Here is a 106,332-nt window from a genome sequence, read left to right as displayed (position 1 = left end):
CCCAAGTGAGGCTCAGGGCACAGGAACTAGCCAGTACTCTAATGCTTGACCCACAGACAGCAGCTCGGCCGTCCTGCCGTCTCTTAGCAACCTCAATCTTCTTTAAAAGCATTAAAAGAATCTGCACCTGTAAAAACCCATCCTCTGGAGAGGCCGGGCAAGCAGCAACCCTACCAAGCCAGCGTCCTTCACAGCCGGATTCGGCTGCTGGGGGTGGCTTAGAGCAATGCGGTTCCTCAGACCGACATTTCATACTTGCTATTTGTCTCTGCCCCCACCGAGCCAGGCCCACAGCTGCCCATTTCAGTCCCTGGCCTTAGAACAGCAGCCCTCTGGCGACCCTGCACCTGCGGCGAATCCCTGGCGTCTTCCGCAGCTATTAGCTTGGGTTTTGGCAGACAGCGCAATATTTTCACATTCTTGGACCAGGCTCTGCCTTCTTTGCATGAGGTCAGGGACCGAAAGGGGGAGAGTTAAACTTCTTAAAGCACCTCCCGCTCTCCCACAAAACCCACTCGAGCCCAGCCCAGGACCCTCTCTCCCCCGGAGGGCTGGGGTTAGTAAGCAGTGCAGTTATCCAGCTATCCGCTGCCAAGTCCTCGGGCAGGCCACCCCACGTCTGGAGGGCCTCCTGTTAGTTGCCATGTTATTGGCACATCTATAATTAAGACTGTTCTTTGCTTTGTCAAGGGGCTTCCTTCCCTTGGAGTAAACTTAAGAATTAATAGAAAAAAGTAATTGTGAAGCAATCCAGTCGCATCTGTAAGTCGTGTGCAGGAGCAGGCAGACTCGAGCGGAGTTGGCACTCAGATTCCTGGCTGGCTCCGGGCGGACAGAGCCGCCCCTGGAAAGCAGCTAGAAGTTGGGCTTGGAGTGTCCGAATGTGCAGATGGGAAAGTGCTTGACGTGAGAGGACCACTGTGCTGCCAGCTGGAAGAACTTCACATCATGCCACTCCACGCCGTCGATCAGGACTGCAGGGAAGAACAGAACAAGGGAGCATGGCGGAGCACCCAGAAAGCCACCCCCAGAGGGTCCCTGGGCCGAATTCAGCGCCACTGCACCAGCCTTCCCCGCGCGGCACAGGAAGCACGCTGCCCTGCCAGCTAGGGAGCAGCAAGGCGAGGGAGAGGGCCAGCCAATTCGTATCGGCTGTAAAGTCCAACTGAAAACAGCTCGGCAGCTGGGTCGGGCAAGATGCCTGCTGTCACCTGCCCTCCCCCCCCAAATGGCGGGAAAAGGGTCAGCTGGTTCGGTGCATTATGGAGAAACGCGCCTCTTTCTCTCGCACAAGCAGAGCATACAGGATGGACCACTGGTTTGGCCCAGGAACAATGCCTATAGCCCGGAAGAGTTCACAACAGAACTTCCCAACGTTTTCCCATCCGACAACACAAAACTTCGGGGGCTCCGCCACAGAAAGAGGGCTGTCGGCAGCTGGCCTAGGCCTTAGCTAGGCGTTTCCAACAGACAAGTACCTCGTGGCTGTTCTAGTACCCAGGAATCAGTGGAGTGCCAGGGGCTCTGGCCACACCTGCTTTGCACGGGCGAGCTCCCCCGCCCGGAGGGCTGGCTGGCTCACTGCATCGACGGGTTTCCCCAGGATAGAAGACTCTTCCTCCAGCCAGATCTAGCAGGTTGGCACCTGCCCAAGCTGGCTGGCGGACAGGCACCCGAGCGCAGGTTCACGATGCAGCGCTCCCCTGGAGAGCGAATACTCGAGCACTTACCCCGCAGCATATTCTGCTGATGTTTCGCTGTGCAAATCAATCGACTGATTCCTTCAATGCACTGACTCTTCGACTCGACCTCCTTGTCTTTCGTTTTCTTGGGCAAAAACATCACTAGAAGCAAACCAAACAACACTGGTCCATCGCTGCCAGCCACAAGCGCTACTGCAACAATTCCCTACCCATACACGGAGCCTGAACTTTCCTCTAGGCAAGCCAAATGCCTGGCAAACTGTTGCTGCTGCCCATCCGTAACATTGCCAGTTAATCCATCACTCCCAATTCACTCCCTAGTTCACTTCCCAAGCGATTCCCCGGGAACCAACCGGAAGGGCGCGGTCTGATGCTGCAAAATCATCTACAAGGGCACAGGCTGATCGTGAGAGCAACACAAACGAACGAGCCTGCAATAACGAACAGAGCAATTCAATCTTGTGCTCCCAGCCATCGAACAGCACCCAGCAACAGTCACAACTGCACAGCTGGCTAGTGCATGGGGGTCTTCAGCGTGACTGTCCAGTATTAGCCATCCTTGGACCACAGACAGATTCATTAGGGCAGAATCTGTGCACTCATGTCTGGAAACGTTTCCTTGCGGTCTCAAGGGAATGGACGCAACAGTGCCTTGGAGAAACGGCCCTGCAGCAGGAAGGGGGAGATGCTGATTCATGGATGTTTGGGCTCGATAAGGAAAAAGCACAATGAACCCACCTGGGAGATGGCAAGGCTCAGGGGGCGTGACTTGTCCCATGGTACAGCAATGAGCTTTTACTGTGCAGGGGCAAAGCAGATTAGGAGACCAAACCCATGTGATGTGATTTGCTGGTGCCCAACACGGTGAGTCACCCCCGCACACAACAATAAGGTCACACCTCTAGACACGCAAGCCAGCAGGCCTAACGGGTGCCTCAGGGCTGGGGAGCAAGTCCTACCGGTACAAACCTGGGCAGACCTGGCCCAAGAGCCCAGCTCGCGCAGCGTCAGCAAGACCCAATGGAGCAGTGAGCCTCTTACCCTTTTTGTTCTTCTCCTTTGTCACGACGGTCATTGACATGGTTGGAGTGCTGGTGGTCTCCCCACACGTGGGTAACCTGCTGACCTGGAGAGACCGGAAAGTGCATTTGAGTGTATTTTTGGCAGCAGAAGGATCCTTCTTCTCCGGGTCTTTCTTCTTCTCCATGGGCTGAGCTGCAATCCAGTAATCCAGCTGCAGGCCCATCAGCTCAGCACCAAGGCTCTGGCTGAAAGATGGGAGCAAAGCGTCATTGCCACATGCTGACGGACAGGATTCCCATCAAAAAGATGATCAAGAGCCTGATGTTTACCTGCGACTAGTGATCCTGGCTACCCAACCTCCCTTCAGGTGGCCAGTGCTCAGCTTCCTTGGCAAGTCAGACCCCTTGGACAGCTCTCAGGATGGGACCTGAGGATGGTCAGCACCTGGGCACAAGCAGCCACTTAGGACAGGCTAGACCAGAGTCAAGGAAGCTGCGTTACATGGCTGAGAGCCAGGGACCACTGCGTGTACTAATTATATTTAACCAGACAACTTCCTTTCCTTTGCTTTCACTGCAACCCTGAGAACTGCTGTCAGACGGTTCCTCAAAGCGCAGCCAGTTTCCTTTCTGGGTGACGGCACCCTGCAGGATGCAATCCCCAATACACTTATGAACTGTCTCTGTTCCTGGCTGTAGAACTGCATCTCAGGGGGGGTGAAACACTGGAACGAGTTGCCTGGGGAGGCTGTGGAATCCCCATCCCTGGAGATATTCAAGAGCAGGTTGGACACACACGTCGGAGAGGAGCTAGACGGTGCTTGGCCCTGCCGTGAGGGCAGGGGACTGGACTCTGACTTGAGGTCCCTTCCTGTTCTAGTGTTCTACGATTCTATGATGTGGCAGTATTAAAAACCAAAACATTTTGCGTGAGGGGACAGATCACCGACAATCCCAGTTGTGCCGTATGACTGCCCTGTCCCGCCAATCTGTGTGCCAGCTGCACCTGGATCAGTTGTGATTTTACGTTTATTTGGTATTTCTATCCATGATCTGGAAGACAACCTGGAGATCTGCCAGCCAGTTCTTAATCTCCAGGATGTGCTCTACCCATCTTGCAGTGCTTGTGCTCAGCAGAGAGTCAGGCAGTACTAATGCTGCAGCGACTTACACCAGCCAGCCCTGCAGTCTCTCAGAATGAGATCGGGCGGGTTTGGCAAGGCCCGTTTTCCACACAATCACACGGACTGGCGTTAATTGCATTCCTATCCTCAAATTCTTATCAAGTTCCCCGCAGGACGGACGCCAAGCCAGCCAGCCTACCGGAACCTGCTCAGCCCACCTGCCCATTCTGAGTACTGACACAACATCAGCACACTTCCATCTTCTGGGATTTCTCTGGCATCCCACAGCACGGTGGGTCCAAGGTATACGCAACTCCAGTTTGTGTTGCTCCTCTCTGACCTCCCTGCATCTCTTCCAAGTACGAAGTAGCCAGAACTGACCGATGTCACAGCTGCACGGAGTGGGGCTGAGCGCTGTGTATCCAGCCCAAGTGTACTAGGCAGCCAAAAGCCAGCATCCGACTACACAGCTCATTTAAATCAATCTCCATCAGCAAGCCCCAGGTCCTTCTGCACTTACTGCCTCCCACTGAGCAGTCAGGGTGATTTGCTCAGAATTTTAGTAGCTGCAATTTCTCAAGCCAAATTTCATTTCCCCATATTCCTAATCTCCTGTGGTCCCTCCTATTTCCTGGGCTGGCGTTGGCAGCTCCTCCCCGGTTAAATGTCATCTGCAGCGGTCAGGAACATCTGGACAACTCATGGTTTTGCACTGCTCAGCACCTCAAGGACCCGTCCGAAAGAGGCTCTACTGTGCTGGCTGCTGTACGAATTCCGGGCGCGTTCCCATCCAAGACATTACGAAGACCTACCAGGTTCCCAGCCACGTCCTGTCAGGCTTCGGGAGGGCCCTGGCTCCAGCAGTTACTATCCCGTGGACTAGCCCTGAGCTAGACTGAGAGTAGCAAACGCTTTACTAAAATCCATGGCAGGAGGCCCGGAGAGCACCCTGCTTTCTACACCTTCTCCAAGACGCGAGGGGTGAGGTTTCCAAGCCAACTGGAGACCTCGAAGGCGAGACTACCGTTCCGTTTGAGGAGGACACTAACAGGTAAGCTGGGGTAAAGCTGCAGATGAATGCAGGCTGGCAGGCCCTCTGCCCAATGGCCCAACCATCTCCCAGGCAGACGCGGCAAGCAAAGCCCAGCCTGACCACCAGCCCCAGATCCCTCCCAGTAGCCACTAGTTAATACTCAAGTGAAGCAGGGTTCATCTCCACAGGGTGCAGCTGTTACCCATCCGCAACCTGCCCTCCGGGCGCATGTGTCGTCATAGGAGGCATCCCTCCCCCCCACTTACTTTCTACAATCAATTGCGCACCTGATACCACAGACTAACCAAATAAGCATGGGGGAGGTTGTCCTAAACTCTGCTTACACACTGGATATGAAATTGCTTTACTTCTACTTGGGGGAGGCCCCACCAGCACGGCTACGTCGCAGACCAGACGTGAGCCTATGCCACCTGACAAGTGAAGCGGAAAGCAGAGGTGGATTTGGAGTGTAAAACAGGTGTGATTTTCTGCTACCAAGGCAGTCCCGTTCCCACTGGAGTTTGCGCAGAGGCTCAAGAAGGGGGCAGGGTGTGTGCGCAGAGGGCTCGAGGCAGGGGATGGGGATGCTGCAGGCTCTGAGCAGCAGGCCCGGCTGTCTCTCGCCAGAGCGGCACACTGGGGTGCACCCCCTCACTGTCCCCTCTGGCAGAGACGAGGGACGGCGGGCTGCAAGGAGCCTTGCACCGTACTGTGGAGAACAGGGAGAGAAGGAGTTTTACCTGGAGGAAGAGAAGCTGCCTGTAACAGACGGTGAGGAAGGCGGGGTGGGGGAAGCATCCTTCACAGCAGGAGACACAGAAGGCGGGGTAGAGGAAAGGACACTGGAACTAGAGGGAGCCGCATCATCAGAATCACCTTAAAAAGAGCAGACCGACCATTTGCCCATGTAATCGCCTGGGTTCTCTGGCCAGTCGGCCCCAGGCGGGGCAGGGCGGCTACACCTTGCGCCCAGGCCACTGGCTCATCCTGGGTCTGTTTCACAGCACCGCTGGAACCACGCTTCCCTGCCTAGCTCCTTGCGAGTGTTTGCTTTTGTGTCTGACTGTTCCTTTCCTGCCATCCTGTGGGAGCGCGCGACGGCACCCAGCTGAGCTCAGGGATGCACTTTTCTAAGTGCGCGTTTTCATGAACACCCCGCGAGGACACCCCTACTCAGGGTTACCCGGGCATTTACCACCTGAATTGAAGCTGTTCCCAGAGCACCAAACTAAGCCAGAGAAAGGCCCTTTGGTAGCAGGCCAGTGTGTGCACACAGGGAGCTCAGGGCTAGTCACACCTCGCCTTCGGGGGTGGAACTTCCTCCCTGCCAACAAGCCCTAAGGTGCCATGGCCTTGGCCTTGCACAGTCAGGCACATGTAGCGTAGCGCGGGGTGCGGGCCAGCGAGGCGACGCAGGCGGCATTACCTGATGTTGCTGAGGACTGTTCCACTATCCCCACCTTGACCACCTGGAATGGAACAGACTGTTAGTTTCTAAGCATTGGCCGGCTCCGTCGCTTGGAAACGGAGCCCGAGGCTGTCTCCCGTCGCCCTGGTGGCGCAGCGGGCGAGGAAGACAGCTCAGGTGGGCAGTGGAGTATGGGGCTGGCCAGGTAGCATTTGAGGCTGTTAACTGGGTGTGTTCTGTAACTGAACACAAACTGAGTTCAGGGGACTGGACCAGATGACTTTGAGGCCCCTCCAGTCCTATGATTCTATTTACTTGTTCTAGGTACCAGGCAATTCTGTGTCTCCACAGAGCAAGTGGTACCCAAGTGCGTACGTGAAATGCCAAACTGGCTGCAGAGAGGAGTGAGACTTTTCAATCTGAGGGATTCCTCAGCTCAATTCCAGGAAGGGCCTGGCTGGTTTCATTTTTAAAAACAGAGGAAACCCTCTTGAGAGTGCAAACCCTTGAGCGCGCAAATGTTTGCAGCGGAGATCGTAGGAGATGGATTCTTCATCTCCTGAAGCCTTCAGATCAGCACTGGCTGCCTTTCTGGAAGATTTGCTCGAGTCAGAGTCCCGGGGCAGCATGTGAAGTTCTACAGCCTGCGTTCTGCCACAGAAAGTCAGACTGGAGGATCTCATCATGCCTTTGAATCACGGATCCAAGTCAGAGTGCTGACAAGCAACCTTGTTTTATGAAATGGACCAAAGCAAATACTCACCCCAACAAAGGGAATGAACTTCTGGGACGATTCTTCATCAGGGCTAGAAGTAATGAGGAGAGAGTCATTAGTAAGGAGTTCTTTCAACCTCAAGGCAAAATTCATGTTCATATTTCAATCAAGCATGCAGCAGGAACTGAAAACGCACAAGCACCAATTCTATTTCTTGTCTCCACGTCCCCCTGCCAATACTCCGAGAGCCCCCACCAGCTGGGGATATCGTACTCCTCGGGGGGTTCCGCCCTCCTTTTCTTTGGAGAAACTTGCTTTCATGGCCGGGCACTGCTACACTCACACACGTGGCCTCCTATTGCAAGGAAATGGCAACACAGCACCAGCAACACACAGACCTGAGGGTGACGGACTAGCAACCAACATCCTACAAACACAAGCCCAGCCTGAGTCCCACACCACAGTCCAGTGGCACCCCTTGCGGCTCCCAGAATCACTAACCCAGGCAGCCTGCTGCAGATTAACGAGCAGGGCACCACACATCTCTGAACCCCGCCTCGAGCGCTATGCAGAAGCACAGCAGGCCCCAGCGTGGGCACCGAGTGCTCAAGGGAGACCCTGTCGCTTAGGAAGCTAACGATGCTGTGGCCTCGAGATGAGCGGCAGGTAGTGGAGTGGGACGGAGACGAGATGTCCCTCGTCTGGCCCGGGGGCAGCAATGGCAGGACTCACACTGTGCGAGCCCTGCCCAGCAGTCAGGACCATGGAGAAGGGGAGAGAGTTGGTCTGTGGAGCAGGAGAGGGACACTTGGGAGGCAGGGAGTGGAGCGGGGGAGGCAAATCTGGCAGTTGGGGGGAATGTAGCGACTGGGGACTACGAGAACACAGCAGAGCTGCAGCCCGACCCCGGAGAGGAAAGGGGCCATGCTCCCTCCACTGTCCTATGCCCATGCACAGAAGGAATGTGCTACGTGCACCCATACAGAGACGTGCCACCGCCCCCTCCGTGGCAGAGGTGGGGCCCAGGGCTCGGAACCTGAGAGGGGGCTCCGGGTTGGGGGGGATGAGGGCTCTGTGATGGGGCTGAGGAGTTTGGGGCACAGAGGTGAAATCTGAGGCTGGGAGTGTGGGATCTGGGATGGGGCAGGGGATGAGGGATTTGGGATACAGGCTCCCCAAGAGATGGGACTCACCTGAGCAGCTCCAGGTCAGGTGTGAGGTGCCTCTGCTGGCTGGGGCAGCTCCAGCAAGGCTGAGCTGGGGGAGAACTTTGGGAGGGCACCTCTCCCCCACTGCAGAGGCTCTATAATCAGCAGCCCAGAGCCCCTGGATGGGGCATGGCCGTGCAGCCGAGAGGGAACCCCAGTAAGGGCCCAGTTGCACCGTGTTTCCCCTTGGAGCACCCCCAAGAGGCAGTGTTGTCCCATGCCCAAAGGGTGGGCATGGCTGAACCCAGCAGAGGGAGCAAGGCTGCCAGCGTGGGCGTTGGCGGAGACGGGGCTGAGCTCCGGGCCCGGGCAGCGCGCCCTGCAGCGAGCGAGGGGAACGTCTCAGACACCCCGCCCTGCTCAGTGCTCACTGGCACTGGAGGTGCTCCGCCGGCGTTAGCTGCCGCCATGCCATGAGGACGCCGCGCTGCCGGCCTCTCTAGCCCCTACTGGCCAGGAGCCAGCTGTCTGTGCCACCGTGGCACTACCCTCCACCACCGTCTCTGACCAGGCTCCGCAACAGCCTGGCCCTGGCCCCCGGCCGGCAGCTCAGCAGCTCGCTAGCAACCAGGAAGGGGAGCTCGCCACAAGCAGCAGGCCTGTACCTGTCACTCACATGATGCGCTGCCCAAGGAGCTGACTTCACAGCGTTTCAATCCCTTCCCTTTCCTCTTTGCCAAGCCTAGGGCCTGGCTGCTCCCACACCCCTAGCTACCCCGGCGTGCCCCAGAGAGCATGGCCCGGGAGTGGGGGAGGGTGCAGGGCCCCGGTGTGCTACCCTAGGCTTGGGACGACAGCTGGGCCGCTCGGCTCGCAATGGGAGAGAGGGAGAGAGTGTTTAGCGACACATCACAAGCTCGCGGTAGCTTGGAAAGGGGCCGTAAGCAGCCGACTCCGCAGTACACGCGAGCAGGGCCAAGCGGCAGCCTGGACTCGTGCTAATGGCACCCCGAAGCCCCAGGAGCAAACCGCAGGGGGCTCGGAATTACCATGGGCAAGACTACCGTTGCCTTCCACGAGGCGTGAACTCGTGCTGAGCTGGCCAGACAGCGCCTGCGAGGGGCTGCCGGCAGGCAGGAGTCCGACGCCGACTGCCGCAGCCTGCGAAAGCCCGGCCGGCTGTACAATAGAGCGGCTCCTCCCACACACCAGGCACAGCTCTGGGACTGGCCGAGGGGCCTTCTATACTGATGTACGGCCACCCCTGCCTGCGTCGACTTGGGGCACCAACCTCGCTACAGAGTGACATTTCTCACTCGCAGAGCGGTGTAGCTAGCTCCACCCGCCTTTCAGGTGGAGCCCAGGCCTCCTACAGCATCAGGCGAAAAAGGGCTGACTGACTGATCCCATCTAATCACCCTGGCCTGCAGCCGCCTTCAGCTCTCCTATAACTACACTGTTTCTCCTCCTCCCCACCCAGCAGAGAGCATGTCACCCGAAAATCATTTCCCCCAACCCCTTCCCTTGCCCCGTCTCTGCGTGCTGGGAGAGTCAGCGGTCGTGCCAACAAACTGGGGCAAAGCTTTCAGACAACACGCAGCCTGTCACAGGCAGTACATGCTCCCGTCTTGCCAGGGCAAGCAGAACAAGTGGGCGGGGAGAGGATCAGAAGTCGGTGCAGTTGGGAAGGACTGGCAGAAAACAAAGGACCAAGCAGCTCATTACATAAGGCTAGGCTCTGGAGACTGGCGTCTCTCGGCTTGGGGTTTCCTCAAATCACTAGACCACGTTCAACAGGGCACGGGCCAGGATGCTGGGGAGATTTTCAAGTGTTGCTAAAAAGCAGCTTTCTATGAGCTTGCAGATTAGAGCTGCTGCCTGCAACGTGGACCTGCCCAAAGGCCGAGTCGCTCTGAAGAGGCCTGGTGAAGGGAACCCAAACGCCAGACAGGCGGAGCTGGGGCAGAATGCAGCGTCTGCCAGACCACAAACACCAGTGAGGCAGAGAATCTAATGCCTCCAATGTCTCTTGCTACTTTCTCCTTTGCCCTCCCACCTCCTTGCCTTAGAAGGATATGAAAAGCTAGCCTGACTCCATGGCTCTGTGCCCTTCCAGGAGCTAGGTGTCTGTTCTTCCAGACTGTTCCTGGGAAGGGAACAGCTGGCCTGTCATCTTGCATCATCCACATGCTTCTACTCCAGCCAAAGAGGTTTCAAAACCTGCAGTCGCCGGGTCCCAGGCTTCAGCCTGAGCCCAAACATCTCCCAAGTAATGTTTGGCTCCGCAGCCCGACTCAACTGACCTGGGCTTTTATCCTAGTGTAGCTGTCTACTTAGGGGTATGCTTGGAGCCACTATGGGGAGCCAAGAACAGCCTTTAAAATGGCACTTAAAATCTTAGTTTGGTTTGGATCCTTCCTGTACTACCAGAAATCCCCTAGTAGCTGTGAGGGACGTTTTACCTAGACGATAAAAGGCGCACGATCAACATAAAAGCCACTGATAACACTTATACCTGCACTGATATGTTAAAACCAAAATCCCTGGCAATTCTCATCACTAGGACGTACAAGTTACCTATTAACGCCACGTCCATTTTGACAGCAGACACCAGACTGGCTCGTTTAACTTGCAAAGTCTCATGCCTTCAAGTGTTATTGGCCCAACTTCATTTCTACTTCTACATACATTTCCTGCACCTCCCACATTTTGGTTCCCCAAACAATTGGCTACGTGGTCCTTGGAAGGGTGCATTCTGCCAAAGGCGGGAGGATCAAAATGAACAAACAAAATTTCATCTGAAGCACAAGTGAAGCGTCCCAGGCCTGCAGGAGCTGTTCAACAAGGCAGAAAAGACCAGCCCAGGAAAGGCATACAAGGTACAGGATGGGAAGGGCACCTAAGAATGGATACCTTATGGTAAAATCAAAATGAAAGCTCTTTTTCCTTTTCAGAAAGCAACCAAAAGAAAAAAGTGAAGACATTATTATACTTACGACAGAAAGGAACGCATTCCTCTGGAGTCCTGCGCGCATGTTCCTTTAAGAAGTCATTCCCCCAAGTCACTGCCAGCAGCAGTGAACATCAATTCTTAAGGCAGCCAGGGGTGCGAGATAATGACCCATCACTCCTTGCAATAGATTGCTTCTCTAACCTCCAATTCCCTAGGTGGTACTGGGCTGGAAGCAAGAGTTATTTGTCCAGACCCACGCAGAGTGTCTAGAATCTAATGACCCCATGTTTTAGCCAGGAAGTAAAAACATCAGGGGATGAGGACAAATACAACTCTATTATTTCACCCAAGGTACCCCAGCAGACCACGGCACAGCGCCCCAAGAGGAACTGTAGGGTATGCTGCCAAATGGGAAAAGGGTAACTTTAGTCTGGCTCAAGGGAACAGCCAGACAGCCTGATGGAGTGGGAGGGCGGACAGACACAGGTGCAAACAGAAACCAGCACACTTGAAAGAAACCTCAACAGTGCATCTAAGACAAAGTTAGCCCCTGGTAAGATCATCAAACAGGCTGGTGCCAGGGGAACATCTATCAGGGATGCTTTAGATCAGTGTTTCTGAAACTTTTTAAGACCGAGGAACACCAATTTTTTTAAAATGGGGAACACCAAGGATTTTTTTGTTGGGGGGGGGGAGGGGGAACCCTCACACCACACGTGCCCCCAGGGAAAAGCTGACAAAACAAATCTGCTTTAAGAAACACTGGTCTAGATGGTCTGGCTCCTGCCGTGAGGGCACGGGACTGGATTCGACGACCTCGAGGTCCCTCCCAGTCCTAGTGTTCGATGCTGTCTAGCTAGACAGAATGTTTTCAATGAAGTATCGCTTACAAAATAGATTCTTAGACCAAGCAACCTGCAAATGGCAGAAAGTCATCATGTGGGTGAAGTTGTTAAATGGGCATGCACCTTATAAACAGGAACCAGTAGCAGAACCGGAGGAGTCAAGGGGGACCCAAACAAGAATACAGAAGTTAATGCATGCAGGAAACACAAAGGCAGCAGTAGCATATGAAGTTAATGCTACAGTAAAAGATATTGAATTTTTCCCTGCTTTATGTGGCGAGAATGCAGTTTCATTCATAAATGAGGAGTGAGACAATCAACCATGATGGTTAAGCAACCAAATTGCTAATGTGTTGTCATTAGGTTAATATTACAGAACAAAATTTGTGGAGGAAGTAAGGGGGACATTAAAATATAGCTAATGAGAAAAGCAGGTTAGAGTATGAAATACTCGGCAACCGGCAGGTCTGGTGATACCTAGTTGAGGGGGGTGAGTGTGAACTAAAGACTTCACTGAATCAGTTAGACACGGGAAGAGAGGACGGCAAACAAATACGGTGCCAACTTTCAAAGGAGAGAGAGAAGTTATGGGTAACTACAGCTTGTAAATTTAGCTTCTACTCCTATCAAAACGGAGCGCAGAGGAACAACATGGCGTGTCTCAAAGTCCCAAGTTCTGCACCAGTTTAGGAGGGATCATTAAACTCCGCTGTCCCGTGAGACACAACTGCTGTATGTGCACTGTCTGTCTGAGTACCGCAGGCAGGCAAAGCTACCTTGTGAACTGAAGCAATCAGGAAATACAAGAGCTCAATCGTGCTAATGTCAGATGATGTTACCTGAACAGGTAAGAACACTCCCATGCCACCACACGGTGCTTCGCTGCCGTATTTGGGCACAGGGGCTTCTGCCCCACAGCTCCTCTGGCCTGGCCCCTATCCTGTGCTCTCCTCTCAAGCCCTGGGTCTGTGCCAAGGCTCACATGAACCCTGCTGAGCCCCAGCCGGCCTGGCCCCAGCCTCCATAAGGCTGCAGCTACCAAGGAGAGGAGCAGCTCTCCTCCGCCTGTCAGGTGGGAGCTCGGGCAGTATTCTCAACCCACCCAACGGCCATGCTCAAAGCCAGGGCTTGGCACCAATCCTGAGGCGGCAGAGGCCGGAGACATTGGGGGAGGGCTAGGGAGAGCTCCGGGGCCTTCCCCTCACAAAACACTGGCACCATAAGTGAAGCCAGATCTCGGAATCCTTTTGCATCTGAAGACCAAGCCGGTCGATAGGCTCCTCCCAGGAGGGTCTTCTCTGCAGACGCACTCAAGAAAATGGGCAGATTTCTGGTTGTTCTAGCTAGCTGGTGCCAGGCGCTACTGCCTGCAAGGCTTGCTGAGCTGACTGTGCAGGCTGTCTCTCACAGGTTTAGGGTGGTCCCTGTATGTGTGTAACAAGAGAACGGAGAGCTAGTTCCCCCTCGCCGTGTGGAACCCTTTACTGAAATAACGTACCTTTTCTGTTTGTACGTCAACATTGCTTCTGCAATAGGCAACTGGTGTGCACAGTTTGCCCCGGCTATATACTGGGTTATTCTGGAGACAATATCTGGTGTTTCCTGAACTGCAACAGAATGAAAAGAAGAGACAGAAGCAGATAAGGACTATTCTTCACTAACGGAAACTATCAAATGTCACCAGCAATTCAAATCATGCAAGATCAACCAGAGCAGGAAAGAAACAGGGGACAGAGCCAGCCATTTGGGTCAAGAACGGGGCAGTGGAAAGAGGGACTCAAATCTAGAACAGGTTTCCAAACAAGGCGCCAGCCAGAGCGGACAATGAGAATGACGAATGCAATCAGTGCCGTGCGCCCCTCCCCAGGGGTCGGGATGGGGCTGGGGAAAAGGCACCACTCACAGCAATAGGAGTCTCACGCCTGTGCTAAGGAGACGGCCGTGGGAGAGGGAGAACGAGGGTCACCCGCAGTATCGTGCTGGGCTTGGCCCCCACACAGAAGGCAAGTCCAGTATTTGGACTCAGTTATTCACAGAAATAATGCAAATTCAGGCTCCCCCTATGCTAAAACTCACTGACGCTGGGTGCAGTGGCTACCTCGGAAGAAATCTTCGATTCACATTTTGTCATTGTTCATAAACTCCCTAGAGCGGTTCACAAAGAAATGCCCCCTCCTTATGTTCTCAATGGAACCCAAGTGACCTAGCACGCCCTCTTCTGGCCTGGCTACCACCTAGCATTGTTGCCAAGGAGAGCGATGTAACTTGATGGCTTGGCTCCCATTCAGTGGCCAGTTCAGAGTACTTCTTTATCAAGAGAGGGCGCTTGGGGCTTTTGGGGGGGAAAGGCAGCTCTTGAATTTCTCTGAGGATTGTCATTCTTCAGCCTCTAGAGAAAGTGTCAGGTATGGGAAAAAAGCAACAAAACCACCATTCTTCCTGAAAAGCATCTTCAGACTTGACCTATGCTGAGCAAGCACTGAGTGGAAAGCTCTGGAGAAAACGGATTGGTTAAATAAATGACAAGCCTTTGAAAACTCTGTGCTACATGTGAAGCACCATTTGACAGTCCCACTCTCCCCCGTGAAGCGCACAGCCACGGAAGGTCATGCTGCACGTGTGCTTATCCATTACAAGATCACATTTTCTTCTACAACCTGGAACTCTCACGTCTCGGTGCATACCAGATACATGGAGTTCGTTATAAGGAAGAACAGAGTAAGTTCTTACATGGGCATAAACAACATCGTTTTACTGGTATATTTTGCTCACTTAAATTTGTAGCTAAGCCTGTTTCAGAGTTACCTGTTTGCACCCACAAATGCAACTAAGGCTGGATGAAGAGAAAAACCTGTGTGCTTTGGACTAGAATTAGGGCCCGATTAAATTCACGGTCCATTTTAGTCAATCCTGCAACCCCTTTAAAATAACCTTGCAATCCCAGCCTCGCCCCAACTCCCTTTTGGGTCAGAACCCCTGATCTGAGAAGTGCTGGTATCCCTCCCGAAATCTGTGCTGGCCAGGGGAAAAGCACACACAAGGAAAGATTTCCTGGGGGAGACCCGACTTCACAGTCCAGGGTCTAGTTTTCATGGCTGTGCATTTGGAAGGGCCCCACTAGAATGGAAATGATCAGCTTAGTGGAGTTGCAAGGAGAGTTTCTTTCCAAGCTTTATTTTTATCCCATAGCTGCCAACTGAAGAGAAACAAGCTATTGTGACTGTATGTGCTTCCTCAGACAATTTCTCTTTGATGGAAGCTCTAGAACAAGGCCACATAACTAATCAAAACTGACTTTTCCCACGCTCAGAACTTCAGCTTTTTCTCCCTAAAAGTTAACTCCGCAGCCTCTGACCAAGCACTTCTGCAGCGGCCTAAAGGAAAGAATGGGTTTTGATCAAACGATCTGGAACGGGCACGGGCACGGAGCGAATGGTTGTCAACAGGCCTGCCATGCAAAGCTTCATGGATGCAGCTTCATTTGCTGAATGCCTCCCACACTAATGCAACTGCATTGACACTGAACGGCTTTACCCATAAGCCAGCTCTGTTCCTCTCCCGCAGGACTTTACGGGGCTAAATAAGGCAAAACGCCTACACTCTTGGCTCCCAGGACCTCACTGAGCTGCTCCAAGCACCGAAGTCTCAGGAGGCCGGGCTCTCTATGAAGTGCAAGTCAGTGTTGTCATTAGCTGAGATTATTAATTGGCAGAGTAATGGAAAAGAGGAGGCTGCTTCCCTGTAACTGAGACTCCCCATCTGCACTGCGCAGGCCCACCACCTGCCGAGTCAGGAGTGCACAGCAGCGTCCAGCGACCCACACGTGCACCACACGTGAGCTCATGGTGCAGGACGACCCCCCGTCGTCCTCCTCTTGCTGACCACAGCAGAGGGAAAGGAGACCAGGGCCTGGAATGCAAATAGTGACGCGCCCCCCCCCCCCCCCATGCTTTATGGGATTGGCTCATGAATATACACATGCCTAACTCGTGGGCACTCTGGACAAAACCTATCCACTGTACTGTTACAATGGACTGGATCGCTAGCGCTTCCTTGGGTGCATGTATCACTCTCGTATGTAAAGCTAGAGATATGAAGTGAGACACTGCTTATGGCTTTAAACGCGCAAGTAAGAGCCTCAGCAGTGCTCCGGGAAGCCTTAGACTGGGTGGTCGACTCAACGACTTGTCAAGAGCCTGGTTTGTCCTCCAAGCCTAGGCAGTGGTTGGTCCTAGTAAGACATGTGACCACGCCAGCTGGTGCCAGGATGCCAGTTTGACTAGGTCATTTTCCATGGAAGGGGGACGTAGAACAAAAGATTCCAGCCCAGGGAAAGTCTATTTAAACAGTGGGAAGCTAGGAGCCCCGTATCTCTGGCTGGCGTGACACACCCAAAGAAGAGTCTCTAGCCTGGAGATTGTGGCTAGACAAGGACAGCCTTTAGGGTGCGAGCTTGTCTTCAATAAGCTTTAGTGCAGGCGTGGGGAACCCACGGCCCGGGGCACAGGGGTTACGCTGTGGGCCCATCAGCATGGCAAAGTAGTCCAGGAGAAAGGCACTAGTCGCCATGGAAATAAAGCAGACACCAATGAAGCGAATCATCTGCATTAGGCCGAGAATGGATTTCTTCTTCCTGATGCAGGCGCCTGGAGAGGTGGGGAGAGGGCAAGGAGCCTGACTGGCGTGGGAGGACACAAGAAGCCAGTCATCCAGATACGGGACCATGGCCACTGCAGACACTGGACTGGTACCGCCATGGCCACGAACACCTCTGAAGACCTAGGAGGCTGTTGCGACGCTGAAGGGCTAGCGCTTGGCCCCCATGCACAAGCAAAGAAATGTGCAGTCAAGTGGATGGATGTTGCTATTTCATGTTGAGAGCTGCGAACCCGACTCCCCGAAGGAGGGAAGGAAAGATCCAGGCAAGCGTCACCATCTGGAGGTTGGCCTTGCGCTGATGAAGGGGCTGAGGAGGCAGAGACTAAGGACGGCGCAAAGGCCTCTCTCTTTCGTTGGGAGGAAAACGTAGAACCCCCCTCTGATGAAGGGGTTGGAGACCTGTTCTAACATCCTTGGGGCGCACCATGTTGGAGGGGGATGTGATGGGACTCCCCCCATCCCTGTAGGTGGCCAGGCAAGGGGGGGGCAGGTGTAGCAGGAAGGTGAAAAACTTGGGAGTAACCGTCCCACCGAACCTCCAGCACCCAATGGTTTGTGGTGATCTTACCCCAGCTGTGGGCAACAAGGGAAAAAGGGCAATATGGCCCCCAAATGCCAGAGAGGGCTGAGAGTGGGAACGTGGGAGACTTGCAGCTCTCCACATCAACACTGCGCCCGAGGTGGTGGCTGAGGCAAGGAGGAAGAGGGTTGCTAGGATGGATATCACTTGTGTGTGTGTCCTGACAGCAGGGATAGGAGGCCTGGCATGGTGCACAGAAGGGCTGTCGTCGCTGGGGCATATCCCAAGCGTTGCCCTCGAGTCCTTCAGGATGTAAAGGGACTCGGTCCTAGACTTGTCTCTGTCTGAGGGGAGGTCCTGGCCCTCCTGCCCCGACTGCAGCAAGGTAGCGAGAGAGCAGGACAGGTCCACTGCACAGCCTGCAGCTGCAGCGTCACCTTGGCTGTCACACCACCCTGTGCCAGGGCCTGTGCCATTAGTCCAGCGGCAAGTCATCCAGGAACTCAGCCTGTACGGACGGAGCCAAGTCAGTCTAGTCTGCCAGCGGTGCCTGGTAGCTAGCAAGGCCAGACTCTCAGCACGGCGTGTGCCAGACCACGTGCTGCCTCGTAACGACCGCCTCAGGCTGGACCACACACAAGGCCGGAGAGCCTCGGGGGGGGGAAGGGGGGGAGGGGCAAATGAGTCCCTAGTCTGTGACAGGAAGGACCTGCAATTCTGAGAGGGCTTCCCCAGGGCAGTGGAGGCCAGGCTGGTCTCGTCACACTGAACATGAGTGAGGGCACACAGCCCAGCTCGTAAGCCCCCAACGTGGGGCCCAGCCCCCGAGACGTGGGAGAAGGACCAGCCCCCACACAGGCGAGGACGAGAGAAGCTGCACTAAAGATAAAGAACGATACAGGATTCCGACTTCGAACACGGGGAAAAGCGGCACTGCTTTGCATGGCCTCGTCAGCCAAGCGCGGGCCGACAGACGCTGCCGCTGCTCGGGTGCAGGGAAGGCATGGGTCTCACGCTTGGGATACACCTGGGAACCATTTCAGCAGCATAATTATTCCGGTGTGGTTGGTCAGAGGGCTTTACCTGGAACTAACCGTACGGCGAACTGCGGGGTGGACTGATGCATTTCTCTGCTGAGAACTCTCAGAACTATTTGACCTACGAACGCCACGTGCACGAATAAAAAATGATGAGCCCCTAGGAGTGAGTGCCAGGCTGTAGAAGAATGCTATGGTATTCTAGGAACAGGATGCGAGTGCATAATTAACAGCGCTCTCCCAATGCACATACGCAAAGGGGCAGAACCCAGGCTACCATGCATGGGCCTACATTCCCTTTGTCTAAGTCACAGCTATGACCTGGGTGAGAATGGCAGAGTATTACACCACGTTTAGAGTCCACTCTGCCAGGGAGGGAAGGAACCTTTAGGCAGACCAAAGTAGTAAAAAGAATCTGCATTCTACACCTGGTCCCAGCTGATCTTGTTGGGAAAGTTCCCTAGTAAAGTGACCTATGCTAATGCCGTCTGCCGATGGAACTGCTGGGGAATGGGATGGGAACGTGTGGCTGGGGCAGTGACCAAGCATGTCTTTCTCTGGCACAGACTTCAGAAAGAGGAGTATTTGGACACGCAAAGGAGACGACTCCTTGGAGACAAGGACCAAAGGAGAGTTCTGTGGGAAAGTTCATCTCTCTCACTGACACCTTGTCTCTCTAAAATAATTTCGATTGGTCAAGACTACAGAGGATTTGAGGAATTCTGCAAAGACCTATGAGCCACTGTTATGGGTGAAGTGATGGGGGAAAAAAAACAAGCACCAACTAAGATCTGGGGAAATACATGAAAACCCTGGAAAGGCAGTGGAAAACCACACTGAATGACATTTAGGGCTGCAAAACAGTCAGCATCTGAAAAAGCAACATGGAATCGGAGCTGGGCGCAGGAGAAGAAATTAACACAGACAGTGAGTCTCTGAACTTAGACTTTCCCGCTGGCGTTTATTTGCAATCTTCTGAAGTTAAACTCATTCAAATTGTTCGCCCCACGTACTCCAAAAATTAAAGCAGGCACTTACCAGTGGGCTGTGCTTCAAGTTTATTAAACAAATCTCTCCAGGTTAAGTCTTGGAAGAAGTTGTTGTACCTGTGATCTACAGAGCCTAGATACTTCGCCACGGGGTGAGAACCTGAGAGGAGAGCAAAAAGCCAGTTGCTCCACATGCCGAATGCACTGACAATTAGGCTGACCAACTATGTCAGCCAGGGGCCAGAAAAATCCACCCCCCCGACGAGGTTAAGTGATCGAAATCCCCATGCCCGTGGAAGCATTCTCCCGTCGACTAGCCACCCACCTTTCAGGCCATGTCCTCACTGAACGGAAGAGCCACTCTTGTGTTTACAGTTAGGGTCCCAAAGAGAAGTGCCCTGATTTTCGGGGGGAGGGGGAGAATAAGCATCTGCAGCACCAGAAGCAGAGCCTGGCAGGTGTCTCCCCAGCTAGGAATTGCCTTTCACTCTAGCTAACGGTGCCTCTTGGGCAGCTCCCACTCCTCCGAGGAGAGCGCCACGCAGCGAGGGTGCCAGCGCCATGGAGAACCGCACCCTGAGCTGTTCTCACGACCCACGTGCTGATGCATGGCTCTGTTCCAGCTGCGCAGCATAACCTGGCTCCGTGGACCGACAGTCTGAGCGCAGCAGCCAAACCGGCTTCCCGCTGAGACCTGCTGCCCTTGGGCTCCCCGAGCAGACCTAACCATCCCAACGCTTCAGCAAAAGCAACCAACCCAAGGAAATAGGCTGAGAAACTGCTGAGGAGAGAAATACTTGGAAAATGCTGAGACGCCTCGACCCGGCTCTTTAGTGTGGCCCAACTCCTGCAAAGGAAATGCTGCAAGTTATTGTGATAGCAGCATGTACATCACAGCCTGCCTTCCTCTCTGCAGGTACCAGGGCTCCAGTGCTCCCAAGGGCTGTGGAGTATCTGTGTGCATGTCTCTGAGATGCTCTCTCCTCCCAATTCAGCTGTGATGTGAATGAGAACTGTTACAAAATAGGGAGGGGGCAGTTTAATTTGACCCAGACAAAGCTCAGGTTTTTTCCTCTAAGGGGGCAGGGAGAGGGAGAGAAGGAATCAAGGAGACATGTGAAATGTCAAGAGAGTCTGCCAAGAAAGGCTTGCAGTTCTTCCATACAAAACGCGTCCTAATCAGCTAGCTCGTTAGGCCTACTGCTCTTCTCAATCCGTACATACACACTTAGCAGCTCCTTTGCTTTTTCAGCTTTACCTCTTTCGGATTTGCATGGCCAGAGAAAGAGTTGACTGACAGCTGGCTGAGGAGGAGAGCAACACATTTAAAAACCGAGTTCTCTTCCATCACATTCCAGCCTCTGCCATTCTCTGCTCAACTGACATTTTTGGTCTCTGGGATTAGTTGTGTTGGGCAAGTAATGGAAAAGTTCCACAGCCTCTGCAAGCCTCTCGATTTTATCCTTGGGTGCTTCCAATTCTCCCAGTAGATCAACCCATATTTCCGCTGGGACTGTGACATTTGTGTCATGAGCCTATAATCTGCCCAAGAATCAGAGAGAGGTAGTCGTGTTAGCCTGAATCTGCATAAACAAGATGCAACTGACGAAGTGGGTCTTTGCCCACTAAAGCTTATGCTCCAATAAATCTGTTTGTCTATAAGGTGCCACCAGACTTCTTGTTGTTTAATCTGCCCAAGTTCCCGAAAATGCACCTCCAATTGTATTGTTGCTCGGTGGTATCCCCCTTTGTGTAAACAGCATACCATGGTTCAAATCAAAATCCTCCTTGTTATCAGGGCAAGTTTCAACACATCTATGTTCGCTGAATGCCAACAGACAAGAACTTCCTGAGCTCCCCAGCATTTCTTTGGAAGCTGGGGCATTGAAGTTTTTCTGGATAATCAAACAGAATTGGAAAAGCATTTATTTCTCAGCACATCATGCACAATGATCTTTAGGTCTGTGTTAAGTTATTTCGTTCTCAATGACTTTCAAATAGTTTTGAATACCCACCCACCCCAGGAATAAAAATGCATGCTTTTGAGAAGTTGCCCTTTGTTGTTCTGAGCAAATGGTGAAGATCTTGTCATACTCATCTCTCTGTTCTTGGAGGATATCTTCCATCATATGGACACAACGTGGTCTTTCTGGTCCTAGAATCCATGGCATGATGCACAAATGCAATTTTCTTATGTGGACATTCACAATCACAATTGGAGAATTTCTAATGTACCATCTTGCATTAATATAAATACATTTTTTTTACAACTCTTCTTTTTCCCTTCGTTTCTTTACACGTATTTAGCAATGGGCCTGTGAGCATAAGTCCCTTGGAAGACTATTTTACCACAAAATGATTCAATTTTTTCTTTCAATTGTTCATTCTCCACTAAATCAAAAGCAAGGTTATCAGCATAAAAGAGGTTGCAACTTTATCAGGTTCAAGTCTTTGCCTTTCAGTTGTTTCTGGCATCACCAATGCTTGATCTTTGGCAATTTTGGCTCCTGAATGAAGTCAATGCTGAAAAGCTGTTGGAAATTTAGGAACTCATGCTTAACTGTCGAGTTGGTTGGGAGTTTTTCGATTCAATGGCTTTTATTGGAAAACGCTGCTTTATCAAAACAAGTTGTTCATGGGAAAGGATCAGATGTCCCACATCAAAATTTTGAAGTTCTCAAAACATCTCACTTCGTCATTTTTAAACCTAAAACATTTCAAGACTTTCCACTTTCAAAATGTAAGTTAATTTTTGACGGATATGGTCTTCTTTTTTAATTTTCAGTTTATGAAAATATTTGAATGAAACTTTTTGGCCTATTCAGGATAGGCCATTTTTCAAAATCTCAAATGTTTTTATGGGACCAGAAAACTGTTTCCTACCTGGCTCTACTTCAGTTATCACATAGTTCTGCCTCAGTGATAATGGCATTTACAGTGTCTCTGGCAGGATCAGACGCTTCTGCATTTACACACGGAAGTTTCATTCAATGTCACATTTGATCCCAATGAATGATTTTGCCATCCACTGAGCTCAATAATAACTATTCTATCTTGCTACTTCAACTCTCTGAACTATGGTTAGATTTCACTGGAGAAGTACTGTCTGATTTCATTGCTTCAGTACATTTAATCACCTGATGGCCACCACCTCCTTTGCAATGGTGAGCCAGGTGAATTGATACGTTGAGGTACGGTCCTCACTGATCACTTGTTTGTAGCTGTCACAGTCTCTGTACTTAAAACGGAAAACAATCACTTACTGAAATCTAAACTCCGAGAGCTCAAATCTCAGCCAGCTGTGCTAGGTTATTAGGTACCCTACCCACTTCCCAGAAACTCTTACCCTCCCGCAAACCCAGCTCAGAACTCCACGCTTGCCTGCACATCCAATGACATGAGAGTCAACCCACTGGCCAAGCCTCTCTACAACCAGTCCCCCTCCTCCTCCAGGCTTTTGAACAGTTCTGAGACACGTGTAAATTGTTCCCAACAACCGTCACAAGGACCTTGGATCCTTTCCTCACTACCGGTTTTCAAGTTTTTCATTCACAGTCTGAAAGTTTAGACACTAGAAAATCTCAACTGACTTCAAATGTGTGTTGCGATCATGTCACCCTATGCGCTGAAAGAATGAAGAGAAACCCCCCTGAAAACTGATGCTACACTGAGCTCATTTTTTGCTGCATTCAACTACATCCAGGATGTTGCAGAAGAGCCTGGGTGAGCAGCGAGGATTGGGAGGAAGGAGGGAGATATGAACGGCCAAAACTTCCCCCTCATTTTACCTCTCAGCAGTTTCAGAGCCCATTTGGGTTTTTTATAGTTACCTTCTCTTCCATCTAAAATGTGTAACAATTTAAAAGAGCTTCCTCTTAACAGAGTATTAACAGCTTCTCATTTACTGTCTATGAACAACTGGAGCTACAGTCTCGAGGAGTCCAGAAGTTACTCCTTCAAACACCACTAGTGCTGTGGTATATCTAGCAATCACATACAGGATTGCTAGCAGAACACTGCCAAAATTCGTTACACACGCCAGTTAAAAGGACACAGCAAGAGGATTGAAGTTGTAGCATAGTAGCTCTGTCAACCTGCTGCGTTTAATATGGACTATAAATGGCTGCTTCCCAACAATACTTGGGATTTGGCATCAGGCATGTAATGATGACATTCACCGATGCGACAGGAATGTGATATTTAATCCTACAGCAGAGCAATATTGGTCTCCTTTCATAGCCAGCAAGGACGTGGCCTTTGGAACACACTCTAACCAAGAGTTCCCTGAAGAGCATTCCTGAGCGTGTGCATTTGATTTAAGCCATTCATCTTTCTGTGAAGAAAACAGCAACTTATTTACCTAGTGGGATGATCAAAAATCTCATGTAGCTGAGCCAGTCTGGGGTTTTGTGAGACAGCTGTTCTACAAAGAGCCGCAACACAGCACTGAGGTAATTCTGCGCTCCGGCCACTGCAATTTTAATGGGGTTTGGAGGCTGAGAATTGCAGTTACAGCTAGACAAAAAAAAAGGGAACATATTTATAACTTCTAAAGAACTATTTTCAGATTACGTCGGAAAGATGCTTGAGAGAGCCAACCTAGCTAATGGATGCGGAACAGCAAAGAGCCGTTCTAACGCGTAGGACAATCGTACACAGGGCAGCATCTCACAATGCATTAATAAAACGTGAGAGTTGCTTTAGAAACACGTCCTTTCCACAGTCCTCCTGGCTCTCTCCCTCCCCGCCATTCTTTCCTAGCTGTGAAACCCTGCTCTTGGGTCTCCTGCATAGGAGCCAAGTGCCATTATGTTGGGAACACATGGCAAGGCCCTGGGACCCTACTCTGCAGTATGGTTCCCATCTCCACTGCCGTGTTAGAGCCCCACTCCCGGTCAGCGGGCAGGGGACAGCCACGGGGCTTTTCTCGCAGCGCGGATGCACCTTCGTCCTCGCCCGCTTTTACAAACCACTTAGACATCTTCCCCTCAGTCTCCTTCCTCAGGCCTCTAAGCATTTCCTCCCTGGGGATTAAGCCTCGCACCAGAGGCTAGCGACATGCAATACGTTTCACAGGGAACGGTGTGCAAAGCATGACCCACAAGCATTTGGTCTTATCCCTGTGCTCATGCTGCCCAACGGTAACAGCTAGGAATTTCCCGTCTTGTCTCTGAGAAGAGGCTCCCAGTGCCGGAGCCAGGGTGCCTCGATGCTGGATAGTCGTGCCTGCGACAGTCATGCCTCTAGAGGGGACTCTCGAGACCGCAGTCACGCGGACTGACCAGTGCCTGCCATGCTGAGGGTCGCTCTGCAGACCACTCGGGAAAGAGACCCTTGTGTGTCCCGCCTCAGAGGTAACGGAGCCCATGGGCTGCAGGAAGACGCTGTTCCTCAGAGAGGACTCTTTCAAACACATGGTGGGACGTGACCCCGATCAGCCTCCCTGGGAAACAGGGCGCCGTTTGCCCGCAGCTCAGCTCCCTACAGGAGAGGCGACTTGCAGCCAGCCAACGAAGGGGCTGCCAGAGGACCGGCGGCCAAGGCTCGGGAGGACGCCAGCCAGCCGAGAGGGAGAGTTCACTTGTTCTGCGGGGGCTGTGCAGGGAGCCATGGACCGGACCCAGAGCACTCCTGCAGCACTGCACACGGCTTGGCTCGCCGGTCACTGGTCTGAGGGGACACGGGAATCCAGCCTCTCCCCTACAGCAAGGTGTTCCCAGCCCTCCTTGTTAAGGTGCAGCTCGAAAGTAGGGCCATGGGGCCAGAGTCTGCAGGAAGCCAGAAACAGCAACTCTGGGAGACACCAACTGTCCCGCCCATCCCACCGAGGCCCCCTGCTCTGCCCCATCTGCCCCGCCCATCCCACCGAGGCCCCCGGGTCTGCCCCGCTCATCCCACCGAGGCCCCCGGGTCTGCCCCGCCCCGCCCATCCCACCGAGGGCCCCTGCTCTGCCCCGTCTGCCCCGCTCATCCCACCCAGGCCCCCGGGTCTGCCCCGCCCCGCCCATCCCACCGAGGGCCCGTTCTGCCCCGCTCATCCCACCGAGGCCCCCTGCTCTGCTAGGTCTGTCCCGTCCCGCCAATCCCACCGAGGCCCCCTGCTCTGCCAGGTCTGTCCCGTCCCGCCAATCCCACTGAGGCCCCCTGCTCTGCCAGGTCTGTCCCGTCCCGCCAATCCCACTGAGGCCCCCTGATCTGCTCCGTCTGCCCCGCCCCGCCAATCCCACCCAGGCCCCCTGCTCTGCCCCATCTGCCCCGCCCCGCCAATCCCACCCAGGCCCCCGGGTCTGCCCCGCCCCGCCCATCCCACCGAGGGCCCCTGTTCTGCCCCGTCTGTCCCGTCCCGCCAATCCCACCGAGGCCCCCTGCTCTGCCAGGTCTGTCCCATCCCGCCAATCCCACCGAGGCCCCCTGCTCTGCCAGGTCTGTCCCGTCCCGCCAATCCCACTGAGGCCCCCTGATCTGCTCCGTCTGCCCCGCCCCGCCAATCCCACCGAGGCTCCCTGCTCTGCTCCGTCTGCCCCACCCCGCCCATCCCACCGAGGCCCCCTGCTCTGCCTGGTTTGCCCCGCCCTGCCCAGCGAGAGCTGCACAGGAGTGAGGAGAAGGCAGATATGCCCAGGCCGAGTACTACAGGAGCCACCACCTTCCGCTCCAGGCCCCCGGCAGCTGCCCCTACCTCCCCGCATGGGCCCCACCGCTCCAAGCAGGCTCGTTCCCATTTGAGAGCCCATGGTCCGTTCGTGAGCGAGGGAGCAGCAGCAGCCGAGGGAGACAGTCTCACTGAAGTGCTCTGGGCCTGACACAGGCCTGGGCTGGAAAGACACTGAACCCACTGTGGGGGTTTGAAGATAAAGCTGGTGCCAACTGTGACCTACCCAAGCCAAACAGTCTGGGTGCCAGCTGCCTGCCCCTGCCCCCCAAAGCACCACAGCTGGGGCAGTAGAGGAGGGGGCTCTGGCAATGCACAGCCCCCGAGGATGCCTAGGCTCTGGGAACTGCTTCCCTCCTTGATCCAAAATAGCTGGGGTCTTTTGACCTTTGTGGCACCCTGCAGAGCCCATCAGCTTGCTAGGCCCTTCGGGGAGGGATGAGGTATTTATTATTAGAGGGAAATCTCATTTCAGCTGGGGGGTCTCTAGCCTGCCCTGTCAACAGAGGGTTATTTTAAGTCTGGGGCTGGGGGCGCACATCTTAGTGTACTTAGACTGAAATCATTTTGCACTAAGCAAAGCGTGAACTCACTATCGCTGAATCCTGGAGACAATCGTGCTGAAAGCCGCCTGCACGTCTGCCGAGGAGCACGTGCAGACCACGGGGAAGGTGTGCTTTTGCAGAACATCCGAGAGAAACTGGAAGACAAAACCTGCTCAGAAACTGTCAAAACTCTTAACCAGAAGCCCACGTCCACCCTTCGCCCAGCTGGGCTATTTTCAGACAAAGGTGTTTCCAGCCCTCTTTGGCATGACTGGCGGGACTTTTCTAGGACACCTCTTCCCGGAGTACTCGCTTCAAGAGGGGCCCTTCAAAGGCAGGCCAGCCCTTCAATCGGGCGCAGGACTGCAGCCCGGGGAGGCATCCCCACAGCAGGTTATCTAGCCAGCGTAGCTCAGGGACAGGTGCAGATGTGTACCCAGGCCAGGACACGGCGCCATCATTACTTCGCTGACTTCTGGCCACGCTCGCTGGATGGACGCTAGCGGGGTTACACCTGCTGGAGCCGCAATCACACCCTTGAACACAGCCCAAGCACACCCTAAGCGTGCAATGTGTGCCTTCCGGTGGGCAGGTCACAGCGCTCCTCCCGTGTCAGCAGGCTGGCACCGCTCGTCTCACTTCAGCATGGCGGGAGACCGGCAGCCAAACACCCCTCTAAATGCCTTCTCGGCGGGCCACAAGCGCCAGGGAGAGAAGAACTCAGCCACGTCCAACGAGCAGGGACTAACCTGGGACAGTGCCACTAAGGGGCAGAGGCTGGGCTTGGGGAAGGCTCATGTTAACTGCCTGGACGAGGAACAATTCCCATTCCCAGGCCCAACTCCCAAATCCTGTTAGACCCACTTTCCAGGGAGATTTGAACCTCGTGTGTAAGCTGCAACCCGCCCTAGACAGAGACCAGGGCTCAATCTTCCGCTCTCCTGCACCTACCTGGCCTTGCCAGTCCGAAGTGTTAACAAGAATAATATTTTCTGGGAGATGATCATCAGAAATCAGGATGTGATTCAACTGATCGTACACGGTTTTCCTTGGGATCTGTGAACACAAAACCACCAAAGCAGAGAATGGAAGAGTGGTTCATCACGGCTGAACCAGCAGCGTTGGTTTCATCAGCCCCTCAGAGAAGCTGTGTATGAAAGATGCAAATAAGACTAGGTTGCATTTCCCCACCTCCAACAGCCCTGTGCTTTCCAGGGAGCCAGGGAAACTCCCCAAGCACGTTTCCACCAGCTACTGACGGCCAGCGAGTCCGTGATGATCAAAGGACACACCGCAAGAAAGCCGCTGCGTGGCAGCCAGTACTAACTACAGAAAGGGGAGAGATTTTCCAAATCCTGGGCAGCAATTACTTTTCACGGGGGTCAATATTACCAAGCTGTGAGTCTAAGAATCGTCCCAGAGCACAGAGCAAGGATTTTGCTTTCAACATCCCACTTGGGGTACATCTGCACTGCAAAGCCCCCTGCCCAGTGACTCTCAGAGCCTGGGCCCACTGGCTCTAGCTTGCCGGGCTCAGCGCAGCAGCGAGATGGTGTGTGCTTGGGCTGGAGCCTGGCTCCTTCCAGCCCGCTCGGGGGCGCAGGGTCAGAGGCCAGACTGAGGACTCGCTGTAGCATTGTGTGTTTTCCCTGGCGCCACATGGCCATCCCTCGGTTCTCACACTGGAGCCCGCTGCTTCAGGCCAGGCCTTCAGTCTCACCCTGGCTGAAGCCAAGCAAGGAGCTTCCCCAAAGCAGCAGGGGCAGAGAGCCCAGCTCGGCCTGCCATGGCACGGTGCAGCCGGGCCCAAGGGAAGGTTGGTCCCTAGCCTTTGGAGGAGAGGGGCTGCTGGAATTCCTACCCCGGGGACGGGCACATGGCACAGGGCTGTGAAAGGGGGAGCTCATCTGACCTGTAGGTGGTGCCTGGTGTCCGGAGAGCGCTCGTTGTCCAGGCTGTTTGCTCGCTCATTCTGCGGCCGTGCCGGCTGCCTTTCCTTCAGTGACGTGCTTCTCCCCCGGCGGCCGGCTTGCTTCCCCTCCGGCCTGCTGAAGCGCAAGTCACACGGTCAGTGCTCAGCCGGGGCTGTGCTGAGCTGCAGCAACAGGATCTGTGTGGCGCGCCCAGATCAGAGACATCCGGCAGCCCAGCTCTCACGAATCCACCCACAGGGGCCTCGAGCAGCAGGCTGACCAGAAACCAGGGAATCCAGGCTGCATGCTGGCGGGGTCACGTCAGCTGTCCTAGCGAGCACTCGGACATAAGCTGTGTGCTGTGGGAGGCTGGTCTCAGGAGCAGCCAACACATCACCGCTGGTGGGGAGAGAGCAGACCCCCGTGGCTTAATGGGGTCTAGGGCTCTTCTCTGACGACACTGGCAAGGGAGCCAATTAGTGCCTAGTTTTAACTGATCAAGGAGACTGTTCAAAGAACTTCAACTAAAGGACCACGTCTCCCCCAGAGCGCGTCCCTTGCAGCGAGTTACACCCGTCCGCTACCAACTGGAGGGTGGCCAGACGGTTTCAACAAAAATCCCGGCCACGCTTGCCATTCCATCCCAATCTACATCCCATCGGATTTAGAAAATACCAGGCACTTCTATTCTCTCCATTTGTTTCCTGGACAGAAAGCGCCAATCCCAGACTGTCTGGTTCAAAACCGGACACCCGGCACCCCTTCCGAACTGGAGGGACAGCCAGCACCCGGCTCCCACAGCCCAAAGGCTGCCCCCACTGCAAGCCCTTCGGGGCTGGTATGTGAGCGTGTACCCCAAGAGCAATTCGTAAGGGCCATGGGAGCTTTCAGCCCCGAGGGGCACGTTCTTCAGATGAGACCAGGGACTTGGGCTGCCCAGCTTCTCTTCAGGGGACCCGGCTCAATATTCCATCTCTCTCCTTCCAGGCCAGGCGCCCCTGCAGGTTGGAGTCGGATGCCCAAGAACTGCATCAGTACCCATCTCGCACCCTCAGCCACCATCCCAGCTGAGGAAGCCTCAGAGGGAGACCAGCTCCAATCCTCAGGTACTTCCTCAGCAGAGGCTACAAGCCCCTCGTCCCGGGGCTGGCCACTGCCCTCTCCCCCAGGAGCGCTGTGGTGCTCAGATCCTCCGTGGTGGGCCAGGCACGGGGCTACCCTGGCTGCACATGGTCCTAGCCCGTTCCTGTGGCGGGGTGACCCCTCCTCGGGTGTTACCTGGTGGATGGAATAATGAGAGACTCCGTCTTGGTGATTTTCCCGCTGGGTGGGAGCTTCTCGATGAACACGTCCAGCGTGGAGAGCTCTGCTTCCTGGGCATCCTGCTGGCTAGGCTCCTACAAACATGGAGCGACGTGAAAAGCCACGGAAATCCGGTGCCTTCCCTGGCCCTAGTAACACCACCCTGCTCCGTCGCCCCCAGCTGCTCCCACCCACAGCTCCCACAGCACGAGCCGACCGCCTGGAACAGACTCCCAGCTGAGGGAGTCGGTGCAAGGCCTGTGAGGCAGGCCAAGCCCCCAGGGTACGACAGACAGCAGCTACTCCAACTGCTGGGCGAGCGTTACAAGGCAGCGCTTAGACGTACGTAGGACACGGTGTCCGAGAGACTGTCCGCTGGGGGTTTGCTTCCAAGGCTCTTGGTCTTTTCAGGCACTTCTACCTGTTTGGGGAGAGGGAGCAGTCAGAGCAAAGCATGCTAGGGCAGCAGGCCTCCCCTGGGGTGCCCACAGGTTTCGGGCCAAATCCCTCAGCTGCCCTGCTTCCTGCCCCACAACGCCGGCCCCGGGTTCTACATGCAGAAAAGCAGCTGTCTGGAGCCTCTGCCCCTCTGAGGTTTTGTGGGGAGGCCTCAGACAGAAAGGCTGAGACGCGCGCACTAGGGCACACAGCACCCCTGTGCCGACTGAGCCAAGCCAGACCTTGCCCCACAGGGCTGAGCAGTAACGGGAGTCACTGCCTTGCCAGTCCCAGGCCAGTGAGCGCAGAAACAGACCCACCCTCAGGCCTTCAAGCTAAGCATGGGCAGGTTCCACTAGAAACCTCCCTCAATTCAGCAGCCCTAGCAAGATGGCTTAGCAAGCTGCCGTCTGCAGAGACCGCCCCCCCGGCCGCCGGCAGTGGGTCTGACAGCCCAGTACTGCCGCCTGGGATTAGCCTCCCCCTGCCCCCAGTGCTCCACGGCTCCAGGCTTCTCCACTGACTCACGAGTCTTGCTCCGAAGCTCAGGTCCTTCTGGACAGGGCCTGGTCCTGCCACTTACAGAGTTGGAGAGGAGGCAAAAACATGCCTGGCCCCCAGGGACGCTGCAGCTTGGGAGACAGAGGGCGGGGGCTGGCAGCGCCAAGCCCTTCCCTGCGGAGCTCTGTGGCCCGAGAGAGCCGAGCCCAACCCGGACATCCAACACCGGGCGCCATCCGCAGACTAGCACCGTGCCCCACAAACAGGTCCCCTTCATCCCCACGCCCCTCTGCCAGCTAGGGCAGAGACACTGCCACCTCTCCGCTCAGGGACTGACCCCAGCCCTGCCAGACACTGCTCCAGAGAGCACCTCCCAGTCCTGCCTGCCCTTGGGGTGCACTGGGGTCTGCCCTTCCGTTGTGTGGGGTGGGCGTTCTACAGGGACATGGCGTGGGGGCGGCTGCCCTGCAGGCAGTGCTCTGAACAGCTGACACCCCCCTCCCCACACACACACGCACGCAGTACGCAAGCAGTCACAGCTCCTGCTCCGGTTCTCGTGCCAACTGACTGCAGAATCCACAGGGCAAGTGATGGGCAAAACACGCAGCGTAAGCGACAGCCGCAGGAAAGGCAAACTTCCGCCTCGCGGCTGCTGAAACCCCGGGCTCTGCTAGCAGCACACTCGGGCGTCGTTCGCCGGCTCCGCACAGGCATGCATCGCAGCACAGCGCAAACCCCGGGGCTGAACGCATTCGACTGCATGGCAGGTTAAATTCCTGCCAGGGGGAATGCCGCCATTTGGCTGGGGAGATGTACTGTGTCGCCGCCAGGCCGCTCCGCTGGTGAACACCCTCTGGAAATGGGACTTACGGGGCTCGAGGGCTCTCTCTGGCTCCGGGCGCTGTGGATGCTACCGATTTCCGTCTGGGAGCTGGAGTGGGACAGGCCTTCAAAATACGGTCTAGACGAGACAGACATGAGGCTGAGACTCTGACAGCTTCTGCTCCCACACTCCCAGCCCGATGCCAGGGACGGCCAGAGCCCGCCTGCCCCAACGACGCCCCGAGGAGTGAGAAGCTGCTCTTCACACACAGGGCCTCTAGCGCTTGGGCCAGCCTCCGGCACTCTGGCAACTGTGCGCGGGAGAATGGAACGGAAAGGAGGGGCCCACGGTGTAAGCACGGGAACGTGAGCCAGGAGACCTAGGCTCTTCCAGCTCGGCTGGTGACTGACTAGGAAACTGCAGGCTGGTCCCGTACCTCTCCGGGTGCCCCTCTACCGCGGGGCTCTTACGCACCCTCTCACAGGGCTGGCTCTCAGGAGCAATTCAGATTGCAGCTCTACTCTCCTTCCTCCCTGCGATCATCTCGTTCAACCTTCTACACAGGCCAGAGCTCTGCGCTAGGCAACCCGCATCAAGCCACAGAGCAGGAGGCTGAGCTAGACGACACTCTGTTTAGGCAGACGTCCGCTCTGGATTTAACTTTCCACGTACCCACCATGGCTTGGCAGAGTCTCCCCGCCATAATTCAGTCTCCCCATGAGTTAGGTAGGCCCGGTGTATCGCTTGCATTACGATGCTGTTTGACTTTGCCTGGTTTACAGAGTGGCCCCTGTCCCTCTATAAGCATCTTGTCCTAGTAACTTCCCTGCCACCAGTGTGTCAGCACCCGCAAACCACCAGCTACAGACCGCACCTTCTCTTTCAGTTCATGGCCAAACCGCGGACTAGCACGCACCAAGAACACGCTCTCGGTCCTTCTAGGGGATTACTGCCCAGTTAGCAACTGCACTTCGCAAACCATCAGCTGGCCAGCATTCAACCCGTTACCCCAGACCATACTGAGTCATGCGTGCTAGCTTTTCATCACCGGAACGTGAAATGCTGAATTCTCGCCTGCCACGATCCCGGGCTGCGTTTCCTGCCTTGCATTCCCCGACAGAACCATTCCTCCCACACCTTTTTCCAAGTGCTCACCTCTCACACGACTTCCTACGTTCCCCACTCACACGACTTCCTACGCTCCCCACAGCAACCCGTCTGCTCTTTCCGAGCCCCTCACCCCAACACACCCCCTGCCCCCTTCCACAGGCTGTCCTCTTGCTCAGCTTGCTCCATTCATGCCTCCATCAAACCACCCCCAAGCAGCTCTCTTGCCTCCACCTGCCTCTGCAGCTACGGCCCCTCTCCCTTCTCTTCCACGTTCACTGTGTGCCCTGACAGCCGCTGCTTCAAGCTCCTCTCCTCCACCTCCCCGTGCTCCCCTCTGGTCTAGTTTCCATTCCGCTGAAGCCATCTCACAGCTGTTCGCACAATTCCCTCTCCTCCTCCACTTCACAGCCTGGCCTCTCTTGACTTACAACTGCAGCTGGTTCTGGTCTGATCACTCCATTGGCACACCCTTCTTGTCCCCTCCCCCCGCAGCGGGCTGCATGCATATCGCCTGTAGTGCCACGTAGCGCCCACGGGCACTTTGCACCTCCCCCCGTCTAACAGTCTCAAATGGCTTAGTCCCCCTCTGTGCAGCCCAGGCAGCTCCCTTTGCAGTGGTGTGAGAAGAGCAGGGCTAACCGGTAAACTCCTGCCATTAACTGACTTGCCAGTGCGTGCAAATCTTTCACCTGGGTCAGATCCGCACTGCGACCCAGTGCCAGGCAAGGAGAAAGGGGCGGAGGAGTGGAAGGCAATCAACACAGCTGTAATTATTAGTGGGGTAAGAAGGGAAGGAGGGATTCAGTCTCAATATTGCCCCTCCAAAAAGCAGATGGCCAAACCCTTGGCAGGACAAGGAGACGGCAGAGCTCTTTGATAGCCAAGCATGGCTCCGTCTCGCCCAGTTAACTCCCTCCCGGCTTCTTACTTCAGCTTTGGTTTAGGAGTGCTCAGGACACTGTCGTCATCTTCCATCTCAGGGCCGCTGTCGCTGGGGTTCTCTATATCCAGCGTGTCGTAGAGGAGGTCCAAGTCTTCCTCCACTTCTGGCACGTGCTCCGCTGGGTCCTGCTCTGAATCCAGAACCTAAGCACAAGACACGTGGCTACAGCAGGCAGCATGGAAATCACGGAGACACCGACTCATCTCAGCATCTGGGCAACAGGCTGGCATTCCTCATCGCCTCCGGAAGCCAGGCCAGTCTGCACACTGTGCTGCGAGGGCCGTGGAGCACTTGCACACGGAGCTGTGGGGACTAGAGATGGTGCACGAGCACACCAGGAAACGGTGCTCTGAGCAACCCGGCCCCCGGGAGCTATTCATGTTTAACAAGTTATTAAGCTACTAACACACTTACTGATCATTTGACAGCTCTTTAGAAATGGAACTTCAGAGGGGGGCGAGTTAGAAGCGTTCTACCAAGAGCCCAAAGCCAGACCTAGTCCATCCCGTGTTCTCCCTCGAGCACCCCTAACCTTGAGGACGTGGCTCCGGCGCCTTCGGATGTCTTGTTGAGCAAAGGGGTGGGGGCTATGTCCAGAGGAGGGTTCCCGCCGTAGCAGACCCAGATTAACAAGAATCTAACAACGTCCTTAAACCAGAACGCCCAGCAGCTTCCTGCCTTGTGGGAGAGCAAGGGGGATAAAGCACCTGTCCTCCTGGTGTCAATCCTAGAGCCAGCACTAGAGGGCAGCAGCACAGCTGGCCCCATGGCAACTGCCACACTGCCCCAGCCCAGTTACTTCTCCTCAGTAGCAACAGAAAAGGAAAGCGGGGGGGGGGGGGGGGGAGTAATTCATGGCCCCTCTCCTGCCTCCGAACAGTAGTATTTTGCAGGTAGTGCACCCCCCACAAGCAGGTGGCCTCCTCGAGGAGAGGAGCATGGCTGCAGCGAGGGTTTAGGGACAGGGACTCTACCGAGGGAGGAATGACACGAGAACTGGGCATCAAGGAAGCATGGTCACTTTGCGCCATGAGATACGGGTACCCAACAGCTGAGGGACCCACAGGCCAGCACCCCTCCTTTCCCTTCACAGCTCTGTCTGGAGGAACAAGGAACCACTGGGGAGCGAGCCGCTTCCAGGGGAGTCATCTGACTAGTGGCCGGCAGGACCATTATACAAAATGTTCCCACGTGCTTGTCCTTTTCAGCTTTTACCAGATGGTTTACGGTCTTAGGATTTTTGTTCGCTTGTTTCCTGTGAAAACGAAGTGGTTTGCTGAGATTTACAAGCAAGGCTGTAAGAAAACAAGCTGTGAGCTGACCTCATGGGTTGTGTAAGCCAACAAACCGACAGGTTGTCTTTGAAAGGGTCACAGTCTGCAGGCAAGTGGGTGCACAAGTGTCCTGTAAAATCTCTGACCAAACCACACCTGGAAACCTTGGTGGGTTTCTGATGTCAGTTCTCAACCTGCTCTGTTCAACCGGGGTCCAAAGAGCCTCCGACAAAGATAGCGGGAATCAGGACAGATTCGAGAAGGCAAGTGAGAGAAAGGAGGAAAACCGACCTGGCATGAGCCGGACCTGGCTGAACGTGAAAGTCTGAGGGACAAGGGAGTGTTAACGAACTTACCTCGTCAGACACTTTAAACCGTCTCAGCAAGGCCACCACTTTCTGCTTGAAGTTCTGTTGCTGTAAGACAAAGACACTTGTACGTTGCAAGAGGGAGCGTGCCGGCAGCTAGACCCGGATACGCTGACGGCTCCCAAGCAGAGCCACGCATGCGCTTGACTCAGCCCCAGGGGCTGCGCTACCTCCTTTCTGCCTTGGTGCCATGCCCCAGCAGCACGGAATCCCCCGTTCACACAGTTCTACCCATGTTCAGATCAGTTCAGATCTGCAGCAGAATGAAACCAGTCTCGGCTTTCCCAGAACGTTTCAGACCTGGGCTGTTGGGCTTAGCAAACAAGTTTTGCAAAGCTCTCGTGAAAACATATATGGGCCACGGCGCCCAAGAACCTGCCCAGCGAGCTGCAAGAGTAGCTGCTACTCCAGCGGGGGAACACAATGCCAACAGACCACTCTTAGTGAAGGCTAGCTCCTCACTGTGCTGGCTACGCTCTCACACAGCCCAGCCCAGAGTCACAAAGAGAAGACCGAAGTGGGGCTTCTCATTCTGCATTTGAACACCTGCCCGACTTCAGACACGTGCCTAAACGTGACTTCGGGAGCGGTGTGAAAATCCTTGCTTCTAAGTTCTTAGCACATACCACATACACCACAGTGCGGACGCCAGCAGGGCCAGCTACTATCGTGGGTTTAGGGTGGCCATAACAAAGCCACTAGATAAAAAGTTCCTCTCACACAAATGAATGTGAACCCTGGTTTGTGAGATGCAGGCTGCAATTGATTTCGTGACCATGTGCTGAGTGTGGGGTAATGGCAGAACGGCACAAGCTATGGTACAAGTTGTTCATGCCGTAAGTTTGGAGAAGGGCTGTGTCACCCCGCTCTGCTTGCTGCAATTGCCCCTCCTTCCCCCACATCCTGCAAGCCCCACAGAATCTAGACAAAGTCTAAGTTTTTGTTTGTTTTAATTATGTCGCCTCTAAGGCCAAGCTGCTGTATTAACATACAACCCTCTTCCCCGTGAAAAAAGTGATTAATTTAGAAAATGCAGCTTTTATGATTGTATCCAGTTATGGTTCTGCAGGTTTCAGATCCAATGTCTGACTAAATGCCAGGCCTAGAAACTGATTCATATCATGAGAAAGCTGCTTCACTTAGTGGTCAAGATGCATAATTCTGTCCCCAGTTATCAAAATAAACAAACTATCATTGATCCAGGCACAAACAACTAGTACACTGGCATCTAATGATTTCTCATCACCCTCATTTAGGGGAAACTAGACACTTCCTTTAGTGCCAATTACTTTTATTTGAAAAAATGTGGCCTATTTAAAATATCAGAGAGACTTATGCAGTCGGAAATGGTGCCAGTGGAAGTAAAGGAGCGTGTGGACTGGCCGTCAGGCCCAGGTCCAAAGTAAACCCTACTTATTCCGTGGTTCTGCAAGAAAGGGATTTAGCTCAGCGCCTAAAGGTATCCTCGTTTCATACGTGGCAGATACCATCTACAAAAAACCTGAAGCCATCGTTAAGGTTGCCACACTCAAAGGCAAGTTTAAATTTTAGCATAAAGCCTGACTCCATCCCCTTGTGTGCCATCAGCATGACCGTGTAGAACAGCACGTCGTTTATCGGGTACCCAACAATTTGATACTGCAGGAGGAGTCTGCGGCCTGACCCACTTTATTGTGTCAGACCCGCTCTCCACTATCTCGCTTTGGACCGCTCATCTGGCCTGACCTCACGCAGAGGGCCAGCAAAAGGCCTCTGGTCTACATCAGGCCTTCTGAGACTTACACACACATGAACCTGGTACTAGCCTCGGCACAGGTCAGTTTCACTTGTAAGTGATTCTCTAGGGTTCTCATCTCACAGGCAGCACAAGGGGGGCACACACAGGGAAGGCGGTCAGCACTCGCTGTACTTGGAGCGATACTTCGATCGCTTTTCCACCTCCTGCGATTAGCTCGGATTTCACCGCTGGGATGGTTGTGTGTCTAGCTCTGTAACTCCCTCGAGCTGCATGCACATCCTGGCCAAACCCCGTCAGTGTTAGTAAAACTAATTTCCACCGACCCTGGTTATGGACGTCGTTCTTACTATCGATCTCCGCTGCTTCTTGGGCTTCCCCAGCTCATATTCATCGTCGTCCAAATCCTACGCAGAAAGAAAGTCTGATTTTATACTGCCCACAACCCAAACAAGGGTTCCAGGTATTACTCTGCAACTCAACATGTGCCGGGGACTGATCAGTATTGTATGTGTGCACAGGCTTCGTCTACGCTACAGTGTTAGGTCAGCCCTAAGCCATCTTGGGTAGGCCTCATTACCTCAGCATCTACACTACAGCCTTGCTTCTGCCCATGTAAGTGCCCTATCACGAATACTGCATACAGCTGTGATCGCCTCATCTCAAAAAGATACACTGGCATTGGAAACGGTTCAGAAAAGGGCAATATTTATGCTGAGGGGTTTGGAACGGATCCCATATGAAGAGAGATTAAAAGACTTGGACTTTTCAGCTTAGAAAAGAGGAGACTAAGGGGGACATGATAGAGGTCTATAAAATCATGAGTGGTGTGGAGAAAGTGAATACGGAAAAGTGATCGACATAGTCCCACAATATAAGAACTAGGGGTCACCAAATGAAATGAATAGGCAGCAGGTTTAAAAACAAACAAAAGGAAGTTTTTCTTCACTTAGCACGTAGCCAACCTGTGGAACTCCTCGCCAGAGGAGGTGGTGAAGGCCAGGACTTTAACAGGGTTGAAAAGAGAGCTAGATAGATTCCTGGAGGTTAGGTCCCTCAATGACTATTAGCCAGGATGGGTGGGAGTGGTGCCCCTACCCTCTGTCTGGAGGTGGGTGACAGGGGAGGGATCACGTGAAGATTCCCTGTTGTGTCCCCTCCGTCTGGGGCACCTGGCATTGGCCACTGTCAGCAGACAGGACACTGGGCTGGCTGGACCTTTGCTCTGACCTAGTCTGGCTGCTCTTATGTTCTATCATGCCAGCATCGTGACTTCACATGGACAAGCCCTACACCCCTCGTGGGGCTGGTTAGGTGACAGTTTCCTGCACTGACAAGCTGTTGACTATCATGCTTGTCGATTTTACTGCTCTGCGTGGAACCAGTGAATTGACCAGAAAGCCGACCGGCTCCATGCTGCGACCCACACGCCCGGCTCACAGCTTGTGCTGTCACCCCAGGCCAGGTGGTGGGGCACCAGCTACAGCCCAGTTGCTGTCCAGGTTCCCCACTCTGCCCCAGGCTCCCAGCCCCGTGCTGGGAGCCAGCCTGTAGCCCCTCACACTGCTCCTCCTAAGTCAGCGGGGCTTGTCTTGACGAGAACACTCCCCACTGACAGGAACCGAGGGGGCTGGAAATGCAACTAATATGGGTTGAGCCTCAGTCTCCACCAGCCCTGAGTCAAGACTAGCAGAGACCTGGACTGATCCAGCACAGAAAGGGAGTGTTGAAAAGGCAGAGAGACTGAAACCCTAGGAGTGCAGCTGCTGCTTCTCCAGCACACCCAGAGCAGCCCCTCTCCTGCTCTCTGCTCTCTCGGCTTTCGCTGCACATCCGTCTCCAGCTGCAGCATGGAAAGCCAGGCCCCCAAGGGGAGTGGAATTCCCAGAGCCAAGTGAGCCTGCCAGGCCCCCAAGGGGAGCGGAATTCCCAAAGCCAAGTGAGCCTGCCAGGCCCCCAAGGGGAGCGGAATTCCCAGAGCCAAGTGAGCCTGCCAGGCCCCCAAGGGGAGCGGAATTCCCAGAGCCAAGTGAGCCTGCCAGGCCCCCAAGGGGAGCGGAATTCCCAGAGCCAAGTGAGCCTGCCAGGCCCCCAAGGGGAGCGGAATTCCCAGAGCCAAGTGAGCCTGCCAGGCCCCCAAGGGGAGCGGAATTCCCAGAGCCAAGTGAGCCTGCCAGGCCCCCAAGGGGAGCGGAATTCCCAGAGCCAGGTGAGCCTGCCAGGCCCCCAAGGGGAGCGAAATTCCCAAAGCCAAGTGAGCCTGCCAGGCCCCCAAGGGGAGCGGAATTCCCAGAGCCAAGTGAGCCTGCCAGGCCCCCAAGGGGAGCGGAATTCCCAGAGCCAAGTGAGCCTGCCAGGCCCCCAAGGGGAGCGGAATTCCCAGAGCCAAGTGAGCCTGCCAGGCCCCCAAGGGGAGCGGAATTCCCAGAGCCAAGTGAGCCTGCCAGGCCCCCAAGGGGAGCGGAATTCCCAGAGCCAAGTGAGCCTGCCAGGCCCCCAAGGGGAGCGGAATTCCCAGAGCCAAGTGAGTCTGCCAGGCCCCCAAGGGGAGTGGAATTCCCAGAGCCAGGTGAGCCTGCCAGGCCCCCAAGGGGAGCGGAATTCCCAGAGCCAAGTGAGCCTGCCAGGCCCCCAAGGGGAGCGGAATTCCCAGAGCCAAGTGAGTCTGCCAGGCCCCCAAGGGGAGTGGAATTCCCAGAGCCAGGTGAGCCTGCCAGGCCCCCAAGGGGAGCGGAATTCCCAGAGCCAAGTGAGCCTGCCAGGCCCCCAAGGGGAGCGGAATTCCCAGAGCCAAGTGAGCCTGCCAGGCCCCCAAGGGGAGCGGAATTCCCAGAGCCAAGTGAGCCTGCCAGGCCCCCAAGGGGAGCGGAATTCCCAGAGCCAGGTGAGCCTGCCAGGCCCCCAAGGGGAGCGAAATTCCCAAAGCCAAGTGAGCCTGCCAGGCCCCCAAGGGGAGCGGAATTCCCAGAGCCAGGTGAGCCTGCCAGGCCCCCAAGGGGAGCGGAATTCCCAGAGCCAAGTGAGCCTGCCAGGCCCCCAAGGGGAGCGGAATTCCCAGAGCCAAGTGAGCCTGCCAGGCCCCCAAGGGGAGCGGAATTCCCAGAGCCAGGTGAGCCTGCCAGGCCCCCAAGGGGAGCGGAATTCCCAAAGCCAAGTGAGCCTGCCAGGCCCCCAAGGGGAGCGGAATTCCCAGAGCCAGGTGAGCCTGCCAGGCCCCCAAGGGGAGCGGAATTCCCAAAGCCAAGTGAGCCTGCCAGGCCCCCAAGGGGAGCGGAATTCCCAGAGCCAAGTGAGCCTGCCAGGCCCCCAAGGGGAGCGGAATTCCCAAAGCCAAGTGAGCCTGCCAGGCCCCCAAGGGGAGCGGAATTCCCAGAGCCAAGTGAGCCTGCCAGGCCCCCAAGGGGAGCGGAATTCCCAGAGCCAAGTGAGCCTGCCAGGCCCCCAAGGGGAGCGGAATTCCCAGAGCCAGGTGAGCCTGCCAGGCCCCCAAGGGGAGCGAAATTCCCAGAGCCAAGTGAGTCTGCCAGGCCCCCAAGGGGAGCGGAATTCCCAGAGCCAGGTGAGCCTGCCAGGCCCCCAAGGGGAGCGGAATTCCCAGAGCCAGGTGAGCCTGCCAGGCCCCCAAGGGGAGTGAAATTCCCAGAGCCAAGTGAGTCTGCCAGCAGCCTAGCCCAGCCAGTTTCAAACGACAGGGTGCAACCAGATGTGGGGTGCTGGGTCTCGTTGCGGGGGGGGGGGGGGGGAGGCAGGAGAGATCAGGTGGCCAGGGGGAGCTACGGCAGCTCCTGAAGCGGGGGGCGGGTGGGGGTGTGTGGCTCCATGCACTGCCCCTGCCCTGAGCACTAACTCCCCATGCCCATTGGCTGGGAGCCTGCTGCCGGCCGTTTCTGGGGTGCAGCAGGGTCTGCAGTGCCAGGACAGGCAGGAAGCTGCCTTAGCGCTCCCCCCCTTCCCCCCACAGGAGCTGCTCGGGGTAAGCCCCTCCTGCCCCAGCCCTGACGCCTTCCAAAGCTGGAGCCCCTCCTACAGCCCAAAGCTCTCCTCAGCCCTGACCCCAATGGGGCAGTGGCAGGCTCTGCGCAGTCGCTGGACTGGTTAGCCACACCCCATTTGTTAGAAGCAAGCAGCGCTCGCTTCCTATCCGTGTCCGTCCTTCTGGGGAAGGAGCCCTCGGCACAGTACCTGTCCCTGGACAGCATCATCACTGGCTTCCTGCTCAGAAGAGAAGCTCTCGTACTCCTCTTCGGAATAGTTATCTGAAAGGGAAGGGCACCAAGTCTGAGAGAGCCTCTCCGGAAAGACGGGCCTGGCTTGGTGCCCGGGGTGCCACCGCCACCACCACACGGACCATTCCCGGAGCCAAGGGGCCTGAGCATTCCGGAGCAGACTAAGGGCGCATCTTTCAGTGGCACCAGACAGGCAGGCAGAGGGCGGGAGAGCGAGGACACTCAGCTAACGGCTAGGGAATTCGCCCACAAGCAGAGAAGGCTGCATGCAAGCAAGTCTGGTAGAGACACCATCACCTCTTCTCCCGCAGGGGCCAGTCTGGCTTGCCCACCCCTCAGGAAACAAGCAGGACTAAGTGCCGGCTGTCCCAAGAGGCCGGGGGCATCACTCGGCCTCTTGCCACGGGGACACTCGAGCGACCTGCTGCCCCATGCCGTGCACAACTCGTGTGCGAGACCAAATCCAGCGAGGAAGAAAGGAGGCTGCTCCTTCCTAAAACGACACCACGGAAATGGACTCACTACTGTGGACACTGCCTGGTGTGTGCCCATGCAGTGAGCAGCACAGACCTCCCAGCTAAGACAGAAGTGAGCTGCTGTCCTGCCGCAGGGCACGCATGGAGCAGATGCCACAGAGGGAAGGCTCCAGGCACACAAGCCCACATAAAAGCGACAGGCTTCTGCTCCGAGGATGGAAGTTACCACCGCACTTCAACGGTCCCCGGGAGCGTGTTTCGGAGGAGCAGTGTATGTGGCTGCGTGGCAGCCCCAGGGCTCTCTCTCCGCCAGAGGCAGGTGCACCCCTAGGGACACTGCAACTCATCGGTTATTGAACGACTGTTGTGGGCACCGGGCTGGTGGGCCTCTGCTCTGCCCCAGCCTGGCCGCTCTGAGGCTTTCAGATTTCAGCACCGGTAAGAACTGGGACTGACTGGCCCAGAAGGTAACTCCCTTTGGCTGGATCCTACACTCACCACCAGCCTTCTCAGCGCAGGACGACGGGCCTCCCCTGCCACACACAGCCCACGCCCGGAGGCCGAGGATCGCATGTCCCCGGGGCCGCGGCGGCACCCCGCCTCCAAGCACGGGCTGCCACACCCGGTCTCTGCTGCCATGGCTTTTTTTATAAGGTTAAAGAGAAGGCAGCCCAACTCCTAGGAGTCTGTGGTGCTCCAGCTCCTGGCAGCTTCCTTGCCTCATCCAGGTAGTCTCCCTTCCCTGCGGCCCAGCCATGGCCCCCTTGCTCCACGGACCACCACCGCAGAGAGCTCCATTCCTCTGTGGCATCAGCTGGCCACAGCTCAGCTGGCCTGCCTGGCCTTCCTCCCCAGCTACCCACCAGGCGCAGGGGCAGCCCAGCCCCTGTAACTAGCTGGGCCAGGCTCGCCTGCTGCAGTCCAGGGCAGCGGGCTCAGTGTCCACAGAGCCCAGGGACACACAGTACACAGGTACGGGAAGCGGAAGGTGTGCCTCAGGAGAAGCAGCAGAGCATAGGCTCCCAGCAGCCACGGGGTCGGTCTACAGTCCTGGCAGTTATTCCAGGCTAGCTCCCACATGGACACACTCTTCACTCAGTCACCTCTCCATGGGGTAGCTCGATCTACAGGTTGGCGAGGACTGGACTTCACAAAGCGCGGGCGTGGAGGAGAGCAAAGCCCTCCCACGCTACGTGCAATGCTCGGTTTTGGTTCCTCTTCGCCCCTCACCACCTGCTGGGTCAGGAATTTCCTAGACCACACTGCCGTTAAAACACAGTATTTAGTTCTCCTCTTTGTGAGCCCGGCCCTCCCGCAAGGCACTGGGGTGACCCCAGAATGCAGGGAGGGGCAGACACTTCTGCTCTCTGAAGGCCCCACGCGGGCCGAGCGGGACAGCTGTCTGGCTGAAGCACGTGCCAGCTGGAGCCCAAGGAGGATGGGGAGGGATCTGACACGGGGAAGTGAGCCAAGCATTGGCAGGCACAAGGCGGGTTGTTTAGTCTTCTCCTGTTCTAGTTCCATCACAAAAATGTAGGTGGAGGCAGCTTCTGCTGGGGGGCTTGAGGGAACAGGGGCGAGTTCTGCGGGGGGCACAGCTTTACCTGTGGACTTGATCTTCTGGCTGGGCTGCACGGTGCTGTCATCGTGGTCTGTGGGCTGACTGGACAGTGAGAAAATCCAGATCTCTGCTACTTTGGCTGCAGCTTCCTTGATGTTGCTGAATAGGCTCAGCACCTGGCCCCCTTCAGTCGGGTGCTGCATCACCTGCCATTGGGGAAGCAAGAGGCTTACCTTTAAATGTCGTGGGCCCGCGCTCCACCCACCCACAGCTAAGTTACTTCATGCGTGACTTGGAGCCGCTTGCTCCTGGGTCCAGGAGAACCACCCGCTACAGGCGCTACCTGAAGCTCTTTCAGGAGTCTCTTGGCTTTCAACTTAAGGAATGGCAGGCACAGAAGATCTCTGTGGTGGGTGATCAGACCCCAAGGAGGCATGTTATTGGATTACCCTCCTTATTTGCCAACTTACCTGGGCACTAACTTTAGCAATCGCTACGTAACCCTCCTCTCAGGAACTCTCCAACTAAACAAATGTACATTACAGCCAATTGGAGAAGGCATGTGCAGACCTGGTGTTTTACAGAGCCACATGAACCAGCAAGTCTCTGGTCCCCGTAGCTGGCCCTCTAGATGCGACAATGAGAACTGGTCAAAGCTCAGGCAAAGCGACACCTCTGGGGCTCTGTTAGAAATGGAACTTGCTTCTCCATCCTTTGCCACCATTAATAGGATCATGGTCCCACTGTCCTCTTACAGAGTCTCTTCCATGCCTGTTCCTCTAGTGCTCTTCCTACCTAGCCCAAAACACTTGTACCAACATCTCCCCTCCTGGTCTTTATCAGCGTTCCTCAGGAGTCTGCACCTGGCCCCCTCCTCTTCTCCACTTCCCTCTGATGGTCTCATCCACTCCAGGCTGCAAGTGGCCACCTCTGTGCTGCTGAAACCCCAGCCTACCCCTCCCACTCTTAACCTATCTGTTCCGTTTTGCATCGCTTATCAAAGGGGGAGAAGAAACACTCTTGTAAGAATTAAGGAACTGAACATTCCAGGAGGTACTATTTATAGGGCGCTCAATCATGGTTTTTAAGTTAGTGAATTTTTTAAAAAAGCAGTGACTGCTTAACATTTTAAAAGAGATTTGCTGATAAGTTTACCCGGAGGGCTACTCATATTTTTAGGATTTATTTTCCAATTATTAACAATGAACCAAACATGATACAAGACCAATTTAAACAAAAAGATCAAAAGTTAGGATTTAATCAAAATTCAAATGCAGACGTGGAAAAGTATTTAAAGTTCAGTTCACACAAAATAAATCATTTGTAGATTTAGTTCTAAAATCACAGCCCCTTAGCATGACTGTAGTGTTAAACTACTCCATTTTGCAATAAATTCTCCACTGATGGAACAATGTAGGGAATGAAATTTTCAGGAAGATTTGTTAAATCTTGTGTTAAATCAGAACGCTTGACCAATTAACCATTAAATGGGAATTCACATCCCTAGAGTGAAGTGTTAGGAATTGATCCCAAACCTTACAAGCCAGAAAGGAAGTGAGCCAGCCCTTGGTTGTCCGGCTTACATTCGATAGAAAATACACAGAGTTTCTTACTTTGTATTGTTCCCATGAACACTTTTGCCCTGTAACCCTTGGTACGCCTGAAAGGCAAGACACACGAAAGCCACCCAGGTACCGTATCAGAAAAGAATGGCAACCCTGGATCTGAACTGAGGGAAAAAGGCAAACGCGGACTCCGCCCGAACGCTCCGAGTTGTGCTGATGAGCATTACCTCAGCCATGTTGATGGAGCCCACTGCCAAGGTCTTGTAGCCCAGAATGGTTCGATTTTTGTAGCGTTTCCTCCTTTGCAGCATGACCTGAAGCTTGTTGCCTTCTCTTTTCAAGAAGTGAGGGTACTGAAGGTAGAACACAATTTGAAACAAGTTACACTTCTTGCCACTAGTTCCCCGTGGGGAGAGGCTCTGCCCCTAAGGGGAGATACCTCTCCCAGTCCCAGGGCCTGTCAAGAGGTTTACAGTTCAACTCCTCCTGTGCTCTAGGAGCTCCAGCAGCGGCTGACAGCTCCACACTGGTGTGAAGGAAAGCCGTGCTTTCGGTACGTCAGACTGAAAAAACCTGGCCAGTGTTTCCAGCCAGGACTTCTCTCGTCACCAGCCCGTCCATGCTGCCCTCTCATTACTGAAGAATGGAAAATAACTGCTCAGCTCACGAACACAGCTCTGCTGAAGGGCTCCCAAGGGAGTTCTCACAGAATAGGAGCTCGCTTGGGTGGCTGGTAAGGGAAATCTGTTTGCATAAACCTCTATTCACCTACGTACAGTGGACCGGAAAGGGACTGGCCCGGCCAGCAGGGAAGACTGATCCTCAGTGGAATGTTTGTGTTTCATGTAAATAACTTCCCGAATGGCCAGAGTCTTACGTGCACAACATCCGCCTGGTTATTTCTCCACTAGACAACCTGAATCGCTGCGCTCTGCCAGGCTGACAGCTATCTGCAAGAGTGCTGAGAGCTCTGAAACCATTAAGGCCATTACCTGTTAACTCACAGCAATGAGCTTGAAAAATTCACCACGATTAATTTTTCATCTCAATCAACTGCAGTTTTCACCCAGGCAATAGCAGATCTACTCAATTTTGTGATGCATTTCTACATTTTCAAATATGCAGATTTCAACTACAGCAGAACACAAAGTTGCAAGTATATTTGCACTGTAAAAATGATAAAATGGCGTTTTTCAATTAATCTCAGACAAGTACTGTAGTGCAATTTTTACTGTAACAGTGCAACTTACTATAGATTTCTTTTGTTACATTAGTACATTCATAACCAAAACAAAGTAAAACTTGTAGAGCCTACAAGTCCTCTCAGTCCTACTTCTCATTCTGCCAATAGGTCAAACACTTTTTATTATAAAGTTTTACATTATTTTATTTTTGAATGCAGTTATTTTTTGTACATAATTCTACATTTTCAAGTTCAACTTTCCTGATAGAGACTACAGTACAATACTTGTATTAAACAGAAAAATACAATTTCCTTTGCCTTTTACAGTGCAAATATTTGTAATAAAAAATAGTGAGTGCTGAACACTTTGTAATTCTGCATTGCAACTGAAATCAATATATTTGAAAATGCAGAAAACATCCAAACTTGAAAAATGATACTTTATTATTGCTTAACAGCAAGATTATTTTTAATCGCTTGACAGCCTACTACCACCAATGGATCTCTCTCAAATGCAGGCACCAATCCTGCATCTCACAGGTGCTGACAGGCCTGGCAGAGTCTACCGAGCTCTTCAGGCAGACCAAGTTGTGTCCTGTCATCACCAGCAAGGCCAGGCAGTGTGACTGAAGTGCTGTCAGGATTAATACCCTGTGCTTCCAACGTCTGGATTTTGTTTTTAGTAACTACATGGCCGTTCCTGCTGCAAACTTTTGACTTTCAGGGTCAAGTATCAGCAATAGGAATTTCCTCTCAAGTGTCTGACACACAGACCCGGGGGGCACAATACCCTGCAACACTCCCCATGGTTCACGTGACCTGGAGACACTGGGCCCTAGGAATTCAATCAGAACTCTGCAGATCCGGTTTGACTATGAACGAGTAAACCCATCTGAAAAGGGAGTGTGTGCATGTGGGACAGCACCATTCCCACCTAGGAATGTGGTGTACACAAAGGGCTATATTACAAAAATAGCCAGGTTGCAAAGCCAAGCACTTGGCCTGCCTGCGCATTTGCATTATGGCACAGCCTCTACATACATGATCACATACCATTGGTCTACTGGGGGCATGCAGTGCCCAGGATGGACTTCGCTCATGGAATGAGCGGCCCAACAAGGAAAACCATTGTGTGTCAATTCACGCAGTAAATTAGCCCTAGGCCACACGATTCAAGCCCCACTCTGAATCGAATTAACAACTGCCTGTGGGCTTTTCTACGGTGCTCCTCACTAATGCATGAGAAGCACTGACACGACAAGGAATGGACGGTCACAAGACCCTAGGGCAACGAGGGGTGCTGTCTCTCCAGATTACAGAGGGGGGCCTGAGGCACGAAGCGTGGACAGGAATTGTAGGTGCTCGGTGCCTGGCTAGGACCCACATTCACAGAGTACACAGCACATCACCTCAGATGTTCAAAGCGCATCTCCCACTGATTTTAGCTGCAGCTGAGAGGGATCGGCACTGCTAAAATCAGATCCCAGAGCTCAAGTCAGCACCAGGACAACGAGGAACATAATTAGACATCAGCAGCTTAGAAAAGAGGCGACTAAGGAGGGATACGATAGAGCTCTATAAAATCATGACTGGTGTGGAAAAAGTTAATAAGGAAAAGTCATCTACATAGTCCCACAATACAAGAACTAGGGGTCACCAAATGAAATTAATAGGCAGGTTTAAAACAAACCAAAGAAAGTTTTTCTGCACTCAGCGCACAGTCAACCTGTGGAACTCCTTGTCAGGGGATGTGGTGAAAGCCAGGACTTTAACAGGGTTCAAAAAAGAGCTAGATAAATCCATGGAGCTATTAGCCAGGCTGGGTAGGAATGGTATCCCTAGCCTCTGTTTCTCTGGAGGTGGGTGATGGGAAGGATCATGTGTAAGGTTGCCAGGTGTTCGGTTTTGAACCAGACAGTCCGGTATTTCAGCTCTCTGTCCAGGAAACAAATTGAGAAGATACCGGACATAGAAATGTCTGGTATTTTCTAATTAAGTTTTTATTATCATGAGTATCAGTACGTAGCTGTGTACTGCCTGGCTGGTAGACATGTAGACATGCTCACGCTGCATGAGCGTGTCTACCAGCCAGGCAGTACACAACTACACACTAGAGAGGAGGGGGGAGCGGGGGCAAGGGGAAGAATCCTTGGGGCCAGACTCGCCCATGAGCCCCGCCGGGACTGTGTGCGGGACGGGCAGCACCCCGGGATCTGTGTGCGCCCAGGGCAGCCCCGTTCCCTGACGGCCGGCCTGTTCCCCTACAACCCCCTCCCCCCCACCCTCTCCAGCCTGCCCCGCTCCCCAGTGGCCAGTCCTGCTCCCTGGCGGCCGGTTCCCCCCGGCCAGCCCTGCTCCTCCCAACCCGCCCTCCTTCCCGCTGGTCGGTTCCCCCCTGGCCAGCTCTGCTCCCTCCGACCCTCTCCCGGCCAGCCCTACTTCCCACCGGCTGATTCCTCCCCCACCCCCACATGCACACCCCGGCCAGCCCTGCTCCCCCCGACCCTCTCCCGGCCAGCCCCGCTCACCTCCCAGTTGGTCCCCCCCATTTGAGATCAAGTGTGTCCGGTATTTTATTTAAACTGTCTGGTAACCCTAATCACGTGAGGATTCTTTGTGATTCCTCCCTCTGGGGCATCTGGCACTGGCCACTGTGGGAGACCGGACACTGGGCTGGTTGGCCTTTGGTCTGGCCCCAGCTGGCCGCTCTGATGTTCATGTCTTAAGCAGCTTGCCCAGCAGCTGTGTGGCAGGGGAAGGATGGAATCCAACTCTCCATGCCAGCACAACTGCACTAGCCAAGCTCTCCTGCCTCCTTCACACCTCTGCAACAACCGAGAGAGGCCTTGACACTCCAGCCACCACAGCACAGCCGTGGCGCATCCCGAGCGCGCGGTCCGTCCCCTCGCCGCGCGAGGCGGGGGCAGCAGAAACGGCATGTGATCGTGTCTCTGGAGACCGAAACCCACTCACAACTGGGGCTGTGCAGCCCTACGGCAGCCCCTTCCGACATGTTGAGAAGTTGAATTTGCCAGGGGGGTGCCCTGTGAATGCGGTGGGTGCATCATTCCCCAGGTGTTTAGAAAGCAAAGCTGGAGGAAGGAAGAGCCATCGTGTGGCACCCTTCGGGGAGCAGCACAGGTCAGCAGTAGGGCTGGGTCCTCTGGCACCACCACAGACCTCTGCAACCTGCACTAAGGGCGTACCACTGAGCGCTGCCATCCACTGGCAGCAGCTCAGAGGGGACGGGACATTTTGCCAGTGGGTTTCCTGGGCGCCTGCTGACAGCAGAGGAAAGGTGAAACTGAGGGGAATCCTGGGTTCCATTCCAGGCTCTGGGGAGTTCCCGGGCAGGAGCAAATCAGCAGAGTGAAGGGCACAGGCATGGAGCAAGGTGCACAGGTCAGGGGACACACGACAGTACGATTTAAGGGGCTCACGGTATCGGGGCCAACAACCCTCAGCCTAGAGCAGTGTTTCCCAAGTGGGGTTCTGCGGAACCCCAGGGTCCTGCCCAGGGGAAGTCAGGGCTCCGCGAGAAAATACGATCTCTGAAATTAACATGCCCCTTCCGGAAAAGGGGCCAGTGTAGACGTAGCCCAATTGAAATTAATGGGTAGCAGGTTTAAAACTAATAAAAGAAAGTTCTTCTTCACACAGCGTGTAGTCAACCTGTGGAACTCCTTGCCAGAGGAGGCTGTGAAGGCTAGGATGATAACAGAGTTTAAAGAGAACCTAGATAATTTCCTGGAGGTTAGGCCCATAAAAGGCTATTAGCCAGGGGATAGAAATGGTGTCCCTGGCCTCTGTTTGTCAGAGGCTGGAGAGGGACGGCAGGAGACAAATCGCTTGATCATTGTCTTCGGTCCACCCTCTCTGGGGCACCTGGTGCTGGCCACTGTCGGCAGACAGGATACTGGGCTAGATGGACCTTTGGTCTGACCCAGTACGGCCGTTCTTATGAGTGCTGGAGGCTTTGGAGATGGAGGAGAGGCCAGGGCAGCCACTCCCATTATGCAGCTCTCTTTGTTCTGTTCATCCTCCACCGACTGCCTGACTCCTAAGCACACGGCCCCCTGCCTGCAGGTCTGCCCTGTCTGCACTAGGGTTAACTGAATAGTCGAGTAACCTCTTGAATTCTTATCGGTTACTCGACTAGTCTATAGTCGCCGGGGGCCGGGCTGGCCGCCAGTGCGCTCCCATCCCACTCCCAAGGAGCCCCCTGCAACTCCACGCTGCTGCCGCTGAATCCAAGGCAGCAGCATTGCGAGCCCAGTAGGAACTGGTCTGTGAAAGAAGCCAGTTTAAAAACCAGCTCCCCTTGCGGACCGGCTGCCTGTCGCCCCACAATGCTGCCTCTGATCCAGCGGTAGCAGTGTGGAGTGGCAACAGAACCTGTCTGGAGGGTCTGAGCTCCTGGACCCAGAGTGAGCTGGGACTGAGCCAGGCTCCTAACACACTTCAAATGCAGAGCCTCAGCAGGGGTAGGTTCTGGACCCATCAAGTCCGGACAGATCTGGGATGCTGGCCAGCCTGCTAAAAAGCAGGAGGAATGCGTGTAGTCTAGAGCATTAACCGAGAAGCTTTTGCTTGTCAGTGAATCGGTTAATCGACGACACATTCCATCCCTAGTCTGCAGCAACTGAAGGGAAAGTTTCTCAGCCCTGCAGCACTACGGGATGCACAGAATCCAAGCTAGGGACCGGACAGCATGCAGGGGAGGAATAACCTCAGACCCCAGCACAGGTTATTCTGCGCACCTGCTGGAGGGAAGGCTGCTGCCGCCGCCGCTCTCGGTGCATGCCCAGGACAATCGTCACGGATTTTAGCTGCCAGCCTCCAATGCCACACACCAGGGGGGAGCTTGTAACTTGGCCAGAACTGATTTCCACCAGAGCAGCAGAGCACAGCTCCCACTCCAGCGCTCGCCCTGCCAAGCGTCAAGCCGTGCGCCAGAGCATGCAGGTGCTGATGCTTCTCAAAACCAGCGGGATGAATTGCACACCAGCAAAACAACCCGCTTTCCTCTCGGAAGCGGCTGAAATGCCCCAAACCTTCAGCCTGAGGCAGAAACTCCAGCGCATAGGAAGTTTCCACCGGAACGGCTGCAAAGCGTCGCCTAGCGGTGCCATTGCCAGAGCCAGAGCAGCCCATAATTATTTCAGGGGAACATTCACAGGGAGGCCATTTAACACAAAATCATATGAGCACATTCACTTTGGACTTTGTTACTAGGTTACCTGTAGTGAAAAAGTTAGTGCAAGTTCGGTTTCCACGTGTCCGCTTGGTGGCAGCACAATTTCATGCGACCGCAGTATACGCTTCGAGCCCTGCACAAAGAAAACCTGGTCAGGTAATGGTCTGAGCATCAGTGCAGGCTTGTCCCTCTCCCCCTTTGGGAACTGGCCCCTCCAATCTGGCTCCTTGCCGGGATTTGGACCCGGCCCCTAGGGGGCGCTCTTACGGTGAGACAGCAGGAGAGGCCCAGTGTTACCGACACCTCGAGAATGGAGGTCCCCGGGGGGGGGGGGGGGGTCCTTTAAAAAGTTGATATCTGAGCATTGACTTAATTCAGCTTTGAAGCCTTACCGTGCAGAAAAATGCTGCTTTCCCCTTGTGTTGCACTTCAACACCGTACCGTATTGGCCGTTTTATTGTGCGCCGCTGCTGCTGCCTGATTGGCTGCCTCTGGTTCCAAACGAGGGACATGGCTGAGGGGTCAGTATGTAACCCCGAGGTCCTACCCCATGGTGCAGATGGGTGAAAGCTAGCCCTGCCCTGGCCCTGACACCTCCGAGAGCCTGGCCCACAGCCACGCTTCCCTGAGGGGGGCAACAAACGTACGCCCCAGCCGAGCAGGAGCACAAAAGAGCTCTGGGCTGAGCAGCAGACAGGCTGTGAGTGTGAAGTGGGCTTCCTGTTCAGGGCCCGAGGCCAATTCAAACAGCCAGCACAGGTGCCAATCGGGGGGAGAAGAGGCCTCATCCGAAAGCAAGGGAGGTCATTTGCAGCAACGGCCCACGAGCAGCACGCTGGGAGTACCACAGACTAGTACCACTGACTGAGGACATGGGAATGCCTCCTTAGGGATCTATGGGGAAGTGAACAACAGTAGGTATGGAAATCTTAAGACTGGGATAGGACAGAGGTCTATAAAACCATGACTGGTGCGGAGAAGTTATCTACTTTTCCCATAACAAAAGAACTAGTGGTCATTTGAAATTAATGGGTAGCAAGTTTAATACAAATGAAATATTTCTTCATGAAACGTACAGTCAACCTGTGGAACTCCTTGCTAGAGGATATAGTTAGGGCCAGGACTTTAACGGGTTCAAAAAAGAGCTAGATAAAATTCATGGAGGATATGTCCATCAGTGGCTGTTAGCCAGAAAGGATAGGAATGGTGTCTCTGAACGTCATTGGAATGGATCACTTGATTCCCTGTTCTGTTCATTCCCTCTGGGGGACCTGGCATTGGCCACTGTCAGAAGACAGGATACCGGGCTAGATGGATCTTTGGTCTAACCCTGTACAGCTGTTCTTATATAAAACTGTAAGCTGCCCCTTGACATTTCTGGGGGACTTCTTGGTCCTGGTGACATGCTCTGAAGCAGGCTGCCTGGTGTGACTCCTGTGTCTGCCCTCGGCCAGACCTGTAGGGTATTGGTGGACGCACAGGGCCTGGCCTACCAATGGGAGAACTGGAAACCCCACCCCAGGAGCAGCCAAGCTCAGAGGCCTGGCACCTCAGACGACAAAGGGGAGACTGGCTCCCAGCCTCGCAGCCATGACTGTTAACACGGCTGTTCTGCCCCTGCCAGAGCGCCTTCCAGCTGTGACAGCGTGGCTGTCCTCACTGCCCTGCAGAGGCTAAGTAAGAAAGGACTAACGTAGCTGCCTCCTGAATCCATCACTGTTTCCAAAGCAGACAAAAGGGACTCGCGTGTCCGACAGAGCCTCAGGAACTAGCAGAGTCCTAAGGGGCCTCCCCTGCATGGGCACAGGCCTGGGAGGGGTTTGCAGACACAGGCTAGTTAAGGAGGAGCTTGGTCAAGCTCTTCGGAAGGAATCAGGGATGCGTCTGTAATGCCGTATCCTCTCAATTCTCTTTAGAAAAAGGTGGATGAGTCCAGCACATCACTATCCGCTGCTACTGGATCTGAAACGGCCTTTGGATCCGGGCCTTGAGCGCACGTGCTCCACGTGACCCCAGAAGAGTCAGCCCCGCACCGAGCGTCAATGGACCAAGCCCACAGCCCTATTGACTGCACGTGGTAAGTCAGTCAGCGGTCCACCTGCAGTTAGCTCAGCACAGGACAGCAAAGGCGGGTGGCGACCAGGTTGGCACTCCCGTACAAGGCAACAGCTGTAGCTGCCACACCCCTTAATGGCTGCCTGGAGATTATGCAAGGCCAGATCCATGATGGAGGAAAGGAAGGATGGTTCAGTGGTTAGTTCTAGCCTGGGGCTTCAGAGCAGAGGGTTCCAACCTTGTTCTGCCACAGACTTCTCGTGGGACCTTGGGCAAGTCACTTAGTTTATCCATGCCCCAGTTCCCATCTGTACAACAGCCCTGCCCTGCCTCACAAGGGGGTTGTGCAATTAAATACGTTACAGGTTCGAGGGTCACCAATGCCATGGTGAGAGAGGCCAGAGAAGTACCCAAACTGTTTCCACTATGTATTCCATCCGCTTCCCCCCTCCCCTCCCAAATACACTTAAAGCTCTCCAGGAAATTGCTGCTTTTTCTGTTTTACTGCCCAGAGCAGAGGATTATTATTTTTTAAATCTGAAGGAAAACGCTTCCTATCATGAGAACAGCTGCCTCTTCAGCCCGGCGTGCTCGTGGTGCTGTGTGCCGCTCACATCTGCTCCGCCTCAGGAAGGGCGCACATAAGTGACAGAACCATCACTTGTGAGACACGAGCCCCCGACGGGCTGAGCACGCATGCCAGCGTGCAGATCTTCTGGGGCTGCTTATGGAGCCTTGGCACCCTCACCTGTGAGAAAGGCTCCGTGAACCCTGCTTGGGACACCCCCATGGGGCAGGCACTGCAGGGCTCCTTCTCTGCCTCCTGCAAGCGTTTCCTCTGGCCAGTGCCTGAAAACCTCAAACCCCCCAGCTGCCAGCTTCCTTCAGTTCCCTACTGGGTCACAGAGGGGAGCTAGGGGGGCTCCCAGAAGCACCCCCATGGGTGCAGGTTCTCACACACCCACACCCACCCACCCCACCATCTTCCTGGCTCCTCCTACCCATAGAATGCGAATGTTGCCGCACAGGAACGGTGAGCTGTGTGATTAGCTTCACAAACCGTGGCTCTGCTTTTCTAGCAGCTGCGTGCGGTTTTTCCCTCAGCCCCCTCCTCGTAAGGGGTGCTGAAATGTGTAGCCCGGTATCTGAGCACAGGGGGTCTGGGAAGCAAACTCACCCATTTGGAAGGGCACGAAGCACACGCGCTAAGCAAGCTGGTTAGGGACTGGAGGGGAGGGAGGAAGCCTGTGCGGAGAACGTTTTCTGATATACAGAGGAGGTGACAGAGCTGGTAGCCAAATCCCAGCAGAGCCGCGAGGGCCTGTAGCAGAGGACGACGTGACAGCGTCACGCGCACAGATGAAGCTGTAGCAGTTTCCCGCTGCTTGCAGAGTGGCAGTGGCAGCTGGCTGAATTTGCAGCTCGGTATTTGAGCGTTCTGGTTTGCTTGCAAGCGAACAGCCAGTCTAAACTTCCAAGCGCACGTCGGTTTCGACATAACTAAGTTCTCTGCAGGGTTTCATCAGCCTCAGCTTGAGATTAATGAGGTTTGATGCCTGGGAATCGCCACTGCTCTCAAAGAACGCGTAGGCTGTTCAGTGACAGGGATCCCGGTAGGCTAGGCGGAGCTGAGCTTACAAACAGACCAGGAACAGACCCCACTCTTCCCTGCCGACACACACAGATACATGTACATAGCGTACCGGTCCTGGGGGAATTTGCAATTTTACTATGGCTCCAAATGCAACATTCCCTCAGGAATAGCGTGTGCAGAAAACCAATGCATTCATTTACACACGTACCGGTCCATGGAGCAGTTACAATGCAAGTTCCTATGCTTTAAAATACACTTTAAAAATCAAGGAATCTCCATTCTCTTGCTTTTTGGTGAAAACAATTTCATATGTCCCCTTACCCCCTTGAAACCTATGCAGTTACTTTGCTGTCGGGGCCTCTGTGGCAGGGCCGTTGGTTAAATGAGTCCGTAATTGTTAGGAAGCAAAAAAGCACAAGGAAAATCCTTTGGAAGTGCAAGAGGGAATGTGTCTAACTCCCATCCTTCTAAAGCTTCGTTTGACTGGCCCTAAGCTACCTAGTAGGGAAAACCCCTCTGCTCCGCCCAGACAAGATGTAACATGTAAAAGAGGACAAGAGGCTGCGTTTTGGTAAAGTTGAGAAAAGAGAAAGGCAGTTTCGTAATACAAAGCTACTCTAGACCTTCGGGAGGGAGAGTCTAGCTTACAGCTATGTAAATACTATGACAGAGGAAGAACCCAAGAAAGGGAGAAAAAAAAAAAATCAGGATCTTACTCATGTCCCTAAGACTGCACAGCTACCTTGACATACTGTATTTGTGGAACAGTGTGTGATTGTCTCTTTGGACATCTGCATTACAAAATGCACCCTTCATTTTCATGTTTCTTGACGGCTCAGCACTCCCCACTCGGCTGCACTCCCCACTTACAGCGAAATATTAATGCAACTTACCTGCATTTTGACGGCAATGACCACAGAAATGAGTTCTTTGTCCAGTTCCTTTAAGACAACCAGTTTCTTTAAAGTCAAGGTGCACAACCTGCGGGCGAGAACACAGGAGAAGCGGCTGTGAGTTACGCCTGGAGAAGGAAAGGATACCAAGCGCAAGCCCCCCCGAAATACAGCCGTGCTCTTATGCAGCGGAGAACAGAGTAGACTCCTGACCCACAAGCCAGGTTAAAAAGCTACAAGATCTTTAGGCCAGACCGCCAATCGAATTTAGTGCTGGCTGCTTCAGTTTGCAACTCCTGGCCTACACAGATCTCCGTCTGTTTGTCAAACCTTGTGGAAAAGACTACGCAGGCCTGGCCACCCCATTTCACTTCTCTCTTGCTTGGCCACTGGGGAAATAAGACGTTGCTACGTGTGGAGCCTGTTGCTGTGCTACTAGCAACACCCAGGAGTAAGGGGCAATCAACAGGTAGTAGAGCCCATCACCTCCTTCCCATGTGTGCCCTACCTGTACTCCTGGGAACAGCAGGTAGCCTGTCCCTGGTGGAGGGTCCAGTGCATTTCCCGCCCCAGCAAGAGAGGGAAGTGAAACTGATCCACACTGTGTTGGTTTCATCCCTGCAGGCACTGCATCAGCCCAAGACCCTAGCGCTGGGAGGTCACTGTGTGGCTGCTGCAGTGGCCCCATCACAGGGCCTTGGTCACAGACTCAGCAAGCTCTCTCTAACTCCCAGCCTAAGGCCACACATGGCCACGATTCCGTATGTTCTTCGGCCCACATTGTCTGTAGCTGCCATGGCTCCTCTCCCTTCCTGCTGCTCATCCCGGCAGCAGGACCAGCAGCACACACTCCCTGCTGGGAGCAGGACAGCTACGGAAGGCAGCCACGTGCCCCACAGTAGACCAAACCGGGGACTGGCGAGTCAGTGCACGCAGCCCCGAAGACGAAAGCGCCACCCTCGCAAGCCCTCCTGCTGGCAGATCCCGGGGGGGGGGGGGGGGGAGGCATGGTCCACCATGAGCCACTCAACACTGACACCCTCTTCCACTCCCCCCACCAAATTGCTGGGCGAAAGCCCAGAAAACAAGCCAACAGTGTGGAGCTCTGCCCAAGGCAGCCCCTCCTCACCTCAGCCGGGGGGGGGCGGGGAAGAGGGCAAAGGGAGACTGGAGGATCTCTCGCGCATGGGGAACCTCACACGCAGGGCAAGCCCAGAGAGGACAGTGCAGCCCAGCGTGCTCACTGCACATGTCGTTAGTGCTGGCACACGGTAAGAGCCCTGCTCCAGACAGAGAGGGGGAGAGACCTCCGCTGCGCACCCTGTCCTGGCAGAGAAGTCAAGCCTTGAGCACGTGCCTGCAGCAGTCAGGGCCTGTGATTCGGTTTGTTCTGTGTCATGCCCTGCCTACTGGGAGAACACTCCCCCCAGCTTGCCGAAAGCCAGAGAACTGTGGCTGGTCAGGTGAGGAGAGCAGAGGTACAACAGGGCAGGCATTGTCTCTGCAGGCAGACCCAAACAACAGGCGTTTCTGGACTCTCAGGGGGAAAGGTACGCAGAGAAACAATTGTGCTCTCAGCACACACAGAAAAATACAAGGGGCGTTCTGTTCTCTGCTGACATTCTTTCCATTTGTCATTTATAAGCTTTGATCCAACCCATGCAGCCCTGCTGCCTGAGAAAGCCTCTTTTACAGCCATCGGGGAAACAAAAGCAGTTAGAAAAAAAGACACGAGATACATCTGCTTTCTTTAGCCATGATCCCCGGACAACTGGTACTAAAAGGCTCTTCACACCAAGAACAATGAAGCATTCAGATCTCGAGCAGAGGAGGCGAGTCAGAGAAATCCGTAGTGTAAAAGTCACGTGAGCAGTCAGCATGTTTGTTGTGGCAGGTCTCACTTGGCTAGCTTGTTACTTCACAAACCCACAAATCTAAAATCTTTTAAAAGCAGGAGATGGGAGGAGACAGCTGGCTGCAACCCCCACATGTGCACTGAGTGCAGCCACGGCCCGTTAGCAGCCGTGCGCCAAGCGTGGATTCCGAAAAGGCGGTTACCTGTGTTTTGTAACTGCTGTTCTTTGAGGTGTGTCGCTCATGTGCACAGTCCCTGGGCTGGCCAGGAAGCCCCCAGTGGCTCCTTTATGGAGTGTACATAGGCCCCTGTTGACCCAGCCCCTACCCAATTCTTTCTTCCCAGAACCAGTGGGACCTCGCGCAGAAGGGACGGGACTTTGGGAACCCAGCCCTCAGTGCAGCCCGGACTGCGGCACCTGCCTGCCCCCCACAGCCCTCAGAAGCTCACCCTGGCATCAATTCCAAATGGGCCCCAGGCCCCTTGCATGTGTCCTGAACAGGGATGCGGTGGGGCCAGCCGCTGCCTTGCAGGAGGAGGTGCATGGGAAATGGAAGCTGCCAATGCTGTCCCGGAACTGTGGGCCCAAGGTGTCCAAAAGGGCCATTGCACTGGGCTCTGCCACAGGGGTGCCCAGGGCACCATCGGTACAAAGGTTCCTCCACTCTACGGTGCCAAGTCCAGTGCCGGGCTCTCAAGCAGTACCAGTGGCAGCAGGACTCAGACCCCCTCCCCAAACTTGGAGCAACACTGTGGGCCGGACCCGGGACCCCAGCGATCGGTACCAAGGCAGCAGGGAATGGTGCTGCATCACGGGGGCCTTGCTCTGGTGCAGTATAGGTGGTGCCAGAAGTGGAGCCTACGACAGAGGCCGGGAACTGAGCCATCATGGCAATCAAGTCCCATGCGGCCGTGCTAGTGTCTAATGTAGAGGGAAGCTTGAGGTCCTTCTCCAACACCTCCCGGACCAGGGAGCGCACCCACCCACCCAGGAATGGACATGAGCAATCACCTGAACGGCTCAAACCAGTGCATGTCTGTGGGAGGGGGCGTCCGTCTCCAGATGCACACGCGCACACACACCAGCACAGAGATGATCTTACAGGAGGCACAAAGGTAACTCCCCTTCATGCTCCTGTCCACGTGCCAGGAATTGTAGTGATGACTACGTCCCATGGATCAGCAACTGTCTGCCATGTACAGCTTTATTAATGAACTAGAAAATGTTGCAGTGAGCATGTTGAATTTCAGGAGCAATACTAGATGGAGAGGAGTCATTAATATCAGGAAGGGCAGAAATACAGAGTGACCTAGAGAACAGAAGTGATTTACAGCTTGGAAAGATGTGCTCGATACACGTGGGGAAATAGCCTAGTACACAGCTGTCCAACAGGAAGGAGGAAAGATGGAATCAATACTGCGCGAGACTCCCAAGGCGAAGAGAGAAGTAGGCCGAATGACTCGTAAATATTTCAAACCTGTGAACTGCGCACACGCAGCAGAACGTTTCTGGTGCACTTGTTTCAGTATCCACCTGTAACTCAGTATGCAAACAGAGAGCTAGTTCAGGACACAGGTGGGTAAGAGAGTTAAACACAAAACCTGAGAACTTTCAGTTTTGGATTCCTTGTGTGTCATCTCAAATGTGCACCCAGGCAATTTTTGCAGTTAACAGATCCATCATTTTGACTATCCTTGCTCATTTCATTTACGTCACAGTTGGAATTGGGTGGATTTCCCCCCTAGCTTTTATTGGCAGAGAGAGTTTTGTTTTTTGCTTCTCTCAGGGCAATTAAATATCATTCACTGGGAGCACAGACAGGTGCCATTCAGTTTTCTGAATCTGAAATGGAACCATGGGCCTTCCCTTAATCATAAGCTCGGTTTCCATGAAAGAGTCAGAAACCCTTGCCTAGATTCTGCATCGATTAGAGCTATGAACCACTACAGACTGAGCACACGGCCAATGAAAACAGAAGGCCATCTTTCTACTGTACAGATGCAAGACCCTGATACCAGTTTTCAACAGAAAGCTCGTCTTCACCCAATTCCTTCAGTCCAGTTTTCTAACCCTTATTTTTTTGTTCTCCTCTAGATTCTCCCCAATTTATCAACATCTTTACTGAAGAGCGGGGCCCCAAACTGGACAAAATACTCCAGTTGAGGCCTTACCAGCAACAAACAGAGCAGGACAGTTACATACAAGACTCCTGTTATTCCACCCCAGAACTACATTCGTCTTTTTTTGCAACCACAGCATATTCAATTTGTGAGCCGCTATAACCCTCAAATCCTTTCCCACAGTGCTACTGCCTCCATCATTCCCCAGCTGTGTGTTTCATTCTTCCTTCTTCAGTGAAGTACTCTGCTCTTCTCTTTCCTGGATTTCATCTTGTTCACTTCAGACAAGTTCTTCCATTTGAATTCTACTCCTGTCCTCCAAAGCCCTTGTAACTGCTGACAGCTTGGTGCCATCTGAAATTTTATAAGCACATGTTCCCTTCTGTTACCCAAGTCATTCATGAAAACATTGACTAGTACCAGACAAGAGACTGGAGACGCCTACGTGACCCCACTGGATACATCCTCCAAGTGTGACACCAAACCACCGAGAACTACTCTGAATATGGTTTTTCAACAAGCCGTGTGAGTCAGTTTATCTAGACCGGTGTTTCTTACCCTATGTCCTGCGTAACACTGGTGTTCTGTGAACAACTCGCAGGTGTGCCGCCACCTCTTCTTTGGTTTTGTCTTTTTTTGTCTGACAATTTTTTTTTTTTTGAAGAAAATTTTCATAAGTGTTCTGCATAAAAAACTATTATTGTTTGGTGTTCCATGGTCTCAGTGTAACAACGCTGGTCTAGCCCACATTTCCATGGTTTGCTCATGAGAATGCCATGGTGGCCTGCCTCAAATGCTCTGAAAACATCCACTCAGTGTGTAGTGGCAGTCAAAAAAGCAAATAGAATGTTAGGAATAATTTAAAAAAGACAAAGAACTTATTACCTCTATAAAACCATGGCACGCCCACATCTTGAGTACTGCGTACAGATGTGGTCACCTCATCTCAAAAAGGATATGTTGGCATTGGAAAAGGTTCAGAAAAGGGAAACAAAAGTGATGGGGTTTTGGAACAGGTCCCATATGAAGAGAGATTAAAAAGACGAACTTTTCAGCTTGGAGGAGACTAAGGGGGGGGATAGGATGTGGAAAAAGTGAATAAGGAAAAGTTATATACTTATTCCCACAATATAGGAACTAAGGGTCACCAAATTAAATAGGCAGAAGACTTAAAACAAACAAAAGGAAGTTTTTCTTCACTCAGTGCACAGTCAACCTGTGGAACTCCTTGCCAGAGGTTGCGGTGAAGGCTAGGACTTTAACAGGGCTCAAAAAAGAGCTAGGTCGATTCCTGGAGGTTATCAATGGCTATTAGCTAGGGTGGGTAGGAATGGAATCCCTAGCCTCTGTCTGGAGGTGGGTGACAGGAGGGATCACGTGAGGATTACCTGTTGTGTTCTCTCCCTCTGCGGCATCTGGTATTGGCCGCTGTGGGCAGACAGGACACTGGGCTAGATGGACCTTTGGTCTGACCCAGTCTGGCTGCTCTTATGTTCTTATTCCTTCTCATGTTTAGGCAATTAAAATGCTCCTTGTTGAGCCATCCTATCATTTTTACTATCTTTCCTTAGCATCAGAGCAGTTTGTTATTGTGCTTTCAACACCATCTTGAAAACGCTACCACTTCTCTGGAACGCCTCTTTCCACCCTCAGATTTTCTTGCCAGAACCTCTCCACCTAGTCCTGAGTTTGCACACGACTGCTTTTTTGAAGTCCCTTTTCTTCTGTGGTCCCTCTTTCCTTTCCTTGGAATCATGAAGCCTTATTTCATGTTCCCTACTTGCCTTTCACCTTCAGATTCACAACTAATTCCTCCCAGTTAGACTGGATTAAGCATACAGTTCCCTTCTACACCTTCTGGAAGGAGAAAGAAAAATATGCCTCTTTCAATGAAATTGGCTCACTGAATTAAAAGTCTTTCTCCATGGGGAGCACAATAATTGCCCCAAGACTTTCCTCTCACAGATTTTTGACCAACAGGAAGGAAACAATTAAAAATTAAAGACCTGCATTTTAATTAAACCCCATGAAACTTGAATGTGGATGGAAGAACCAGCTGCTAGATCCAGTGAGCCTGGCTCTAGCAGGGTACTCTAATGAATCGGATTCCCCCTGAGCTACAGAAACAGGACGCTGGGTCCAGATACTCAGACCACAGGTTTAAAGGGAATCCTGAAGGCCAATAAGCTCTTGCATCTACAGAGGGAGTCCTCCCTAGAATCTTAGGACACAAGTTACACGTCTCTGACCCCCTCAACAAGCTGCACATTTCAACCAGTGGACGTGGCTTTCAGGGAGTCTGTTTCAAGGTGGTTATTGTAGAAATGTATTGGAGATGCTCAGATGAGGGGTTAATGTATTGTACTGAGGTTTTACATGGCCACCCAAAACAAGCCCTGTCTGTATACAAAGTATTCCTTGGACACAATGAGAACCTTTGTGCTCTCAGAGATTTGCATAAATCTGTAGCTCCACTTCTGCTTTGGTCATTCAGTTCTATCCTGGGACGTGTAAGGTTACAAAGCAGTTTTCCAGGATAAGCCTAGTTCCACGCGACTTACCGAAGGTTTCACTTTTGGGGCTCACCTATTGCACACTTAGTGAAACTGACAAAAATCATTTGGACCCATTTAAGGGAGAAGAGGAGCAAGGACAACAGTTTTACACTTGTAGCAGAGTTCAAGTCTATGAAGTACGTGTCTAAGGAACGAATTGCTGCACCTACGTATCCGCAGTCAAGTAGCAGTTAGGACTCCTAACTGGGCATGTAAAAGCACAGCCATGCAGTTGGTTAACCTGGGGTGGGGAACCAAAGGACCAGGGGCCGGATGCAGCCCACAGCTTGCCTTGATCCGGCCCGCAAGGCTCAGAGCTGCTCCCCAGCAATAGCTGGAGCTCCACCCCCGCCCCAGGGCCGGCGCACACAAAATCTACTAGCCTGGGCCTCCCAAGGCTCTGGTGTGTCTGTCTCCTCCTCACTCGGGGGCCACCTGAGAGAGGGTTTGGTTTTTCTTTTTCGCTTCTCACATGCATGCAGCCTCTGACTGATTTTCCTGGGGCTCAGCGGCCCGACCCAAAAAAGGCTCCTCACCCCGGGCTTATCTGTCATCGTTTACAGTTACATGCAAGCGCCTGCCCTGCTCCCGGGGAGCCAGCTACCACCCCCACTGCTGGCTCTGTCAGTCCTGGGCCTCCCTTCCCGCTCGCCCAGCGAAGCTTGGTTCTGCTCAGTGTAGTACAAGTCTGTCTGTTCCAAAATCTGCATGGGTGGACAGAACAAGTGCAGAAGTGCTGAGGGGAAACGCTAGTTTTGGTGGGATACTCAATTTAAGTTCTTTGGGTCAATGAATTTGCATCCATATTTTTAAAAATGGGATTGTACATGTCCCCAGAGCCTGGGATACACACATTTCTACAGCCTCAATAGTGACAGGTAACCAAGCGATGATCAGCTGTGAAAAGATAAGCTTAGCAGCTTTGGTCCAACACAGTTGGTAGAAATGAAGGGGAACACTTCCTGGGCTCTGGATGCCTCAGTCTGCGATGGTCGGGCTCCAGTAGCTTTAGCCAAGGAAGGTAACACATTCAGGAGGCAGCAAGCCAAGCCGTTCCACCTCGCACAATTTACAGCTCCAAGAGAAATGCCAGTGGCGCTTTAATGTTTAATAAGGAAATGCCATGCCCAAAAATAGCATTAGTAATGCGCTATTCGAAGAGAGAAACCCACAGGGGTCAGGAAAGACTGAGCTTTCAACTGTAACCATTAGCTCTGCCCCATGTGCACCTTGCAGCTCATGCAAATCAACTGGAATTTTTCACACACTCTTTCATGAAGTCACAGAGCATTCAGCCTTCCAGGTTTTAGAGTTTGGAGACTTGGAATTTCCCACAAAAACAAGTCTAAAGAAAATCAGTTCTGTGTTTCCCTCCATCATATGCACAAGAAGTCGGTTTTGCTGTTACTTGCTATTGGATTTTTCAACCCCCCGACAAACATTAGATTTTATGATGGAAACAAGATACAGAGACGTTAAGAAACATTAACAGTAGTGGATTCTCGGCATGGCAACTCTGGAGCTCCAGAACCCTAGTCAAGGGAGAAACACGATGAGCAAGATGCCTGTGTCCTGTCCACACCAGAATTTGCAATCAGGAGCAGAGGCCAGGGAGCACTGTGAAGTGCAATACCTAGCATTCAAGGAGTGCTTTTCTCTCGCAAAGCGCTGCGCAAAGGCTGTCGCTACTTGGAGCCCCATTTTACAGAGAGGGAACCAGGAAGGTGAAGAGACTTGCTGCAGGTCTGGCTAGATAACTGTTCCCAGAGAGTAGTTATGAATGGTTCACAATCCTGCTGGAAAGGAGTAACAAGTGGGCTTCCGCAGGGGTCTGTTTTGGAACCGGTTCTCTTCAATATCTTAAGCAATCATTTAGATATCAGCATACAGAGTACACTTACGTCTGCAGATGATCCCAAGCTTGGAGGGGTTGCAACTACTTTGGAGGATAGGGTCATAATTCAAAATGATCTGGACAAATTGGAGAAATGGTCTCAGGTAAACAGGGTGAAGTTTAATAAGGACAAATGCAAAGTGCTCCACTTAGGAAGGAACAATCAGTTTCAGACATACAGAATGGGAAGCGACTGTCTAGGAAGGAGTACGGCAGAAAGGGATCTAGGGGTGATAGTGGACCACAAGTTAAATACGAGTCAACAGTGTGACACTGTTGCAAATAAAACAAACATGATTCTGGGATGCATTAACTGGAGTGCTGTGAGCAAGACACGAGAAGTCATTCTTCTGCTCTACTCTGTGCTGATTAGGCTTCAGTGGGAGTAGTGTGTCCAGTTCTAGGCGTCACATTTCGAGAGGGATGTGGAGAAATTGGAGAGGCTCCAGAGAAGAGCAACAAGAATGATTAAAGGTCTAGAGAACATGACCTATGAAGGAAGGCTGAAAGAATTGGGCTTGTTAAGTTTGGAAAAGAGAAGACTGAGGGGGGACATGATAGCAGTTTTCAGGTATCTAAAAGGGTGTCACAAGGAGGAGGGAGAAAACTTGTTCTTCCTGGCCTCTGAGGATAGAACAAGAAGCAATGGGCTTAAACTGCAGCAAGCGAGGTTGAGGTTGAACATTAGGAAAAACTTCCTAACTGTCAGGGTGATCAAACACTGGAATAAATTGCCCAGGGAGGTTGTGGAATCCCCGTCTCTGGAGATATTTAGGAATAGGTTAGATAAACGTCTATTAGGGATAGTCTAGACCAGTGGTCCCCAACGTGGTGCCCGTGGGCGCCATGGCGCCCACCAGGGCATTTATGTGCACCCGCCGAAACATCTGGGCTGGGCAACAAAAATGCTGAGGGGTTTGGAACGGATCCCATATGAAGAGAGATTAAAAAGACTTGGACTTTTCAGTTTAGAAAAGAGGAGACTCAGGGGGGATATGATAGAGGTCTATAAAATCATGACTGATGTGGAAAAAGTGAATAAGGAAGTTATTTACTTATTTCCACAATATAAGAACTAGGGGTCATCAAATTAAATTAATAGGCAGCAGGTTTAAAACAAACCAAAGGAAGTTTTTCTTCACCCAGCGCACAGTCAACCTGTGAAACCTCTTGCCAGAGGATGCAGTGAAGGCTAGGAATTTAACAGGGTTCAAAAAAGAGCTAGATAGATTCCTGGAGGTTAGGTCCATCAATGGCTATTAGCGAGGGTGGGTAGGAAAGGCATCCCTAGCTTCTTTTCATCTGTAAATGAGTGACAGGGAAGGGATGACGTGAGGATTACCTGTTGTGATCTGTCCCTCTAGGGTATCTGGTATTGGCCGCTGTGGGCAGACAGGACACTGGGCTAGATGGACCTTTGGTCTGACCCAGTGTGGCCGCTCTTATGTTCTAACACCCTAAGTTATAAGCAATCTAGCTGTGCCAAAAATTGAAGGGTGTAATGGCAGGAGAAAATAGCTCTTGAAAGGGTACCCAGCTGGCGTAAGAGCCAACTCCTCTCCCAGATCTCCCTTGCGCTTTCATCACTCAGCCTGCTTCCATGTTGCAGGGCCCTCCACACCCCCAACTGGAGTGTAGCATAGCTAATATCTCAGAGGGATCTCATCTGAAATGTTCTACAAAAATGCATCAAGACACCCCCTGCTATTAGTGATTGAGTCAGCGGGCAAGAAGTGTTCAAGTCCTCCCCAAACCCATCTGATTAATGCAGGGACAGCCTGTGCAATCCACAGAGACCATCAAGCTCTGACAACGCCCGGATCTGCCAGGAGCCAGCTGCAAATGATAGAACAATACCCCTCTGACAATACTACAGAGCCAGAGAAAACAAACAGTGTTCTCGGAACACCCCTGGGATTTCCCAGAGCTAGACTTCTCTTTCAGACCTGTACTTCCAGAAAGAAGGGCTCAAGGAAACCCACCAGATTTGCATTTTTATAATACTGTCTCCTCTTCTGCCACCTTTCCCCCCCTCCCTCCTCCTAGCTTTAGGGGAACAGCACTTTAACAACCAAGCCTTCCCACAGCAGCTGACAACCTCACTCTCTGCTCCCATGCGACAAACGAGACCACGCCTCCACTGGCCTCTTTGTTCCTGGCCCCCTAATCCCTCAGAAATATGCCAGACAGCAGGCCCCCCCCTTTGAGAGCTGAGCCAAGAACGCAGGTCTCTGAGCAGCAGTTGCTGGCCCCCCCCGGCAAACGCCTGCCACAGTTTCTCAAGGCAGAGTCTGAGCCCTCGCCTGCTTGGGCAGTCACACCCAGAAAGGGGACGTGGTGTGGTCAGGCTGCTTTAGTGCTCTCCAGCATGTAAGCAACACAATTGTGCAAAGCACCCACTACTCAACAAGCCCCCGTGCCCACGAAAGCTCATACCACCTACAGGCTGTGTTAGTCTTTAAGGTGCTGCAAGACAATTGGTTAAGGTTTCACAGCAATTCAGCTTGTTATGGCCACTACAGGCGCGTCTAGATTACTTGCAGCATCCGAAAGAAGATATGCAAATTAGGCACTAATTTGCATATCTTCTTCCGATCCCTTTTTTGGAAGAGTTTTTTTTTTTTTTTAAAGCAGCCTAGATGGGCGTTTTCACACAAAAAACCCTTTTTCGAAAGAACCCTGTAAACCTCATTTTTTGAGGAATAAGGGTTCTTTCGAAAAAGAGGTGTGAAAAGCCTCATCTAAACTGCTTTTTTTCTTCTTCAAAAAAACTCTTCCGAAAAACGGATCGGAAGATATGCAAATTCACACCTAATTTGCATATCTTCTTTGGAAGCCGCAGGCAATCTAGATGTAGCCTACATGACGTAGCATGGCAGCCTGAGGTCTGCCCTGGAGGATGGCTGGGCTGTGATCTTGTTGGATCTTTCAGCTAAGCAGGCTTGAATTGGTTCAGTGCTGAGAGATGGTGCAACACCCACCAGGAGTTGGCCTGTGGAGCAACATACTCCAACTAGTAGGGTTGACTCCATGAAGTCCAAAAGCCATGTGAACAGATCCCTGGATCTGAGAAACACCCCAGAGAAGAGCAAGTGACATTCAGGTTGCCAATGTGCCCACAAGCTCCCCGCCAGAAATGTATCTGCAGGAAAGCCAGTGCCTCTGCTGGGCAGCATCCGGGGCCTTCCATCCTCACAAACCAAGAGCCCCAAGCTGCAGAAGGGTGCACGGGCTAGTGACCTGAGCACAAGGGACCCTGTTATACACAGCGCTGTAGCCACGGTACTTCCAGAAACATCAACTCTTATGGGAGAGACAGAGAAGCGCTGAGCTTATGCAGAGCTATTCTGCTGGTACTGACACATTCCCTCTAGGACTGTGGCCAAATTACAGCCTTTCAGCCCTATTGCCACAGAGGGGCAAGTGCAGGTAACACTCCCCGAAGGACAGGGTTGTGAATTTAACAATGCCTGGAGAAAATGGTTTTCCCAGCCTGCCACAAAAATGCTTAGGCTGGCTTTGCAGAAAGTATGCATGACGCAGCAGGTGAAAGCCACTATTGAACCCAGTGACCAGGCAGGGCTTGGGGCACCTCAGTTAGAGACTGCCTTAAGATTATATTGGACATTAAGATCCTGGTCACGCCTTGAAATCTGACTGTTCTGACAAACGGCCATGTAGAGAAAAGCACTGCATTTATTCAAGTTATGGCCCCACTGCCCCCAAGTACTCAGGATGCTAACTGCCAACTTTGACAAATGGGAGCCTTTATTGCTTTTTATTCTAGTTGAGCCATGCAGAGACAACACAGCAGAAATTGCATGAGATGCATTTTATTTCAAATATGCCATGAAGTGAATGGTTGCCAAGTTCAGGTTGGTTATATCTATGCAAAATGAGCAGGGCATAATTTGCACAGGTTATGCCCAGGGCATATTGAAGAACAAGAGACCTGTGCAGGGGTAATTTAGGACCGAATATGGCTGCATGTCCTTTACTGCCCTTATAAGAACCCAGCTAGACTCGGAGCGAGGGCAGGGCTACAGAGCTGACCTCTCCCCATTAGCTGTAGTGATGGAGCTACATCCACCCTGACTTAATTAGCCTCCTTAACACTTCATAAGTAATTTCTATGTACACATACACACACCTGCCTCTAATTTCCACTCCCATTCATCTGCTGAAGTGGGTTTTACCCATGAAAGCGGATGCCCTAATAAATCTGTTCCTCTCTAAGGTGCCTCAGGTCCTTTTTACAGATCCGGACTAAGCTGGTTACCCCTCCGAGAGCTGACAAAGTTTGTTACCTTATTAATGAAGCATGTTTCATGGCTACCATTGAAACAACAAACTTCACATGCCCTTTTTAGAAGATCCCAACCCTTTTCTTAATGGAGTGAGGGCTTGAAGCCTGGCTATATCTTGGCATGTTCCACGCTGGGTGGTTATATCTGGTGACCCTCATTTCTTCCTGCAGTTCCAGCTGCCTACTTAATTCTTTACTTCTCAGTGCCCCACATTTCAAATACTTAAGATCATTGCAAGAGGGGGATAAGCTCTCACAAGCGCTCTCACTTCTTCCCACCATATGGAAATGTCAGCACACACAAACATTCCTGAACCCGGGAAAAGAAAACAGTCATAAGCTTGGTGATTACGTGTAGAGATCCATTGTTACCAGCTGACCGACAGTATTGCACCAATTTAAAAACTGCAACTTGAGAGTGAGCAGATTCCACTGCTGGATTAAATAGCCACAAGTATGTGAAGGAGGGTTGTTAAAAAGGCATGTAATCGATTAACCATGTAACCACTGAAAATCAGCGACTACATGGTTGCACACAGGGCAGTGGCCAGTACCCCTGGAGCCAGCTCTCACCTTCCCCCTTGGTCCTGGGGAGCTGGCTGCTGCCTCACCCTGGGCAGCAGCGCAGGGTGGCAGGCAGCTCCCCAGAAGCCAGACTGAGAGCTGCATGCAGCCATTAGGGCAATCTTACTTATCTGTTACCCAATTAAACGGCTACCCATTTACATCCCTAATGTGAAGGATCAGAAAACCTTACAGCACCACAGAGGCATGCAGAATTATAAAACATTCAGCATCGTCCTTCAGTTTCAGCAATGCACCGTTCTGACCTTCAACACGCAGACATAATGCAAACCTTCTCAAAACGGGCCATCAGAATTCTGACCTGCCAATTCACAGTTTGGCCACAATTCAAGTGATTTCTGCCAAGTCAAACATATTAAAGTAATTTTAAAAGGAAGATTTTATTTCAGTTTGAACAATGCCAGTTTTGATAAGGCAACAGCTAGCTGGCTGAGAAGGCAGACTTCTTCAATTTAAATGTAATTCCATTACAAAGGACTCCAGGTCACAACAATTCAAGACGCTGAACTCAATTTCAACATTAAAAACACAGGGAAACTCTCACCAACTCTCACTTTGGTTAAGTTACTCACCAAAACCCAAATGTAGCTATTACATGTAGGGAAAACAGCAAGCGCAACACACAGAAGAGGAAGAGAAATCAGAAAGTGATGCTAAGAAACAAAAGATTAGTTTGTTCCCATAACATTGAGTGGCCCTACGTGCCAGTGCTGCACACCCAGGAGCACTGTGCTCTGGCGCAGGGAAGGAAGAAATCTTCCAAACGGCTTTGCTAGAGATTATGGTCTCTTCTGGGCATCTGTTCCCTTCGTTTCTTCTTCACGTGAACATTCGGGGGGAGGGAAGGGGCAGATTCTTGCTTCCAGACTGCCAAGCTGTCTAGGAAAGTGCACAGAAAGGGGCAGACAAGCTGATAACGAGTTTCCAGAAGAGCAAAATAGAATCTGGGACTCTGAAGAGGTTAAGTACTGACTGAAACAGACACACTTGCCTAAGTGACCCTGAATGGGTTGTTAAGATGACAGAAATCTAAATATTTGAGAACTGTTAGCACCAGGGATGGGAAGAAATTATTTAGGTACAAGAGATAAAATTAAAGGTAAATTCAGCTCAAAGATTACCATGTTTTCTTAAGTGATAGTTTTGGGCTCAGCCCTGTACAGAGCTGACACGCTCCATGCACCAAAGACCTCTAACAAATTCAGCCAATAGTTCACCAATGAGCAATGAAATCTCTGGCAATAATCAAAGCTCAATGAGAGAAAGCATGCGGCAATGCCCGGGCGGTAATTTCAATGCTGACAAGGGGAAGGATGTGACAGCCAGTCTTTTATTCTCTAATGTTTATGAGTCTATGGCAACTAGGCAGGAAAGAATATTCAGCTAGTTAAGCCAGCTAGTCCATTACCCCATAGCTTTTTGGAAGACTGGTCCCTAGATCTTTTTCAATAGGTGCTTCTCAAACTGATCACGTTGTTCTGAGTAGGGATGTGAATGGTCAGCAGCTCCCCGCCCAGTTAACACATTAAAAAGAGGTAGGATCAGAACTAGGGATGTAAAATCCTGTTTAAGTCCATTTCCCTCAGGGAAACTCATTTCCAAAAGCTGGTCTCCACCAGTTCCCCTCCTCCCCACTGATAGGGTTCCCCTTGTTGTAGCTTCTCAGTACATCCATGTGTTCTCTCACGCTCCACTGTAAAGAACACACGTTGTCACTGCAAAACAAGCATTTCTGTTCCAAGAGAGCTCAACGTACAGGTCCCTGTGCAGATAAGGCAAACCATTGCTATACACCACCACACTTCCGTTTCAGATGCATCTTTACTGCATGAGGAAGGTTTGGCCGCCCAACCTTCATTTGGCATCTTCCACTGAAATTTCCTGGAGCCTAAGAGGAAACTTAAATCAAATGATTCAGTCATTACTCAAGACATTCCGCAACAGAGTCACTGTACTACAAACAGCAGCATATCAGACAATGTGGTTTTTAACTTTGTGGAAATATTTGGATGTGTCGTCTAGCATTCAAATCCTCTTCGGCAGCTGTCAAGCAGCTATTCAATATTATTTAGATATTACATTTCTTCAACAAATGTAGTGGAACTTTTCCCAAAGGCAGCCATCAGCTGCATAACAAACTGAAGAAGTTGTTTGCTTTTCGTGGAGAAATTGGACTATTTTAAAATAAAAGTGACTGATCTAAAGGGACTAGCTACTCCAATTCAAATGAATACACAAATGCTGTGCTCCAATTCTATTCTTTATTGCTGAGACTTACAACGCTCCCACCCCCATTAACAGTTTCAATACTGAAGATGCAGGAAGATTAAAAGGTCAAAACACAATGATTCCTTATGGTTAGCTTTGGTATATGAAATTAAAAACTGAATGGCAGAAGCACAGAGGAGACCGAATAAATAAATATTAAATTCATGTTATGAGTAGATATAGTTTTGCTTAAGAATAATGTAGGTAGCATCTAGAAATGGATCTATACTGTGCGTGCAGTACAAGCAGCCAAAACAATGACTAGAGTTTGTTATTAAAAGACAGCACATCACTGGCAAAATGGAGTGAGCCATAGCACCGTGTGTCACTCCAAATGAATATTCATCAAAAGAAGAGATGCGCTGTTTATACTTCTACTCCGGCCAGCCCGTGACCTCACCAGGCTTCCAAAGGCATGGCTACAGGGGCTAATCCAGTGCAAGCTCTGCAAGAGAAGCTTGTGCATATTAAGACAGGTACCTAGCTTTCCACGTGTACATGTGCATACAGTGAGGATCTTCAGCTATGTCCTCTGATAAGTCGTGAACCCACTTAATAATTGGGCTCTGTACACCAATTGATGTTTCACTTAAGGTTGCAATCAAGTGAGCCTCAGGAAAACATCCAGAGGTACATCTGCCCGTAAAACCTTAACTCTGCCCACTGTGCCGTACCATAATTTTGAATAAGATCACAGGCACGTCTTCGGGCAGGATGGACACATTCTGGTGATGTGGCTCACAAACCATTAATAGTTTCAATATTGAAAAGAGGAGAGCACAGGATGCAGAAGAATTAAGAGCAGATGTTCCTATGCAAGGCCACAAAGTTAAACAAATTATCAAGTCAATTTCACCACTTCACATCTGAGTCAGCAGGAACAGAATTCAATGGATGGTTTCCAGTGATTTATATTCAGCAATGTCCTCTGAGTTTGCAAACATTGGTGTCAGTCCAGCCACCGAGCAACTTCTTCACATAACAATGCTTCTTCGGGGCAAGCGCTCTGCGGCACCATGGACCGAGCGCTATTGGACGAAGCCTGCAATCTGGCATTACTTAAGCAATACTTGGAAAACCTGGTGATCACTTTGGAACTGGGTCAGTAGAGAGAGAGGTCTGATTTTAAGAGTGACAGCTACCCATGTGAGGAAAGGAGGGCACATGGGAGAAAGTTGGAGACTTCGGCCTAATCACACTATTCTCACTACCTTGCCTGGTGTACAGAACAACAGTTTACAAACATTTAAGATTGCAGGTCCCAGGGGAGGGGAGTTACTGTTTGCTTGGGCCCTTTGTTTTTCAGATACTCTATCGCCTATGCCATCATCCTAGACTAGGAATACAGAACAGGAGATATTCTATATATGCTGTATTGTTCTGCAGGGCCATATATACAGCCTTGTTCCATTCAAACTGCCATGGAAGAACACTGATGTGGTTTTATAATGAACAAAGCAAGCACAGTTCTAACGGGAAAAGTTGTCCTTTCATGTGGCTGTACAGACTCGATTTCTCATGTAACCTGTAACTTCCCTTTCCTCTAGCTGCCTTGTCTGTTTCTTTTGACTCCCTGTCTGTACCCATGCATTTCCTTTGGTGTCTGGAGAGTGGCCAGCACAATGGGGACCTGGACCACAACTGAGGCTGCTAGGTGCTACCATAGGGTTGCCCATTTTGCTTGGACATATTTCTGGATGTTTCATCACATGGCAATTTTTAATTGAAGAAGATTAATCTTTAATTCCTTGAGACTCCAGGGCAATTCTGGAGGGGTGGCAACCCGGCATTGCCACAGTACAAGCGCTCAGCAAGTAACTCTTGGAGAATGTATCACACACCACAAATCTATTACAACTCCAGCAATTCCTGTGCAGTTACTCTGGAATCACACTGGTTTATCTGAAAGCAGATTTTCATTGGCTCCTCTTTCCCAAGACTCACTCAACAGAGTTGGCCCTCGTTAAATGCCATACACAGTGAGGCATGCTTGAGTTTTCCAGGTCACGGGTGTGTAATAAAACCCTGATGGTTGGTGCCTCCACCCCAAATTCTGTGGATGACTAGCCAACCAGAAGAGTTAGAACGTGACTGCCCCAGCAAGAAGGGAAACCTCAGGGAGAGAAGAGGTTGGTCTGGCTTAGCCTTTTTTGTTCGCCATTTATGCATAACATGCACACAGCTGCCAACAAGCTGCTTTGTTAAGGCCAGGGCTACATGCAGGGGATTTTGTACCACTGTAACTATCAGCTCAGGGGTGATTTTTTTCAAACAACTCCTAGTGAGGTTGCAGCTTTCTCAGTATAACATGCCTGAGAGCAGGATTCAACCAGCAAGGGTAGATGGGGGCAAAGCAGGGTCCTCTAGACATTAAGAGAGCTGCAAGTTTTGACTAGACAATATTTGACTGGCTGTTTGCTCCAGCCACCCCACTCCACATGCTACACCTTCCCTGCTTCCTCACTGCCCTGTCCCATTTAGCTGATCCCTTCCTAAGCACACACACCACAACCCAAAGAGATACGGTGCAACAAACATGTTTGCTGCCGTCAGACTGTTCATACTGTGCACGCTATCCCCTTCGTCCCCATGGCTATCTGACAGTCAGACTCTAAGCTCTTTTGGACAGAGCCTAGCACAACAGGGCTCCATTCTTGACAGCACTAAGCACCACTTTAATATTGACAAGATTAATATGTATAGTTCATTCCCCTTCCTGTACAGGAGCAGCCATCCTGGTACAAGTACACATACTGGTAGAACTGTGTCCTCACTAGGGGATCATGCCACTTGAACTGTGTTGTATGCCAACAAGACCTAGGATCCCCTTAACTAGGGCACAGAGCTTCCTTAGGACTCCTCCAGATTCTCCACTGGAGAACTCTTCAGACACTGGGAAGGCAGTTTAAACTGGTCATTTTAAACTTAATTATCTTTTTATTGTACTGCTGTCGTCCGAGTCTTCGTTGTGCAGCGTAATGGAGCAAACAAGGCAAAAATCTAATTGTTGCCACTTCTTTGGGGCATCTCACACTAACGCCAACAATAGCTACCTCTTCACAGAACATTCCAAGCCACATTCAACTTCCCACCTACAAATACACAAGTGTTTTGAGGGAATAAGTGTCACTATTAAGTTCTAGGGTAAGGCTCTGACAAGCGACTTGCTTTAACAAGACAGAGAGAGACCATTGAAAGAACGCTTTAACAATGAAGTCCTTTCAAAATACAAAATATTTGCATCTAGGCATTTGTCTTTGCTGTCATATGATTAAATCAACTATACCTCAGCAAGCCTGGTAGAAAAGGTTGGGTGGAGGGTGGGAAGGGGGAAAGAGAAAAGCAGAGAAGAATTTCTATTAAACAAAAGAGTTCCCAGAACTTGATACCAGTTTGCTGGAAATGAAACCCAGCCCACTCAACAGTTTTCATTGTACACAGACATACCAGAATCCCAACAAGGAGCTTTTTTTCCAGCTAAAATATGAACCATCAGCAATTTGACCACCACCAGACTGAAATATGACATCCTAGTGGAAGCAGCAGAGGGATGGGCAGGGCAAGAGAAAAGCAGCGGAGTTAAGTGCAACGCTGCATCTGTCTACCCTGACTCCAGGATTTGTACAGCAAGCTTATTATGCTCAGGTATCACCCCCACCCCTCGTTCAGGATGTGCTCAACTGGCCCTCTTGGAAAGGACAGGAAGTTGGATTCCCATGCAATGCCATGCTTTACTGTCAGAACTGAACCACTGCTTTCCTGAAGGGAGTCCCAAAAGCAGCAGTTTCTTTTAACTGCCCAGAGATAGAGACTTCTTGGAGCTGAAAAATGGAAATCCATCAAGGTGAGACTAATTTCCAGTTTCCACAGCGCTCAGACAGGCACACTATACAAACAGAGACGGTTGTTTTATTCTTCCTTGTAGTTCTTCTACCCTAATCCCTCCCTGATCTAAAGCAGTGGCCACCAGTCAGTCAGTTGGGATCTACTGGTAGATCTTGGAGTCTCTGACAGGTGAGAGCCTCTGACAGGTTTGACCCAGAAGCTAAGCGCACCCGTGCCCTTCCCCCTACTACTGCTCATCTCCTGCCCTTTGCCTTGTAGCTGCCTCCTCCCATCCCCAGGAGCCTCCTGCTTGCTGTGCAGGGCAGGAGAGGGAGAAGGGAGATGCTGATGTCAAGGTGCCCTCTTCTCCCACCCTACCTCCTATCGCCACAGAGCAGAGAGAATGGGCACAACAGGACTTGGGATGGAGTTTGCTGACTGCTTTTGGGAGTGGTGCAGGGCCAGGGCAGGGGTGAACCTGCCTTAGCCCCATTGCACCACCACTCAGGAGCCACCTGAGGTAAGCAGAGACCAGTTGGAGCCCGCATCCTGAAACTCTACCCCAGTCACAAAACTCCTCCTGCACCCCAAGCCCCTGCCCTATCCCTGAGCACCCCTGCATCCAAACTCCCAGAGCCTTCACCTAAAACCCCCTCTGGCACCCCAATTGCCTGCCCCAAGCTCAGCTCAGACTCCAGATCCCTTAATCCAAGTCCAGAGCCTGTACCCCCTCCCACAGCCCCTGCCTGATGAAAGGGAGGAAGGCTGAGGGAGTGAGCGACGATGGAGTGAGCAGGGGCGGGGCCTCGGAGAAGGGCACAAATTAGGTGGAGCAAGAGTGTTTATATTTATTTGAGGTAGATCTAGGATCGCACTTAAATTCAAAAAGTGATCTCATGCTTAAAAAGGCTGGAGATCACTGATATAACGTAAGCCTAGGAACACAGAGCCACTTTCAAAATAGAAAGCATGTGTAACCTCTCTGCAAGCCAGGGTGAAGAACTGGATCCTTTTCCATTTAAGTATGGGTAATTCCACCTTGTTAATTTTTGGGGGTCTGCTCTTTGCACCCTTATGCACTTACTGCACCCATAGTTCAAAGAAGTCGACAGCTGAAGAGGTTTTCCTAATTACTACCCTGGAACAAGGAAGCACTTGAAGAGGAAATACAAATTAAGCACAATAGCAGATTTGAGAATAAAAGCAGCAGAATCACTGTCATTTACTAGCCCAAAATAAGCTCTCTTTTGGGAAAGCATTTATTAGTTAAATCTACCCCAATGCGATAATTGCCAGCTCCCCGGAAAAATTCCTTCCCACAAATCGAAACCAGCCAGTTGCTGAAACAAACTGGCTGGCTCCATACCACCAACTATGGGAGCTCACCACCTCAAAAGAGCTCCATAAACCAATTTTTAATGGAGAGAGCTGGCTGTAATTTGCCTCAGGGGTGAAGCAACCATCAGCTAAAAGCGTGTCAGGAAGGACACAGTCTCTTAACCTATTTTGGGATCCGAGATACACCAGCTTTAGATTCGTGTGGGACTCAGCAACAGGTTAATGTCTAGTGACACACAAAAGGAGCTAGAAACACTGCAAGATCTTGAAACAGGGGAAAGGGGCAGAAGGAAGGAAGACAGACACAACAACCTAAGGTGATGAAGTGCAATAAGAGACAGGCAACCCTGACAGGGTTAGAGAAATACAAACCCGCCTAGCCATAGAGGGAGACCCAAGATCTCCACTCCCCATCAAAACAGTATCTGGGCAGCTCAATGGCACAGACATGGTGCACAGAAGAACAGCAGCGAAGACAAGAAGTTCTTCCCATAGCAAGACATGAGTAACCTGAAACCGGACCTTCGGCTTGATCCTCTTTACACAGAAAATTGTCATCACTTTGATCAGATGCAGGTTACTGGGACAGGCATAAGGAACCTGGAGCAGATTCTCTGAGCCACAAAAAAAAAAAAAAAAAAAAAAAAAAAAATCAATGCTTGTTTGTGGAAGAGGAATGGAAAAAACAGAACAGGGCAGCAATGCCAGACAGGAATGAGCCTCAAAAAAACCACAAGATTTTTTCTGGAGTTTTCCCCATTTAATCTGATTCTAGATATAAGCACCCAGAAAGGGCCACACTTAATATGTGATTGACTCCCTGCTTTAAAACAGGATTTTTTGCTTTTAACAGAATTGGTTAAATCAGGGCTACTCAACTTTGGATCCCCAGGGGCCACAATGATACAGCACATGCCGAGGGCCACAACTTAAGTGTGGTTGCATATACATGCAAATCGTTTATTTCACAGTGACGGGCATGAACACACATGCCCCATTTAAGTCAGTTCTGCTGATATTAATACAATGTAATATTTACCCCATTTCCACCCATGTGTCAGCACTCTGAATGAGCAATGACAGTCCAGGAATTTAACTACTAAAACACATCTCAGCAGAAGACCATTATATCGACTCCTTTTTTGTTTTGGCTCCCACCCGTGGGGCACACATTGAGCCTCGTGTAAACCCAAACCACACAGCGGACTGTGGGCCGCATGTTGAGTAGCCCCGGGTTAAATTAAAATATGTTCAATCTTACAGCAAGCACTCAAGGGTTACCAATGCCATTTTCTTTCTTCACTCCAACAGAAGTGAAGATCAATGTTCCAAATTGCATTGTACTAGTGTTCTGAGTCACTGGCTAAACAATTTACTGGATATGGTACATTTTCAGAATTAAATTCTAGGCAGGTTTGTAAGATAAAAGTTTAGCAAAGAGGGTTTATATTACAGTTACAGTGTAACATGTTTAGAAAAATCAAGTCCCAAAAAACTCAACTTATGCTTATGAAAACAGCTTCACAAAGTTCTACAGGACTCCAAAAATCTTTAATAAACGTGTCTATGTGTCTGAATTCAGAGACTTGAGTGGCTGCAGAGTAAATATATCAAATCCTGTACTTTTTGCAATATCAAATATCATTTGTCTTACTCAAAGACAGACAAGTATATTAATGAAACAAACACAGCATGACTATAGTAACAAGTTTTCTTTACTATGTAAATAGCCTAACATACACAATATAAAAAGAAACAAGTGCATGTTCTCAGGCAGTGTGTGTCTTGGATTCAACTGAGGCCTGATCACAGGACCAGTCTCCTCCGTTGGATCCTACGCACACAGCACTGCTTCGGATTCCAAGAACTAAGTATTGTTATTATTTCTGTGCCAACGTTACCTAGATACTTCTTGGACTGGGAGCCAGAGAGGAGCCAAGGACAGCGTCTGGAACTCAACAAGCCTCAGGACTGAGTGCAATTCAGATTTGGTGCCCAAGAAACTGGTCATTGCTCAGTTGAGGCTGAATGGCAGGGCTGTGAACCCTTCCAGAACATGAAATGCACCTGCACTTAAATCTCTGAAAGTCACAAATGAGAGTTTAAGGACTTGCCAGCTCGTCCTGCGACTTTCACCCTGCCTGCGGGCGCTGGCAAGCACCACTGTGGATAAACTGTCAGTATGTTTCGGCCAGGGCTGTCCCATAATAAGCAGACATGAGGTACGTGCCCTTGTATGTGGGGGGCTGTGTCTCCTTTGTGTGCCTGCACTCCAACGGCAGTGACCGGTGCAGGGTTTACCACAACTCACACTTCGATACATGGAGAAATGCTCCATCTGCATCCAGCTGGCTCACGGGCCGCTAGTTTCTATGCTGAGTGAGGTCTGCTCTGCACGAGGAGAACAACGTATTCTTGACAACTGCAGAGGTAAGTGCAGGTGACACTCCAGAGGGGATGCTTAGGACAAGGGGTGATAACATCTGGCCACTCCAGGGTGATCTGTGCAGAACAGGGGAGGCAGTGGAGGAGAACAGGCCAGGCACAACTGGTGTTGACTGAGCTCACCCCACACTTTTGCTTTTGTGAGGACCTGGTCTGACAGTTTCTCCTGCTATACCCAAGGGGATGCCCATGCAGTGCTGGTCTCACAAGGAGAGCGTAGGGGTGCCCCTCAGAGCAGGGGGACAGCACTGCAAGAGGGATAAGCTAGGGTTGCACAATGGGCTGCCATACATCTTCACTCCATTTCCTGGCTGTCAGAGCGCGGAGGCACGCAGCAGTCTGGTCAGCTACACAGTGTTGCTATCAACCTTAACCTTGCATTATCAAAGTGTGGAGGGTCTCTCCCTTGTTTTCTGGCCAAGCGGAGGGCCATGAGCACAAGGAGACTTCATGGGAACATCTCAGGGGATGATCTCCCCAAAGGACCCCCAGCTCTCCCTGAAGTACCAAAACTCAAATACTCTTGCCACTCACAGCACTTTGAAAATTAAAGTTCAGCCTACGCTGCATCTTGGGAATCCCTTGATCCAAAGGACCTCAACTTACACCGCTAACCCTATCGTGGCCCTGGTGTGGCACAGCTATATTATGGTGGGGCAGTGCTGACACTCCAGTGAAGGTTGCAACAGGGTTTCCATTAAAACCAGGGCAGTGGGGGGGGGGGGGGGGGGGGGGGTCTACACAAGTTCTGTCTTGGGGGTTAAATGCTTACCACAGTCAGTGTACTGCTTGATTTTTATAGCAGTTGGTTGGGGGGGGGGGAGAACCCACTTCAGTCTGCAAGTTTTTTTTTAATGCCTATCTTTGCCTGCGGACCCCTTCTTCCAGGACCTACAGCACTTTGAGATGAGAAACTGACAAGAGTGTGTTTGTGTAGACTGGATACATTATTCTAAAGACGTGCAATTGTTTTCTGTGGGGATTCTTCATGAGACACGAATTCTTGTTTTGGCTGATTACAGCCTTCTGGTACCACATTCGTGGACAGGGATGCTGTGCCAATCTTTACTGTAGGAAGCTTGACTATGCTTGTGTTCCCTGGTGCTCAGCAATCCCTTCTGATATGCTGATTCTAATCTGAGTCACAACTGGCTTCTCCAATCACTCAGTCCCACTGCTCAGGAAATGGGTCAGTAGTCTGCCGCATAATTATATTTCCATAAATCTGCTGTTTACCAGAGTCTTCCACCTCTACTCTAATTAATATGGTTTTCCTAGACAATACTTCTAAAGGAAAATCTCACAGCAAAGCTTCCTGAAGCCGGCTCTGCAGATGCAAGCGGAGAACTAAATATGCTCCACACACTCAGAAAACTGCTAAGTGCTGGACTCGAACTCACAGTCCTTGGGTGCTGCAGAGGTTAAGTGGTCACCGTCTGTGGCCTTAAGTCACCCATTTACTGACTTTTGGCTGCCTGCAGAACTCTAGTTCCACTGCACGTGCCTAAATGACTCTCATATCAACCTCCGAGTCACATTACTCATCCTACTTTTTAAATACTGGTTCCCCAAAGAGGCAGTGGAGGCTGGACAGCAGTGGATCCTATGCCCAAGTGGGTGATATTGGTTTAAGGAGGATCCATCATGTAGTTTAAGCTCCACATCTGCATAAAGGTAAGAAGCATATGTTGATTTTATTTAATTTTTAAAGAAGACCTGCATCTTGGGAACTCCTTGCTCAAGTGATCTGAAACATGGACTCTGGATCCCCATGCTGCACAGCAATTTTCAAGACAATCCAGGCGAGCATGTGGCTTTAAGCACTTTTAAAAATTGGCTGTAAGCAATAAGCTAGCGTCAACATTAACTAACATGGGTTAGCTCATCCATAAACACAAATTCAACTACCATCTTTTGCTGATGACTCAGATCTATCACTCTACTCCAGACCCATCTCCATCTGTCCAAAAGGAAATCCCAGCTGATTTCTCGGCCATCGCTTCCTGGATGCAGCACGGTAAAGAGAAGAGCGTAGATGGCCACACTCCCCAAGACCTTCCATCACCATTCCACTTGTCTCAGGCCCACAACCGGGGCATCCTTTTTGATTAGGACCCATCTCTAGGACCTCACATCCAAGCTCCAGCTAAGCCTTGCTGATTGCCATGTTGTGCAGAAACAGACACACAGCATTACCGGCCCTCTCTCCCCCCCCCCCCCCCCCACGAAAACACTGAGCCAGCCTCCCAAGCAGAGCAACATTCGTTTTTCTGTAGGTGGCCGATACAGCCTTGCTTTGCTTATATCCATTCACAATACTCCTGAAAGGGTAATTTTCCACTTTGACCATGCCCTCCCCCCAAATCCCTTGAATAGCTCTCCCAACACAAGCTACTTGTCCTCATTTGCAAAGGCCTTCATGACCCATCCGCATCCTACCACTCATCTTTCATTCAGCAGCAAAAGACTGACTCCTACCTTGGATCAGCCATATTCCCCACTTGGTAAGTTTTCAAACAAGCATCTTCAGGCTTTCGCCTATGCCTGAGAGGAGCAGCCCACAGCCATCTGCAGAGCTAACTCATCCTCTTCTAAACCCTTTAGCATGAGACTTAGAAAAACATCGACAATGGCTAGGCTCCTGGTGTGCCGAGACCCAAGCTCCCGAGCTGACTCTATTGTCTCATTGTGTCCTTGTACTTTTCATGTTGGTCTGTATCCAACGGTTGTCTCTTGTCTCATACTTGGACTGTAAGCTCGCTGAGTGTGTTCTTGTTGGGTGTCTGTACAACGGTTCACATCATGGAATCCTGGGCTCAGAATGGGGCTCCTATACACTATGGGAATACAAACAACCACAGCCGTTTACACCCCACTATAACGCATGCTTCCTCCCCCCATTTTTGCACCAAGGAGCTGAAATAAGCCAGCCTTGGTTTGTCCCACAAGAGTAGCACAGACTTTAAATACCTCAAGGAACAGACTGAAGAATGTCTGTCCCCCCTCAGGCCCCTGGAGAAAAGGCTGCACAAGTGGTAAAATCCCCATCGAACACATGGCACCAAGACACAACACGCTCTGGACTTGCTGTTCTGAACCAGACATCTGTCCTCCAAGCAACAAGCATTCAAAGCCCGCAATTCTGACTGACAACGACTCAGTAAGAGAAAGAATGAGCAGCCCAGCTGGTCACTACCTGGCTACCTTGGCGTGGCTCTGATCTAGGTTACACACTCAAAGGAGCTCCCAGGAGTTTGGCACTAACTTTTCCCAAGAAAGGCTGACTGCTCCCAACTGATCAACAGCAGAGGACGTGGCCATGCATACCGACATTCCAAACATCGAGATCCATAAGGCACGTTTGCAGCCCGAAAGACGCCTCTTTTCCCAGAGAGTTATCCGCTTCCGTGCACACGGATGCACTCACCCCAATAGAGGGATCGACGTAACACTGAAAGATGGACCAAGTTCTTTCCAAAGTCTTCCGGCCACTACTCTCCCTTGTTTCTTCCCCATCAGCCTGTTCTCTAGGCCAGTACCCAAAGTTCAAAAAACAAGCTAGCAACTAGTGAAGTTCCATTCTCTGATGGTGCTGGGTCCTGCCGTGAGAGCAAGGGACTGGACTCGATCTCGCAAGGCCCTTTCCAGTGCCAGGATTCTACACTGAAGCTGGCTCACAGGCATGCCCTGTAAGTCTCCCCTAATTACAGTAATTACTGTAATCCAATTAAACTTCACTAGGAGATGAGCATCATGTTACCATTTTCAATTAGATTTAAACCACTTATCCTCTGCATTAAGATCCATTTGGACTACAAACCCCTAGTGCTGCTTGAGAAATGGCATTTATCAGCCAAACAAACAACCACAGCAATGGATGCTATTCCGAAAGTTGGAGAAGACTGTACAGACAACAATTGCAGTAGCTTTTAGGGAGGGAGAAAACAAATGAACTAAGATAACTGCTGTCCAAGCCTGCTTTTCTCCCAATGATCAAATTCTTCTCCAATTCTCCACTTCCTCTAACTTCTGATCCCAGCTTCATGAAAAGATGGAACGTTTGCTAGAAGCCTACAAGAATTCCTCAGTGCAGGATTTCCACTAAAGCTGAGAGAAAGATTGAGGAGCATAACGGTGGGCCTGACGATGCAGCACAGTTTGGGAGATGGTCATGAATTCCACGGGAACTGCCCTCCTAAAAAGGTCAGTCTTAAGAGCAGCAGAATTTGGCCCATAGGAATTAGAACTGCCAAAACATGATGCATATAACCAGACTAACAAGCAAACTTCCCATGAAAAGGCACACTGTGATGCGTTTATAAAACACAGATTAGGCTTTACAGAAGAACGTAATGGCACCAGGTTGTCACCTTCTCGGAAAACAAGAGGGACATTAAGTTGTAATATATTATGCAACACATTTAGTAAGCAAATTTCCATATAACCATGAATTTCCATTAAAATAGGTACATTTGGTGCTGGAGAAAAGTGTATTGACAACTCTCGTGAATGAAAGAGACTTTATGAACAGGGCAATAGCTTGACAAGTTCCAATCTCTGCATCAGCACACCTCAAAGCTGGTTGGGGGAGCTGGGAGAGGACATATCCACGAAGACAACGAGGGATGGTTCAATACAGTTCTTGAGCAGAGCCTGCCAAGAAAAGGAGAACCAACCCATCTCACAGGGGCCAAATAGCCATTAAATGGGCACAACTTTCAAACCCTCCTGGACTGAAACCAGTGATCTGCTGCTGAATGATTCTATAAGCCCTGCAGCCCCCAGGCCTCCCAATGTGAGCCAACGTAAGGAGGCGCCCCGCTGATGTAACAGCTACCAAACATAGCTTTGTCAAGAGGAATATTAAGATGGCAACATCAAAATCTAGGAAACCTTAATTTTGGTGTTTTCTGGGCACACATTTCTGACACTCACATACAACCTCTCTTCTCCTCCTCCACACTTCTGGTACAGCTGGAAGAAGGAAGGTGGTAGCAGATGGACTGTGGGGGGCCAGGGAGAGGTGAGCATCATAATCTGAACACCGCTTCTAGGAATTAGCACAGGGCCAGAGATTCTGTACACCAGTCTGCTGCACAGCATGCTCCCAGGCCCAGAGCTGTGTGCCTGCACCTTGCCCCAAGTGTGCTCTTTTCTAGTGCCTAGCACTCGTCCACAGTCTGTGGTCCCTTGGGCCACGTGGCAGGAGTTCAACATGTCACTCCCCACGAGTGATTCTAGTGCCTGCCTCTCTGCTGTTATGACACATGCCTGCGGTGTACCAATTTGCAAGACACTCCCCCCTCGCGATGTGCATTTAGATTGCTGGAAACATCACTTCTCCAGCACACTTTTGTAATGCTGCCTGCATTTGGGGCAAAGCTCCCAGGAGGCGCCTCTCTGCAGCCCTTAGCCAAGGACATCACAGGTGCATACCCAGGGGTGAAAGTAACTTAAGTTTCATGCAGTTACTGTTGTGTCACATCCTCCTGGGGTGGGGAGGGGCACCCAGGGCAGGACATGGGCGGAGGGGCTGTGATACAATACCTGTAAGAAATTGAAGTGTGGGTGGAGTGTAGGGGGCTCAGGGCAGGGAATGGGGAGGTAGGAGAAGTCAGGGCAGGAGCTTGGGGCTGAGGAGGAGCTATGGGCAGGAGAGATGTGTGGAGGGGTGTCAGATTCAGGGCAGGAGGCTGGGGGTGCGAGGGGATGCATGCGGGGAAGGCCAAGGGGGGAATTTCAGGAGGTGGGGAGGCTGCAGCTACACTTAACCAGTCGCTGTTGCTTTTCTTTTTCCTGCTCCCTGTGACTATGCAGCAAGGGGAAAGTGCCCAGCCTGCTGCATACCTGGCTGCCAAGATGTGCAATGGAATTTAACAGCAGACTATTCTGAGGTGCTGGTTAAACACATGCCTCTCCTTAGGACAATTTATGAAGAAAACCGTGACAGCAGATATCACTATCACAGCCACAACAGTCAACTGTAGCCTGAGGAGAAATGCTGAACACACCAGAACATATCGCCATTGCTTTGGACAAGCTGCAAGACGACAGCTACTGTTTTGCTCAGACTCTTGACATTTCAGAAGAGCTTCAAGAAACTGCAGAAAAACACTGATTGCAGTTTAACATTTTTGGGTAAAAGAGCAAACGTTTCAAGCATTTCCTGTGCCTCGTTTTATTGCCAACATCTCCGAGTACCATAGGGGATGCCTCCCAGCCACAGAGGAAGATAGTATTAGATGCTCGTGTCATAGTAATCATGCATTAATGACGACGGTAACATTACAGGGCTGGAGGGGAACCATTCGAGCTAGAGAGGATTGCTTATTGAGTGTGAAAGAAAGTCACTCCACTGAGCTGATGGAAGTCACTGCCCAAGTACCTGCAATCAGAGTTTGTTCAAATGTTAAACCAGCTTTTGAAAGCAGTAGCCACTTCAGGAGGTGAAGAAAGAATAGCTTCTTCATTTGGATTCGTTTAAAAGTCAAAACTGAGAAACCAGCTGGGAATTAGGGATGCAAACGGGTAACCAGTTAACTGGTGCATCAGAACAGCCCATGGCAGGCAGAGGGCTGCTCCAGCCTCCCTGCATGGCTGGAGAAGGGAGCCCCTCAACTGGGATCCCATTCTTAATCAGTTACCTGGTTAAACCTCGCATTTAATCGGTTAACTAATTAACCAGGATTTGACATCCCTAGTGGGAAGTGAAAAAGCGGGGAAGTTTGTTTTCCTCTTTTAGTCTAAGAATAAAAAGTAGGTGGGAGGATCCATGATCAGCTGAAGGTTGGTCTTTGGTTTACAGCACTGAGCTAACTCAGGGCTATTCCCACCCGCACAACCTTGTGCAAGTCACTTCCTCTCTTTGCTCCTCAGATCTTTATCTTTAAAATGGAGATCATATTCCACAACCTCTTCTGTGCAACGGGAAGTTAACAGTGAAGTGCTCGGCCACTGCACGGATGAAGAGAGAAACCCCAGCTTACAATGCTGATTTTTTCTGAGCTCTGTTCAGTTTGCTTCCTTTGTTTCTCCCAGACGCTTGCCCCAATAAGATGTATGTTATGAGACACAAGTCTGAGAGTTTCAAGCATCCTAGAAACAGATCAATAGCCTAATGCAAACCCTGCCACGGATGACAGTATTAATCCAACCATAATTTTTGATTCTGGGGACTACTCAGCAAGCCATTTTTTATTGAGCTGCACCCCCACTTCGCTGACTAACCTTTCATTATCTCAGTGTTAGGGCTATAAAATGGGAAAGTCACATTCACCATAGTAGAGTAGCCAACTTACACAGCCCTTTCTACTTTCAACGCAGTTTTCAAACTGTAACAAATCTCTGTTTTTTTCAGAGAGGGGAAATGGAAGCAGGCAGCACTTGAGTGAGACACCTGTTATCATACAAGTCAGTGACAACCCCAGAATCATAAGTCGGGATTTTACTGTTGCAAATTCAGCCTTCAGACCACTTGACCATAATAACTCTCGGACCAGCACCATAATTCGAGACACACACAACTCTAGTTTATTTGCGCAAAGATCATTTGTAAGAAGCTTTAGGAGAAATGTTCTGCAACATATCCTTCCACTGGGACAGTAGTTCATTGCAGAACAGAGACTAATAGTAAAGAAACAGGTCAACAGCTTCTGTCTTCTGGAACACAGACGCCAGATACCTTATTAACAACGTAACACTACTGGTGTGATTGCACTGACTGAAACAAGGAACTTGATTTTCAGAGAAGCAGAGTACCCCCAACTTCAGTTTAAGTTGGGTTCTACACAATGGGTTCTACACAAACTCAGTTCCTCAAAGTCAGGCAGAAGAAATCCATTGCATGCATAAAGGAAAGCTGTGCCTGTCACTATCAGATGGGTGTGAAGCCAGAGGGCTAACATCCAAAAGGCTGCATAGTTTTAACATAGCTGCAGCATATGGTTTTGATGGAGTGATATCAACAGCCTGCCCTGCATGACTGAAATATTACGATTGCTAATACCACAGAAGTACTGTTATACATACAGCAACAACTGTCCAGAAAGTACTTAAAAAAACAGCTGACAGCAACAGAAGAAAAAGGATGTCAAATTACAGAAATAAGCTGATCTCTATTTCAGAGAGAAACCACACTCTCTTCCACCTAATGCACAAAGGATCAAGCAAAGGTGACGTAGATTTCACCAAGAAATGTCTCACTGAAGAAAACTATGATTCTCTGCCACTATTTTTCACCAACAAAATGTGGCCTCTGACACCATTTCTCCTGTAAAGCAAGATGCTTATTCCATCAAGTTTTACTAAGTCCATATAGAACGGCTGCAGTTCCGGTAAAGCAAACTAATAGATCTTCCTCTCATCCTTGTGAAGTGTGACATCTCATATATTATCCATCACAAAGTCTTCTCAGCAGCCATCAACTGGGCAAACTGAGGAAAGCATACCAGGCAATCCACTCTCAATCCACCCACAAAACTCAAGGCTTCCTATTAGCTACACGGGGCAATTCACGGAATGAGACCGTTGCCTTTTCTCGCCTTTGCTGGCAAGCTCTTGTTCAGAAGAGCATTCCAAAATATCACATTCCCCAGTGCGTGCGTGTGTGCGTATGTGAAGAAAAAAATAACTGCAGGCACTTTGCCCCAATCACGTATTCCAGTAAGCAATCACTTGCTGCTCCAGCCACTGCTCCCCTGTATCACTGGATACCATCAGGGTAGGAATGTCTCAGAAATGGAAGCAAATGTCTCTAGAGATTCATCATGATACACTAACTTAACTTTGAAAAAGGGAAGGAAATGCTCCCTCCCAGAGCATAATCCTCCTGCATATTCCACCCATCCTCTGACTTTTTGCTGAATTGAAAGCAATGGTATTTGAAGAGTCTTAATAGTCAACAGGAGCACAAAAGAGAAATTGCAACCAATGAAAGTCCCAAGGAAAACAGCTGACCATACACCAAGCTCATTTCCCTCTGACAGGTATGGGGGACACAAACTCCCATATGTTGCATCAACCACCAAAAAAGTCTCAGCTGTCCCCAGTGTTTAAACACCCACTAGGTTTCACAACCCCAGACACACCCACAACCCAGCTTCCCTCAAACCCCAGTTCCACACACAAATGCAACTTTCCTTACACCCAGCTACCTGCAACCAGGCAAGCACCCCCACACACCCATCACCTAGCACCTGCACCCGCAGACTGCTCCTGCACCCAACCTCCCATTCAGATCCACCAACACCAACCCTCTCCTACACCCTACTACCCTTCCAGACCAGACACTCCAAGCTCACTTCCCAGCTTCTCCCTCCCATACACCAATCCCCTCATTTTGGCCCCATCCCAGAGCCTAGGGGATCCACAAAATCTACTAGCCGAGGCCTCCCCAGGCTCTGGTGTGCAAGGGGAACGTGGGGAGTGTCTTTCTGTTTCTCAGTCAGGAGGCCACATCAGTGAGGTGGTAGGGGGTTTTAGCTTCTCACTTCTGTGCAGCCCCTCCGACTGATGTTTCTGTGAGTCAGCAGCTCCTGAGCCAAAAAAGGTTCCCCACCTCTGATAGGAAAGGACAGAGTCAGCAGAGAAAGGAACACCGGAATGGAAAACAGAAGACAGTATTCAACACACACAGCTTCCTATGTTCCCCTACACTTTTGCCACAGAAACTGCCATGGCTTCTGGGTGTAGGAGAGCACCTACCTGGGAATATTTTGAAGACATTTGTTCCCTGGGTAAAAAAAAAGAAAATGTGTCAAGTGTAAGCAGTGCTAGAAGTTGATGCAGGGCCTCCCTGCAAGAATGAAACATCACAAGAAAAACTGCTTATTGGGAGAAAATGACATGGATATGTCTGAAGAACAATGCGGCTCAACTTTGCAATGCATTGTTCTTCAAGACTCTTTCTATGCTGTTTAGTAGAAGTGTGATTTAACCAATAAATCCCCGGGCTGTTTGCTATGTTGGATGTTGCTAGAAGAAAAGTTTAGCTTAGCTAATTTTTATGGCTTGGTTAATAAGTTAACTAGGTTTAGAATCTATCACCCATGTATATAGCACAGAAAGCTTCTGTAAGAGGAATCTAGGGTTGCCAGTTGCCTCTGAGTGTCCTGGTCTTATTTTATATTACATAACACATACCTCTTAGTTTGGAACATCATGGTCCCAGACCATAATGGTGATTCCATAAGTCTATTCCCTCTTTCACTTCAGCATAACTCAGCTTTCCAAAAGGAACCCCATCCCATATGTGTTTTCAATGTTCTGAGTAATGACTGTTGGAATTAATAAAATTTGAAAATTAAAACAAAAACAAAAAAAGGGAGTTTAAGGACAGCCATCAGCCGGCAACTCAGGAGATTGCTGCAATCGCAAATGTGAAACATTTATGTAACATGTAATATTTAGCTTAATAAAATATAAGTGCTATTGTGTGTGTGTCTATGATTTAGTTCTTACCATTTCTAACGTACTGCTGCTGTATCTGTGTATCTGCAGCTTGATGTAGGTCATGAGAATTATGTACTACTTCCTACGTTAATAATATCAAGTTATCTAAAAAAAAATTACAGAAAGTATACCTTCTTAGATTATGCAAAATGCTGCACTGAGCTGTAAGTTAACATGATTTACAGGCAGTCCCCGACTTACGCGGATCCGACTTATGTCGGATCCGCACTTACGAACGGGGCTCTCTCGCCCCGGAGCTCTCAGGCAGCGGTCAGCCACCTCGACCTCCGGGGCGAGAAAAGCTGCTCCCGGTGCCCCTGGTCTGCTGGGGACCGTCTCCAGCAGACCAGGGGCATCGGGAGCAAACCCGCAGCAGACGTCCCCAAGTCAGCCGTTGCTGAAACTGACCAGCACTGACTACAGGAAGCCCGAGGCACAGTTGCTCTGCCCCGGGCTTCCTGGAATCAGCTGCTGATCAGTTTCAGCAGCAGCTGACTTGGGGTTCTTAAGTTGAATCTGTATGTAAGTCAGAACTGGCGGTAAGTTTCAGCAGCGGCTGAATCTGGACGCCAGTTCCGACTTACATACAGATTCAACTTAAGAACAAACCTACAGTCCCTATCTTGTACGTAACCTGGGGACTGCCTGTATAGTGATCAGATTTGCACTTCTGTTTGAAAAATGTGAAATATCAGTAGGAACCTTGATTTAAATTAATGACTTTTTGGGTGATTTAAATCAATCCATCCTGGTCCTTTATAATTGTGGGAACTACAATTTCCCTCAGTTCCCTATAATCTCCTTCTGTTCCTGATGGTAAAGTAGCGATTGAAAGGATTGTGTTCTGTGTTTCACTGAAACAGCGATGATCACCCTTATATGCCAACAGTCAGACCAGAAACCTGACAACACACCTTGAATCTCTCAAGCTACTGTAACATCAACAAAGACACAGAGCTTGTTGGGTGCCTTTGCTAAAATGTTAGATTACTGGACACTCATGGCGATTTCACGCCTATATTCTTTTTTTTACTTCTTCCTACCTAAATCAAGCAAAGACAGTAGCCTTTCAGAAACTCTTATCATGGTCCCCTGCCCAACTTCAATCATTTTTGGTGTGATTCTGCTGAGGAAAAAAAAAGGGGGTGGAGGGCGAATTCTTCCTACACAAACTAGAAGACAAAAAGAGATCTTGCTCATTGAAATATACTCGCCTTCAGGCAGACACCAAGCATGGAACTATCAGCCCAGAATGTTTGGAGAGTTATGAACATGTGAAGAGAGGCTGCTAGAATGAACATGCACTTTCAGCCTGACTACCAGAAGCCTAGACATCTGCCAGAAGACATTCATACAAAACTGCTACGAGATACTGATGTAAAGCTTGAGTATTTCTCAACTACTCGTTTCAGGAAGGAGTATATAATGGGCAGAAGAAAGGGTCAGAATGAACAGGGAAAGACGCTAATACCGCCTCACACAAACCGGAAAACATACTGCCCCTCTTCAAGTAAAGTAGCATCGTTACTGTAAAGCTATCCATGATCACAATTTGCTTCTGAAAGAAACTGGCTGTGAAAGCAAGCAGTTCACATGTATACCCAATCTTCTGCACTCAACCAAAGGAAGCACTAACGGATGCTTCCTGCCCCATGGAGCCTTTGGGTGAGCATGGAGCCAGCAACACTCACGCAAAACAAAACAAAAGAAAGGAAGGATACACAAAAGAGACAAGGTAGAAAAAGAATCTGAACATGGACAGAAAAAAGTAGAGGGAACAGCAACTCCCTGCTAATCCACCTCATGGTGGGCAGCTCCAAAGGCAGTCGGGATACCTGTTTAATCGGCACACAAAGCCAGAGGTCTTTTTATTCACCGAACAGCCACAAAAAAGAAAGCACGCAACCACACAGGACTGGAGACTACGACACTGAGGAATTTTCCTACGGATCAGAGCTGGGGAGTTCACCCTTCAGATCCTATGTCCCGCTCTCTAGTCCTTGCGTCCTCTCCAGTTTGCCTGTGGAAGCATTCCCAGCAGCACGGACCCCAGAAGGTTGGGGTCTGAACACACTCCGACATCTCAGGGCTACTGGGTAGGAGGCCAGACACTGATATGAATCTGGGGAGCAGAACTGGGCAATGGGGGCTCCCCATGGACTCTCCCCCACTCCAGTGCTGCTGGCTGGCACCGTTCCCTGAATGCCTAGTTCACAGCACTCCATCTGTCAACCTGCCTACCCACTGTACACATCCAGTGCCTGTCATTTTTATCATAAAAGCCAGGCAGAGGACGTGTGTCTGGAAACAAGAACAGGCTTGATATTAACGCGGGAAGGAAGCCTGCTTTGTGTTTTCTCTTGTTCCCATCATAAAAGCCCGTACCACCGAGGCTCACCCGGCCTGGGGGAGGGAGAGGAGGCGGCAGGGGCTGAAGGATGGACGAGGCAGTCAGGTGCGCAGCTGCCCACTGCACACAGCTTAAGCTGTTCTCACCCCCCCCCCCCCAAGTGCCTGATGTGGGCAGGTGCCCTCCCCGAGCGAGGAGTTTACAAACCCGTCTGGTGCCCAGACGCAGCCCCAGGAGCCAGGCTGTCACCTCCCAGCCCCCCGCCCGACCCCTCCCGGGCCCCGGCTGCTCCCTACGGGCCCGCAGCTCCCCCCACGCCCGGCCAGGCCGCCACAGAGCCCCTGCGGCGCCCGCCTGCTCGGGCCGGGAGAGGGGGAAGGGAGAGCGAGCGGCCCCGCCTCTCACGGCCCGAGGGGGAGGAGGGGAGCCCGGCCGGGGGGGGGGGGGGAGGGGGGGGGAGCCCGCCCGGCAGGAAGGGGGGGGAGGAAGGGAGCCGGGGGGGAGCCCGGCCCGGCCGGGGGGGGGAGGAGGGAGAGAGGGGAGCCGAGCCCGGCCCGGGAGGGGGGGGAGGGATCCCGGCCGGGGGGGGGGGCGGAGGGAGCCCGGCCGATGGGGGGAGGAGGGAGAGAGGGGAGCCGAGCCCGGCCGGGGGGGGAGGAGGGAGAGAGGGGAGCCGAGCCCGGCCCGGGAGGGGGGGGAGGGATCCCGGCCGGGGGGCGGCGGAGGGGAGCCCGGCCGGGGGGGGGAGGGAGGGAGCCCGGCCGGGGGGGGAGGAAGGGAGCCGGGGGGGGGGGAGCCTGGCCCGGCCGGGGGGGGAGGAAGGGAGCCGGGGGGGGGGGAGCCTGGCCCGGCCGGGGGGGGGGGGAGGAAGGGAGCCGGCGGCCGGGGGGGGGAGAGAGGGGAGCCCGGCCCGGGGGGGAGAGGGAGGAAGGGAGCCGGCGGCCGGGGGGGGGAGAGAGGGGAGCCCGGCCCGGGGGGGAGAGGGAGGAAGGGAGCCGGCGGCCGGGGGGGGGAGAGAGGGAGCCCGGCCCGGGGGGGAGAGGGAGGAAGGGAGCCGGCGGCCGGGGGGGGAGAGAGGGGAGCCCGGCCCGGGGGGGGGGGGAGGAAGGGAGCCGGGGGGGGGGAGCCCGGCCGGGGGGGGGGGGGGGGAGCCCGGCCGGGACTCACCGGGGCACGCAGCTGGGGCCGGAGCCGTCGATCTCCCAGGTGGCGAAGAGGTTCATGGGCACGGGGCGGCCGAGGGCCCCGGCGCCGCCCGGGAAGCTGAGGCGGCCCCGCTCCGCCGCCATGGCCGCCGCGCGCCCCCCGGCCGGTCACTGCGCCGCGCCTCCCGCGGCCGCCAGGGTCACAAGCAGGGGCGGGGCCTGCGGGCCGAGGGGCGGGGCTTGGGCCGCGGCCCCAGGAGGAAAGGGGCGGGCTCTTTGTCTGCCCCCTGCAGCCCGGGGAGGGAAAGGCGGGCACAGGGGCAGTGCGGGGGGGGGAGTTCGGGGCAAGGCCGGAGGGGCGGGCACAGGGGCAGGGCGGGGGGGGGAGTTCGGGGCAAGGCCGGAGGGGCGGGCACAGGGGCAGGGCGAGGGGGGGAGTTCGGGGCAAGGCCGGAGGGGCGGGCACAGGGGCAGGGCGAGGGGGGGAGTTCGGGCAAGGCCGGAGGGCGGGCACAGGGGCAGGGCGAGGGGGGGAGTTCGGGGCAAGGCCGGAGGGCGGGCACAGGGGCAGGGCGAGGGGGGGAGTTCGGGGCAAGGCGGAGGGGGCGGGCACAGGGGCAGGGCGAGGGGGGGAGTTCGGGGCAAGGCCGGAGGGGCGGGCACAGGGCAGTGCGGGGGGGGGAGTTCGGGGCAAGGCCGGAGGGGCGGGCACAGGGGCAGGGCGGGGGGGGAGTTCGGGGCAAGGCTGGAGGGGCGGGCACAGGGGCAGGGCGGGGGGGGAGTTCGGGCAAGGCGGAGGGGCGGGCACAGGGGCAGTGCGGGGGGGGGGAGTTCGGGGCAAGGCCGGAGGGGCGGGCACAGGGGCAGGCGGGGGGGGGAGTTCGGGGCAAGGCTGGAGGGGCGGGCACAGGGCAGGGCGGGGGGGGAGTTCGGGGCAAGGCTGGAGGGGCGGGCACAGGGGCAGGGCGAGGGGGGAGTTCGGGGCAAGGCTGGAGGGGCGGGCACAGGGGCAGGGCGGGGGGGGGAGTTCGGGGCAAGGCTGGAGGGGCGGCACAGGGGCAGTGCGGGGGGGAGTTCGGGCAAGGCCGGAGGGGCGGGCACAGGGGCAGGGCGGGGGGGGAGTTCGGGGCAAGGCCGGAGGGCGGGCACAGGGGCAGTGCGGGGGGGGGAGTTCGGGCAAGGCGGAGGGGCGGGCACAGGGGCAGGGCGGGGGGGAGTTCGGGGCAAGGCTGGAGGGGCGGGCACAGGGGCAGGGCGGGGGGGGGGAGTTCGGGGCAAGGCTGGAGGGGCGGGCACAGGGGCAGGGCGAGGGGGGAGTTCGGGGCAAGGCTGGAGGGGCGGGCACAGGGGCAGGGCGGGGGGGGAGTTCGGGGCAAGGCTGGAGGGGCGGGCACAGGGGCAGGGCGAGGGGGGGGAGTTCGGGGCAAGGCTGGAGGGGCGGGCACAGGGGCAGGGCGGGGGGGGAGTTCGGGCAAGGCTGGAGGGGCGGGCACAGGGGCAGGGCGAGGGGGGGAGTTCGGGGCAAGGCTGGAGGGGCGGGCACAGGGGCAGTGCGGGGGGGGGAGTTCGGGCAAGGCGGAGGGGCGGGCACAGGGGCAGGGCGAGGGGGGGAGTTCGGGGCAAGGCTGGAGGGGCGGGCACAGGGGCAGGGCGAGGGGGGGAGTTCGGGGCAAGGCCGGAGGGGCGGGCACAGGGGCAGGGCGAGGGGGGGAGTTCGGGGCAAGGCCGGAGGGGCGGGCACAGGGGCAGGGCGAGGGGGGAGTTTGGGGCAAGGCCGGAGGGGCGGGCACAGGGCAGGGCGAGGGGGGAGTTCGGGGCAAGGCTGGAGGGGCGGGCACAGGGGCAGGGCGAGGGGGGAGTTCGGGGCAAGCCGGAGGGGCGGGCACAGGGGCAGGGCGGGGGGGGGGAGTTCGGGCAAGGCCGGAGGGGCGGGCACAGGGGCAGGGCGAGGGGGGAGTTCGGGCAAGGCTGGAGGGGCGGGCACAGGGGCAGGGCGGGGGGGGGAGTTCGGGGCAAGGCTGGAGGGGCGGGCACAGGGGCAGGGCGAGGGGAGGAATTCGGGGCAAGGCTGGAGGGGCGGGCACAGGGGCAGGGCGAGGGGGGAGTTCGGGGCAAGGCTGGAGGGGCGGGCACAGGGCAGGGCGGGGGGGGGAGTTCGGGGCAAGGCCGGAGGGGCGGGCACAGGGGCAGGGCGAGGGGGGAGTTCGGGGCAAGGCTGGAGGGACGGGCACAGGGGCAGGGTGGGGGGGGGAGTTCGGGGCAAGGCCGGAGGGGCGGGCACAGGGGCAGGGCGAGGGGGGGAGTTCGGGGCAAGGCCGGAGGGGCGGGGCACAGGGGCAGGGCGGGGGGGGGAGTTCGGGGCAAGGCCGGAGGGGCGGGCACAGGGGCAGGGCGGGGGGGGGAGTTTGGGGCAAGGCTGGAGGGGCGGGCACAGGGGCAGGCGGGGGGGGTGGAGTTTGGGGCAAGGCTGGAGGGGCGGGCACAGGGGCAGGGCGAGGGGGGGAGTTCGGGCAAGGCCGGAGGGGCGGGCACAGGGGCAGTGCGGGGGGGGGAGTTCGGGCAAGGCCGGAGGGGCGGGCACAGGGGCAGGGCGGGGGGGGAGTTCGGGGCAAGGCTGGAGGGGCGGGCACAGGGGCAGGGCGAGGGGGGGAGTTCGGGGCAAGGCTGGAGGGGCGGGCACAGGGGCAGGGCGGGGGGGGAGTTCGGGGCAAGGCTGGAGGGGCGGGCACAGGGGCAGGGCGGGGGGGGAGTTCGGGGCAAGGCCGGAGGGGCGGGCACAGGGCAGTGCGGGGGGGGGAGTTCGGGGCAAGGCGAGGGGCGGGCACAGGGGCAGGGCGGGGGGGGGAGTTCGGGGCAAGGCTGGAGGGGCGGGCACAGGGGCAGGGCGAGGGGGAGTTCGGGCAAGGCCGGAGGGGCGGGCACAGGGCAAGGGGCGGGGGGGGAGTTCGGGGCAAGGCTGGAGGGGCGGGCACAGGGGCAGGGCGGGGGGGAGTTCGGGGCAAGGCTGGAGGGGCGGGCACAGGGCAGGGCGAGGGGGGAGTTCGGGGCAAGGCCGAGGGGCGGGCACAGGGGCAGGGCGAGGGGGGGAGTTCGGGCAAGGCCGGAGGGGCGGGCACAGGGGCAGGGCGAGGGGGGAGTTCGGGGCAAGGCCGGAGGGGCGGGCACAGGGGCAGTGCGGGGGGGGGAGTTCGGGGCAAGGCCGGAGGGGCGGGCACAGGGGCAGGGCGAGGGGGGAGTTCGGGGCAAGGCGGAGGGGCGGGCACAGGGGCAGGGCGAGGGGGGAGTTCGGGGCAAGGCTGGAGGGGCGGGCACAGGGCAGTGCGGGGGGGGGAGTTCGGGGCAAGGCCGGAGGGGCGGGGCACAGGGGCAGGGCGAGGGGGGAGTTCGGGGCAAGGCCGGAGGGGCGGGCACAGGGGCAGGGCGAGGGGGGGAGTTCGGGGCAAGGCCGGAGGGGCGGGCACAGGGGCAGGGCGAGGGGGGGAGTTCGGGCAAGGCCGGAGGGGCGGGCACAGGGGCAGGGCGGAGGGGGGAGTTCGGGCAAGGCCGGAGGGCGGGCACAGGGGCAGGGCGAGGGGGGAGTTCGGGGCAAGGCCGGAGGGGCGGGCACAGGGCAGGGCGAGGGGGGGAGTTCGGGCAAGGCCGGAGGGGCGGGCACAGGGGCAGGGCGGGGGGGGAGTTCGGGCAAGGCCGGAGGGGCGGGCACAGGGGCAGGGCGGGGGGGAGTTCGGGGCAAGGCCGGAGGGGCGGGCACAGGGGCAGGGCGAGGGGGGGAGTTCGGGGCAAGGCCGGAGGGGCGGGCACAGGGGCAGGCGAGGGGGGAGTTCGGGGCAAGGCCGGAGGGGCGGGCACAGGGGCAGGGCGAGGGGGGGAGTTCGGGGCAAGGCCGGAGGGGCGGGCACAGGGCAGGGCGAGGGGGGAGTTCGGGGCAAGGCTGGAGGGGCGGGCACAGGGCAGGGCGAGGGGGGAGTTCGGGGCAAGGCTGGAGGGGCGGGCACAGGGGCAGGGCGGGGGGGAGTTCGGGGCAAGGCCGGAGGGCGGGCACAGGGCAGGGCGAGGGGGGAGTTCGGGCAAGGCGGAGGGGCGGGCACAGGGGCAGGGCGAGGGGGGGAGTTCGGGGCAAGGCCGGAGGGGCGGGCACAGGGGCAGGGCGAGGGGGGGAGTTCGGGGCAAGGCCGGAGGGGCGGGCACAGGGGCAGGGCGAGGGGGGGAGTTCGGGCAAGCCGGAGGGGCGGGCACAGGGGCAGGGCGAGGGGGGGAGTTCGGGGCAAGGCTGGAGGGGCGGGCACAGGGGCAGGGCGGGGGGGGAGTTTGGGGCAAGGCTGGAGGGGCGGCACAGGGGCAGGGCGGGGGGGGAGTTCGGGGCAAGGCCGGAGGGGCGGGGCACAGGGGCAGGGCGGGGGGGGGAGTTCGGGGCAAGGCCGGAGGGGCGGGCACAGGGGCAGGCGAGGGGGAGTCGGGGGCAAGGCCGGAGGGGCGGGCACAGGGGGCAGGGCGAGGGGGGGAGTTCGGGGCAAGGCCGGAGGGGCGGGCACAGGGGCAGGGCGAGGGGGGGAGTTCGGGGCAAGGCCGGAGGGGCGGGCACAGGGGCAGGGCGAGGGGGGGAGTTCGGGGCAAGGCCGGAGGGGCGGGCACAGGGGCAGGGCGAGGGGGGGAGTTCGGGGCAAGGCCGGAGGGGCGGGCACAGGGGCAGGGCGAGGGGGGGAGTTCGGGGCAAGGCGGAGGGGCGGGCACAGGGGCAGGGCGAGGGGGGGAGTTCGGGGCAAGGCGGAGGGGCGGGCACAGGGGCAGGGCGAGGGGGGGAGTTCGGGGCAAGGCCGGAGGGGCGGGCACAGGGGCAGGGCGGGGGGGGGAGTTTGGGGCAAGGCTGGAGGGGCGGCACAGGGCAGGGCGAGGGGGGGAGTTTGGGGCAAGGCTGGAGGGGCGGGCACAGGGGCAGGGCGAGGGGGGGAGTTCGGGGCAAGGCTGGAGGGGCGGGCACAGGGGCAGGGCGAGGGGGGAGTTCGGGGCAAGGCTGGAGGGGCGGGGCACAGGGCAGGGCGGGGGGGGAGTTCGGGGCAAGGCTGGAGGGGCGGGCACAGGGGCAGGGCGAGGGGGGAGTTCGGGGCAAGGCCGGAGGGGCGGGCACAGGGGCAGGGCGAGGGGGGAGTTCGGGGCAAGGCCGGAGGGGCGGGCACAGGGGCAGGCGAGGGGGGGAGTTCGGGCAAGGCCGGAGGGGCGGGCACAGGGGCAGGGCGGAGGGGGGGAGTTCGGGGCAAGGCTGGAGGGGCGGGCACAGGGGCAGGGGCGAGGGGGGGGAGTTTGGGGCAAGGCTGGAGGGGCGGGCACAGGGGCAGGGCGAGGGGGGGAGTTCGGGGGCAAGGCTGGAGGGGCGGGCACAGGGGCAGGGCGAGGGGGGAGACGCGGGGAGCCTCGGGCGATGGGGGGAGTCTGGGGAAAGGCTGGAGAACCGTAGGGGGAAGGTTCCCATACATATGGAAGCGCCTGGCTCGGCATGTGTGAGGGAAGCCAAGGAGGAGAGCCCAGAGGGAGGAGTCTGGGTTGGTGCAATTTAGGAATTAGAGAAGGGACAGAGTCCATAGAGCTCAGGACTTCGCCCGCCCACGTTCTAAAAGCCCCTCCCCAGCCTACGGGTGGGACACTGGACCCAGGTTCAACTAATTTGGGACAAATAATGAATAAAGGATCAAGAGTGCAGGCTAAAGGTTCACAACTAGGGAGCTGGATGGGGACACCGAGCAGAGAACCCCGGCCAGCGCCCACTGCTCCTCAAAGCTGTCGATGGAGCCAGTGGCGCCGCCCGGAGGAACTCTGCCCCGATTCGTGACATGAGAAAAGAACGGAGAACAAATATGGAACGCTTCACGAATTTGCGAGTTCAGGGGGAGAAACCTGCCAAGCAAGATGTAGGAGAGTGAGACGTATTCCTCTGTGACTGCCTACGCATTGCACCTCAGCGCCTCCCTCTTCTTGGCTGCCCCCACCACACACCCCCTTTGGCCCCCTACCTGCCTAGGCTGTGCCTTCTGCACCTTTCTCTTTTCTGCCCCAGCCTGCTTTGCGAGTGCAGTGTGTACTAGCACGTCGCAGCGCTAGCCCCCGAGCCCCTATCCCCACGCAATGGTCCCGGGGCGCACGTCGCAGCGCTAGCCCCCGAGCCCCTGTCCCCACGCAATGGTCCCCGGGGGCGCACGTCGCAGCGCTAGCCCCCGAGCCCCTGTCCCCGCGCAATGGTCCCGGCGCGCACGTCACAGCGCTAGCCCCCGAGCCCCTGTCCCCACGCAATGGTCCCGGGGCGCGCGTCGCAGCGCTAGCCCCCGAGCCCCTGTCCCCACGCAATGGTCCCGGGGCGCACGTCGCAGCGCTAGCCCCCGAGCCCCTGTCCCCACGCAATGGTCCCGGGGTGCACGTCGCAGCGCTAGCCCCCGAGCCCCTGTCCCCACGCAATGGTCCCGGGGCGCACGTCGCAGCGCTAGCCCCCGAGCCCCTGTCCCCTCGCAATGGTCCCGGCGCGCACGTCACAGTGCTAGCCCCCGAGCCCCTGTCCCCTCGCAATGGTCCCGGCGCGCACGTCACAGTGCTAGCCCCCGAGCCCCTGTCCCCTCGCAATGGTCCCGGCGCGCACGTCACAGCGCTAGCCCCCGAGCCCCTGTCCCCGCGCAATGGTCCCGGCGCGCACGTCACAGCGCTAGCCCCCGAGCCCCTGTCCCCGCGCAATGGTCCCGGGGCGCACGTCGCAGCGCTAGCCCCCGAGCCCCTGTCCCCGCGCAATGGTCCCGGGGCGCACGTCGCAGCGCTAGCCCCCGAGCCCCTGTCCCCACGCAATGGTCCCGGGGCGCGCGTCGCAGCGCTAGCCCCCGAGCCCCTGTCCCCACGCAATGGTCCCGGGGCGCACGTCACAGCGCTAGCCCCCGAGCCCCTGTCCCCACGCAATGGTCCCGGGGTGCACGTCGCAGCGCTAGCCCCTGAGCCCCTGTCCCCACGCAATGGTCCCGGGGCGCGCGTCGCAGCGCTAGCCCCCGAGCCCCTGTCCCCACGCAATGGTCCCGGGGCGCACGTCGCAGCGCTAGCCCCCGAGCCCCTGTCCCCACGCAATGGTCCCGGGGCGCACGTCACAGCGCTAGCCCCCGAGCCCCTGTCCCCACGCAATGGTCCCGGGGCGCACGTCACAGCGCTAGCCCCCGAGCCCCTGTCCCCACGCAATGGTCCCGGGGCGCGCGTCGCAGCGCTAGCCCCCGAGCCCCTGTCCCCACGCAATGGTCCCCGGGGTGCACGTCGCAGCGCTAGCCCCCGAGCCCCTGTCCCCACGCAATGGTCCCGGTGCACGTCACAGCGCTAGCCCCCGAGCCCCTGTCCCCGCGCAATGGTCCCGGGGCGCACGTCGCAGCGCTAGCCCCCGAGCCCCTGTCCCCACGCAATGGTCCCGGGGCGCACGTCGCAGTGCTAGCCCCCGAGCCCCCTGTCCCCACGCAATGGTCCCGGTGCACGTCACAGCGCTAGCCCCCGAGCCCCTGCCCCCACGCAATGGTCCCGGGGCGCACGTCACAGCGCTAGCCCCCGAGCCCCTGTCCCCGCGCAATGGTCCCGGGGCGCACGTCCCAGCGCTAGCCCCCGAGCCCCCTGTCCCCACGCAATGGTCCCGGGGCGCACGTCGCAGCGCTAGCCCCCGAGCCCCTGCCCCCACGCAATGGTCCCGGGGCGCACGTCGCAGCGCTAGCCCCCGAGCCCCTGTCCCCTCGCAATGGTCCCGGGGCGCACGTCGCAGCGCTAGCCCCCGAGCCCCTGTCCCCCTCGCAATGGTCCCGGGACGCACGTCGCAGCGCTAGCCCCCGAGCCCCTGTCCCCTCGCAATGGTCCCGGGACGCACGTCGCAGCGCTAGCCCCCGAGCCCCTGTCCCCACGCAATGGTCCCGGGACGCACGTCGCAGCGCTAGCCCCCGAGCCCCTGTCCCCACGCAATGGTCCCGGGACGCACGTCGCAGCGCTAGCCCCCGAGCCCCTGTCCCCACGCAATGGTCCCGGGACGCACGTCGCAGCGCTAGCCCCCGAGCCCCTGTCCCCACGCAATGGTCCCGGGGCGCACGTCGCAGCGCTAGCCCCCGAGCCCCTGTCCCCACGCAATGGTCCCGGGACGCACGTCACAGCGCTAGCCCCCGAGCCCCTGTCCCCACGCAATGGTCCCGGGGCGCACGTCGCAGCGCTAGCCCCCGAGCCCCCTGTCCCCGCGCAATGGTCCCGGGGCGCGCGTCGCAGCGCTAGCCCCCGAGCCCCTGTCCCACGCAATGGTCCCGGGGCGCACGTCACAGCGCTAGCCCCCGAGCCCCTGTCCCCACGCAATGGTCCCGGGGCGCACGTCCCAGCGCTAGCCCCCGAGCCCCTGTCCCCACGCAATGGTCCCGGGGCGCACGTCGCAGCGCTAGCCCCCGAGCCCCTGTCCCCACGCAATGGTCCCGGGGCGCGCGTCGCAGCGCTAGCCCCCGAGCCCCTGTCCCCACGCAATGGTCCCGGGGCGCACGTCACAGCGCTAGCCCCCGAGCCCCTGTCCCCACGCAATGGTCCCGGGGCGCACGTCACAGCGCTAGCCCCCGAGCCCCTGTCCACACGCAATGGGTCCCGGCGCGCACGTCGCAAGCGCTAGCCCCCCGAGCCCCTGTCCCCACGCAATGGTCCCGGGGTGCACGTCACAGCGCTAGCCCCCGAGCCCCTGTCCCCACGCAATGGTCCCGGGGCGCACGTCACAGCGCTAGCCCCCGAGCCCCTGTCCCCACGCAATGGTCCCGGGCGCACGTCGCAGCGCTAGCCCCCGAGCCCCTGTCCCCACGCAATGGTCCCGGGGCGCACGTCGCAGCGCTAGCCCCCGAGCCCCTGTCCCCACGCAATGGTCCCGGGGCGCACGTCGCAGCGCTAGCCCCCGAGCCCCTGTCCCCACGCAATGGTCCCGGGGCGCACGTCGCAGCGCTAGCCCCCGAGCCCCTGTCCCCACGCAATGGTCCCGGGGCGCGCGTCGCAGCGCTAGCCCCCGAGCCCCTGTCCCCGCGCAATGGTCCCGGGGCGCACGTCGCAGCGCTAGCCCCCGAGCCCCTGTCCCCGCGCAATGGTCCCGGGGCGCACCAGTCGCAGCGCTAGCCCCCGAGCCCCTGTCCCCACGCAATGGTCCCGGGGCGCACGTCGCAGCGCTAGCCCCCGAGCCCCTGTCCCCGCGCAATGGTCCCGGGGCGCACGTCGCAGCGCTAGCCCCCGAGCCCCTGTCCCCGCGCAATGGTCCCGGCGCGCACGTCGCAGCGCTAGCCCCCGAGCCCCTGTCCCCACGCAATGGTCCCGGGGCGCACGTCACAGCGCTAGCCCCCCGAGCCCTGTCCCCACGCAATGGTCCCGGGGTGCACGTCGCAGCGCTAGCCCCTGAGCCCCTGTCCCCACGCAATGGTCCCGGTGCACGTCACAGTGCTAGCCCCCGAGCCCCTGTCCCCACGCAATGGTCCCGGGGCGCACGTCGCAGCGCTAGCCCCCGAGCCCCTGTCCCCACGCAATGGTCCCGGGGCGCACGTCGCAGCGCTAGCCCCCGAGCCCCTGTCCCCACGCAATGGTCCCGGGGCGCACGTCGCAGCGCTAGCCCCCGAGCCCCTGTCCCCACGCAATGGTCCCGGTGCACGTCGCAGCGCTAGCCCCCGAGCCCCCGTCCCCACGCAATGGTCCCGGGGCGCACGTCGCAGCGCTAGCCCCCGAGCCCCCGTCCCCACGCAATGGTCCCGGGGCGCACGTCGCAGCGCTAGCCCCCGAGCCCCTGTCCCCACGCAATGGTCCCGGGGCGCGCGTCGCAGCGCTAGCCCCCGAGCCCCTGTCCCCACGCAATGGTCCCGGTGCACGTCACAGCGCTAGCCCCCGAGCCCCTGTCCCCGCGCAATGGTCCCGGGGCGCACGTCGCAGCGCTAGCCCCCGAGCCCCTGTCCCCGCGCAATGGTCCCGGGGCGCACGTCGCAGCGCTAGCCCCCGAGCCCCTGTCCCCACGCAATGGTCCCGGGGCGCACGTCGCAGCGCTAGCCCCCGAGCCCCTGTCCCCGCGCAATGGGTCCCGGGGCGCACGTCGCAGCGCTAGCCCCCGAGCCCCTGTCCCCGCGCAATGGTCCCGGGGCGCGCGTCCCAGCGCTAGCCCCCGAGCCCCTGTCCCCACGCAATGGTCCCGGGGCGCACGTCCCAGCGCTAGCCCCCGAGCCCCCGTCCCCGCGCAATGGTCCCGGGGCGCACGTCGCAGCGCTAGCCCCCGAGCCCCTGTCCCCGCGCAATGGTCCCGGGGCGCACGTCCCCAGCGCTAGCCCCCGAGCCCCTGTCCCCGCGCAATGGTCCCGGTGCACGTCACAGCGCTAGCCCCCGAGCCCCTGTCCCCACGCAATGGTCCCGGGGCGCACGTCGCAGCGCTAGCCCCCGAGCCCCTGTCCCCACGCAATGGTCCCGGGGCGCACGTCGCAGCGCTAGCCCCCGAGCCCCTGTCCCCGCGCAATGGTCCCGGGGCGCACGTCACAGCGCTAGCCCCCGAGCCCCTGCCCCCGCGCAATGGTCCCGGGGCGCACGTCGCAGCGCTAGCCCCCGAGCCCCTGCCCCCACGCAATGGTCCCGGGGCGCACGTCTCAGCGCTAGCCCCCGAGCCCCTGTCCCCGCGCAATGGTCCCGGGGCGCACGTCGCAGCGCTAGCCCCCCGAGCCACTGTCCCCACGCAATGGTCCCGGGGCGCACGTCCCAGCGCTAGCCCCCGAGCCCCTGTCCCCACGCAATGGTCCCGGGGCGCGCGTCGCAGCGCTAGCCCCCGAGCCCCTGTCCCACGCAATGGTCCCGGGGCGCACGTCGCAGCGCTAGCCCCCGAGCCCCTGTCCCCACGCAATGGTCCCGGTGCACGTCACAGTGCTAGCCCCCGAGCCCCTGTCCCCACGCAATGGTCCCGGGGCGCACGTCACAGCGCTAGCCCCTGAGCCCCTGTCCCCACGCAATGGTCCCGGGGCGCACGTCACAGCGCTAGCCCCCGAGCCCCTGTCCCCACGCAATGGTCCGGGGCGCGCGTCGCAGCGCTAGCCCCCGAGCCCCTGCCCCCGCGCAATGGTCCCGGGGCGCACGTCGCAGCGCTAGCCCCCGAGCCCCTGTCCCCACGCAATGGTCCCGGGGCGCACGTCGCAGCACTAGCCCCCGAGCCCCTGTCCCCAGCGCAATGGTCCCGGGGCGCACGTCACAGCGCTAGCCCCCGAGCCCCTGCCCCCCGCGCAATGGTCCCGGGGCGCACGTCGCAGCGCTAGCCCCCGAGCCCCTGCCCCCCACGCAATGGTCCCGGGGCGCACGTCTCAGCGCTAGCCCCCGAGCCCCTGTCCCAGCGCAATGGTCCCGGGGCGCACGTCACAGCGCTAGCCCCCGAGCCCCTGTCCCCACGCAATGGTCCCGGGGCGCGCGTCGCAGCGCTAGCCCCCGAGCCCCTGTCCCCACGCAATGGTCCCGGGCGCACGTCGCAGCGCTAGCCCCCGAGCCACTGTCCCCACGCAATGGTCCCGGGACGCACGTCGCAGCGCTAGCCCCCGAGCCCCTGTCCCCGCGCAATGGTCCCGGCGCGTACGTCACAGCGCTAGCCCCCGAGCCCCTGTCCCCACGCAATGGTCCCGGGGCGCACGTCCCAGCGCTAGCCCCCGAGCCCCTGTCCCACGCAATGGTCCCGGGGCGCACGTCGCAGCGCTAGCCCCCGAGCCCCTGCCCCCACGCAATGGTCCGGGGCGCACGTCGCAGCGCTAGCCCCCGAGCCCCTGTCCCCACGCAATGGTCCCGGGGCGCACGTCGCAGCGCTAGCCCCCGAGCCCCTGTCCCCACGCAATGGTCCCGGGGCGCACGTCGCAGCGCTAGCCCCCGAGGCCCTGTCCCCGCGCAATGGTCCCGGTGCGCACGTCGCAGCGCTAGCCCCCGAGCCCCTGTCCCCGCGCAATGGTCCCGGGGCGCACGTCGCAGCGCTAGCCCCCGAGCCCCTGTCCCCGCGCAATGGTCCCGGGGCGCACGTCACAGCGCTAGCCCCCGAGCCCCTGTCCCCGCGCAATGGTCCCGGGGCGCACGTCGCAGCGCTAGCCCCCGAGCCCCTGTCCCCACGCAATGGTCCCGGGGCGCACGTCACAGCGCTAGCCCCCGAGCCCCTGTCCCCGCGCAATGGTCCCGGGGCGCACGTCGCAGCGCTAGCCCCCCGAGCCCCTGTCCCCGCGCAATGGTCCCGGGGCGCACGTCGCAGCGCTAGCCCCCGAGCCCCTGTCCCCCGCGCAATGGTCCCGGGGCGCACGTCGCAGCGCTAGCCCCCGAGCCCTGTCCCCCGCGCAATGGTCCCGGGGCGCACGTCGCAGCGCTAGCCCCCGAGCCCCTGTCCCCACGCAATGGTCCCGGGGCGCACGTCGCAGCGCTAGCCCCCGAGCCCCTGTCCCCACGCAATGGTCCCGGGGCGCGCGTCGCAGCGCTAGCCCCCGAGCCCCTGTCCCCACGCAATGGTCCTGGTGTGCACGTCGCAGCGCTAGCCCCCGAGCCCCTGTCCCCACGCAATGGTCCCGGGGCGCACGTCACAGCGCTAGCCCCCGAGCCCCTGTCCCCGCGCAATGGTCCCGGGGCGCGCGTCGCAGCGCTAGCCCCCGAGCCCCTGCCCCACGCAATGGTCCCGGTGCGCACGTCGCAGCGCTAGCCCCCGAGCCCCTGTCCCCGCGCAATGGTCCCGGGGCGCGCGTCGCAGCGCTAGCCCCCGAGCCCCTGCCCCACGCAATGGTCCCGGTGCGCCACGTCGCAGCGCTAGCCCCCGAGCCCCTGTCCCCGCGCAATGGTCCCGGGGCGCGCGTCGCAGCGCTAGCCCCCGAGCCCCTGTCCCCGCGCAATGGTCCCGGGGCGCGCGTCGCAGCGCTAGCCCCCGAGCCCCTGTCCCCGCGCAATGGTCCCGGGGCGCACGTCGCAGCGCTAGCCCCCGAGCCCCTGTCCCCGCGCAATGGTCCCGGGGCGCACGTCGCAGCGCTAGCCCCCGAGCCCCTGCCCCCACGCAATGGTCCCGGTGCACGTCGCAGTGCTAGCCCCCGAGCCACTGTCCCCACGCAATGGTCCCGGGGCGCGCGTCGCAGCGCTAGCCCCCCGAGCCCCTGTCCCCACGCAATGGTCCCGGGGCGCACGTCGCAGCGCTAGCCCCCGAGCCCCTGTCCCCGCGCAATGGTCCCGGGGCGCACGTCGCAGCGCTAGCCCCCGAGCCCCTGTCCCCACGCAATGGTCCCGGTGCACGTCGCAGCGCTAGCCCCCGAGCCCCTGTCCCCACGCAATGGTCCCGGGGCGCACGTCGCACCGCTAGCCCCCGAGCCCCTGTCCCCACGCAATGGTCCCGGGGCGCACGTCCCAGCGCTAGCCCCCGAGCCCCCGTCCCCACGCAATGGTCCCGGGGCGCACGTCACAGCGCTAGCCCCCGAGCCCCTGTCCCCGCGCAATGGTCCCGGGGCGCACGTCGCAGCGCTAGCCCCCGAGCCCCTGTCCCCACGCAATGGTCCCGGGGCGCGCGTCGCAGCGCTAGCCCCCGAGCCCCCTGTCCCCGCGCAATGGTCCCGGGGCGTACGTCGCAGCGCTAGCCCCAGAGCCCCTGTCCCCACGCAATGGTCCCGGGGCGCACGTCGCAGCGCTAGCCCCCGAGCCCCTGTCCCCGCGCAATGGTCCCGGTGC

General features: G+C 54.9%; 1 protein-coding gene across 6 annotated transcripts; it reads right to left on the bottom strand.

The window, feature by feature from the left end:
* Window positions 1-632: 632 nt before the first annotated feature.
* PACS2 (phosphofurin acidic cluster sorting protein 2) lies at window positions 633-92,842 on the bottom strand. Of its 6 annotated transcripts, none has more exons than XM_075937072.1 (24): window positions 92,669-92,842; window positions 55,511-55,598; window positions 51,012-51,101; window positions 44,816-44,941; window positions 43,067-43,229; window positions 40,943-41,016; window positions 37,111-37,167; window positions 35,014-35,073; window positions 33,369-33,526; window positions 31,378-31,468; window positions 29,915-29,989; window positions 29,545-29,663; window positions 28,266-28,398; window positions 27,305-27,409; window positions 26,402-26,508; window positions 23,517-23,671; window positions 19,206-19,316; window positions 13,450-13,558; window positions 7,054-7,096; window positions 6,309-6,351; window positions 5,623-5,758; window positions 2,745-2,971; window positions 1,731-1,844; window positions 633-974 (listed from the first exon to the last, which is right to left on the bottom strand). In XM_075937072.1, the coding sequence occupies exons 1-24, from the start codon at window positions 92,788-92,790 to the stop codon at window positions 856-858; spliced, it is 2,625 nt and encodes an 874-aa protein (XP_075793187.1). In that variant the 5' UTR covers window positions 92,791-92,842; the 3' UTR covers window positions 633-855. The 6 variants fall into 6 exon arrangements, with proteins under 6 accessions (XP_075793187.1, XP_075793183.1, XP_075793184.1 ...); XM_075937068.1 differs by having other exon boundaries at window positions 37,087-37,167; window positions 92,669-92,841; XM_075937069.1 differs by having other exon boundaries at window positions 28,266-28,401; window positions 92,669-92,841.
* Window positions 92,843-106,332: the final 13,490 nt, after the last annotated feature.

The sequence above is a fragment of the Pelodiscus sinensis genome, chromosome 9 (assembly GCF_049634645.1).
Source record: "Pelodiscus sinensis isolate JC-2024 chromosome 9, ASM4963464v1, whole genome shotgun sequence".
Taxonomy (NCBI): domain Eukaryota; kingdom Metazoa; phylum Chordata; order Testudines; family Trionychidae; genus Pelodiscus; species Pelodiscus sinensis.
This window is presented reverse-complemented; position numbering and strand designations above follow the sequence as displayed.

Coding starts and splice junctions, on each gene's coding strand:
- PACS2 (XM_075937067.1), bottom strand. CDS start 92,790: ATGGCGGCGGAGCGGGGCCGCCTCAGCTTCCCGGGCGGCGCCGGGGCC. Junction 29,664..29,914: donor TCTCGGACACCGTGTCCTAC/GTACGTCTAAGC, acceptor CCATGTTTGTAG/GAGCCTAGCCAGCAGGATGC. Junction 6,352..7,053: donor AGTTCATTCCCTTTGTTGGG/GTGAGTATTTGC, acceptor GTTCCATTCCAG/GTGGTCAAGGTGGGGATAGT.